At 41.3% G+C, this 122,609-nt stretch overlaps 1 protein-coding gene across 3 annotated transcripts; it reads left to right on the forward strand.

Moving 5' to 3' along the window:
• Positions 1 to 13,093: 13,093 nt before the first annotated feature.
• Positions 13,094 to 111,589, forward strand: CCDC88C (coiled-coil and HOOK domain protein 88C). 3 transcript variants are annotated; one of them, XM_086748440.1, is made up of 31 exons: positions 13,094 to 13,512; positions 13,615 to 13,715; positions 22,212 to 22,320; positions 54,255 to 54,324; positions 62,261 to 62,319; positions 63,959 to 64,042; positions 65,442 to 65,582; positions 66,330 to 66,514; positions 67,102 to 67,183; positions 67,630 to 67,788; positions 73,537 to 73,683; positions 75,100 to 75,244; positions 77,706 to 77,887; positions 81,833 to 81,970; positions 83,380 to 84,450; positions 86,510 to 86,637; positions 87,569 to 87,710; positions 88,289 to 88,477; positions 88,843 to 89,004; positions 90,099 to 90,376; positions 95,047 to 95,190; positions 96,769 to 96,955; positions 97,189 to 97,334; positions 98,772 to 98,861; positions 100,061 to 100,302; positions 104,188 to 104,370; positions 104,772 to 104,840; positions 105,612 to 105,680; positions 106,451 to 106,752; positions 107,850 to 108,065; positions 109,272 to 111,589. In XM_086748440.1, exons 1-31 carry the CDS (start codon positions 13,453 to 13,455, stop codon positions 110,283 to 110,285), a joined length of 6,294 nt encoding a protein of 2,097 aa, XP_086604566.1. In that variant the 5' UTR covers positions 13,094 to 13,452; the 3' UTR covers positions 110,286 to 111,589. The 3 variants fall into 3 exon arrangements, with proteins under 3 accessions (XP_086604566.1, XP_086604568.1, XP_086604567.1); XM_086748442.1 differs by lacking the exon at positions 107,850 to 108,065; XM_086748441.1 differs by lacking the exon at positions 105,612 to 105,680.
• The last annotated feature ends 11,020 nt before the right edge of the window (positions 111,590 to 122,609 follow it).

The raw sequence follows: 122,609 nt of genomic DNA on the forward strand, positions 1-122,609 counted from the left end.
AAATGGAAGTCTGAGGCTGGATCATATGTCACCACACACAAGGGTAGATGAGCACTTTGTTTCTGTGAATTGTGGGCTGCATGGTAGATTCTGTGCTAACTACAGAAGTCAGAGCTTTTGTGCTTGGACTTGATGAATACGTATTAGTAACTTCAGATGTAAATAGGAGTTTGCATTAGTGAAAGATAATTAGCCGTCTTTTCCTCAAAAAGTTTATTTGAAATCACTTTCCAAGGTTGAGGTTTTACACTATGTTCGAAATGTCTGTGACAGGGTAGTTCTCAGCAATAAATTTTAAAGAGTGCAAGAGTTGAGCACTTGACCACTCCAAGACTAGATACAGTCTTCTGCTGCAGTACAGAGTCCCCATGCTGTCTCAACAACCTGTCTGAAACATGGTTTTTGCAGCTTTGGTGTCAGAGCAGACATTGTGATAAGGAAATCTGTAATTTTGCAGGTTTTCTTAATTAACCTGAATTTTAATCCTTCCCAATCTGTCAGACTTCCCTTGAGCATAAAGCTCTCAGAATTTATCCATATAGTCGTCTTCATATCCTTTAGGCTGCATCTCAGGAAGTCACTTATTCTGAGTTGGTTGAAGGAACGTATTTTTTGTTCAAATTTTTTGTATTGCTTTTTTTTTTTTTGGTGTGTGTTGCTTCAGCTATTGAGTGCTTGGTCTTGTGATGTTTGATGCTGCAGTCTTCTGAACTTTCAGATACTTTCATAATACCTGTAGGAATCTTGGATTTTGGACTTTCAGTACTTGAAGCATTATGTTTAACAGAGGAAATACTATCCTTAAGTTAACTGTGTTCTGTCAAAATAATAATGGAAGTAGGAATATTTTTGAACTTTTTATGAAGCTCTAAAGGCATGGTGAAATATTAAGCTGCACATCTTTTAATGCTATCTAACGTGTACTTAGATGGTTAGTTGTCTTCCCAGGCTTGTGGCCTGACAGGACATGTCTACACTTATATATTAATGGAAGTCTGAAGTAGTGAGGAGTTAGGTGAGTTGGGGACTGTGGTGGGTATGCTTTTGACCAGTAACTTTCACTTCTGTATTCATGGAAATCTTGAAATATAGTTCAGGAAGAAAAGGAAATAGTGGAATTGTGAGAAGTAATGGATATAAAGAAAAAAAAAGTGGGTATGAGTTAAGAGGTGGTAAAAAATGATGTTGCAAAACAGTGTTCCATTCTAGATCTTTTTCTGGGCTGATGTTACTATATCCTTAAGAATGGTTTACAGGGTATAAACTGTTACGTATCATATAGGCAAGATACAACGTGCTTGAATCGTCAGTACAGGCCCCTATATTCCTTCAACGGTTGAAAGACTTGATGCTGGTTACTCTGATGTACACTTCGCAGCTTTAAGCCTAGGTTTGCTGGGGACACCAGACAAAAGTATATAGAGTACCTGGTCTTCCAAGGAAGCACACCTTTACTCTAATCTAAGTAATTCCAGGTAATCTGGGATATTTCCAGATTTTCTTCCATTGTACGCAGAGAGTGGCTGTTTTCAGGTAACGGTGCATGTCACAGAAAACCAAATCTCCTATGTCATGAGGGTGAAAGGATCTGAAAGTATCTAACAGTAAGTTGCCTCTAAAATGAACCTATCTGTAATACACCTACTAGGTAAACGAGACCGCATCCTGTTCATCCATCTCTCGTAGCCCACCCAGGTGAGATGTCATGTTTTCACAGAATTAAGTGTCAGGTAGGCCCAATCCTTTTAACATACTAAGGATAAAACTGTTCGTACTGGGCTTGGCTATGTTTTTGCATATCTGCAAGTTTCAGAAACTGTTTAATTAGATAACTGATAAGGGTCTGTTTTCATACTGCTGCTGTGGCTGCATTAGGGAATCAGCTGCCTGTCAGCCCAGCACAGGTTACTTGGTTACCTTACTAAATTACATTTCCTAGCATCTGTGGAGTGGGCACAGAAGTTCATCCTTACCTTTATCATAGAATCATAGAATGGTTAGGGTTGGAAAGGACCTTCAAAGGTCATCTAGTCCAATGCTCCCGTAAGGAGCAGGGAACCATTTTGAATCATTTTACAGCTGCAGAGGCATCCTGGAGCAATGCTGTCTGTGCTACAGTAGTACTGCAGTTCCCTTGCCTCGAGGATATTCAGACCCGTTCCAGGTATGTTGTGAAAGTAAGAGACCAGATGGGTTACTGCTTGGGCTCACCCACAGCGAAATGTCAAACAAGCATTCAAAGAACGGAAGTTACCAACAACTGAAGTTTTTCAAGGTATGTTGTCCATGTGCATGTTCTCCACCTGCTCCTACTGCTTTCTCTTTCTGGAGACCAGAAGAAATGAAGGGATACACAGCTTACAGTTCAGTCCAGAAAGGAGGCAGGGGGCATGTGGGCATGCTGCAGGTACAGCAGAACCTTCTGTGGAAGGACTTGTAATACCTGCCTTCAACTGTAGCCAGAGTTTAAAGTCTGTTATTGCTGCCAGGGAGGCATACCTTACTATATTTTCATAGGTGGCTGGCCATCTGGAGAGACTGTGTCTGGATTTTAATATTGTTCCAGTTACAGTCACATTCATTGGAGCATATAAAACTTGTAGGAGTTTTTTACACAAATTGAAATTAATGAAACTATTCAGAGCTGAAATGAAACCCTGTGGACTGCTGGGAAAAGGGCAATTGAAAAAAGGGAGTGGAGAGATGCATTGTGTTCTGTATGCCAATTGTATTTATGAACAATGTAAAAATGGTATATAAGCCAGTGGATAATGTTAAAAAAAAAAAGCAGGTAGAATGCTACTGGCAAATGATTGAAATAGCTACTGATTTACCATAATTTCAGACCTGTCCTGGTAGCCTTTCTCTGCACGGTTCCATCTCCCAGACAGAAGGTATTTCCCTGCCTCAGAACTTCTCTGAAATGGCTTCAAATGAACAACTGCAGTTTATGTGGTTTATGTTGAGACCTGGAAGTTACTCGATACAGGGGGTGGAATTAATGCTCACAAAATGTGCATCTGTAATACAGACTAGGGATGATTTGGGCTGAATAATGTTGATTTTGATACTATGCTTGTAAGCAACTTTAAATTACATGCATAATAAAACTCTATGTGGACTGCTCACCTAAGAGGGTTCAGAAGCATTCGGTAGTTGCGTGTATCACTGTTAGCATTGCTTCTGGAAGTATATGCACACCGGAGCCCTTACAAAATGCTCATGAGTTTTCAGACAAAACTAGTCCTTTCTCTTGTGTTTCAGATACACGCTTTAGTGGCTGAAATCTGGAAATTTTATGGTAAAGTGTGCTTATCTCGGTAAGGCTTGCTTTAAACCTGCTGATGCTGAGTGGCCTTTTCACAACAATCAACATTGTTCAGGTGGGGAGGTCGATGCTGTTAGGTTGGTGAGTTCAGTACAGTCTTCTATCCCTCTGGTGAGGCCAGAGACAGTATGACTGTAGCTTCACTCCATCGCTGAATTTTTTTTTTAATATTTGAGGATCTGTCGTAGTTCAGCCCCGATCGGGACCAGACTACGCAGTCTCTCTCTCACTCCCCCCACCCTCCAAGACAATAGGGGGAGATAATGTAAGAAAAACAGCTCAAGGTTTGAGATATGGACAGGGAAAAAATCCTTAAAGTTACTGTTATGGGCAAAACAGACTCAACTTGGGGAAAAATACTCATTTATTACTAAAACTAGCAGGAGAATGAGACAGAGAACCCCTGCCTCTTCCTGAGCTTAACATTATCTCTACTACCTTCTCCATTGTGAGTGGCACAAGGGGGAAGAGGGAATGGGGGTTGCAGTCAGTTCATCACGTGTTGTTTTACGCTGCTGCTTCATAGTCGGGGGAAAGAACTCCTCACATTCCTCCCCTGCTCCGTTGTGGGGTCCCACCCGTGGGCCACAGTCTTTTGTGAAACTGCTCCAGCGTGGGTCATCTCTTCCACGGGGTGCAGTCCCTCCAGAACGGCTGCCCCAGCGGGCCCTCCACGGGCCACAGCCTCCTTCAGGCATCCACCTCCCCCAGTGTGGGGTCCTTCACAGGCTGCAGGTGGATCTCTGCTCCTCCGTGGGCCTCCATGGGCTGCAGGGGGACAGCCTGCCTCACCATGGGCTGCACCACAGGCTGCAGGGGAATCTTGGCCAGGAGCCGCATTACTCCTCCCCCTCCTTCTGAACTGACCTTGGTGTCTGCAGCCGTTCCTCTCACAAGAAAAATTCTTCACAACAGAGGCTGGCAGACGCCTCTCAGAATATCGTCACATCATCCATCTCATCTCCTCTCCACTTCTTGCAGCTGGGCTGGGCTGAGTTGGGCCCAGTCGGCCGCCTGGCGAGAGGCCAGAGGGTGAGGCCTGCAAGGCCCATGAGGTCTGCGCCTCCCCCTCTGCACCTCTGCCCCTGCTCAGCTTCTTCACATCTTCTCTTTTTTTTTTTTCCCCCTTCTTAAATATGTTATCACAGAGACGTTACCACGGAACATTCTGTCACCAATTGGCTCAGCCTTGGCCAGCAGCGGGTCCGCCCTAGGCCTGGCCAAGTCCACTGAACAAAGGGGAGCGACTTCTAGCAGTTTCCTACAGAAGCTGCCACCTTAGCCACCCCCCCCCCCCCAAATAAGACCACAACAGGATCCCTGGAGGAAGCTGTGATCAGGGGTGTGCAATTTGTTAATCTTGCCATTCAGAAGGATTTGATCAATGTTGTAACTAGGGATGTGGAGGTAACTGGAAGCAGCTCCTGATAAACTGATTTACAGAATTCTATGCTAACAACAATGAACATTTGGGATAAACTTTTTTAAAAAGCATATTTTGCAATATGCTGCTACTTTTGCATATCTGAAAATGTTGTTAAATTAGATCCATTTTTCTCTTGGAAAAAAAGCTTGTTTCCTTCCCATGGCTCCCCCGTTGATTCCACCCAAACAGAAGTGACTTCCTCTGCTGCCATCAGTTGGGATTTTGCAGATAAGCCTGGAGAGCTGGAAGCTGCAATTCTTACTGAAGAAGTAATTGCTGATTAAAACCAACAACAGAGCACAGCTCTTAGCATGTTTGAGTTTAGCCTCAAAATGGAAATAAATCTTCCTCTTCAGGGTCTGGATTACCTGAGTAAGAAACAAGGGAGATGTAAATGTTTGTTTTTCACGGGCAGGAGAACTAAGTACCAAAGCTCATAAAAGAATAATAGAAGTGTTTGTCTTCAGAAGCTTTCATATGTGTGTGCTCTTTATAAAGCACCTTTCAAATTTTCCTAGTGTTTATATAGCTTGCCATAATCTTTATCTGAATATAGAGGCATTATTTCATCTTTAGAGCATGTGTTCCCTTGGAACTAAGTTTGGAGATGTATGTATTTTGTTAGACATGTTGTGGGATTTACTTTTTGGTACAGTTGTCCGTCAGGGCCATACAGATGTTCTGCACAGCAGAGAATGACTGTGGTCCTTGCCTTTCACTGCTACGAACAGAACAACAGGTGGAACCTCTTGAGTACCCAACTAGCTGATCTTCAGATTTTCCTCTTGCTCAGTCTGGTGAATAAGATGGGCTTTCTCTTCAAAATAAGACCTCCTCCCTATAAAGTGAGGTGCCTGACACCAATGACCTAAGCTAGACTCAAGCCTCCAGGATCTGACCTCCACTAATTTAGTATGTTTAATTTGCCTGATGGAATAGTGTCTAATTCATGTTAATTTTGTAGTAAGGAAGTGCTACATCTGCATGACATGTTTGCATGCAAATCTATCTTGATAACTCTTTACCTGAGATCTGTGACTGTGGCTGCACCACATGTGATATGATACCTGAAGGAAACGGCTGTGGTAGTTGTGTAGTTTGTTTGGAGCTATGAGCTGTCTTTTGCAGCCTATTGCTAATGTAAGGATGCTTGATTGTAACCCCAGGGAAAAACACATTCGTACTTCACGACCTGGCAGCACCAGGTGCCAGATGAAGTGCCTGGTGGCTTTACAGGGAACACACTTCAGCCCCTCGTCCCTGTGCACAACCTGGGTCAAGTTCTACCCAAGTATCTACTTTCTTGACACCTCATAACCATATTGGTCTTCTGCCTTTTGAGATGGACTCAAAAGGGTCAAGATGGGAGGAAGACCGCTTGCAGAGCAGTAGCGTAAAGGGAGAAGCAAGGTGCCAGTCTCTGGCTGTCCAGCTGCAAGAGGTGAGTCATTCTGATACCTGCAGCCATATCTTGTTTTGATATTCAAGAATAGGACAGACCTTTTTTCAATGGTGAGGAATAACCAGAGCATCAAGTTGGCAAGCTTAGACATGAGAACAGCAGGCTAGTTACACCACCTCCATCCAAAGACAAATCACCTTTGCAGCATCGTGCAACTATGCTAGCACCTATGCCATGTGCTGACAATTTTGTAATAGACTGCAAGATCTCTTGGTTCTTACCATAAACATCAAAACAACAGCAGAAATTTGAGAGATTTCCATGTGTGTGTGTTTTGATCATATCATCCCTAATGACATTATTAGAATTACTCCCATTTTCCGTGTGCCGCAAGCCTCAATGGATTCTTACAAATCTCGTTCATCTTGCAGCTTATCTTCACAGTGAAGCAATATTACTCAAGCTCAGGATTGCTGTTAATTACATAATTTTAAGGAAAAATGAATCAAATTCATGCCTAAATATATGAATCCTCTTGAAGGATCAACTATTTCAGGAATGAAGGCTATCTACTTAGAGTACTGCAAGTGCAGGGAGAGATTTCCATAGACTGTGGAAAATTAACTCCTTTTTCTTTATGGAAAGGATCAGCAGGCTACTGGTGATGAATAAAAACTAGCCAAAGAGAGCAAGGTGGTTCCCAGAGTGCCCTTGGAAGCCTCTTGTAGAGCTCTGAAAACAGCCAGCTACAGATGGCTGTGATGGCTGTTAAAATCCAGAATACCAAAAGACACCCAAGGTAGGAGATGCGATATTCAGCGTATTATAACTGAGGGCACAAAACTGCTCACCAGAACAGCAAAGCATTTCACTCCACAAGACCTGAATTTGTAGGTCACAGACATCTTTGGGGAGTCCTTACAGTTACCTGCTCCAAATGTAAAAGCAAGCTTCAGCTCGCCTGTCCTCTTCCAGAGCCACACCTGGCAATTAGAGAAACTTTGCAAGCTGGATGTGTGGTGTCAATAGCTAAACCATTCACATCACTGCCTCATCTATTTCTCGCCATTATCCAGACATGTGAAAGGTAGTCCACCATAAGACAACGCAGCCCACTAGTTAATAACTGGTTGGTTGATAAACCCTTCCTCTACTGCAGTAATAATACACTATGGCTATTTCAGGGTGCTGCTGATATCAAAATGCGTCTGGCAGCTTGCAGAATCCTTTGTAAAATATTAACAAGGTAAGACTAGATGGCTGATGTAGATCAGATACGACAGCGTGTACAGCGTGGTGAATACAATCACTACAACATGTGTCTGGTCTTCTATCTGTGCTTTTTGGACACGCCAGCTACTACTGCGCCAAATAGTGAGAGAACAGCATCGTGCTGATTGATAATCTGCCTACAGCTCTTGCATCAGAGTACGAGGACAGGCAGGAGGTGTGTACAGCCAACGAAGAGAACGGCTTTTGAACAGCAGCCTTACCACGGCAGAGTCCTTGCATGCTCTGCAGTGAGTTTACAGTCACTACAGCATCTGTGAAACACAGGTGTTACAATGCAAATAACAGTTATCTCAAGCAACTGTAACTGAAAAATAATCTTACTTCTCAGAGAGTGAGCCAAGCCCATGTGATTTAAAGTCAGTTTCTGTTCACACTGACCTCTAAATAAGCTTAAACTTTTACATAATTCAATTAGAATCAAAGCCACCTTCTGTGTTTCAGCACGTTAAGTCAGTGCATGATACATAAACCACTGATCACCAATTTCTACCATACTCTTGTAAAACAGCTACCTCTAACCCCTTCTTTGGGGTTATCAGTGGACAACCTCAGTTTTGTGCCTTCTGTCACAATGCCTCAAAACTGGAGTCTCTAATTTAATTAGTTTCTCACATTCTTAAAATTCTTCCCGCATCTGTCTGACTCTCTCACACAGAAGTGAACCTGGGGTGGTTTGAGCAGGTAGCACAGACGTATATTTCCCCATTCCCCACACTGTTCCAAGAAATGGCTCTCCTCTTGGTGGATATCTGAGGTGGTGGTCCCAGCCCTACTGTCATCTACCTCCCTGCCAAGGCTTTGTTAACTCCTCCTCCTTGGATTGTTTTCCTTACACATGAATTTACGCTGTTCTTCATCTCCAGCAAGCCTAAGTACGTTCCAAAGGTGCTTATAAAATCTTTGGTTGTGCTTGCCTGTTATTTTTACCTAGTCCCCAATGTCGTCATCGTTCTTGTGTTTGCCTGGGATGCAAGCACTCTGCCCTTCCTTTCAAGTTCATGCAAAGAGCTACAAACCACCGCTCCTTCATCTTCTCCTCACATGTTTTGCTCAGTAGTAACTTTATTGTTTGCCTCCTATATTTGACTTTGTAATTATTTTCTATAGACTCAGACATTTATGACATATTCTGCCCAAACTCCCTCTGTGTTTTCGATTCTGTATTATGTTAATCTTGTCAGGAACCTACGTAGCTGGCTTAAATTTCACCACTGAATGAACATCCTGCCCTGTATCAAAGGTTAATGCTAGGTTTTCTGGGAGTTTCTCTCTGAATGTTTTCTTTCAGACACGAACCACAGAGACTCTGTAAATCACCAGCATCGCCCCGCCGCGTTCAGATTGATCTAAGGCACATAAGCAAATACTTCTGGGGTTTTGTTTGTGTTTTGGTAGCACATATAGTTTTGTTTCTTTTTATTTCTATTCAAATTTCTCTAACACAGTTTCTTTACCACCTTTGTCCAAACAAAAGGGACAGTATTGAAAACAGCATTCCAGAATTGGATACTGCAAGGAGGAAAGCTATCTTCTGGCCACCCTCTTTTTTCTTGGCACCTGTTGTTTACAACTCCAGAGTCCATATAAAGTAAACTTGCTTCATAGCTGAGAAGTTGGTTGAGGAACAGTAGAGTCATATTTACAAGAAAGCTGCTTAATGACAGTCCCAAGCAAAAGAGGAGAAAAAGCCGTTTCCTGATTACCATGAGTTTAACTCTTGTATTGTAACCCCGTAAATTCTGTTACTCCCATCCCTCAGCAACTTACACTTCAGACAGCAGATGAATGGTGGAGCTTTGTTGATGGTTGTAATTGTTGCTAGGGGACAGTCTGAGGGAGGTGAATTATGCCATTTACAGTCAGCCTAAAGGAACATTTGGAAATGCCTGAGCTTAGAAATGTCCTTTTGCGGTCTGTGCTGCTAAGAGTCGAGGGCTTTGTGGCTGTGAAGAGTGCTTTAGAAATACATGATGATAACAGAGGTGTTAGACACCCTGGTGTCTTTAGTTGTTTGTACCCTTGTATGTGTTTTAAATCATTCTGGTTTCTTATTTCTTTGATAATTATGTTTACTTAAAAGCTGACATTGTGCAAATGGTATGAAAAGAAACTAAGTTGTTGCAAATCACATTCAATACTACAAATTTTCCTAATTTATTTACTTAAGAGGCATGATTTCCAAATACACTGACATGTACGTGTTTGGATCTGAATTTTCTTGGATATATTCCCACGCATTTATTTTATTTTGATTCCTGTGGGCAGGCAGCAGCTTCAGGTACTGCCAGAAATGAGAACTTGACCTGTAGTAAGCAGGTGAAGTTTTTCAAGCTTTGTCTTTGGTGAAACACAAGATGGGTAAAAACAAGTGCTCATACTATAAAAGCTAAGTTACAGTTCAGAGAGGACACAGAGGAAGCGATACACACCTCGCTGGGGCTGACAGGTATGACACAGAATTACCGAGAAGAAACATACGCAGGCTGGGGATCTAATAGCCAGGGTATTTTTTTTTTTTTGCAGAAGGCAGACAGTCAGACACCGTGTCGAGTTCCGTGCAGTGTACCAGAGACTGAACTTTGCAGGACTCCAGGGCAAGCCTGGTCTTGTTCCTTTTCAGGTCAGCAGGGTTTTACCAACACCCAATGCTTTTGTGTGGCCAGCCTGAAGTCTGTGGCTCAAGAGAGCAGTTAGACTCGGGACTTTGGGAGACTCTTCGTTGAGCGTTTCTCAGCGCATCTCCCACAGCCCTTTGGCTTTTGGCTCTTCAGCCAAGGGCTGGAGACCGTCGCAGCGCTTCCATTCCCCCTTGTCACGCGTGTTGAAAGAGTTTAACAGTATTTCACACACTACATCAGTGGTGCCGCCTTTCAAAACACGAACAACGTTATTTCCTACTCTTGCTTTCAGCACGGGAGGCAAGACCGCAGCCGCCCCGCGGACCCAGAGCACCCCCCTCCCGCCCCCGGCCCGGGCGGGCCGCGCTGCCTGCTACCACCGCCAGGGGGCGCCCGGCCCCCGCCCGCCGTGGCCAAGAGGGCGGCGCCTCCAACCCCATCCTCGTCCTCGACCCCGTCTCCAGCCCCATCCCCACCATCCCCATCCTCAGCCCCATCATCCCCAACCCCAACTCCATCCCCCCTTCCCGTCCCGCCACTGCGGCTGCATCTCCAGCACCTGCTGTGCTGCTGCTAGAGACCAAGTATTTTCTCTAACACACGTGGTACCCTTGAGTAACGTGTGAGCATTTGGCACCCAAAAGCATCCCCGGAAGATTTCCTGGATAAGAAGTTTGGTTTTTATAACTGTGCTCCATGACGTGCCCTCCCTTTTAGTCCTCTCACTATGGGCAACCACCGCCGCTTGCCTTCAGGAGTTCGTAGAGGCACACTCCTACGAATGAGTCAGAGCCAAGCTCTGAAAAGGACAGTATTCTTGCAGTTGTTCTGTCTTCTCTGAAGGCAACTGTATGCATTTGAAATATTATTACATTTGTTTTCTTTTGACTCTGTTGATTAACACACTGGTCTTCTGTTAAAGTACTGCAGTAACAGCTTTAAAATTTTATTTGATGAGTTCTGCTCACAAAGCTGGAGACCATAAGGCTTCAAGAGGTATAGCAGTCCATCTCCATGAAGTGCTGAGAAATTAACTGCTCTTCTTTTTCTCTCCACACCTGCGCAGGAGCTGTTTGGCTCAGAAGCATACCTGTTTCTCCCTCCAACTGCTACAGACGGTTTCCTTGCAAACCTTCCTTCTCTCCAGGTTCAGAAACGCCTAGACTACATGACCCGCACAACGAAGGGTTACTTTAGCTATTCGTGCCCTCCTGGCACATCCTCTCCAGAATCCTAAAGCAAGCCCGCCGCGCTGGCCTGTAAACACGCGGCGGTTCAGACGGGCCAGGGCCGGCCAGCAACCCGGCGTTACCCCTCCCTTGGTCTGCCGGTTGGAGGAGCAAAACCAAATCGCCAGCCTTAAACAACACCGCTCACCGGCTCATTCAGGGCCGCTCCCGTGTAATAGCGGGCTCCATCCAAATGCAAATCCGAGACCCCGGTGCCCCCTCGCCCCGCGGGGCCGGCGCGGGCAGGCGGGAACCTGCCGCGCGCGCCGGGTGAGGGGGAGCGGGAAGGCGACATGGCGGCGGGTTCCCCTTCCCGCCCCCTGCCAACACGAAACTCTGACCTCCCCGATGTACCGGTCACCGGTGCTACCGAAAAGCGTGTGGTCCTCGGTACGCACAGGGCTGCCCAAAGCCAGGTCCTTGGTGAAGCAAATCATTAAAACGGGTCTGTAGTGGGACACACAGAGCTCTGCCACGGACGGCGCTGCCCACCGCTCGGTAACGGATGGATTACGAACGGCTCGGGACCCTCGGGGAACGTGGTGGCTGCGAACAGGTGTGCCCACCTCCCTTCCCCCAAAATATGCATGGCAGAGTAGGTGGTTAGTAATAAACAGCATTTCCGACACGTCTAAGATCCAAATTGTATTTTGTGAGTTCAGGCAAAAATGCATTAAGAAGTGGCTGATGCAAGGACTGATAAATACCAGAGAGAAAAGACCACATCTGTGAAAAATAGAGCAAACCATCAAACACGAATCCTAGCAAAATCAGACTTTGCTATCTAACATCATGCATGCAATGGCTCAACTTTATGACTAAATTATATTTCCTTAGAATCTGAGACGGTGATAAAGCAGTAATCATTCAGATTACTTGTTTTGGGTTTTTTTGTTTTAGACTAAGCATAAATTCTGCCCCCGCAGGAAGATAAAATCCTCTGTCCATCCCCGGTGGCGGGACCGCTCGGTGCAGCCGTTCGCGCCCTGGCGATACGGCCGGTGATCGCCCGCGCATCGGTTGCGCCGAGAGCTGCGCCGGCCCAGAACGAACGGCGTCCCGCCCCGCGAGCTCACACCGTAACGCCCGGTGCAGCTGGCCCACAACGACCTCTGCAGCGCTACTGCCGCAAGGGGTTTATGCTGCACGTTTTGAAGCACCCCTAAAAAAAAAAAAAAAAAAAAAGCTGTTCTCGCCTGCTGAAGATGGGTAGCTTCGTGCTTTTTAAAGCAGAAAGTTCAGAACTGCGCGTTACCGTCCCGCACGGGCGCGGCTCCGCGGCGCAGGCTGGCGCACGGCCCGCCAGCTCCCAGCCGGGTGTGCAGGTGTACCCGCCCACGGCGCCCTCCCGAGCCCGCCCAGCTCGCGGGCCAACCGCGCCGCGGGGCCCTCGCACCGCCTCGGTTCCGACGGGGGAACCGGTCGTAGCCGCAGGCGGAGCGGGGCTGGCGTCCCTCTCACAAACTTTCGGCCGAGAGATCGCGCCGCCGCGGGGGCGGACCGGCCACGGCAGCGCCCGGGAGGCGAAACGGGCGGGCGAGGCCAGGGCGGGCAGCGTGCGCCAGGGCCACCAGCAGCTGCTGGCCCCGGCCTCGCACCGCGTCCCGCCCCCGCGGCTGCCCAGGGGCGCCGCCCATTGGCCGGCGCCGGCCCTTTCTGTGCCTCTCATTCGCGGCGGGCCATGCCCGTCAGGTTGCTGTCGCGGCCCGGGTCTAGTTGCCGGGGCAAGGGCGCGCCCCACCGCAGGTAGCGCCGCGGTGGCGGCCGGAGAGGGGCTGGGGGGCTGTGTCTGCTGACGGAGCTGCTCCCTTGCGAGCTTCGCGCCTCTGCTCTCGGTAGTTAGCCGCGGGCGGTAGCTCCCCTTCCCTGGCACGGCTCTCTCCTGCCCGCGGGCGCCGGGCGGCTGCGGGGGCGAGGTCGGCGAGGGAAGACCGGCCTGTTGCTGCCGGGAGGAGGGACCCCGGCGGCGGTGAGCGGCCCCGCGTCTCCCCCCGGCGCGGGGGCGGGGGAGCGATGAGCCGCGCATTGTTTCCCCTGTAGGCAGCGCCCGGCGGGCAGCGGGGCGGCGGGCCATGGGCTCCGCGCCTTTGTCTCCGGAGTGAGCCGGCCCCGCTCCCGCAGCCTCCCGCCGCCGCCGCCAGCCGGGCCCCGGCGACATGGACGTGACCGTCTCCGAGCTCCTGGAGCTCTTCCTGCAGAGCCCCTTGGTGACCTGGGTGAGTGCGGGGTGCGGGCGGGGAGCGGGGAGGCTACCGGCGGGGGGCGGCTGGGCCCTCCCGCCATCCCCCTCCCAACCCTGCTGCCCTTCCTCCCGGCAGGTGAAAACCTTCGGGGCCCTGGAAAGCGGGGACGAGGACAGTCTCGGCGTCTACATGGACCTGGTGGATGGCGTCGTCCTGAACAAAATCATGTTACAGATGTGAGTGGGCGCCCGAGGAGGGGTGGGCGGCAGCCCCGCGCGGAGCCGGGCCGGGCCCGGCGTCGGGGCTGCGGAGGGAGAGATCGGCGCTGCCAGCGCGGCGCGTCCCGCTGCCCTGGGCAGCGCCTTCGGGGCTGGGGTGGGACCGGGAGGCTTTCGAGCGGGCAGGCTGGAAGGGCTCGGGGTAGGGCGAGAGCGTCGGCTGTGCATTTTTGCCTTTTGGTTGCTGTTTGAAATTATTAAAAACAAGGTGGGGGGAAACACGATCAATTCCTGTAAAATCTACTTTAACGTTTTTCTAAGGTTTTTTTTTTTTTTTTTTTTGGCGTATGTGTGTTTTATTTTATTTTTTTTTCCCCCAAATGGTTACTTTCTCATACTTGTTCACGTGTGCTTCAGGGGAGGGTATGTGGCAGTACGAATAAGGAAATGAAAGTAGTTTATCATATGAGGCTTTACTAGGAAGATTTTATCTGAAGTGTGTCTACGTTCTTGTGTAAACTTGGATATTAAATACATAATTTAGGGGGGAAAAAAAAAAGACCACAACTTCGGTGATATTTCTTTTGGGCAGCACTGTAAAGGTGTGTCTTGAGGAAACTTATAAATAGGTTAAAAGAGCAAACACTGAGAATACCTTAACACTGAAGTGAGTTGTTCATAAAACATATTTTTTTTAACTACATCCTTTCCTGTTGCTGGTCTGCTGCATGACTGTTTTCTATCATGTCTGTATTTGCTTTTAAATATTCTGAAATGCATCTGGTAAAGAGTTTGTAGGGAAAAGTATTTGACTTGCAGGGGAGGAGCTTTGGCCAAGTCCAAGCACTTCAGTGAAGAATTTATGTCAGAATCTTCAGGTGCAATTCTTGGAGGGGGAAAATAAATAAAGTTTGAGAACCCATGCCCCACCCACTCAAGTTGACAAGCTTTGTTATCTTCTAGTACCTGGCTGCTCCATCTCAAGTTTTTTTTTCTGGTTTGATGTTACTAACAGTGGAAATTGAGTTGGAACTTAGTGAAGATTCACGATTTGAAACAGAATCCAGATCAATCACTCCACTTGAGGATAACAAACTAGCAGTGTAAAATGTTAGCTGAGATGGAAACCTGTTTTGAAAAGAAGACCTAATTTCTAGCATTTCTGAAGGAGTAACTACACTTTCTGCAAATTGCGAACTTGAGTGTGAGTGTTCAGTCCAGACTTGTACTTTTTCCAAGATGTGGGAAATTGGATTTTGATTTACGACCATTGTGTTTAGTGTGGAGATGACCAACCAAACTACTGAGGAAATAGCAGCAGTTAAGTCTGCTGCAGGTTTAATTAACTAAACTATCACTGTTATCTAATATGTGAAAGAATCTTATTATTTCAAAACAAGAAAAAATAACTTAGTATTTAGTTGCTCTTGATTTTTGTTATTAAATAGGCCGTGGCTTTTGAATGACTGTGGCATTCTTATGGGTGATGTATTTTAGAAGTGCTTTATCGGATGGTGTGTGCAAACAAGTATTTTGTAGTTGGCCATTGAGATATGTCTAAGGAGACAGGAAACTGTTGCAGTCTGTGGAGCAACTTCACAATGCTCTGGGGACAGGGAGTGAATGATAGGATTTCATTGAAATAAGGACGATAAGCATTGAAATAAGGAAGATAAGGATATAGGCTGCCTGAGTGCGGTGACACCAGTTGGTGTTTTGTCGGATATCATGTGTTTGTGAGAAGTGTCCTGGTGTATTTGCTTGCCCTAAGCAGTCGGGAAAATAAGTTTGTTTCTTCCAAAAGACATCTCTGCCAGCAGTGTCACAGAAGGCGTAAGTGGGGGAAGCACAAGAAGTGTGAAGTAGGATGCTGTCCCGTTACACGCAATCAGGATTTTTGTCCCCTTTTTAGGCTGCTTTGTCAGTGCTTCTGATTGTGTCTAAGGAGCTTGAAACTAAGAACTTTCTTCTGAGAGTGCAAACATGTTTAACTTAGAAAGGAGCATGGTTGCATTTATGTATCGCAACCCAGCAAGGCATTCAGGAGAGATGCTTGTCTGTGACCTTCAATTTTCCTGACTTGACCTTTAGGCGTAGCAGTGCTTTTACTACTTGCCTGTACATCAGGAAAGCCTTGCAAGGCGTGTTTCTGCCCCACAAAGCTTCCACAATAGAAAAATAAATGCGTTTTTTAAAATGCTTGCTCATCAGTTTTTCAAGTCCTGGTCCCTAAAGATGACTTTCAGTGCTTGGCTTGAGATTTCTTCCTGCTGAAATTGTAGTAATGAGGACCTTTGATAAATCTGCTAGAATTTGATATGCCATGCCATGATAGTGTTTGATTGCCTGGAAGCACAGATGCACGCATGCATGCACGTGCAGAGAGCAGGGGGTAGCACAGTGAGAGAGCTGAGCTCCTGTTGTGGGTAGCTGTCTCCTCACTCCTGTGTTATTTTGCTTTTAGTTTTTTTTAAGTTAAATATCCTGCTTGCCTGCTTACTGGAACACAAATAACACAGGCACATGAGCTTGCATCTAAACACCAGGTGTGATGCAGTACTTTGCTGCAGATCCACAGGTTTCTTTCAGTAAAGATTTTTGAAAACAAAGTTCGGAATTGCATTATTAAAAATAAAGCATTTTTGTCCTGCATCAAAGCAGACTTTAAGTTTAATCTATGGCCAAAAAGTCAAGTGGATCTTTGAAGAAATCCAGATATACCTATTGAGTGGAGACTGAGTGAAAGTGAGGTTTTAGCTGTTTGAGGCGTGAGCGGGCTGTACGAGTTCAGTCAGCCTCTAGTTTCTGTTGTAATAGGTTGGATTTTGCCCAAATGCTATCTGGCAACTTGGAGTGGGTGGAGGAGATCCCAACTGCTTGGTGTTGTGGTGTAAACGTTTTTTAGGTGGTGGGCTCCTATCTGCAAGGCAGCTGTGTCACTAGAGAGGTACATGAGCCCTATCGCTTTGGCTGTGTGACAGGAGGTGAAAATAGGGCTGTTCAGAAATGAGCTGCCCCCAGGAATGCTGTCCCTGAATAAAATGTAGTTTGCTCAGGCACACCAAATCTTGCCATGGCGCAAGGGTAGAGGAAGGGGACCCAGCCTGGGTTTAGGCAGATTGTAGCCACAAAGTGGTTGGTAGGTAACCAGCTGCTGAGCTTTACTGGTGATTTCTTTGGTTGCTGGTGATCCATAGCAAAGCAAGACCGTTTTTACAAAAGACTTGGGGATGGCTTAGTTCTCAATAGTAGTGCCTAGCTGCTTAACCAGTTAAATCTCATAGAAGGACGCAGACAGCAGCGTTTGGTTTCTCCACTTACATTTTAAGTCAAGACAAATGTTTTTTTCCAAGTCATTTTGCTGTAAATGAGTGGTTTTCTTTTCCTATGTTCTGTCCAAGTGTATACCCCAACCTGATCATGCATAAAGGACACATGGGTTTTTGCAAACTTGCAGTACTGGCTGAATACTCTGCATACAAAAATGTTTCTTAATCTTCAAAGTGGAACTCCTATGTCCTGAGCTTCTGTGTTTCTAGTGGATTTATGTGTATCAGCTTCTGAGCTCTTCTGCAGACAGATTTTGAAGAACTTTTTTCAGATGGTTTTGTGCCACTTCCTGGTATGAAACTAGCACGTGGCAACACTGCACAGACTGCCTTCAGTGTTACAGTTGCAGCTGTGGCATAATACCTGCAAGCGTAAGCAAATATTTACTGTGTTTAACTTCTTATAGAAGGTTTTATTTTGGAAATGATGTGAGAGGTTACACATGCAGGCACACAAGCACATAAGTGTTTTCATATTGACTAATTCTAATTTTTCTGATTGATGGTAGACCCTGCTTTTCCGTTACACATTCCTGTTTGCTGAATGTTTCATTGGGAATACATCTGATAAAACCACTTGTATTAAAACTGCATAGTAAAAATGCACAATAATGGGTTTTTCCATTTCAGTTGCAGCTGTAATGGTTTGTGGTACTGTCAATCTGTCTTCTTTAATTTAGACCATGTGACAGGAACAGCCACGTTGTGAGTGTCCGCTTCTCGTGGTTTGTAGCAAATGGCATGAACACCGGAAGGCTGAAGATGTGCATCCATTTAGAATTCTATTTAAAGGTGCATTTTTCTACCATTTTCTGGGCAATTTAGAGACTCCTCTAGCCTTCTGTGGCTTCATCTCACTTCACATTAGAGGAAGGGAGTTAGACTGGTCCAAGAGTCGTGTACTTTCACTTAGCAAGTTACCTGCAAAGCGAAGTGCTGCAGGATGCTGGGTACACTAGGCATCTTCTGGTGACTCATAACCTTTGGGCCTTGCTTGCGGGCTTTCCCCTTGCTCATCAAAATTATTTGTCAGAAATTGCTTTAATAGGATTGTCATTTTGAATTTTAATTTTTTTTTTCTCGTTACTTTTATTTTACTAATTGGGAGCTTAAGGGGTTGCATCTTCAAGCACTCATGCTACTGGCCCCATGCCTGCTGGACTCTCACTTGGTCTCTGTCTCCTGGCCCTTCCTTTCCTCTGTACTGGTGTGAAAGTCATGAAGGTGTACAAACTGGAGAGCTTATTTAAAATGTTTGGGTGTATAGTGAAGTTTGAGGCTTTCCTTCTCTTTGTTTGGCTTGGGTGTTTTTTACTGGTTTGTGGAGGACCTCCCTTAGTCGCACCTCAGTCACACTGCCTCAGTGTTATTTAGGTAACTTTTTTTATCTTGAGGAGTAGGTGTTTTTTTAAAAAAGAGAGTATTGTAATTTTTATTGTATTTGTGTGTAAGGGAAAGACCAAACATCGAAGGACTGAAAAAGCATCTCACTGAGGTTGTGTTCAGGGATTGTTTTGATACATTCAGACAGGAATTTGTTTGGGTTACTTGATTCGTGTTGTAAAAAATCTTTTTCATTTTCAGTATGATCCTTGGAAAAAAATTATTTTTAGGTTTTTTTTTAAGTTAAATATCCTGCTTGCCTGCTTACTGGAACACAAATAACACAGGCACATGAGCTTGCATCTAAACACCAGGTGTGATGCAGTACTTTGCTGCAGATCCACAGGTTTCTTTCAGTAAAGATTTTGAAAACAAAAAAATTAATCATAAACAAGTTTCACCAACAAAGAGGTGCTATAATGTGCAGAGCTGTGGTACCAACAGCTCTGGCTTTTTGGTTTGGTGTTTTTTGTTTGTTTGTTTGTTTTGTTGGTTTTTAGGGTACAAACATCTTTAAACATAGAATTTGCCTCTTATGGTGTAATTTTACTCAGGTGCTTTTTATCCTTGAGGACTCTGCTTCCCCTTTTCCCTGCTGTAGATCAGACTGTTGGGGTTGTAGTGTTTAGAGTACCTCGATCTGTCCAGATTTTTGTCATTTTTCTTTCATTTCTCTTGAGATTGGTAAGTGTGTGTGTGGCTGTGGATTTTCTGGCAGCTCGCTCCTTCGCTGAGCGCAGATAACTTCAGGCCTGCTCAGTCTCGGGGTGTTGCCCCATTCCCATGTGGTGAGGTCCACCTGCTTGTGGGCTGCTCTCTGCTCCCCTGTGGGGAGGAGGTAGCAGATGGGTCTGGGTCCGTTCTCACAGCAGGACCTGTTTGTTGGGTCTCCTGGCTCCTCTGTCTCTCCTCTTTGGTGTCCCTTGAGATGTCTTAGGTGAGTGATGTGGAGGAGGCAGGAGGAGGGATCCAGCTGACCACCTCGCATAATGTGACTTGGTTATTCTAGACAGGAGGTCTGACACAGAAAATGTCTGGAAAATGCAACAAACGTATTCTTTCTGAATAAAAACATATCTCAAACCCTTGATTCTTTTATGTGTTCATCTCCATGCTTATTAGGTCAAAAGATGTTTTGCCAGTTCAGCTGGATAAAACTGGACTTACATGGTAAATGGAAAAGAATAAATCTGTCTCTTTTTGGGAACCTCCCACTGCCTCCATGAGCAACTTTCTGTGCTCCTCCAAGTTCTCGGCTGTGGAGCTAGGACAGCCGTAGTCAGTATTCAAGCCTATTTGATCCAGAACTGGAAAAAAATATGGTAACAAATGAAGAAGAAATCGGATATTGCTTATTGGAAGGAATTGTTTAGTTTTCCCTGTGGAAATAGGTAGGCCCTGTGGTAGTTCGAAGTGTAGGCTGTGCTGGCCTTTCACATCTTGTGCAAAGGATCCTCTCTGAAGTGACCTGAGGTGCTGGATGAAGTTGGTTACACAGCACATTCAGAAATCCAAACTGTCATTTTTCTGAGCTACATTCTGTTTTCAGAAAAGCTTTTAACTTCCTTGTCTCTGAGGAGGAGGAAGCAGGACTGCCAGAGTGACACTGTGTGCTGTGGCTTGGCTCCAGGTTAAGAGGACCCTGAGGTCAATGGCATTAAGAGCTCTTGGGCCAACCAATTACCCTTAATGAAGATGATAGGATAAAAATTCCAGAATTGCTTCTGAGGGCCCAGTCCTGCCAATGCTTATGTTCTTGTGACAAATGACTAGCTGTGCTGTGCCAAAAGATGAGCAGGTCTTGTCTTGGAAGGAGGAGTTGTTCTGTGTCTTACGTGCTTTTGAAAACCTCATCCAAGTCCTGCAGTTACACCCCTACAGCTGTTGAAGAAATGCTGTGGCTGGTTGGTGTGTTTTGTGGATTTTTTTTTTTCCCCTGTTTTGGGAAGGGTCGTGGAGTATTACTCCAAGTCAAAGCTTTTTCTTCTTGGCTGTAGGCCTGAGTCAGTGCCAGACAGCTGCGTGGCAGCATGCTGCCTACATGAGCTTTCATGTTGAAATGAGAACTGTAGGCTGACCCTTCTCTTTGACCAGGTTCTCTTTACTATATGTTTCTTCCCTTCTAACTTCCTGGTTTGTTGTAACCTTGCCTAAAAAGGCTAAATATCCAGCTTCCTTTGGAATCCAGCATCTGCTTGGAGTGTACTGAAAGGCAGGTACTCTCTGAGGTCACAGCCAGGTGCCGTTATACTTCTCCAACTTGCTGTGTTGCTGAAGATCCATACTGTCAGACTCTATGTGGGTGTGGCTTCTGCACTCCTGTATCTGAGCATCAGTAAAATGGAATACAGATTTTACTTTAAAAGCTTGTTACAGTTGCCTCTCTTTTGTTCTATTTTTTTAATAATTTATTACAGTGCCAATCAGTATATAGAATCCTTTGCTGCTCTAAGGGCTGTGTAGAGTCTTGCTAGTTTACATCAGTAGCGCTGTCTGATCATCTGTACTTCAGTTTGCTTGAACCTTGGTACATAAATACTGTGTCTGATATTATCTGCTGCCAAGGCAGTTCTCTGTCATCTTTGAAATATCTATATAGTCTATAATATTTATACACATAGTCTTCACTAGAGAGGTGCTTTGGGATGGTTGTGCATTTAAAACAATCAAAACAAACAAAAAAAAACCCCAAACCCAAAAAAAACCCCTCTTTGACATATTTACATAAACTTTGGCAGATATATTTTAAAAATAAATATTGGATCAGTCCCCCTTTCATTTCCTTGTCAACGCCTGAGTTCAATATTTGGCCCTGGAAGAGGTGTGAATGGCTTAATTAACAGCCCAGGCAGAGCTCTGGGAGGCAGGTGTTTGGATTGTGTAGGAGTTGCTGATAAGAGTCTTTATTAGAGGGGAAACACAAGGCTTTGATCTGTGCTATTGGCAGATAAAGGCTCTCAGATTCTTTTTTTTTTTTTTTTTCTTTTTTTTTTTTTTTTTTTCAACGTCTTGGGCATATAGAGAATCTGAAGGTGCACATTCATATTAAATTATTTGCAGCTTTTTTTCCATGTTTTATTTTAGAAATAAAATTGCTTCTGGTACAATTTTTTTCTTCCTTTAAAATCAAACAAAAACTTTAGGCTCTTTCCCTAGAATCTTTTTTCCTATCTTGCTTATATCTCTACCTATGTTTCTACTTTGTTCATATCTTGAAGCCTAGTAGAGCTGGTTTTTGTGACACAGCAGGTGTATGACAGAGATCTAGTTAGATGATGTGGGTGTAATAAAAGTGCAGTACTCCTTTTTCCCTTCACTTTGGTGTATAATACACCTGGGTTTTGCAGTTTGCACACTGATCATTGATCGGGTGTTAACTCTCTCCTCTTGTCGCCAAACTCTGAAGCCAAGGAAGGCATGGTAGTCTTTCCTAGGCTTCCTTTTGTTTGAATAAGATAAACTCCATATTATCAGAGACTGCTTTGATCTAGTGTGCACAAACTAAATATGCTCTTTGCTTCAGGGAAATACAAATAAGGGGAGAAGCTGCCCTGAATTGCTGTGTGGGTTAACCTAAAGTAGGTTACTTTGTGGCATTCAGGAAGATTTCCAAGTTATACATAGGTACAAAGGTAATGAGCTTACTCTATCATGAATTAATGTGTATGTATCCTGTATATATATGCCAGCACATTTAATGGATAAGTTTTAAAGGGTTTTCCTAATGGTGCATTATTGAGATGCTAAGCCTTAGCACCAAGTAAACTAGTAATACTTTATTTTCTTTTCCCTCTTTTAATAGAGATCCTCGACCAACCAACCAACGCGTCAACAAGCATGTGAATAACGACACCTATCTTCGGGTTCAAAACCTCACCATCTTAGTCAGAAACATTAAAACTTACTATCAGGTGAGATTTCTGCTCTCCGCTTCTTGATCTGTGGTGATTGCTGTGGATGTGTCAGCTAGTGCAGGGGCTGGTGGCTCAGAAATAAGCTTGCTACAGGAAATGATGAGGAAATTTTGTTCGTGTAAAAGTACTTTCAGTCATGCTTTCCTTGTGAAATTACAATATGGCTACCTTCTCTATCCCTCATGGCCAGAGGCTGCTTCCCTGCTCCTCTCCTTTTTTTTTTTTTTTTTTTTTTTTTTTTAAAGAAGAACTTGTGCTTGAAGGCTGTGATAGCACATGGAGATACATGTAGTAAAAAGGCTCTTTTGTGTTGGGGTTGTGGGGTGTGTATGTGAAGGGGTTTGCTGAAATTGGAATAATGTCTTTGGGTATAAAATTTGTTTAAAATAAGTAACCTCTTAAAGGGGCTGCTAGCAAATAAGTTGTTATGAAGAAATGTCTTCAGTGCTAGAATACAAACATCAAATTGATATATTTTAGTTAGGAAAAATAAATTTGTGCTTATCTTGAAGGTGGACTTACACTGTGTGTCTGTTCTAAGGTTATAAAGCTGTTGTTTGTTCTGAACTCCTTTTAAGAGACTTCGGTGCAGGAATGACTGCAAATTCTCACAAATAGTGCACTTCTTAGGTGACATCCTTGCACTGATCATCAGTGTTCCTATGCTGTAATAGTGCTCCCCTAAAACCAGGGTCGTGGCAGCTGAGCACTTTTGCAGACTTGGATACATGTTGGATGCTACTGGAAAGCTACAGGAGTGAATTCAGTTACTATAAATACAATTTCTGTGTATGCACAGTTGTGTATATTTAGACACCTTGGTGAGAGAGGTAACTGTTTACTGTTCATTTTAACACATCTTTTGCCAGATTTCAATGTTCTGCAGTATAAACGAGGCTTAAACCACCAAGGACTGTTAAAATGCTCCTCTACATACTTGTCTGAAACATATAATGGATGAAACAGCTGAACTGTAGGAGATGATGTCAGTGTGCTCATCCTGGACACTGTATATTGGCTTTGTCCTCAACATACAGAAGAGATTTAATACTTAACTACGGCCATGCCTTCTGATGCTGTTCTCTTCCAGAGCTTGCCTACTGTTACTCCATGTTATTGGCACTACTCTGCTTCCGGGCTTGTTTAGGGAACCCTAAGAGAGGGAGGGACTTGTGAAAAAGTCAGATGGGGTGTATAACTCATTCATGCAAGTTCTAGTGGCCTGCTAGAAAAATGAAGTGTGTAACTAAGGTTTGAGATATGTGGGAGGGTGTCATGTATTTCTGAAGACAGCTGACCTGTGTCTGGGTTGTTGAGAACTGGAGATGCTGATGCAGTGTGATGTCATTTGTGAAACTTGTGATTTCTAAGGGGAAATTCCATTTGGTCACAACTAGAGGCTGAAGGGTTTTTTGTTTCTCTGTTACCCACTGAACAGTATAAATGTATATGAAGTCTACAAGGAAAAAGGACCATGTTTAAGGACAGGAACAGAACTGGTCTTTCTTCCTCCCTCTTCATTCCCATCCTATTTACAGTCTGAGAGTCTAGTCCTTAAGGTGTTGAAGCTCTAAAGCTTTTTATTCATGCAAATTCTCTCTCTTGGCGCTGATAATCTGGCCTCTTTTAAGAGTACATGAAGAGAGAACAGAATCAGGAAAAAAGTGTGATTCATAATCATGTGATATGTTGCTTGGTGTCTTGTTGACCTAGCTGTTGAGCTGTGTAATCATAATCCAATAAAGCCAGCAACAACTGAAGTAAGTTAAGACACAGAGTTTTCAATGGGAAACAGTAGTTGAGGCTTGCAGTAGCAGGCGTAACAGTGATGTTGCTGTTGTAGTCCAGGAATCAAGTATTATGAATCTTGCTGCCTGAAGACTATATATACTGGATGTAAACAAAGCAGTTGTGAAAGTTGGTCATTCTTTGCATTTGGTCCTGAAAATGTGTAACACAACAAAGATTAAAAACACGTTTTTTGTGATGATACCTTAACTTTATATAAGAAACTTACTTGTCCTTGTCACAATTGCATCATCAGGGCAAATCCAAGGTCTTGATGCTAATCTGAGATTGCCTTTCATGTGATAGTGTGCAGCCTTCAACTCTCTGTAGTCAGAGAGGAGTTAAGGCCATCTATGCTGAAACTGAGCGCTGGGTGTGATTGAGAATGCGTGCAGAGTATAACGTGTCTGTACTGATCTCTGTTAGACATTTGGAAGGTTTCTTGTGTTTTAGGATCTGATATAAGTAGATTTTACTAGTTTTTTCAATATGCAAACAAAGATGCTTTAGAATATATTAAATATTGTTAAGCCTCTTCTCTCCTGAATGTTAGGGTTTTTTATTTTATTTTTTTTTTAAATAGGTTGAAGTTGTGGGCACTATTTGAAGCAGTATTAATACACGAGCTTAAGCTAAAATAAGGATAGTGTCTTACTGACTGAAATCAGATTTGGTTGTAGACTGGAAGTGGGAGGGAAAAGTTTCTGACAAACAATAGGAACACTAATTTACCACTTCCTCAAGAGAAACAAAAGCTCTAAAAATACAATGTTTGCCTTGACGTTTTACATTCCCTTTCACTAAATGGATTCAAGTCAAGTTTATGGCTTAGTTACTGAATTTGGTAGACCACCTCTCCTAGAATGAGGAAAGCGCTGCCTCATGCTTTATTGAAGAACATTGGTAGGTATGAAAGAATACTTGGCCCTCTCTGCACTGGGCAGGAATGATCAAGAATATGACATGAATTCATGGTGCTGTAAAATGTATCTGAGGAAGGTGACATAAGTGGCTACTAAAATTAGCTTCTGATATTCAGAAGCTAGTTGACATTTTGGATCATATAGTTCTCTAGTGTATCTGTGTCTAATATTCAATTTATCATGTATTTGTATGGCTAATCTCTTTGCTAAAGCAAAATTCTTTCAGGCAATATTACTCCAGAAGACAAGGACAGGTCTAATCCAGAAGTGTGAATCCAAGTACTCGCCACAGTATTGAGGCTTTCCTAATGTCTTAAGCTGAGGGTCTGTGCTGGGAATGACTTTGAACAAACCAGGTTGCTGGTAGAATTTGACTTTGAGCCATAAAGATGAGTTTCTATCTGTGCTCCAGCAGGTGTAACTTGGGAGGGTTACATGCAATGGAGAAGCCTTTTTCCAGTTCAAATAACCTCTCGTTTTTAGAAGTTTGCTAACTGAATTTGTTTATTAACAACTTTCTGATGAGTTGCATTCTTGCAAATTTCAGCTGCATAAAACTGGATTGCTGATGGCTACTAGGGAAAACATTGTGTAAAGACTCTTAAAATGGGGGACAACATTGGTTTCTGCAGGTTTTGGTGGTTTTTTTTTTAATTGAGTATGTAATATTTGTTACTGATGGTAGCAGGCAACATCTCTGTATTTCCTGCTGTCTGAGCAGTTGCACCTTTGCAGATCTGTTCCTGGCTTGAGAGGCCCCTCTTTTGAAACCAGGCAAATGACTCATTTTGCTGTGAGATTTCGTGAGCGTTTAAGAGAATCTGTTATTAGTTGCATTTCATAACTGTTAGAGCACTGGTTCACTGAAGAAGCAGCTAGTCATAAAATTTCTGGAATTGGTGCCGTATCTTGGAAAAGGGCTGAGCACAGCAAAATGTGTTCATCGCTTATAGTGGGAGTTTTGTGTCTCTTCTTGCTCTGACTGAATTCAGACATTTGACTGCCTTCAAAATGGTTTTGTAGAGAATAGTTTAGTACAGAGAATTACAGGTTACTGTCTGTAACTGCAGTGAGGATGTTGATTAAAGGGGTTCATAGAAAACTCCTGTTACTGGAGAAGAGATATTCATCCACTTCCAGTGGTGCAGGTGGTGTGCATCCTGCTCAAATGGTGAAGTCTTTACCACATACACAGCTAAGCAGCGTACATGGAACAAAGCGACCTCCGGCTGTTGTCTGGTGCCCTGTGTTGACAAGGCAGTTGGGAAGATTGGTCCTTAAGCCAACACTGGCTAGCTCAGTGCAACACAGATAAAATTAACTTGCTTTTCCTGAGCTCTGTCTTCACTATGAAATGCTTCTACTGTGAGCTCCACCAAGGATTATCTACTGGTCCAATTAAATTGGCTTGAAAGTAGTTCAGGTATAAGTACTGCAAGACTGAATTATGTTTGGCTTCACTAAAATAAGCACTCTTGACCCTTGTTGACAGTTGTTATGGCCTTAATTCCCTGGGGCCTTGTTCTTCTTTTCCAAATGATGATTAATCCCAGCTGTGGCAACTGTCTTCATAGTGCTGTGGCACTACCCCTGTTTCTGGAAGAGTTTGTTGGCAATGTTTAAAAAACAAACAAACAAACCCCCACAACAAAAAAAAAAGGAACAAAAAAGCACTTAAGCTGCAACAACCTCTGCAAGACCTATTGTTGCTGGTTCTGTCACTTCTGATGATGGAAGAAGAAAGGTAGAAAATCTGAGAGGTGTTGGCCTATCCCTTTGCCGTGCTGTAGAGAATATTTAAGTCCTGTAGGTGCTGGTATTTGAAGTGTCCAGGTAAGAGTAGCTACCCTGATGTCTGTGACATTTGGCGAATGTGCTCAAACCTATAAAGTTTTGGAAGAGGCCTAAGGCAGGCTGACAGGGGAAGCTTTGCTGTGCTTCCTCTGCTCATATGTCAGCCCTTGGGTTTAGGGTTTTTTCGAAGGAACTAAAAAAACACTTTGATACCAGTTTATGCAAAACTAAATTTATGAAAGGATATGTCCTGATGTCAGCTAGTTTCCTAACCTTCAAAAATGCCAGTAATCACTTCAACAGTATATACTGCACTCTCAAGCAAAAATTCCTACCATTTACATGAAAAAACTTGAGGTTGATGGAGAGAGGAAGGAAAAAAGAATGTGATCATCCCTTGGCTAGTCCCTTCCTGGGTATTATGGCCGTATCTGGAATATGTGGATAAGAAATGCTGCAGTGTGGTCATGGCTGTATTTTTGTTGCCTGTATTTCCTGTGGCTGTGGCCACTAAATACCTAGCAGATTGCTTAATGTTTTTAAATAGGTTGGAAATATCTCTTAATTTAAAAAGAAATCATACTGAGACAGTTCTGAAACCAGTTGCGACTTTGCGACTTCTGCAGCTTCAGTGAGAAACTCATAAACCTCAGCATTTACATTAAAGTGAGGGTGTGGGGGAGTAAAGATGAAACCACTGACTGAATTTTTAGAGACTGTATCACCACAAATCCTACCCTCTCCACCTAAACTCACTTAGCTGGGCTCAGAGTTAATGGTGTACAAGGATGCTTTGCTTTTAGGGCGTGTTTCTTCAGACCTGTGTCCTCCTTTTACTTGGCTGCTCTATATTTGTGTAAAACAAGTATAAGCAGCGGGGTTTTTATCAGACAAGTTAAAGGGAGTTATCTGCCTGTGAGTCTGGCTGTTGCTGTGAGTGGTTTGGTGCTGGGGCTGAGTAATACTGTGTTTCTGACTTCCAGAAAAGAGAGGCTGTTTTGTGTTCAGGATGGGGCAAAAGCTTTGCTGACCCTCTGCGAGAACCAGATCTTAAAATACCAGTAGCTTCCAGATCAATTAGCAACTCCTGCTTTTCTAGTTGAAGTATTGAGTCAGATTTAGAGCTCTCGACTGAACTGCAAAGAGGAATTCAAACTTTGAGCTCCAGATTTGGGCACAAGTTAGGAACTGGCAACTGTCCTCAAACTATAAATAAAGTTCTGGAAGTAGCAGTGTCCTCTTCTGTGAGTTGAAATCTTTCCCTACTAGGCAGGCCAATTCTAGTGGGCTAATAATCCAGTCCTTAGTAAAGTAAACACCCAAATGCTAGAAATGCACATAAATGTGCAAACCTTGAAGTCAAAAAGTGTTTCTCTGTTCAGAGGGAGAGAGTTCATACCCCAATGACCTGCTGAATTAGGTGATAAAATTAAACATTTGGGTTTTTTTGCTAGCCTTTTCCATTTGGTGTGTTAAACTACAGTACACCTGGGTAACTGCTTTCCCTTGATTCCTGTTACCTGGAAATCTTAATTTAGCAGCTTGGCTTAAGGGGGCTCTTTCCTCATCTTGAGTTTTAAATTCCAAGATTATTAATTGAGAATGTTGGCTTTCTCGAGGAAGATACCAGAAGCTTCAACACGTAAGCTCTCCTAATTTAAATACTTGGCTGATCTCAGGTACACTTAAGAGTATGTTCTCTCTCTTTTTTCTACAGTTGAGCAGGCTATATGCATAGAATCTCAGTCGTTTCTACATTGGGAATTGTGTTGTTACATCTACAAAAGGTAGCGTACAGGTTCTCATGGCCTTATGTTGCAGCTGCATGTAGAAACAACAGTGAGTAGCAGCTGAAGCTGTCTGTATCTTAGTCTTTTTTCATGAGCATACAATAAATTACTATGACAAATAGATTAATACTAAGGTACTATTGCGGAGACGCTCTGTGTTTCAGTAAGGCGATGGGCTAGAACTTGGGAGAGACTGCCTCTCTGCCACAGGCACGAGCTAGAATAGGACCTTATTCGCTCTGTATTTGTTTCTACTCCTATTCTTCATTTGACTTCTCTAGTTTAAACTTGCTACAGGCACAGACTGTCTATATGTATTTAGTCAGTACTTAGCTTAATGAGGCCTTCTTGGTTCTGCAGTGACAAAAATGTTTTGAGTTAAGCTTTTTATTCTGCCTGGTCATAAGACATGAAGGTTTCATGGAAGACGTTCAGTTATTGCAGCAGTGGCTACAGTGCAAGGGAACGGCTGACCTTGGCACAGACGTTCTGGGAAATGCTGAACTAGCGACATTAGTCTCTGATACAGTCCTTCACCTGAAAATAGTGGTACTGCTCTGCTGTAAGTGAAACGAACATAAGAACAATCACAAAGATCACCATCTTCTTGTATAGGTCCTGTTATCAGCATTTCAGTGAGAAAGAGGCTGAGACAGGTGACTCATCACTACCAGCCAGACTGTCTGATGCTTTTTTTTCATGAGAATTGTCTTATGCATTTCCAGAAGAATTAGACAAAACAAACATTTCTGTCCCAGAGTTGAAATAAGTTCCTGTGGAGGTCAGTTTGAAAAGTGTTCCCAGGTTGGTGAGAGCTACTGTTTCAGGTGGCTAGTAGCATGCTGTTGGACACCTGATTGAGATTACTGACTGTGGTTCTAGGATGTGTTTCAGCTGATATATTGAATTATATCCAGAAGTCTGATGGAGGATGGAGCTTAGAGACATATTATTTTTTTTTTTCTCCCTGAGGCTCCACATGCATTTTAATACAGAATGAAATAGTGACCTCAAACAGATGGAAGAGAATAAGTTGGCTTTTAAACTACTTTATTGCCTGCAATTTCCTGGAGCTAGAATATGGGAAAGGGCAGGATAGGCTGGCATGTGTCTGTGTAGTTCTGTCTTTGTTTTGCTTAATAAGCTAGAGGGGGTGTGAATTTGTGCAGACAAATGAGGAAACTGAGCCAAGAAAAGAGACCAGCAGTGTCCTAAAATATGGAGGCAAGTGGAAGTGACCTGTAAAAATTTTACAATATGGAAAAGCTGTTTGGTTCCCACACAGCAGTATTTGCTTAACCTCTGACATGTTAATTGAAAACAATTCTTAGGATGTCTGAATTACAGAATGCATCCACTATGTCCTTTATATGGCTTAAAAAGGGGTAATGTAAGAGTTTGTGTGTCCTTTTTCAATTAAAACCAAGGCTTAATATTAATCTCCTAGACTGCTGCTGCGATTACCAGTGCTAAAGCCACAGGGTATTTCCGTTCTCTACTACATATATATTTTTGGATATTAGGTTTAAGATGTAAGTCACTGTTCAGACAGTCACTAGCCAGCCATGTTCAGTCCTACTGCCTAAATTTTAGGTCCCCTTTTTGTCAACTGAAATTTTGTGAAGGAGTTTTGTAGAGCCTGTGAATTTCAGGTAAGTTAGAAAATAGCCTGCATACCACTTGTAGATGAAAATAGCTTTGAGATTTATTTTTACTAAAAGATTGTAATAAATAAAAATTAAAGATTTGCTTTATTGCTTATGTTTCTGTAATTAATTCCATGTCATTTAGTCTTTTTCATTAAAAGTCTTTAAAGAGACAAGAAGATGAATTCCACAAATTTATAAAGTATGATTGTGAAACAAACACCCTAATTGCATACCAGTTCCCAAAGCAAATAATTTCTGCTTTTTAATGACAAATAGCAAATGAAAGTGATTTATATTCTTACTTTGTTTGCATGTTCTGTCTGTGAAGATGTTTAATCCAGTGTGGCTTTTACTGAGGATACTGTCACATGTTTTATTGTGGCACACTTGATTCAGCCTGCAGTCTTGCTTTTACACAACTCTGACTCTGAGTTAAGGTTTGGTGTCAAGGCTTGTTCCTGTCAGTTCCAGTGACATCTGTGACCCTGTAGTGTGGAGTGAGCAAAGGTGTCTCTTTGTGCCTCTGACTCAGCTGGCCTAGGCTTTCTGCTCCAACAGTGTTGTAATTAGCTTTTTTACAAAGGTCTGTAGTGATCTCTCACCTTTCTGTACATTGCTTTTTTTTTTTTTAATGACTTATTAGACCTGTAAGCAATTCTTCCGCAGTGTATTTTCATCTGAGACTGGTATTTGAGAAATCTTTTAAAGTGGTGCTTATCTGTAATTTTGAAGGAGTGATTATCAGTTCAGAAATGCGTGGGAGATCTTGAATAGAGCATTATATCCAAATGCTGAGTTGTATTTACTTACTGAAAGCAAAATGTGGTTTGCATTGTAAAGAACTGCTTGAGCTTATGTTGACCTCCAGTACTTTTTGGCAAAGATGAATGCACTTGGGCTGAGAAACAGGCACGGAGGTTGTGGAGTTGCCTACTGTGGTTAAGAACGATGGGATTTACCCTTCCAAGTGGGTGTCTGGACTCGAGGAAGCAACAGACCTGGGGACAGGAGTAAGTTTCAGTGTACTAGTTTCTTTGCTGAAGGCAAACCACAGGAAAGGGTGGGTTTTTTTACTCTGCACGGTGTATGGACTTTATGCCAGCACAAATTAGAGAAGGCACCTGCTCATGAATGCACAGAAATTGAAATGCTGTCACTCACTGATGCATATATACGTCTCCCATTTGCAAAAATGTTGGTTTTTTTTTTTTAAAAAAGTGAACTCTAAAGAGCAAATAAAGCAGCAAATTAATGTCTGTACGCACTGTACTTGAAGTAAGCAGAATGATTTTTTAAATAGATGTTTAGATGAGCTGTTTGAATATAAGCTGTGTGTGAGCTGATGCCTCTCCTGTTTCCCATTATAATTAAGAGATGGAGCTGAAGGGGAGTTAAGTGTTTAATTTCTGCTAGGTCCTCATATGGCCAGTAAAAGTAGCCAAATAAAAATCTGCTCAGCAGACTGAAATGTCCCCTGTGGAGCTGTCACTGTCTGTTCTCTTTCATAATTGGCATTATTAAAAGCCTTTAGATGTTTGTTTAATTTGTTTTTTAGACTTAGAATTACATCATTGGTGCCTGTTAGGTGACAGTGATAGACATCCCCTCCTTTGAGGGGTAGTAGGAAAGACTTGTGGTCTTTGCAGAAAGAAAAAATAAGATATTAATTCCATTTAAATGTCTTCCTGTCCTGTGAAAATTATTTAGTGGCTTAGTAATACTTAACATTTTTAAACTTTTAAACTACGATAGGTGGTGTTTCTGCTCTAGAAAAAGTCACCTTTATTTACCTGATGTTAAAGAACTGATTTCAAAAACATCTAAGTTGTTTGCTATAAGGTTGAGAAGCAAAAGAAGAAAGATAATTCCCTGTGGCACTTTAAAAAGTTGTGTGGTTTTTTTTTTTTTGTTTGTTTGTGGGTTGTTTTTTTTTTTTTTTTTTTAAAGAGGTGATCCCATCTGTAATATATCCACTGGAAAGTTATTTGTAAGGGAGTGCAGCATCCATTTGTATCGCAGAAAGACCTGTTTGGTGCACAGTGTCTGTTTGAAGAAAAGGGGAGGGTGGTACTGAGGTTAATGCCTGGTTTATTTTGGAGCAGCTGTGTTGCAGTAAAGCTAAGTGGCTGGAGTCCCATAGGAGGCATAAGCATTTACTGCTAGAAATTGTAAGGAGGTCAATTTCTTCTTAAGTTTTGATATTAAATGCAGTATTACTGCTCATTTGTCAGGATGTAGATTCCAAAGAAACAGAATCAGTCCTGATAAGCAGTTACTTTAAAAGTAAAGCTTGCTTCACTTCTTTTGTTGGGGGGCGGGCAGGGGGGGTTGAGGTGGATTTTTTTATTGTTGTTGTTTTTAAAAAAAAAAAACCCAAATTTTCTAATTTGGCTAGTTACTTTGTTTGAGTTACTTGGAGTGTCTCAAGACTGTTTAGTTACTTCAAAGCAGAACTACAATTTAATTACGATGTTAGTAGTAGTTATTTAATGTAATGTCTTAAGGTCACTTCTTCAATTTTGATCTTTCAGAAAGGAGGAAAAAAAAAACCAACCCAACAACCAAACCGAACAAAAAACTCCCTGTGTGTTCTGTGTTTTCCTGAGTATGAAATAGCTATGTGTTAGTATTGAAGGCTTTGTCTTTGTTTTCAAGGTTTGTGGCAAATGCTTATCTGAACAGCGTGTGGATGTCTTTACGGTTTTACATGCAGAAGGAGTGAGCCTGTAGTAGAGGACCACAAAAGCCGCCATTATTAGAAGCCTTGCTTACACTTCAGTGTTCTGGCACTTAATCTAGCTCCCAGCTTCCAGTCATGCAGAAGAAACTAAACCAGAGTGCTCTGTTTTAATTCTCAAACTCGGTTGAGCTGTCCCACGTTTCTTCCAGTATGCATTTCCTTTGTAGCCTGAGCCAAAATCTTGATTGGTGATGTGATTTTGATCTCCTTTTTCACTTAGCCCTTTCCCTTCATAAATTACTGTGTCCAAATGCTATGCAATTGATGGATTTAAACTTCAAATCATTTGTTATTGCTTGAAGACTTGTCTGTATGAGATGCAGCCCCTTGTTTCTTGATGCTTTAGCATCTCTTAACTTGCAATTGCATTTTCTTTGTATGACATAGGATCTGATTTGAAGTGGCACTTTCTTGGACTGACTTGATGCAACTCGAGATGCTGAGCATCTTGCATGGCAAGGTCTTTAAGCAGTTTTGCTTTGATACCCTTGGGTATTGTGAAACCAGACCTATCTGCCAGCTCATGGTTTATTTTGGCTCTTCTCCTTGACAGCATATAGCAACCTTTACCAATGTCAAGATATTTATCACACTTTATCAGTACTTAGAGATTTTGCAGTGTTTTGGCAACTGGTTAATATCTGCAGAAGGGCTCATCCTGACTTGCCTTCCCAGTCTTGAGTTTAGCAGGACACCTAGTTTTGGAAGCTTTGAATGCTCTACCCAGCCTGCTGGTGAGAGATGCACTCGGATGAGAGAGCTGAGTTGATATGACAATGTAAAAAGCAGTTGTTTTTTAACAGTCTGAACTGCTCTACTCTTCCAGCACACAGACTCTGCAGTCAGGCCTCTACTGCGAAGAGGCCAGTTTTATAAATGGGTGCAGTCAGTCATTCATTTATAAAGGACAGATAATCTGAAGTTTCTTTTCAGTTTGCTTATAAAGAAGTAGAAATACATTTGTAACCAATGACTTAACCTCTTGAGACTCTAAAGGGAAGCCCTTAAGTATTGAATACATTAAAAAAAAAAACAAACAAACACCACCACCAAACAAACCCAAACCAGACCACCTTGATCTTGCTGACACTCATGCAAGTCTCTCCCATTGCACTGCATTAACCTTAATTCCTCAAAATCTTTTGTAAGTCAAGAAAGTTAATAGTGAAGAGTAATTTTTTTTTTTTAGTTGCCTAAATGCTGCAGAATGATGCTTAGAATACAAACAAGTTCCTGATTTGTTCAGCTTTCTGTAACAGGTAGCATACAACTCCCAACTTAAAAATTTAGCATAGATTGGTGTCTTGGTGCTTCTACAACCATATTTAATATGCAGAAGAGATGACAAGCAGATGCATTCAGCACATTTGTTTTAAATAAGCTTTTTGTATGACAGTTTTTAATGTACCTCTGTTGCATCACGAAACTGGAGGCTATAGCTTACTGGTTGTGTGTGTCATACTTTTGCATAGGTGAATCTGAGATTCTAAAGCACCTATCTGTCCAGCAAACCAAAGAATATTGTAAGATTGTCAGGTTATCTCTGGATTCAAGCCATTGTAGTTTGATTTTTTTGTTGTTGTTGGGGTTTTTTTTTGTGTGTATATTCTGTTGTGTATGTGTAACTGCTAGAGAGGTACTGCTCAAAGATACATCTGTGTAAGCAGAGAAGAGGCTGGGAAATACTCAATCCTTGTGTTTTTCATCCCCAAACAAACCCGTAAGTAAAGAAAAAAAAAAAACAACACAGGTATCAAAAAATTGCATCAAAGACTACTTTTTCGAACTGTATGTCTCGTTGCAGTTTTTTCTTTCTTTTATGAGTAAATGCACTGTGCGGGTATATGCTGGGACCTTACAGTTGCTTCTCTGTCTCCTGGTGCCAGTGATGGTGAGTGGTTGACTATCACAGTATTTGTTAGCATAACCATTGCTTTTCTTTGCTGGGATGATAAGGAGTGGTTTCTGCCTAGTGTGGTACCAACAAATTGCCAAAGGGACAAGTGTACAAGTCTGGAGATACCTGGAACCCGTTTCTCACCATGGAGGTTTGTTGTACTGTCAAGTTAGTCTGAGAGTTATAATGAAGTGCACTTGAGTGTAAAAGGGGGGAGCTGAAACAGAAAAAAGGTACTGATAAATACTCATACCAGTCAGTTCAGACATAAAACATTTTCAAGGTGTTTAATGCAACAGTTTCATATTTCAAACATTAGTTTGATTCTACAGTACCAAAAAATAGATAGGAATAAATGCTACAGATTTTTAAACTTTTTCATTCTCTGTGATAATTTCATCTATGGTCTTAGTCCACTTTCAACTAGGACCTTTTTTTTAAAAAAAAAAAAAAAAAAAACAAAAAGAAAAACCACCCCTCCTTCTTCCCCCTTCTTACCATCCCAGCCACCAGTGAAATATGTAATTTGGCCTGAAACGTTGTTAGGGGCAATTGTGAGAAAAGCGGAAGAAAATAACTAATTTTACGAAATAAGAAGAGTGATATCAAAGCACATCTATGTGTCTTACATGAAATAGGTTGAGAATACGAAATAAATTAAATAGAACGGTTGTAAGAGGAATAAACTGTGAATGCCCTGACCCCAGAATACCCGCACTCTAGGCGTTAATAGATTTACTTGCGAGAAGGGGGAAATCTGAGATGTGGTCTCATTTGCGGGGTTCATGGCAGTTATTGGACCAACAACTTGGAAATTTCTGCTTTGTTACTGGGTAGATTTGTTGGTATTGACAGTGACTTTGACTTACCTAAAGCCTGAATGTGTGTGAACAGAAACGTGCAAATTTCCAAATCTTGCAGCACAAGTCTTCCGTCGGATGAGAGCTGGGTTCCAAGAAGTGTTTTTCCTCCATCTGTCTGGTATGCAGCGACTGTGGTGGGCATAAAGTGCTTCCAAGTCAGTTCACACTGTGTAGGACATACGACGTGAGGCAACAGAGAATCTACCTTCAGGAGCAGTGGCCCCCTCCTCAGATACAGTAAACTCAGTCTGAAAGTGTTCCTTTGTGAATGCTTACGCCCATACTCCCTGAAGAGACCAGAGCTTTGCTGAGGAGTGTTTGCTGTCTATTCTAGAGTCTTGGTGTTTTGCAATACAAAAGGAAGCTCCCGTTCAATAGACTTTACTATGCACTTAATGGCTTGAATTCCTACAGTTAATAGGGCCATCCACAGTGACGGAAGTTTTTTTTGTGTTTTTTTTTTTTTTTTTTTTCCCCCTTAGGTGTGGCAGCTGAGAACTGCAGTCGTGGTCAGCTGCTTCACCAGGGCAGCTCCTCCCCACATACACTAGCATAATAAGCCTCAAAGTTTATCTTGCTTAACATGTACTGGCAGTGTTTAGCTGGCTGCTGTAAGACATGTCATTTAATTACTCTATATATGCAAAGAAGTGTTCAAATGCAATGCTGGAATTACAGTGCAGTGCTTTTTGCTGAGTGCCCTGAAAAGTCTACTAGAAGGACATTCTTTGCTCCTCCTGCTAGTCTTAAACTTGGAAAGGATGTGAAAGATTTTTATACTCTGTGGTGCAGATCTCAAGGCCTCAGGGAAGTTGTGTGTTCATAAAAAGGCAGAATTTGGCTCTTAAAATTAACTTGAGATCTGCTCACTGCACTTACTGTTGCGAGGACAGGGAGAGAGAGTGGTTTTTGTGTCCGTTTAAGCACTCACAGTTGTTTTTTTTTTATTCATAATCCGCTCCGTGTTATATAGACCCTTCTGAGTTCCACATCTTTGGCACACACTGCTGCTGTATCAAAGAGAAATTATGAATGGAGTGAACTAGTTTCCTGGCACTTTGGAGGCCATCAAAGTTTGTGCTTAACAGAACAACCGTGCTGACTAATGTAATAATACAATATTAAATACACAGCAGCCAAAAGGAATTTTTTTTGCAGGGACAAACCTTTATTTGTTTATTTTTAAGTATATCAGCTAAACAATTATTAAACAGATAAAAATTACATTTTAAAAAATTACTGTCCTTATAAGCAACCAGCTAGGAGAAGGTAGAGTTTAACTACTACCTCTCACCTTTTCTGATGACAAGTCATTAATTTTCTTTTGATATTCAGAGCAAGTCTGTTCCAGTTCCCAAGACATATGCTGTATGCCCTCGAGGGGGAAAGCAGTTAAGAATTACAAGGAGTATTATGCTTCATAGAAATAAGCAACCTGCTGAAGTAATAACCTGCTATGTGCTCATAAGTCTCTCTATATGAATTGGAGCTTTAAAGTGGTGACTGATATACAAGGAATATGTCAACCTTGAGATTAACAAGACAGCTGCACTTGAGAGAGGAGAAATACATTTATTTTCATGTTCTGTGACACTGACCTTCATGCATGAAGATTCAGACTTGAGTAACCGCTTAAACTGTTGCCCCAGTCCTTGAGGTAATGTGGCTCTTCTGCTGAGCCAGGGCAGGGTACAGGTTTAGCTGAGCATACTTCATTACACTGTAGCTCTAATAGCGCAAAGTCTCATTTCCTGGCTGTATTCACTGCCTGAGATTTCTTGTTGAGGCTTCTTCCGTTGTAGAAACAGTCCATTTAAACAAGTTTTGCTTTCTAAATATCTTAGATAACTGTTCTCTGTAACAATTTCTCTAGCTTTCTCTCAGTTGGATTAGTAATCCTTATGAAATGGTTCTTATGATCTTTTAATACCCTGTAGTATAGGAGCACCTCCCGCTGTGGAGTAGTGTCTCATTCTTTGCCACTGGATTTCATCCAGACTAGTTTGGGAAGAGCTTGGGAATGCAGTAATCTGCTTTGAAGATTTGCTGTGGATCTGTGTTTCATGCCTCTCTGGACCCAGGAATTCAAACACTGTCTTCTGCATTAACCGCTGGACTGCCCTTTCCCTCAGTTAATTGTATACATGTGAAGAAGAGCACATTTCATGAGGCAGATGCATTGAAAACACACATCAAAGTATATATATTTAACATTTAATTACAAATTTACCTAGTGGGAAAAAAATAATTTAAAAAAAATCTGAGTATTATGGGTTCAGAATTTAAAGTTCATGTTGTTTGGTTGCTGAATCTTAAAAAAAAAAAAAGTTCCATAAGATCTTCAAAGAGAAGGTAAAGAGTTTACACATTAGCTCTAACTGAAGTATTTTTAATCCATAATGAGGAGTGGTGTGTTACAAAGCAGTGGAAAGCACTTTGCATTGTGCATTCATAAAGAGGCACTCATTAAAAATGCATTCTTAGTCACCACCTGTTATTTGTTTAATATGATGGGTGCTTTACTGCAGTGTTTTATTATTTTTGTCATCCTTCTTTTCCAAAGTGCATTGTTCATCACTTTGAACCATATGGGCAGAAATGTATTCTAAACATCTGATTTCTGTACTGGCCATTCCCTGAGGAAAGACTCTAATGTTCGTGTTCATGACCAACCAGCGAAGCCTTTTGTGTTATCTTTTCATGAAGATTTCTTACTTTCTCCATACCAAAGATGCAATTAGGAGAGTCACAGCTGTGATGCTGCAAGAAAACAACAAGGAGGCTGCACTTGATTAGGCAGCAAAGGCCTCTTTGCTCAAATTCATGAATAAAAACAATGTTTTGGGAACAGGGGAGAGTTTTCTGTAGATCCCATGTCTTCCACAAACCCTGCTTTTTTTTCCACATGGCTTGCAGCTGACAGTAGGCGCGTGCAGGGGTGCATGTGGAGTGAAGTGTGTGCTGACCTGGCTGCTGCCTGGTGTGGTAGCCCTTGATCTTCCCCTGCTGGGAGAGATACCCAAGGGTCTGCCCTTTCAGAATTTCACAGAAGCTTGTCAAAGTTTGATTCCTCTGGCCCCTTCTCATAAAAATCAGGATGAAAAATGCCTGTTGAGTTACTTTAATTCCCTTTCCTTGGCTGCTCGAAATCTTCCCCAGTGTACAAGTGTAGCTGGGAATAAAGAGCCTGATAAAGCGTGCTGCAGCGCTGCATTTCAACACTGGCGTTTTTTACTGTGGGTATCACCTCTGCTCCAGAGACACAATGTTTGCATTGTGCTGTCTCCCCTTTCTATTCCATGATTATAGCGTGTCCAATAACACTTGCGTGAGTTGTACACACTGAGTGATGTACGTGTGTAGGGTACTACAATACATTTTCTCTTTAATGGGGGGCAAGGCAGTGAATAGCTGACAAAGTATCCTTTTCTTTCAGTGTGTTGTGAAACCTTTTGTTTAACTGGGACGGTGGGCAGGTTCGATTCTCATTCTTCTGCCTGATGCCTGTATCAAAAACCTGCTGTACAACCTGGTGTACTCAGCAGTCTGCTCACAGGAGGCCCTGAGTTTGAAACAGCAGGAGTTTTGCAGCTTGGAGCTGAATGGTGTTGGCAGAGCTGTTTGAAGAAGTTTGCTTAGCTCCTGCCCACCTTGTGCTGAGGCAATTTCAAAGGGACTGTTGCCTCTACCTCCTGAGAATGACTTTCAGTCAAAATTCACAAGGAATCATGTATCTACTAATCTGAAAGGCAGCAAATGCTCTTTATTTTCAATTTCAGTTGTGCCTGTTCTTATGTTGCCACTTAGAAAGCGACATCATTGATGGCAGATTAGCTCAGGGGAAATTCTGGTTTTTATTACTGTGTGTGTTAATGTTCAGTAGTAAATTTTGGAGACCTAACAGATCTGCATATTTGCATTGTCAGTGGAAATTGCTTAGCTTGGAGATTCGAACTTAAATGTGTGATTTTAGCACCCTGTTTACCATATGTCTTAATGTTGTGGAGATACAACATGGGCTTATGCTGAGATTTGGGGGAATGTTGCATTTAGGTAGTGCTACTGAGGTGGCAGAGCATCTAAACTTTTGTTCAAGTACTGCATTGTAACTGCTAGGTTTTCTCTGATTATTTTCTCCAGATAGTAAGCATTTTTTCTCTCTTCAAAATTAGTGGGGGCTGCGTGTTTTCTGAGCACTGAGAAGTAAGACCATTAGTTCAGATGTCCAGCTTCAAAACACAAGATATTTCTGTAGGCCTGGAGAGCACATATTATTTTTCTGTGGAATGTCTTTTGGTTAGTGACTGCACTAATTCCCATAGAGCTCCGGTTTCTGATCCGTTGTTCATCACCTTAGCCAATTTGTGATGCTTTCAGAAAAAAAACAGGTTTGTCAAAGTAACTCAATGCCTTGACCAAAGTATGTTTAAACAGTGATGCAGAGCAATTTTAGTAAGTTATGTGAAAAGCTGTGTATAAACCTGAACAAAAGAGTCCTTACTCCAGGATTTAACACCATTAACATTTTGGAGTTTCCAGTGGACCTAGAATTGCTCCTTTCCCTGTTGTGCAGCTGGATTTCCTTGCCAAGGTTTTGTGCTTCACTGAGGTGAAAGGTGTAAACACTCTCCCTGCTGATCAAGTATTGTGCTACCTTTCTGTAATTGTAGCGTCCCTTAAAAATTTCATCTGAGGCTCCTTCTAGGAGTCAGACTTCTTCTGGACCACGATGGAGGTTTGGCATGCTTTGGATGCTGCTAGGCTTAGAGCTGCTGCTCAGTAGTTGCAACAACACTATAAAATTTAGCATAATCTGTGTCTTTTCAAATTCTAATAATCTTTATTTTTACAGGGCATACAGCCCAAATGTGCTAGACTGGAGGAGGTGTTGCTGCTCTCTGCAGCCTGAGGCTTGAATCGCTCTTGCCTGGAGCAGTCTTTCTGGGGATTTACCCTCCCTTCCTCTGCTTCCAGCTAGCTGAGAGGCCAGCCCGTCACGGTTGCTCTGCTGTTGTTTTGTGATCTGGTTGGTTAGGGAGTGCAAGTCACTTGATAAGTCATATTAAGTTTCCCTCAATTGTGTTGCTTAAATAGTAAACCTGAGCTCTGCTGATGTAGGTAAGGAATAGGATCTACATGTGAGGCAGCTTGGAAATTGCTTAGAAACATATATGCTTGCCACCTTCATATGCCATTAAAGGACACTGAAGATCAAGATGTATAATTGAAAAACAACACTAGTAATGCAAAAGATTTTTGGTAGTGTGCATAGTTCTGTTTTTTTTTTTTCTGCCTGTAGCTAGAGCAGCTGCCTGTGTTTGGCAGCTCTTGCTGATTTTGAAATTTTTGTGACCATTTTTAAGCTTTTCCTCAGTAAATATAAGGTCTTGAAAGTCACTTTTTCTTTCCGTTATAGGTGAGGCTTTTGTATGAGCACACGAGAGATGAGATTTGCTTTCAGGAAAACACTAAACATCACGGCTTAAGAGGAAATTGTATTTTGTTGACATAGAAAATCCAGTGGTCAGAAGCCTTAAAACTGGCATAGCGGAGGTATTAGAAATTAATCTTTCCTGAATGTTAGTAATAACATAATGACACAGCTTACTTCTGTTTCTGTGACATACGGCATAAAGAAAAGATCTTCTAGGATGCAACTCTTCACATTTTTTTTTTTTCTTACAATATCATGGGTATTCCCAGGGTGTTGTATGCATTAGGTGTACCGTGACTGCTGGCGAGTACTGATGAAGAAAAGAATAAAATGGGGAGAGAGAGTCGTCTTTAAAAATGCACATCAATTATTTAACCGGGTTTTCTACATCAGAAGCTCACCATTGCTGCTTAACTCTGCCTAAGCTATCTGCTAGGACTGTCATGAAAGATAACTTAATTTAAGATCTGTGGTATGAGGCTGATGGGGGAGGAAGAAGGGTAAAGCTCTGCTGAGTTAATTAATGTTAACAGTTATGAGTTATCTGCAAGATTCACAGTAGATTACACAGACTGTATTGAGCAGGGTTAATCAGTCGTTTCAGGTACTTAAAGGAGCACTGTTAAGGACTGGCAAGACTGAAAATTCTTCTTGAGAGAGTGTTTGCATGTGGAAGTATGAATATGTATGTGGATGCATAGGCTGGATTACCATTGATAAGTAAATGTTGCCTAGCAGCTACCACACAGGGACACTGACTGTTTCCTGTTCTGTGTATGGGTGAAGTTGTAGCAGCTGTTGGAAGTTACTTTTTCCTTTCTTTTTGCCATAACTCTTCTTTCTTCTTGAATATGAAATATTTCCCCTGCTGCGCAGTTGCAACAGTAAGGAGATCTGTGCAAACTGTGATACTAACTGCTACTTGAATTGCGGTCTCATTGTGGCTTGGTGGGTTTTCACCATTGATTTTTAATGGCACATATGTGAAATGCACATATGTGAAACAGAACATGGAAGATGACTGGATTTTCTAAGTGTGTAGAGGATGAATCTGTCACAAGGGAGGACCTAATGATTGCAGATAGAAAATTTTAATGTGCCGCAGCACCTTGTATTGGGGTTTTCCATACTTGTTCAGAATGCTTGTTTTCACTTTCTCTTTTTTTTTTTTTTTTAAGGATGTGTTGGAGCAACTCATTTTTTTTGTGTAATTTCTCAAACTCAGAATAACTTGAAGAACTGAATTTTCTTGACCCTGAAAGACTAACCTTTAATTTTATCAAGTACACAAACTGTCACACTTTTTCTTTATTACTTTTGCAGACTTTTCAATGTTGTATGTTTAAGAAACCAGCTTGTTGCTTTGTGGTGTGGGGTAAAACTCCTAAAGCTCTCACTGCTGAGCATGGGACCCTAAGTGCTTGAACATGGGACAGTTTTATGTATAGCAAATCTAATGGGGTTTCCAGAAGGATTTTGCTTGTCCCATGTTTGAGCAGCTATAGTAATTCCAGGGTAATAGTGGGGAGAAGTAGCAAAAACATGTGGAAGTATATATATATTTTTATATATATACACACACACACACACATATATTTATATAACGGTGTGTGTATGTATGTATCCATATCTTCTAGAGCATAGTGTCTCTGTTACTATGTGATGCCCAAAAGGCAGGGGCAACAAGTGAACTTAGCTGAGATGGGGATGGCACAGGGTGGGACCTGAGCCCCCAGTATCATGGGGCTGAGGATGTTCTTGGGCTGCCACCGGTACCTTCTTGGACCTTATTGCCTTGAGTGGCTGGTGAGGGCTAAAAGTGGCTGTTCAGGACTTAAGCATCGTGAAGCACCATCTCTTTTTGTCATGGTAGCTCTGAGCTGGCAGTTTACAAAGGGATCGGATGCTAGTGAAAGGTCTCCTTAGGGTGGGCTGAGGAGGAGGCTCCTCTGTCACCACCTCAGTGGCAACAAGTTTAGAAAACCAGGGAGGCTGTTCCTGGCGACCTGACCTGATGATTGTGGGTTATGCCTGACTCAGCTTTGCCAAGGTGCAAATTATCGGCAGTAAACTCTGTGAATAGTCAAGTGTCAACTCCAGATGACTGTCTCCTCTCTGTAGGTAACTGTTCCCTCCTCTGAGGGGGATGCAATAACTCTGCAGATAGAAAGGCTGTTTGCTATTGAAAACAAATGAGCATAGAAAATTCAGAAAGGGAATGATGAGAGACCCAGAGGCTATTTTGAGGGCATGGCCCCCATTTCCTCTCCCTGCCCTCTCAGATTTTATTCACTATTGATTTTAGGCGCTGCTAGTTTCCTTGGTGTCTCTCTCTTTTTTCTCTTTTCTTTTTTTTTTTCCCTCCTATAACTGTAGCACAGAGAAAAAACACTTATATTTGTGTATGGAAGAACCATCTGGTCTGACTTGAAGCCTCTCCCTTTAATCACCTTAAGTAAAAATTTGCAGACTGTTGCTACAGTGGCAAATCTCCTGGCCAGTGACTGTCTGGGTGTTTGTTGAACTTGTGGATATTAGGTAATTAGATCATAGAATCATAGAAAGGTTTGGGTTGGAAGGGATCCTCAAGGGTCATCTAGTCCAACCCCCCTGCAAGGAGCAGGGATATCTCCGATGAGATCAGGTTGCTCAGAGCCCTGTCCAACCTGGCCTTGAATATTTCCAGGTGGTGTTCCAGATGATACCAGTAATGCAGCGATACGTTGAGGTAATGATGTTGGATATAAATTTTACTTCAAAGTAATTGGAAAGCTCATAACATTAACCTGCAATGATACACCTTAAAGTTTTCTAGGAGTATTTGACAGGGGCATGCCTGAACTGTGGGACTCTCTACGTTACTGGTATTGGAGTTTTTAGTGCCCCTGGTAAGTGGTTGGTAACAGGAGTTTGTCTGCAAGGGAGAGCTCTCAGTGATGAGAAGGTCAGGTTGTTGCAGGAGATGAATGAGAAAGCAGCTGACATAATCAGATGAGTAGCATATATGAGCGCCTCTGTTTTTAGTTTAACCTACAGACATTATCAAGAAAACTCTTCCTTCCCTGTATTTCCCTAACCACTTCATTTGTCCCATAGCATCTTACTGTCTAATCCGGCATCCTTGCAGAGTGGGGTAGCTTGTCCCTGTACCGTCTCTGTCTTCCCTTCAGACCAGCTGAAATCCTCCCTCTTCTATAAATCCAGCATGGATTTTTGCATAGTTGTCTGCAGATGCCGCAAGGGCCTCTCTCTTGCCCATGCTGCTGTCCTCTGTTGAAGTTAGACAGTAAACCAATGGTGTAGTGACTGTAGGCTTTCTGAAACATTATTTTGTTGTTCAGTACTAGGTTGTCTATAAGCTGTCCAAGCACAGGAAGGTTTAGGCTTGCTGGAAACTCATGGTTAAAAGTCTTCAAATAAGCTTTTGGAAATTAATCAGTTAAATTTAAACTTAACTGATTTTTTTTTTTTTTTCTCCTTCACATTTATATACATGGAGAGTAGAATGAGTGCTAACAGACCAGTTGTTCAATTCTCTCTCTGGGGTTTCTCAAGTGCTATCACAACCCTTTTTTTTTTCACTGGGAGAAAAAATTGTCTGGGGATTACCATTTTTCATTAGTTAGACTGAAAGATTTTCATGCATTTCAAAGCAAGCGATGTTAACCAATAGCCTACATGTTTTTTCCCATAAAATCCCAGTTGGTCATCACTGCCTGAATGCTGTCCATGTATTTACTGTTTCTCAGTTTCTAGGTGTCTTTTTTTTTTTTTTTATTTTTCCAGGACCGTCCATTCAAGCTTCTAAAAATTGCTTACCAATGTAACGTGAATTAAATCTTGTTTATTCAAGAAGTCTTATCCTGGAAAGACTGAGCACGTTTGTGCTTGTTTCTAACCAATTAACTACCCTGTATTTGAGCAGCTCTGAGGATGTTTGGACGTAGTGAAGGCGAGGCATGGCACCTTTGGCTAACAATGAGACATACTTTTCTCTGTGAGCTGACCCCATGGCAATCAAGAGGGCTGCTGAGGCAGTAGAATGTTACTCAGCATTAATAAGAGTGGCAGGGTAAAGCAGCTTGTTTATTTTGGGGACTGAGGGGTAGACAGGAACTTGCTAGTAATTTTCGTCTTCGAGCAGGATGTAAGAGTATTAGATCAGTAACAGCTAACCTGGATGTTTGTTTTACTTCTGTTACCCTTAGTCATTGATGACATTTGACTCATACATTCACATTAAACTCGATTGCATCTGTTAGGCCTTCTATTTGCTACTGAAATACTGTTCATAGCAAGGAATTCATTAGAAATCCTGAAAGTATCCCATTCTTGTGTGTGTCCCCTCCCCACTTTGTTATTTTTTTCTCTAGTTTCACAGATTTTTTTTTTTTTTTTTTTTTTCTCCCCTGTTTAAACTTTGATGGCTTTAATTTGACTTTTCAGTATTTTGTACTAGGGAATGTCAAAATGGTTCTTGTCATGTGTGCCTCTGTGCCCTTCTGGGTTTAATGGTTTGTTTTAGAGTTGTCCCCAAAATGAGTCATTCTCTTCCAAGCAACATTTATACTAATAAATGACTTGATACCGGCAAAAGTGCAAAATGTGTGTACATTTATACTACATAGCTTCTGGTCGTTATTCATCTTTAGGAAAGCAATATTGCTGTGATGTCTAACCAGTATTCCTACATCTTCCCATCTCTAACTCCTTTGTATTCCTGTACTTTCTGTGGCTGCTTTGTCAGGCATTGCAGTGGTCAGCTGCTGCTTTGGAGTTCTTGGTGCTTTTTCAGAGCCTGAGACTCATTACAGTATTGAAGTTGCAATGCAGATCTCTAGCTATGAACCTCTAAATAAGCCCCACAACTCACCATATGCTTGCATCAGGTTAATTATTTTTGCTCTTCTTCGTGGCAGTACAGAAATTGTGTTAACAAATCCAATGTATTTTATGTGAACTAGCACCGTGTGCCCAGTTAGGTGTTTACTGTGTCCATATAAAATGTATAAAACGCCCAAGTTTTAGAAATAGCTGTAATGAGAGAAATGGTAGAAAACACATCTTATAACTAATCTTCATAGAAATGCTTTTATTGGGTTGGTGTTTGTTTCTTGATGGCAAGCTATATTTTAATATTGTAAATTTTTCACTCCAGTGAACAAAGGCAGTGGAGTAGACTTTATACCTTGAAGCTCTGCATGACTAATATACTTTGGTATCGGGCTTCGATGTTAAAAGCTGAAATGTATTTGAACAGTTTTAGAGTTTCATGTGAAAACTTTTGGCTTTGTTATCGCAGCAAAATATGCTCAAACTTTGTGTAGGAGAACTGACTTCCTTTTAAAGCAAGTGGGTGTGCTTGGTGCTGAGTTTCAGAGGATTCAGAAGTGCTTCGAGTCTGTCCTGATGGCCTGTGGTGTTTCTTTTTAATGTGTGTTAGGCTAAGTTATTACGGTCCTTGGAGACCACCACAGATTAGCTGGAAGCGTGTTGAACAGATGGATTGCATTTCAGCTGGTTATATTTGTAATGTCAAGTGACAGGCCTTTAACACAGCACATTTCTTATTCCCTGTTACTGCATAAACCACTCCAGGACAAATCTAAGGTGAAATGAAATAGAAGTTGAGAGTAATTTGTCTGGATACTATTATAAACATGTGAAGTCATGTGATTTGAAGAGAGAAGTTGAGGATAAATCAATAGATTTTTTTATTTTCAGCAAAGTAGGTAAATTAGTTGAAGGTGCTGCTGGCAATAAAAGCAGGGAGGATACAGTGCTCCACAATTGGATTTTCTCCTCTCTGGGTCAAAACAACATTGCCACTAGGCACAACCTAGAGCTGTGTGTTGTATTAACGTAAGTGATTAATCTTGGAGTCAGTGAAACTAGGGTAGGAAATCTGCTGCTACATAGCCGTTGAACATTTCATATTTTAGAAGTAAATGTGCATTTTTTTTTATTTAGTGTGTGTGTGTATATTTGTATTTAGTTTGTTGTGTGTTTTGTGGGGTTTTTTTTTTTTGTTTTGTTTTTATTTATTTATTTCCTCTGCAACTGGGGCAGGTGGTGGATGGCAGCTTCTCCATGGTGTATTCCACTGGGCTAGAAGTAAAACTAATTGTGTCCTAAAATACTTCTTACATGTATAAAAATGCTTTTATTTAAGTATACTTGGAACTTTTGTTATGTGATTTAAACAATGTGCACTGTAATTCAGATTGATCTTAAAGCAATTGTTTTTGTCAGGACTTACCATACTTGCCTTGCCCTCTGATGTCCGGAGTGATTTAGTTGTGTGCCAGCCAGGAGCAGCTGATTTAACCAGTTCATAAAGCAGTGAGAGCATGGACAATGAATCACATTATAACCACAGAATCTTATTTTCATTTCCTTCCTCCATTGCTTGTTACTATTTTTTTCATCAGCCTACTGATGCCTTGCATATATATATAACAAGCTCTTTGTTCCAGGGGTGTCTCACTGTGTATTTGTACAGCTTGTGGCAGATGAGGTTTTGCTCCTGGCTGGGAGCAACTACTCTGCACTACTCTAACACAAATAACAAAACCTGAGCTATAACAATGAATGGAGTGGACAATTGTGCCAAGGTCCTTTCTAGTTTTGGGGTTTTTTGGTTTTGGTTTTTTTTTTTTTTTTTTTTTTTTTTTTTGCATGATGCTCTGTTGTGTGCCATCCAGATTGCATATGTGTGATTTTTTTTTTTTTTTTTTTTAAATAAAACCTGGTCTTATACATTGAGTATATCTCTGTCATTTAGTTGGTTATCTGCACCACGCATAGGCTGAGCATAACTAAGACTAGGTATGATTCCTTCACATCCCCTCCCACTGAGATTCCAGATTGTCAGAACTGATTATTTTCAGCAGATGAGGCAACAGTTACTTCAGTGGCTTTTGGGTTTCCACATGAAGGGTCTTTAGAAGTGTGCTTTGTAATTTGCTGGTTTTCAGGGGAAAAAGAAAATCCCTTTTTAAAGACAGCTAATCCTCTAGTCCATCACATAACTAATACAATTGTTGCAGAGATGAGCAAAGTTCTTAATCAAATTTTGTCATGTATATAATGTGTTGGCAGGGGAATGGTGAGTACTGAGTCACATGCCTTGTGTCATCAGATGTGCTCGAATGGTAAGATGTACATGGAAAAACAACTGGATAAAAGATATGTTTGTGTTTCACTTCCTTGTCGTTCCCCTGCAACAACTTGTTTCATCTTGTCTATTCTTTAGGAGACCCTGTTGTACAGTTTACAGAATATTGCTATAAACTACTTCCCTGACACTATTAATAACTCCTCAGGTAATTATGGCAAAACAAACAAACAAAAAACCCAAAACGAAACAACAAAGCACACCAACCTAACCCCCGCCCCGCCCCGTAGTTTATATATATTGGAAGACAAATATTCTGTTGTTTTTTCTTTTAAACGTAACTGCCTTGTTGCAGGCTGCAAAATAACTTGTTTTCATTGTTATATCAAAACAAACCTGGAAACTTTAAAAAAAAATATTTAAAAACCAACTCTCAATTTGCTGGTTAAAGTACATTTTAATGTTAAAATGTGTTCACTAGCCTGACTGTTCAGTCTTCCTTAGAGGTCTGATTCCAGAAAAGCTTCAGTTCATTTACCCCCTGGACTTGGAGTGCGTCTTGCCAGCGAAGCGCAGCTCCCAGCGTGTCTTTGTGGTAGCATCCAAAGGGACCTTAAGATGTGTAGGGGCAAAGCTTCCACCCCATCCTGCTGCTGGGAGGCTCTGAGCTGGTGCAGATGGCCAATGCTGTCGCTCTCAGCGCTGACTCCTGCTGAGACCTTATCTAAGCAAGTAGTGTCTCCTTCACCAAATGTTTCCCACTCCAAGGATGTTTGTGAGATCAGATCTGTACTGAGGTTGTTGGGGAAGGATGTTGGCTGTGCTGCGTAGATAGGACTCTGCTGTACTTTCCCGCTCCGTTGGCTTGAGTTGCAGCTGAAATGTAAGCCAGATTCCCTGGCTAGGCAGTGTTTGCTCTTGCTGGTATAAATAAAGCTGGTGATGGTTTCTCCTCATGGACATTTTAAGTAGGAAAGCACCACTTGGCTTCCAGTCAGCTGGGCAATTAGCGTTTTATAGCCAAGCAATATACTTAAATGGAATTGCTTGGCTTGAGCCTTGAGTTACAATGGCTGGTAGACTGCTGCTCTTCTCACATAATTTATTTAGTACTTGCTTCTTGTTTAGGATTCAGGCAGAGGTTAATTTAATTCTGCATGAGAAGCTAGCAGTTACATTAATACTGCGCTGTACTGCAGTGCAGGGGAAAGTTTTTGTGTGGAGCTTATATTTGCCTGGTCTCTCAGCCATGGAAAAGACAGTTTTACCTACTCCTTTCTTAGCAATGCATTCTTTGCAAGAGCCGTTGGCATGCTTACATTGGCACTTAAAAATGCAGCCAAGGATAATACCCTAAGACCATTTTATTTCATGCTGTTGCACATGTGTTTTTAAGAAGGAAATGCATATTGACATGTAGTACGGGCCAAGGAGACTTTGTTCCAACAAAATTACAAGGGGCCCGCTTACCCCGCTGCAGGTAAATAAAATGTTAATATGTGACCATGGTGACTTGAGTGAGAGCTACTGCTGCATCTCTTCCGATGATCCGAGGCAGAGAGCAAACATCCGGTGTGTGTGATCTTGGAAGGATAAAAAGAGTAAATAAAATGTGCCTCAGCACTCCAGAAATGAATTAGAAACTTTTAGATGGAGGGAATGAATATGTTTGTTCGTACTCTTAATAAGCCTAAGCGCCTAACTCAGTGCTTAGAATTTCATCCTGAATCTCATATGTGTCTTGATTTTTCCTAAAGCCCTTGACTGCTAGAATCAATGTGGGAGAATTTTGGCTTTATTTTTTTTTAAGCTCCTTTCTTAGCAAAGTGATTGCAAAGAGCTTGCAAATGTGAAGGAAGTGCACAGCAGGGGCTTAGATGCCAGAAGGCTGCTAATGACAACACAGCATTTACTTGATTATGTTTAATTTCATGATTTCTAGGTAACTTAATAATGTTTTTGAATCCTTGAGGTACCAGTCCTGAAGTGCCTAGCTGCTTTCAGCAAAACTTACCTCGGGATTAGGCAGTATCCTTCTTGTTGCTCAGATCTGCTGGTTGTCTCAGCCTGCTTCACACTGCATTTCTGCAGGCAGGCGCAATGGAAAGAGCGATCAAAGACTGAACACCCGGTTTGACCTTCACTTAGAAAGCCCTCCCTATCCATACGGCATCATGTAACTGCATGCAGAAGCCTTCAGGGGCTTTATCTCTAGTAAGTTTGGGGGTCTGGCTCAAGTAGCTTAAGATTTGGCTGCTGATCTTTATATTTTTGTTGACCTGCGAACCAGAAGCATCCATTCTTGCAATTATCACTGCTGTGAAAAGAGCTGAGATTTTGGGCAAAGCTCTTCAAGCTTAAAATATCCTGATCTTTGGCAGAGGAGAATGCCAAGCATCCCTGGACACTGCACTAAGGCTTGATGGGGATTTGTTTTGAATTGGATTCCTTAAATAACACTTCCAATACCAACATTATTTTTTCATGGAAATCTCATCAGCAACAACTTAAAACCAAAACAAAACAAAACAAAAGCCAACAGTAGTTCAGGGAGGTGATTCCTGACTTGCAGTAGCTGGTCTCCGAGCTGGTTAATGGTCTAGGTGTGAAGCTGGCAGCTCAGACCCTAATTGTTCTGATAATCGGGGAAATTGTTACCATATGTTGTTGCTGTAACCTTCACTGTTTCAAATAAGCTTTAGCTGTGCTGTAAAAATGATTAAAAGGTTTCTCACAGGAGGAATCAGACATTCTGCCTGTATAGTTGCTCTCCAGAGTACTGTGGGTTTTTGTGGACTATTTAAAGTGTTTGAAACTTCTGCTTTGATCTCCAGCAGCTCCTGCCTGGGTGTGTTCCTCCTAGCCATGCCAGTCACCTGGGGCAGAAGGACACATAACACACCATCTCTGCCTCTGCTGCAATGTCTCGCAGATAGGTTTGATTTCAAGCATTACAGCATCCTTTTATATAATACAATAACTTACTACGCTTGTGCGGAAACTTTGCGTTTTATCTACCATTTCTTTTGCTGGTTGGGCTTCAAAGCGGCATGTCCAGATTAACCGAGTGTCCAGTATAGCTGTACCCTGGGAGATGGTTGGGTCTGTGGAGCCCTTTGGTCCTCGGTGCTGATTCATGGGCTGTAACAGCACAGCTGAAAGCCCAAGTTTGACTTTGTGGGGTCTTTGGCGATGGCATGGTAAGACATGAGGGGAGCAGAGAGGCTAGACTGAGGCATAGCATTTTACTTGTTAACCTGTGTTACAGCTGTTTCAGATGAGGAAAACAAGAAAATATCGATAAGTGGATAGAAGGTGAAGAATTCCTGATTGGCTGCTAGGGGAGGGAACTTTGGTTGTGTTTCCAAATGTGGGATTTTAAGCAATAGACCTGCGACACAGTCACGTTATCTATCCCAGCTACTGAGTCAGTAGGGTGTCAGCTGAGCCTTACTAACTTTGTGTTTTTAGCCTAGACAAAATCTGAGCTAAATTCATCAGTGTCAGTGTAAGAGCTTTCAGTTAACACGTTTTATTTCACACTTGTAGCTGTGTGAGTGCGTGGTTCATTGGTACATCTCCCTTAACAGAGAATAGTTTATTAAGCAGAAGTAACTTTGTTTCCTTATCTTGAAAAAGAAGGGCAATGACATTGACCTTACTTTATAAAGTGTTGAGATCTACCGGTGAGCTGCACTGCGTAACAGTTAGGTATTATCGTCACAAGCAGTAGTCTGAAGGTGAAGGAGGTTAGAACAATAAAAATAGTTAACTGTTTAAATAATTTATTTTAAAAATAAACAGATCAGAGTATCACCTCATGCAACAATTTAAATCTTTCAATCTGAATTAAGAAATCACTCTTCACAGGCTCAGGATCGTTTCTGCTTGTATACGGTGACTGTCAGATTGTTGCTAGAAAATACTAGGTTCAAATGGCTGTGAGGGCGTTCAGTTGTGGTTAAGTTGGACGGTATACTCAAATAATTTTATGGAAGCAGCTCATGGGAATGTTAACAGCTTGAATGTTAGCTGTAATGTCTTTTGTGTCTGCCAGTTAAATAGCTAGCAATCTGATGATTACACAAAGACAACGCAAATTCCTTATGCATTCCTGCCACAGTGCTGCTCCACACACTGGGTGACTGGAAGCAGAATTCTTTCTCTTTTTCGCCATGGAAATAGCTGGTTAAAGCTCAGTACCTTGGTATATGCAAATTGTGTGTGTGTTTGTGGTTTTTTGTTTGTTTGTTTAAAACCTCAGTGCCATGCTGTATTGTCATAACAGAACATGGCTGAACTGCAGTATCTGCTAAGTCCAATAGGTTTTGCACCTGTTTTGATAACAGGTGCAAACAGACTTTCATTTAACCTGTCTCAAATGCATAAACAATAAAATGCATTTGGCTAATGGCTTGGCAAATGCTTGGTCTGCATTAGCCAAAGTTCACGTTGCATAAAGGTCTGTAGAGCCTCCTTTCTGAACAGCATCAAAAACACCATCAGCTGTGACACTCAGATATTTCTACTTCAGCCAGAAGAGGAACTGCTGAGGAGTATGTTTTGGGAATGAAATAGAGGGAAAAAAAATGAAGTGTGTTATGTCCAAAACTTTTTTTTTAAGAATATCCACTTTGATTACTTATCAAATGCTGCAGACTCACTGAAGTATTTCCTCTTTCAGTCAGGCTTAATTTTCCTCCCATAGTAACTTTGAAAGCAGAGAAATAACAATGGGGTAACTTGGAAGGGAAATGTTTGGGTGAATGGGTGATTGTTTCAGGAAACTTGTTTCTGTGCTTGGCTGTAGTATTTTTTCCCCTGGCTCTGAATACTCTGGAAGTATCAATGCGTGTGCCCTCCCAGTGGCCTAGAGGTAGGCTGGGAAATGGAAACAAGCAGGGAAGAGGCACCTGCCAAACATTTGGTAGAGTTATATGTGTGAACCTTTGTTTCCTGAATACCAGCACAGTGCTTTAATTACACAACCATTTTCCTCTCAGGCTTTTTACATTAAATAAATACTTGCCTTCAAAGTGTTTTATTCAAATCATCATAAGTGAGTGCTGGTAACTGCAGATTGAAGCTGGCAGCTGTACTCCTGTGCTCTGTATGTTACTGGGGTGCATGGCTGAATGTATTACCATGCGGAATCCCTTTTGCAATGTATTTATTTGTCTGCCTTTGAGTATTTTGCTTGCCCCAAGGCTTCTAGGCTTTCCTGTCCCTTAAGCCCATTCTGTCATTTCGGAGTAGCTTCAGGCAGCTGACATTTAAATACTGAACCGGACCAAGCAATGCATCTCCTTTTCCTTTTCTCCCTGAAAATAAAATAACCTTTAAACGAGGTTCATGACATACTTAAATCTGTTTTACTCCCGATTAAAAACAATGCAGACAAATCTAGAACTTTAAATACAGTTTTTATGAGCAATGCAAGATATTTGTTTTATAACTTTCCCCAAAATTCACGTCCCCAGCCCATCATTAAAGTCTCAGATCCACAAAATAATTTGACCAGTTATTTGAATTGCTCAGACTTCACGGAATGGCTTAGATACCTTTGATGAATCCATTGCCCTGTGGAACGTGACAGAAGCTGTATGTTGAACATCAAATGAATACAGGTCATGCCTGGGGTAAAGGCATGACTGATGGGTGTGCCTAGTGTGGCCACGCATTTATCCTGATTAGTGCCGTGGGACCCTTTAAGTTCTATATTGGCCATTGTGAAAAGAGGCGATTACTGTATGTTAGCTGTGCAACCTGATGCCATCTTCAAATAGTGATTTCTCTCTCAAGTGAGGCTTCCTCTTGTGACCTCTGACCTGCCAGTACTTTAAAAGCTTTGTACCCGTGGAGCTCTGTGTTCTTTGTGGTGTGATTGATTGGAATTCCTTCACACTGAACTTTGCCTGTTGTTTTCTCTTGTTTAGGAGGTCCTCCAGCAGCTGATTGTAATGAATTTACCGAATGTTTTGATGATTGGCAAAGATCCTCTTTCTGGTGAGTGGTTTTGTTGGGTTCTTCACCCTCTTTATCTGAAATGCTAAATAAAATTTGTATTTTTAAAGTTTTCTTAAATAACAAACATGCTTTTAAACCAATTACAGATATTTGTAGACAAACTATAAATATTTAATTACCTCCAAGTCTCGCAGTTTAATGCATCTAGTATGTGATACTTCTATTTACATACCTTTACATACAAATGTAATATCTGATGTATGTGTGTTTACGTGTCGTACACATGTGATAGATAGTTCTTGCCAAAGCCAGAGTACCAACTGTTTGCTTGAAAGTCATGTCTCATCGCTCCTTGCTGCAAGGGACCCAGGATGGAGTCTGCTGTAGCAGAATCATTTGTTCTCCAGGTTTTCTGTCCTGCATACCTGTATAATCAGTTCAATTGTGGCAGTATGTACATACCAGGAAAGTTTTGCAGAATTGCCCTAGAGTGTGAAAGAACTGTTTCAAATGAAGTGTAGGAAGAAAAATATTTGAGAATGGAGAGAAAAATACATATATGACAAATTGGAAAAAGTGAGGAAGAGAATGGATAGGGAGAAAAACATCCATCTGACCATGCTGTCTAGGCAAGGACATCTGTCACATGAGGTATCGCATCAAAAGTGCCCTGGAAGCCAATGAGCTCATGTTCAGAGTCCAGTGTCCTCAGTGAAACAAAATGAAAGCTCTTTAGCCTGAAAATGAAGTTGGCTTTTCCTTAGAACCACACTTCTGAAATTAAAGGTTTTGTTTCTGTGGTTTTTACTCTTTTTTTTTTTTTTTCTTTCTTTTTGTATGCCTCTTCTATCTCTGCCTTAGCCCTGTGCCAGTGCCAAGAACAATGTATTTGTTTTTACCAAAGAAGGAAAATTGGATGAACCCTGTCAGCAGTGAAGGGGAATGACATGGTAATCAGCACCTCCAGAAAAAAACGAATGGTAGAAAGCTTGGCAGAAGATTTTATTTTGCTGCTCTTAGCAGCAGTAGTCTGTGTGTGTACAAAAAAGGGTTTATATCAGAAAATAATATTAAATTACAGATGTTCAATCACTGAAACTCATAGTCTTGGCACTTCTGCAGTAAAATCAAGCTGAGGGTAAGGCATGCATTTAATCTGCTTGCTGAAGAAAGTCTGCAATGTCAGTCTCAATTCTGCTGTACAGACTACTGTTATGAGTAAAGAAAAAAATAGAAATACAAGAACTGTTGCTTTTCTCAGCCATATGGGCAATGGGCAGAGCCTGGGTTGCTAGCATCGAGAATGCTATTGAATAGAGATATCTGGGCCAACAAGGCAGTGTCTCTGCTGGCTAAGTGTCAATGGAAAAGGCTGGCTGGTTTCTTGTCGTGGTCATTGCTGAGCGACAGCTGGCAGGAGACCTGTAATGCAGTAGCCACAGTTTTGGTTCCTGGGGAAGCTGCACACTTGAAATCTGTCCTGTATTTAGCTATGATTTCCCCTCATTGACCTGCTGGTTTTTGTCAGCACCTTAGATCGATCTTTCTTTGAGGAAGTACCTGATGTGTCTCTTGTAGGAAAGATACTGGTCATCCATGTGTTCCTGTTTTCCAGCTCCTTTAATTACAGTCAGAGATTTTGCTTCATTTTCTGACATCCTTTAAAATGTGGTGGTTTGGTTTTGTTTGTTTTTTTTTTTAATGTGGTCTTTTAAAATTTATTTTATCCATTGCTGACTTATCATTGGCATTATTCAGAACATGGGAAGAGAGGATTAAGAATGGAAAAATGTAACTTGTGGATGGGGGTATGTGTGTATAAAAAAGCCAAAGTTCTTGTTTAGCCATATTATATCATGGTTTTGAGAACCAGTCCCAGCTTAGACACTACAGAGGAAGATGGTGAACAAAGAAAGACTTGGGATGTACGTGCTCCAAAAAGTGTATTCAAGGAGGAGAGTGTTTTGAGGGATAGGATTTCAAGAGAAGCTTGACTTAATCTTACCATTAGGTAGATGACCGCTGGTAAGATGTGCTGAAGAAACAGTCAGAGAAGTGGAGAAATAGAACTTCCTTCAGGAAGAGGAACCTGGCTGAGGGCTAATGGGAAGCTTAGAAAGAGGGAACAGGGAGAAGGCTGAGAAGTTAGTAAAACCAGTACAAAAAGCTGAAGGAAGCAAAAGGCTTTGGTGAGCAATGTGGGTGAGGGATGACCGGGTGACTGTCAGGTTGATGCCTTTGTTACTGAGTGCCTTGTGGAGAGGAAGGAGAGGAAGACAGGGGCACTTGGGAGGGCAAAACAGGTGAAATGAGAGATTCTCTCTGTCAGTGAGAGAGCTAAAGGAAGGCTGCAGATTGAATAGAGATGCAAGGACAAAGCAGTCATCAGTGTGGGAAGCTGTGCTTCAGGCGTGAATACAGAGAAGCCCCAGGGAAAGCTGACAGGGAAGCGAGGAGGCTGGGGGTGACGGCAGTATGGGGAGAAAAGATGATGGAGATGGTTATTTGAGGGAAGTGCTTATAAGTGGCAAGAACGGTAGAGGAGAAACCTCTTTCTCTGTGTCAGCGATCCAGTCCAGGACAGAGACTGAGAGGCAAGGAGGAGAGTCCTGGAGGGGGATCTGCAGAGATGGTGCTGGGCAATGTGGGGAGCACTAGGAGCTGGAGACTGAGGTGCAGGCAGTCTGCAGGGCTGGGGTGGATCTGAGAGGCAGTGATGAAATCCTAGTTTTGCCTTTGCCATCCTGTAGGTAAGTTTTCTGAATGAAAGGTCCTTCTTGACCAGAGGAAGAAAAATCCATGTCATGATCATGTTCCTGGAACAAATAGTGTTGCTTTGTAGTGTTTGAGCTGAGAAGGCTCCTAATAACTGTATTGACTCCATAGATCCAAGACCAGAGTGCTGTTAGATCATTCAGTATGATTCACTGTAAGAATTTCAATGACTTATTCCTTCCACTAAAAATGCAGTAGCAGCTGGGCTTTTGCATAGGAGATGGCACATGTCTTCGGGGTTTAGGAGCTTTCCTTGCTTTCATGTCCCCTAAATCATTTTGTTCCAGGCCACAGCAGTTTTGCCTGCTTCAGTTCATTTGGCCTTGGGCATAAAAGTTAAAAAATACTTGTAAGAAGATGAAGGCTTTGACTGTTTTCTAGAATATAGGGAGCTGAAAAGAGACTTGGAAGTTTAATTAAAGGATTTAGAAAGTCTTCCCAGGAATCTGACTTGCAGAATGATACAACTGACATTACAGGATTTATTCTCTTTACTGCACTGTACAGTAGACAGCTACTACTGTTACATTTCCCTCTGTTTTTCTCTTCTTCCATGTTTTTTCTCAGTGAACAGCTTTTTCAGTTCATGACTGCACCACAAATCCCCCTGTGCTCAATATGAGAATCATCGGTGTATTTATCATCTGTACACTTCACTGTAATCACCTTTTGTAGTTACCTCTGGTTTTAGCATACCTTGTAAATGGCTACTCATTCATGTGCCCACACAGGGAATATTGGTGTACGGTGCTGGTCCTGAACGTCTATTTAGAAGTGTAGTTTAATTTCTTAGTTTTTAGACGTGCTTAGTTTAACACAACTAGTGAGTGTACTTGGAAACTGACAGCAATCAGTCCTTTAAAACAGTCATAGTTAATTTGAGGAGGAGGGATTTTCAGACCAAGAATGGAAATGAGATTTTACTTGCCTGAAGTGGGCTCATTTCTGTAGCTTCAAAAAACTTTGCTATTTAGATCTCCTTTTCAAATTACATCTTAAGCTTGTGAATGAGAGAGCCCGAAGTCCCTGCTAATGAGTGTCTATGGAAACTTTTTCATTAGAATCATAGAAGATGTCTGCTCTCACTGGGATTTTTTTTCATGTCTGGTTTCCTTCCTCATTTTGTTTCACAGTCCTCCAGAGACACACAGGTTAATAAAATATAAAGTTAATAACAAAACACTGCCTCAGTAGTGTAAATTTAGCATCCAAGCTTTTCTCACTCAGGATGTTGCTACAGTTGGGCAAAAAGGCACTTGTGTGTTTCACCCCTTCCCACCTTCTCTGCACCTCCACTGCCCGCCATGTGTACCACTGCATGTGCTGGTGCTCTCTCTGTTCTGCTGGAGGAGTGTCAAAGTAGAAATATGCAGAAAGAAGTGCACAAGCTCAAGATTTCACATGCTTGGGCTCTTGTTTCCATTTTTTGGTGTTTCCTGTCCTCCTCCTCTTTTTTTTTTTAAATTGTCTGTATTCTCTCTGTACCATGATCCTCCTTTTTTTGTTGTTGTTGTATCTCCTAATCCTTCTGCCCGCCTTCTCCCTGAGTCCTGCCATCTGTTTCCCACCCTCTATCCCCCAGTGACAGCAGAGGGGTCTCCTGGCTCTGGCACAGGGAGCCTCCCAGGATGCACAGGTGGTGCTCGGGCTTTCCCTCCCTTTATTTTTGAGCAAACCTGCTGGCCCTCTCTCATGGTTGGGAGCAGATGGTCTTTCTGCAAATCCCCCAGGTGGCTGGCTCCCTTGCAGGCACAGACATGCAGCCTGAGAGCAGCTGCCCTGGAATTTTCAAAAACATGTGAAAGAAAAGAGGGTGGTTGTTTTTGTTTGTTTGTGTTTTTATTTTGGTTTTGGTTTTTTTTTGTTTGTTTGTTTGGTTTTGTTTTTTTTTTTTTTTTTGAATTAGCGCCTTGCTGTTTAACTGCAAGTTTGAATGCTGTCCATTGCTTTCAGCTTGTGGGTGCCTGTCTGGCAGGAGCTGCCCCAGATCTAAGCACTTGCATCCCAGGTGTTGTGGGAGGACACTATGTTGTTAAGGTCAGCTAGTAAGCCTGGGTGGACCCAGCAGAGTTTCTTCCCAGCCACCTAGGAAGGACTTCTGTCATCTCAATGAGCCAGCATCTTCCTGCTTATGCAGTGTACAGGGAACATTGCCTTATTAAATTAGCACAAATCAAGCCTTTTGAAAAACACCACAGAATAACTAACTTTTTGGATTGGGGATAAAGATCGCTTGCTTTTGTTCAACATGCATTACAGGCTAAAACCACTGTCCTGAGCATAAAACTTAGCTGCTGCGAAGTAAACCTAGATGTGCTTCTGATTCACTTAGTAACCCTGGGCACTCCGCTTAAGGCTACGGTATCTCAGCTCTCCTGTGGGTGAAATGAAAGGGGAGAGGGGTAATTAATCCCTTCCTGGCTTGTTCTGAGGGTTAATTGAAAACTCTCTCTGAAGCACTTAAGATTGGTAAAGAGGTTTTTTCATACTCATACCCATTTTCTTCTAAATATCTCCTGTAAATAATGTTATTCTATGAGGCTTTAAAATGTTAGTCAAACCTAGCTTGAGTGTGAATGATCTTAGAGTGCCTTAATGCCAACAAAACATCTTCAGTCCGTGGAAAACAACTGAATGAAAGCCTGAGGAATTGAGGGAAGTGTAGGTCACATATCATCTGAAACACTTGCACATCTGGCAGAACAGATCTATTAAGCAGAACTTTCAATCTTGGAAGTGGGTGGTACAATCTTGTTTTCATTATATGTTGATACCATGTACACAAGTATGAAACAATTTATTAAAAAAGAAATCTTGGAAAATTTTGAAACATCCTGACAGCTAAGTTTTCTGTGAAAGCTGCCAGTGGGGAGAGCAGATTGTCAAATGTTAGCTTTAAAACAGTAGCAAACTAATAATCTACAGGTGCCCAGAGCACGTGAGGGTTAGAGTACTTGTCTGATGTGATCCAGAGCAAGCTGCCTGGCAGCTGCTTCTCTGGTCTGTCATGGAGAAGATGTTCTGCCCTGAGTAAGTTTGGGAGAATGAGACAGGCACACCTGAGTCACTTGCTCTCTGTAAGTTAGTGACTCTTGCTGTCGTGTCCCGCAGGCATGCTCTGCATTTAATCTATGGCCTGGATCTTCTCTGAAGCTGATGCAACACTGAACAACACTGAAACTCTAATGAGAACTCAGTTTCATGAAAAAATTACTTCTGACCAAACTAATTATCTCTGTGGGCCTAGTAGTGCCCTCAAAGGAACTGTTCATGGAGTAACACATCATCTTTTGTTGTTGCTGAGGGATTTTCTTTGTGACGCTGTCTACATTTAAGGTTGTGTTATTCAGAATCATACAGGCTTTCAGAGACTGAAATGTTATTTGCATATTAAATTGTAATTTCTCAGAAAAGAGCTGCCAGATAAGGGGAGAAGAGCAAGAAAGATTGTATGTCAAAAACAATTTTTAAATATTCTACAGGGAAGTGAACAATATTATATTTACAGGGTGAACTAGCACATTTTAAATATGTCTGTCTCTGCAGAAGAGAGGAATTTCTGCTTGCAAAATCTTAGTGATTAATAATGTGAGATTTAGATATTGATAACTCTAGTGTTGATTCATATAGTATACTGATAATTTCTGGGGGGGCATTCTTGAAACATTTTAAAGATCAACATTCCTAAAAGTTGCTGAAAAATTGTTTAACAAGTAAGGTACATTGAAAGACTGGTTTAGGGCATTTATGTCCCCTAAAATCAGGAAATCAGAAAACAAGTTACTTCCGAAGCTGCCTGCATGTGGCCATGCTGGCGTGCAAGGTTCTGAGAATGGAAGTAACCCCCGTGGTAATTTAGGTCAGTGTGCCTTTGTGCATCTGCGGGGCTGCGGCAGCTTAATTGATGAGTCAGTTTAACTCTGGTTCCCCGGCCTTGGGTGCTGCATGTGCTTCTAACTTTCTGCAAGTGCAGCTTACAAGGGCATGGAGTTGGTAGAGGAACACAGTTGCACTCAGAAATTATTATCTATCTGTTCAGCGATAGGAGCAACAGAGCACCCGAGTAAAGCAGGGTATAAAATGAAAGCATTTATCCCACTCTGTGTCAGGAAGCATGCAGATGGATAGGGATGAGAGAAAACTATACGTGGCCTGTTTCTCTCTCCTTCTCTTCCCCTGGTGTGGATGAGGACAGCCTTTTCCTGAACCTGACTCCATAATGGTTGTTTCCTCATTGAAGCTCCTTGCTTTCCATCTTCCTTTGTCTGTCTTTTATATATATATATATTTATATATATATATATATATATATAAATAAACTTTCTTTACCACTCCAAAATCCCCACAATAATTTTGTTGAAACAAGATCTGGGGTTGGCTGAAAGCCACACCGATTCCCCCCGTGCAGCTTTCTCTCTCCTAACCTTAGGAGGTGGCGGGCAGGGCTGTTGGGCGCAGCACGGTTCCCTGCAGTAACAACCTGCGCGCGTCTCCTCCTCCCCGCGGCTTCCCGAGCATATGGTTAGCTGCGTATTCTCCCTTCTACATCGCTTGTTTTGTTATCCTTCTTAGCACATGGGCTTTGCGCTTCAAAGTGTGAATGGGCTTTGATGCAGAACAGAGGCAGAATTTATTGGCTACAGTGTCACTCGGAGAGAATTTATATGCACAGAATGGCATTCAGCTTTGGGAAGTCTGAGTGGCAACTATTTTACAGAGAGGGAATTTAGGACAAGTTCTTTTTTTGAGAGTAACTCTCCTTTGCTTCTGCCCAGGGTGGTTTTTATTTTGCTTTGGGTTTTTTTGGGGAGGATCATGGGCAAGGGGAGTGGTTTGATGGGGTTTTTTGCACCCATGTTAATAACAAAAAAAGGGACAAGCATTAGGCATTTGCACTGAACCATTTAAAGGAATTATTTTTTTTTTTGGTCCCTGTGTTGATCAGAAAAGCCTCAGAAAATGTAGGTGAGGATAGCACGTCCAGGAAAAAAAGTCTTGTTCGATTTGAGATTTTAAACTAATCCATAAGAACTGTATTGTTACATGTAAATTATGCTAACATTATAATGAGCACCTATATATTGTTCAGGCACTTGTTCAAATGTCTTATTTCTATTTTCAGGTGAGTATTTTGGAGAGGATAACTTGTAAGTACTTAATTTGTTGTACATATGTACTTATTCCCTTTTTTCCTCTCTAGGTAAAAGTATGGATGAAATTAAGAAGCTGCTGTTGTTGATTCTGGGATGTGCTGTGCAGGTGAATATTCATTAAAGGCTTGAAGAAGATGATTTTTTTGTGTGTGTGTGTCTGTTGTTGTTTGTTTGTGGGTTTTGGTTTTTTTTTTTGTTTGTTTGGTTCCCCCCCCCCGCCCCCGACTGAGAAAATCCACCCAAAGATCAGTGCTGTATCAGCAAATCTCCAGCTCAAGACAGCTGTGAGATGAAATTGTGAGAAGACACAGTGGGTGAATGAAAGAAATGCAGGGGAAAGGAAGCACACTTTGTGATAGCAGTGGCCTCAATTTGTTACCAGTGCTTGGTCAGCCACAGGATGTTTACTCTTGCAACTAAGTAGTCCAATTTGATAAGAAAGTGCGAAGAGATAAGCTTTGAACAGTGTTTTTTATCAAGGTTGGTTTTTTTTTTTCTTACTGTTTTAAAATATGGAATGGAACAGGACATACTAATGCAAAACAAATAGATAAGCTAAACATTTGTTTAATGAGTCCTGATTTTATTTGCATAATCTTTTGATTGAATATTACATGTAGAAAATCCAAAATGAATAGATACTTTTTATATTCTTGTAGGGCTTTTTATGTGGCATTTGTTAAAATAAATAGACAGGCAATGTATATGGGAAGCTCCCCAGAAATGCATGACAGTTACCAGATAAAGAAATCAGTGTTCTGCCCGCTGAACCTCTGTAGCAGGAAACAATAGGCACGTTGCCAGCGAGCCTTTGCTTATAATTGATCTTGTTTGTAGGTCTGTCTGGTGTTTTTGTCATGTCTTAGGACACTTACCCTGCTCAGCTATGTCAATTCAATTATGTCAGGGTAAGGCTGTCTACATACGGCTCTTCTGAAGTATCTCAGTGCTGCATTGGAGCACAGAGAATAAAGGTCTGATTTGGCAAGCTGCTATGCATCCTCAGTCCCCATTTACGGGCCTGAGGTTCTTCCCAGTGAAAGGAATGGTTGAGAACCAGGCCTCAAAAGGATGCTGTAAATGAGTTTAAAAAAAACTAAGTAATGCTTAACTTTACCACACTGCAGAGTTGTTACAAGAAGGCAGTAATGTTGTTAGTGTACAATCACAGATACACAGATAGCAGATGTCTGCCTCTTTTAAGGCCTTAAGTAAAAGATTTACTAAAATCTGTTTGTCTGAAATGTCAGTCATTTTTATCCAGAATGTTTCTCAACCTCATTTTTTTTATCTAAAGCACATGTTGATTTAGCCCAACAAGCAACATCATGTGTTGATATGAATAGTATCTGAAGTGATGCATCTCTTTTCATTGCCAAAACCAAGCAAAATGCAAACAGCAACACAGGCAGGTTAAATGATGCAATTTGTGCAGCTCTGTTAATGAAGTTGCGATGATTTCCTCCAGCTGTTGCTCCACCTCTTGATCTCATTGTATGTTGAACTTGTTTTTAAAGAGCAAAACCAGCCATTTATCTTAGCCTTAATTGTACTGACTGTAAAAAGTTTAAATAACTTAATACATAATTTGATTCGTGCTCCATATGGAGCACTAGTGTGACAGAGTGTAATCTTAAACATTTTGTTGTTAGCAATGTGGGGATTTTTTTTTTTTTAATGAAAAAATGGTGCAGTAAGATTTTAGGATATGTAGCACTGTTTCAGAGTGTGTTTTCTTTTAACAGTGTGAAAGAAAAGAAGAATTTATTGAAAGAATAAAACAACTGGATATTGAAACCCAAGCTGCCATTGTGTCGCACATTCAGGAGGTAGGACTCTGGGTTGTCTGTTTTGACTTTTTATCTCTCCATTCCTTGACTTAGCAGGTTTTTTAAGCTCTGAAATATTAATTCTTGGAGTTTCATGATAGTTTAATGAACTTCAGAAAAAAAAAATGAATATATTACTGCAATCAAATTATCAGATGAAAATAGTAGGCGCTGGGAACATGACTTGGCTCAGTGGTCTTTTAAAGAGATGCAATGGTAAATGCCTTGCTTGCCAGTTTTAGGCTGTGTAGAAGGAATTGTTTTAAGGAAACGTGTAATATTTCCGAAATGCCTGTATGGATTAGGAGCTGCAATGCCCCTTGCAGCAATGGTGTAGGTATTTGGTCGCCAGTCCTGTGGCAGGTGAGACACAGGCTCCACAGCGTCTTGCTTCAGACAGCTGCCTCCCAGATCATATAGTCTTGAAGAGTGTATCTGCAGCTGAAATTGGACATATACTCTGTTTTTAAAGAGAAGTTTGATCCAATTGTGACTATTCTTGGACTTCTGAGGTTTCTGTAGAAGGAAAGAATACAGACAGGCAATAGGAGCCAGCTTGCTTTGGAGACCCAAAGGAGAGCCATGTGGAAATGGCCCCTGATTGGGTGCACCTCGCTGAGAGCAAGCCCTGGCTGTGGCCAGGTGTCAGTGCATGCAGGAGTAGAAAGCCCGGTACACTCAGATTTGAGGAACAGATAGTGAAAGTCTAAGACAGGAACTTTTTTCTTAACACTTAAAAAAATAGTTCTGCTTTAAAAAAAAAAAAAGTGATGAATTAAGCATATGGTTATGACAAAAGCAGGAACAGTCTTTAGCTGAGCTGGAGAGACTTGCCTGAAATTTCTGCTAAATCATTTGGAAGAAATCAGTTTGGGTAAGATAGCAGTTGAAAGGTACACTGCTAGCAGCAACCAGAGACATTTCTGCTAAAGGCATCTCCTCCCAGCTGTATCAACTGGTAATTGCAAATTCGTTTGATGGCAGAGCTGCTTCTCAGTAAGACACCAGCCTAACTGCTGAGTGTGGGATCAGTCCCTTCACATCCCTGTGGTGACCACCTAAGTGCTTGCAGTAAGACAGCTGCATACTTCCAATATGCAAACACACGTGCTATTGGTCATAATGTGTATCTGATCACTTTTAAGAATCAGCCTTAATAATTACAAAAAAAACCCCAAACCTAAATACTGGAAAATACTGGGTAGTGTTACAGTTAAGGCAGTTGTGTTTGTTATTTACAACCTGGTTTTGGTGAAGTGTGATATGTTTTTTAATTGATTGGTAGAATAACCTGGGGCATGCAGCATATATGGCAAACAAATGTACAAATCAACCAGTGGAAAGACCTTTTCGGTTGGGTTTTTTTGTTTGGTTTTTTTTTTTTTGTTCCTGTTCCTAGGTGACTCACAACCAGGAGAATGTCTTCGACTTGCAGTGGCTGGAGCTCCCAGATATGGCCCCAGAAGAATTAGAGTCTCTCTCCAGGAATATGGTTTTCCACCTCAAGAGGCTCATTGATGAGAGAGATGAATGCACAGAAGTATGATGACTTATCTCTCCCATATAAAGCTCATGTGAAGCAGTAGATGCAGGGTCCATTTCTTCTCTTCTGTCTTGTGCACTGGGTTTCTGTTTCTTCTGCACCTTTCTACTACTGAAAATGTGTAGAAAGATTTTTACTTTTCCGTTGATTTTTGTGTAAAAACTAAGGTGTGTTGAAATGATTGGTGAAATGAGAGGAGTGGAGTGATCTCTCCAGGTAGTGGAGACACCAAAATATTTGAAGTTGTGACTTTGTCTTGAGATTTTTGTCTTGCATGTCTACTCATTCGTTAATCTTTGAATGACTGCTTGACTGTGTTTCCATTGGTATCTACCATCATGGCTTCCAATGTCTTCTCTAGTTTATTTCTGTGTGAAGACAACCATATCTATTGCAGACTCATCGGTTCCTTTCCCTTCAGATCTCTGGAGGAGGCCTGTCCCTTTCTTAATCTGTTAATTTTCTGTCATGCTTTTGACTGTGATTATGTTAGTTAAAAATGTTAGTTGTTATAGGTTTTTATGAATTCTAGCAAAACAGACTGCTTAGTTTGAGCATTGGAAGGGGAATATTTTAGTGGTCTGAGCATAGTGGAGATTCCTTCCCTTCTGGCTATCACTTGAATTCTTTTTATTGCCAGGCTAATAATTTTCTACATTTGTAAATCACTTTTAGATACTTGAAAAACAATGTATAATTATACTATTTATCTCTTTAACACTACATATTTCTTTGTATTTCCAGGTCATTGTAGATCTCACTCAAGAGAGAGATTATCTGCAGACTCAGCAGCCACCAAGTCCTCTGAAAGCACCAAGCGCAGATTCTTCACCAAACCCAGCCAACCCTCTTTCTAATGAAGACAAGCAGCACCTTGCAGTTGAGCTGGCAGACACGAAAGCTAAATTGAGAAGAATCCGGCAGGAGCTGTGAGTCACCAGTGATTAGTGCTTCTAGTTAGACTTGTACATTGTCCTGTGCATCCTGAAAATGCAGGTGCCCATTGGCTTCAGTACACCGGTCTTCATGGGAGCTCTCAGAATCACATCTTTCAAATTTTTTTATTCATAGCAGGAGGAAGCTAGTATAGGTGTTTGATCTTTCTTCTTTTTTTAACCGATCTTTAAACACAGAGTGGTGGCTATTTCCATTTTTCTTTTTGTCTCATCTCTCTCTTTCCCTCTTCAAAATGACGACTGCTAGCTGCACTTTTAAATCATTAGTGGGAAGTCCAGAGGCCAGCGAAGCTAGCTGTGACAGCAGTACAGTGAAATTTAAACAGAGGTACTTAGTATAAAAATAGAGTTGCAAACTCAGATCCGTGATATGTGTACGATATCATGAGAAAAAACCTCTTGCTTTTATGAAACTGTCATGGCAAAGAGGCTTTATGTTCAGAATATGCTAGGAGATTCCTGTCTTCCTTTCTAGATTCCTAGCAGTGTCCATACAACCAATATTGTTTCAGGGGGGGGAAAAAAAGTAGTCTTACGGAGATTTTTCTAATCTTTTTCAGGGAAGAGAAGTCTGAGCAGCTTGTGGATTCTAAACATGAAGTTGAGCAGCTCACCCTAGAGCTGCAAAAAATAAAACAAGAGGTAAGATGGGCTTGTTTTACTGTGAGTCTTCCCTGTTTAAAAAAAGCCTCTTTTAAGTGTGAGGCTAAAAATACTATTATGCCTATTTTCTAATGAAGAAATAAAGTTACTCCAGCAAGCTGTTTGATTATGGTTATGGCATAGCAATGTTATGCTTTCCACCAAACTGGTGAAAGCAGTCTCATCTGTTCAGCTTGCTAATAGCCTGATAATGCCTGAAGCTTATGCAGCGTCAGGCATTAGAAACGTCAGAGTCCCAGCAGGCTGAAGAACCTCTCTTTCTTGCAGAGAATTTACTGACTAGTAGGAGGATTCTCTTAGTCCTGAAACAGGGGAATGCTATTTGCCTATTCTTAAAGTAAGGAAGTAAATAAGTACAAATAAAGTTTAAAGAACATGCTTTAAAGTAAAGGTTTTTCTCCCCACTTATTCCTCACTTCTCACAGAATATCCACTTGGCCTCAGACGCTCGCTCTGCCCGGGCATACAGAGATGAGCTCGACTCTCTAAGAGAGAGAGCAAACCGTGTGGAGAGGCTTGAGATGGAACTTGTTCGGTGCAAAGAGAAACTTCATGATGTGGATTTTTACAAAGCTCGTATGGAGGCAAGTGAAAATTGGGAGAAAGATTGCTGAGTAATCCTTAATGTTTGGCTTTTGTTGTGTTACCAGTTCATGTGTCATTTGTCATTGAGCTGACTGTAGCAAAACATCAGAGCAAGTGGAAATTTCATAACATACGTTATAGTTATTGACTTAGCAACATTAAAACTTCTTTCAGTGGCAAGAAGAGCCTGGTGTACATAATAAATACCCATTTGTTTTAATAAATCCTGCTTAGTTCAACATTATGTGGCTAAACAGGACAGACCTTCTCTGGACGCTTCTTCTAGAGAATCCAGACCTTTATTCTAGCCTTGAAAATTTACTCTTGGGTAAAATGGCTGTGTTCCAGAGTTCTACCTTTGACTGACATTTTAAATGTCATGTATGAATTAGCTAAATGAATGTCTGGATGTTTTTCCATAGGGGTTTGTACTAGATGCAACTGTTGTTAAAATGGCTGGGCATTTTTAAGGATGACCTGAGATGACTAATTCTAGCCACCCCTTTTTGCAACTGTTGCTTGTAGTAGAAAGAAGAGAAAATTTGGATCTTCCCTCATGCCATGAGTAGGGTGTGTCAATGAGAAATGTATAGCTTTGTTCCAGTAGTAATGCCAGCTACTCAGCTTAGTCCCCTGCAGCTATGCCCATCCTGAAATTATTAATTAACTTAGGTTGTAAAGATCGTCTAAACCAGCTCACTGCTCACAGCATGGCTGACCTTAAATTCGGGTCAGACTGCTCTTATTTTCGGTCCTTTCAGCTCTTTGAGCCATTCTCACCTAAACTCTCAATAATCCATATAAAATAAATATCCAAACTTGCTGAACACATGGAGGTTCAGTAATTGACAGCCTCACTCTAATTAGATAAAATCCCAGATCTGAGGTAGAAGAGTAATGTTGAAACTCGTATTTGCCAGGCCTCTGGCTGAGAACAGATCTTATTTCTGCTCTATAAACTCTTTGTAGGTGATTTTATTTATCGATTTATTTATTTATTTTTTTCCCCTCTCTAACCTAAGGGGCCAGCTAGCTGCTGCTTTTTATGAATAGGTTCACTAAAATGGATGCTTATTAAATGTAGTCATAGTCTACAAAAGCCTGTCTTCCCTCTCAGTAATTCCCAGTTTGCATTAGGAAGTACGAAGCTCTAGCTCTCTCTCTTCTCCTCCTTCAAGCTGGCAAATCAGTCGTGGATTAAGCTGGCACACTGTCTATCAGCATGGCCTCCTGGCATTTCCCTTTCGGCTGTGCACTGGAGTCACTTAGCTTCTACCTGCTGCTCAGATAGTTTAGCCAAAGCTAGGAGAGGAGTTTTTTTAGTCTGATCTTCATCTGAGATGAAGGGAGTAGCTATTTTCTGTTCTTGAGTTCTCAGCCTCGTTGCTTGTCCAAGAGCCAGCAGTTTTCTGCTCTGTGTCTGCACGCTCATCTTGTTTAACGTATCATTCAGTAAAGGGACCTCCACTTCAGTTTGAAATTTGTTCCAGCTTTACTCACTCCCTCTTCCACCCTGTCAGATTTTGGTGAAAGTAATGAACGTGAGATGTGAGTGCTGAGCTTCCAAGGATACCTCCCTGAAATACAGTGGTGGGACAAAGAATATTTCCCAATGATATGGCACTCTTCTAATTCTGGGCCACGGTGTGGCCTCTAGCAAAAGTTGTTGCTGCTGTAGGGGCTGAGCTTTTCTAATACACAGCAGGATTGCGCAGCTGCCTGCAGGCTGCTCTGTGGTCTAGAATAGCCAGAGTGTTTCAGATTCTCACCACTCCCTCTTCCATCATGGATCAAGTCTTGGCACAGCCATGGACTGCCAGTGCTGAGCAGTGGCAGCGTCAGGCAAGCTCCACTGGTTTCATGCTGATATATTCAGAGCATTCCACAGGGCAGTACTCAGTCGTTTTTTTTGTAGTCATGGAGTAGCACAAAGGTTGTGCAGAGTAGCCAGTATCCAACTTTCCATGGTCCTTCAGTTTTCTGTCTTACCTGTCTCAATTCCTCTGCTCCTCCAAAAGAAGGGTTAATGACTGGAGTCAGTTCAGTGTCTATTCAGATTCCTCCTTCAAAAACTGTTTGGCTTACAATTCCAAATTGTAAGATTTGTGCAGAGATGTAACATTGTAGAGATTTTTACCACTGGAGTGCTGATTCATCTTGTAGCATTTACTGGTTGCGGTTGGCTTCCTAAGCTGTAAGTCTTAAGACCTGACCGGATCTTACAGAGGCACAGCAATGAAAATGTAGGTGTGTAATGTACTGTGTAAGCCACTTTTCTATGGTAATGTGATACTTTAAGGCTCGTAGGGCCTTGACAGAGTTGTTAATAAGCAGTGCCAAGTTGGTAAGTGAGAAGAAAAAGTGAGTTTACCTTTGTGTGTCGATGCAGAAAGCTATTAAATGAGCACTTAAAAACTTTTTCCTTCTTGTAGTTCATGTACACATTTGGTAGTTTGAGCAAAAAATATAGAATGTGTTTTGTCTCTGATACTGTGACAAGCTTTCGGAATTGCAAGCAAGCTTACAAGTTGTTTCTGAAAGCACATAATAAAAATAAGTAGTAGTGGCAGGAAGAGATTTAAGGAGCTATTGCAGAAGGAGTGCAAAAAGACCAAGTGTTTCTCTATGTGAATTTAACACATTTAGGCGTGTCTGGTGTTTTCCTTCTCTGTATGTCTTGACAAAATCATTCAGAAATTACATTTTAATTTGACTGTCATTCAAGGGACGTGGAGATGAATATGCTCTGGAGACCTTCCTGCTGGGGTGGCTTAATGAGGTCGTAACTGTGAATGTGGAGAAGCAGGCTTAATGCAGGGCTTCCTTCAAGGAGATGCTTCTCCCTGATGTAAAGCTTCCTTCTGACATTCCTCTTCATTGAACCTTGTGCTACTCCAGGAGATCAGATTATTTTCCAAGGCCAGGGAGTCTGCCTTGCCCATTCTTTCTTCCTCTCACTGCAATCACATTTCCATGCGAGATAACGGGAGGAATTTCTGTGAATGTTAAAAAAAGCGAAAGCAACTCTTGTGTGTTCTCATATAGCTGTCCAAGGCAGTGTTTGATTGTAACAAGATGTTAACTGTATCATGGCTCAGTGATTCAAAATTCAGCTTTTGAATTTCCAGAAGGGAGGGGTTTGAACTCTGTTTAATAGCTAGGTCTGGATGCGTGTGCAGATTCTCTAGTTTCAGATTTAAACAATCTGATTGCTACTTTAGTTTCTGAAAATGTCTTCCTGTGGCAACACACCCTGATTGTGTAACCACTTACTCCCAGAGTTAATTGTAACCATGTGAGTACACAATGCACATTCTTAAAACTATTTCAAGGCACAGTGATACAGAATCAAACCACAAAGTGATTTATTTTAGAAGTTACAAAAGCAGAATTATATGTTGGATATTAAACCATGACAATTTAAGTGATGTAAAACAAAGGTGTTTTTTTAATCCCTTGCCTAGTAAATTCAGTGTATTTAAAAAAAAATCCACAGCCAACTACTTTTACTGTAAATTTAAAAAGAAATTCAGAGTTACAAAATAATGTTGGTGGGTTTGTTAATTAAAGAAAAAAATAAACCTTAATTCAGTGGAAGTACCACCAGCCCATGACCACCATCTACTGATTGTCTAACAAGTGCGATTTGTAGCCAGGCAAAATTTGAGGTCAACTATGTATCCTAGCGACTTGTGGGAGAAGTTGGTGCTGACATGTTTTGGTTAGGACAGTTTTACCTTCCACACCTTGAGATGTAACTCTACAAAGCTCTCATAGAGTAATTATTTAAATTATATGAACTTTTCAATATTAAGACAACTTCAGATCATGGGTACACCAGTGAGCAATGTTGACCTCGCCATAGCAGGCATTTTCACCAGGTTATTAATTTAAGGTTTCATCAGAACTGCTTTGAACTGACATGTCCGCCGCTCCTGGGCACTCAATGGAATGTGCTTCAGTCTTCCATATATTGCAGCTCCTAGTGATGTGTGGTTTGTACCAGAGACTGGATGTGTGTATGCACTTGGCTTGACTCTTCGTGAGACACTAAATAACTAGTTCCTGCTTGGTAGGCAGTTTTGGGGATAGTTCTGAGGCCATGTTTTTGAGGTCAGACACCACCTTACTACTTAGGGCTGTGGTCTAGATGGAGTGTGATGATCTAGCAAAGTAAACTTCTGTCATTTTGCTGTTTCATGACAGTTATTCTGGCAGCTTACATGACACCCAGCACATTTTGTGTTGTTTACTTCCTCTGATCTGTCATCTGTTTAGTGGCAGCCTTTTTAGTTTGCCCGCTCTGAAGTGACCCTGTTAGATCAGACTTGGCCCAAAATGCTGATTCTATTAAATTAGTGTTTCAGTATTATTGTTTTAGGTATTTGCATACTCAGACATCTTAATTGCGGCAGTTGAACCACTTTGCAAGCACTAACTTACTTGTCCTTTTAATGCTACTGTAGTAGGAAAATTTTTCCTCTCATATTCTGCAAGTTGGTAGCTGACCCACTGAGGGATCAGGGGCAATATGGTGCTGCATACGGGAGGCTTTCCATACCGTGTCACCTATAGTCAAGATGCAGGAAAACTGACTTTGCTTCCTATATAAGGCTATTAAATCACGGCCCCCTGTAGCATCAAAAGGTGAGGGGAATGACTGTCATCAGACACTATTAACTTGTGCTTTACAGCTGTCTTTGTTTACCGCCCCCTCCTTTTTTTTGCCCTCCCCTTCTATTCCCCCCACTTCTATTTTTCCCCGCCTCCCCTTCTATTTTTTTCCTCCTCCTCTTCTCCCCCCCACTTTTTTTTTTTTTTTTTTTTTTTTTTTTTTTTTTTTTTTAAATAACTGAGCTGTATAAGGCTTCTTAAGGCTAGTCCTACCCCCAAGAATGCGGAGGCAGTTGCTGATCAAGCAGTGTAAGTGATTTGCGCCTGCCTGGTGATCTTTCAGGAGTCTGTTTGGTTTGGATGTTTGTGGTCTGAGAGAGCAGACGTGAACACTAATGGCAGCAAAGACTCCACGTTTTGAAAACAGTTGTCCAGGAATAAACTTGGCAGGTCATAAGCATTTCATCCTGCCTGTGTGCACATTTTCTGGTTTTGCATATTTCATTGGAGCAGGGAAAAGGATGGGGAAAGGACAGAGGAAAGCAAAGAAAGACGAAAGAACATTTCTTTGGAGAGTCAAATAATCTGCTTCTTGTCCCATTGTAACTATTCGGGGCAAGAATTTGTCCTGTATCCATTTAATCTTTTAAATGCTGATACATTCCTGCCATAGAAAATTGTCTCTGACTGAAGACTTAATTTGAGGATCAACAGGAGTAAAAGCTAACTGTGAAGTATTATAATTTTAAATAAGACAGAATTTAATAAATGTGTTTAAAACATGATCAAGAATGCGTGACTAAGAATTAATGCTTTGGACATTTCATGTTTCTGGAGATGAGATACTTGAATGCACCGAGCTTCATTTGTTGCTTTGCAAGGAACATGCAGAGTGCAGTATAATTAACTTGTTTCTAATACTGTGGCTAAAGCAGAATAATTAATGCATTAATGACACAGATCGTTAAACATCACAGAATCTCCCATTAAAATATCAGGTAAAAACTTTTTTATGAAACAGGGAAACATGTCAAAGTTTTCTTGTGTTTTGCAGTATTAATTCATGAAAGTCACCTAGTCTTTGAAAAGTCAGTTCATGTGAAGAGATGAACATTTTAACTTTTTTTCCCTAGGAGTTAAGAGAGGACAACATCATATTAATTGAAACAAAGGCCATGCTAGAAGAACAGCTAACAATGGCAAGAGCTCGTGGTGATAAACTGCATGAATTAGAGAAGGAAAATTTGCAGTTGAAATCCAAACTTCATGATGTAGAATTGGTATGCCCTTTCCTTCTCATTATGCTAATTTTTTGAACTTGTGTTTTTGTGCTAGATCACAGATTCATGTCACAAAAACCAGTGGAGACAGGCAAATAAATCAACGGTGCTTTTAAAGAGTTTAGTTTGAATTTTGTGTACTTGAATTCTTGAAATATTATAATGTTAACAATGTAAATATTGCCAATGCTTTTTTGTGTGAGAATGATGAATTTGATTTTGTGCTAGAAGGTATTTCACAATTTTAAAATACAGATTGCTGTCATACGTATTGGTAACGGAGATGTTAAAATCTGTCAGTTAAGTAGAAATCTCTTAGATACATAAAATGAAGTCTACTGTAGTAAATGGTCTTTCTTGTTGGAAACAAAACCCCCAGCCGTTACAGTGACTTTAAGAATCCAGTACTGCTGTAAAAGACACAAAATTTCAAAAGTTATGTCTCTGTAAATCAGAGACATGGCTTATTGCTTCATAGACAAGGAAATATAAGAAGTGGCAGATTATTGCCTACAAACAAAAAGCAACATTGGATCCCACCAGAAATAATAAATACTCTTTCATCTCTTGTGTTTCACTTAACAGTCCTCCTCTATTTTTTGAATTCTTGTGGGTTTAACTGTATAGGGTTTCCAGCAAGGTCTGTTGGAAACAAAGATGTTAGGATGCTGTGTGGGGTTATGTTTAATAACTGATTCAGGGTGTTATAAGGGTCATGTCGTGCTCCAGCTTTTCTGAAGTGCCTGGTGATTTTGAATAATGATTTTCTAGGTGAATTGATGAATTTTTGGGTAATGCTTTCTAAAAATTTGGAACCCTCTGAGGCACCACTGCAGCTTCCACAAATGCAAATTGCCAAAACAATACAAAGGAGCAATGGTAGATTCATTCGCCAGATCTGTTTTCTGGGTATTTTAAAACCCAAATTATGAGGCAGACATTACTTGCCAGTCCATGTAACTGGATCCATGTTTGATGTGATAAGTTGAAGAAGCTCAGTAAAATTCAAGGTTGTATGTGCAGAGTCTCCAGTGTGTCAGTGCATGATGCTACATGTTTTTGAAGAGCTTAGCTCTGGAGAGAGCTTGAATCCAGCCTGCCTTACTGGCCCTGGCTTGTACTGGCCCTGTCATCACCCAGTGTGTTCTCACTTCAGTCACCCTCCCTTGAAGCGTATCATGGACCCAAGTTCACTCCGAACAGGGCCAGCTGGGTGTCTCTGCACTGCGTTCTGTGGCATGCATGGTAGCCCACAGCAAACATTTAATGCTCTACATCTATTTCAGTATAAAAGCACACAGTGTTTAAGGAGATTCTTCTACCCTCAACATGTGTTGTGCTTGTAGCAGTTCAACTGGCAGAAGAATTTTACAGATAAGCTGAATATGAATTTTCATTCGTGTGTGTCTTGCACAGGACCGGGACACAGACAAGAAGAGAATTGAAGAGCTGCTGGAGGAGAACATGGTCTTGGAGATTGCCCAGAAACAGAGCATGAACGAGTCTGCACACTTAGGCTGGGAACTAGAACAACTGTCTAAAAGCACCAGTCTTGCAGATAGTGAGTACCAGCTGGGGTAGCTGTTGTGTTTGTGTTCTCTTTCAGAATAGACACAGTGGTTGACTGAGACAGGAACAGAAATGGAGTCCAAGCTTGTCTCATTCATCCTCTTGGCTTTGAACTTAGTTTTTTGAAACTTCTAAAATGTACTCCTTTTAGTTTCTTTCACTTTCTTGTGAAAGCATTGAAATGTTTTCCTTCTGTTTTGCTGGTCACTGAGAGAATGACTTGTAAATAAAATGATAAAAATTAACAAAAGAAAGCTTTGTAAATGACACAGCACAAATGTCACACTGAACACTCAATATTTCTAACTGAATGGCTGGGAGGACTCTGTGATCTTTAGTATTCTTTAGTACAATTAGTACAGACAATTAGCTGGTCTTTAGGTCTCAGGAAACAGTGTATGTTGAAGTCATTTATTTTTACTAGATACTGAAAAATGTGTATAGTTAACTAGCTGATTTTGTTTTTGTTTTTTTTTTTAGTGGTTGATTTGATTTCTGTAACTATCACAAACATAACTAATGCTTCTTTCACTAGTCATGTTTTAGCATTGGTTTCTGTTCTAACATTCATTCTGTCTATCATACCAGCCTAAGTACAATGCTAAATGGAACATGGGAAATAGAAGCTATTTTGTGCAGTTCAATGTGCGGCTTTTATTGATTATTCACCTGATTCTGCTAAGGCTTGCATGTTTGGCTTTATCTACCAGGAACAGTTTAACTTGAAGACAAAGGAAGAAATTAGAGTAAGCAGATGTTCAGTTTTCAGTAAAGCTGTCTAGAAGAATAGCTTTGTTTTGTAAAATAACCACATATGTGCCTGACTCCAATCCTGAAATCTACTTGCTGTCTAAGATCTGAGTTCTCTTTACTATGATTAACAGCTAATGAGTTGTTAGTTTTAATTAATAATTTGGAAAGCAGGTTTACCTTAGCCTGGGATGTGAATGGCACTCTATTCCTCCTTATGTGTAATCAAGGATATTGTTTATTATACTAGTCAGAAAAAAACAAGATTCTCTCAAAACTTACAAATACTGATGAAGAGTATTTCAGGAAAATGTAAAACTATCTAATTTTATGTTTTGTTTCAAATAGGGAGTTGTTTCAGATACTGAGAACATCAGTAATCTTTTGTATTCCCTAGGAAAAAAATAGTGAAGGAAGCTTGATTTTAAAAGAAACGAAGAACTTTAAACTTTGAAACTTTAAATTATTTCACAGAAGCGCTGTCATGCTTTTACAATAATTATCTGTAAGAAGTTCCATTTCAGTGCATGTTGCTGTTCTGAATGCAGCTTGTTTGTACAAATAGTCAGTCTGCAAAGCTCTTTTGGAAAACCTCCTGTCCCTGGATTTCAAATTGAGTCAGCAAGAGTGGCAGATAGCAGATGATTTTACCTGCTAGTTTGGAATATTTTATTCAAAATTATTTAAAAAGTAAGCATAGGAAAAGTCATTTAGATGGGCTTTACTCCAGGACAGAACTGGAGTATTTAGTTAGTGTTTATTATTCGAGTCTTCATTTGACCAAAACTCTCCAGGTGATGCTTCATAAAAGAGACAAATGGGACTTGACCATTCTCAGAAACTTGCCAGTTCTAAGTACTCAGGGTGTTGTATTAGATAGTGCTGATTATTTAGCAGGAGTGAATAATTTTGAGACTTAAAGACAATGTTAAAGTCAATTTCATTAGAAATGTGTTTTTGAGGTGAAGGGTAGCAATTATTCTGTGTGAGACAGAGGACTACTCTTATTCAGGTGCAGAGCAGAGAAATGAACAGAACAATGAGGCTTTGGTGCTGGAAGTTAAGGCTGAGAGGTAGGGAGACTTTTGATCTACAAACATTGAGAGTAAAATAGCATCTCTGTTGTAAAAGTTGCATTGATTTTATTAGTTCTGAGTTTTCAACGGCAGATACTTTTCTGTGATCAATATTTTGATGCACGTCCTGTGCCTGGGTACCTGGTAGTAAAATATCCTCCCTGATTCAGCAGGTGAAGTAACTGTGAAGGTAAGCGCTGAAGTGTACTTCTGTAAGAATTTTTTCTGTGACTAAATATGATCAAATCCCTAAGTTTTCACTAGCTATTGGAACTGCACCATCTCGTTCTTTTAGCAAACACTTCACAGTAGTTTACTTTCTGCCTCAGTTTGTTTCCTCTGATGGAAGTATGAGAGGGTATCACGGTAGATTATGCTACTAATAGTTGCTAAAGCAACTTTAAGGAGAGTTAGGAAAGTAAGTATCTTTTAAGATGGTTATCGGTTCTTATTAAAGGTTATCTGTGAAAATGGGTTCTGTTCTTAAGGCAGTGTTTACTTAGCCGTCAAGCTGAAATGATAAGGATCTGACTGCAATTATCTTCATACAAGTAAATCTTAAGGACCTAGGAAGGGAGATGTTTGTGAATTGGTTAGTGCCACCTTCTGAATCTCATGTTTCAACAGCCAGAAAGTCCTTTGTGTTTGAGTTGAATGAATGTGCTTCAAGTCGCATACTGAAGCTGGAGAAGGATAATCAGAGCTTGCAGAACACAATCCAAGAGCTGAGAGATGCCTCCTTGACCTCCAGAGAGAGCAGCCTAAAGTTTGTGGAACTGGAAAAGGAAAATCAACAGCTTAGCAAAAAGGTAATTTGCTCACAGGAATAGAGCTCTTCAGTTTTTAAACACAGTGTGCACAGGGCTGTATGACACTTCTGAACGATGAAGGATTGCAGGGAATTCAACCATGTTCCCCAGAAGACTGGGGGTGGTTTTTGACCCTTCTATTTAATTGCATTCTAACATTGGTGTATTCTATTGCCTTCTACTTTACTGCCTACTTAGGTGCATCGTTGTATGCAAAAGTGACTGTTCCTGTTTTCATAAAAGCTGTCTTTCGGTGCACATTTGCCCCTCTCAGATTGTACTGTTGATTTTGTCCATTTTTGTTGTCTTATGGTAGTCACTACCATATTGAACTATTGGCATATTGAACTATTTTGTTTGTTTGAAAGTTTTAATATTGTTTCAATGTAAATCACACAGGTGAATTCAGGTTAGTATATTTTTTTAAAAGTCTTTTTTTGCTGTCCACAGTCCTGGATCAACTCTGTCTTTGTCCTGTCCTTTTGGCTATTAGAAGTTCTCTAGTGTCTCTCTCTCTGCAGAGATCTAGGTTCTTTTAATCTGTGTAACAAACATACAGGTCATAATTTTAAAAATATATTTTTATATATATGTGTGTCACACTCTGTTATTAACTGTGATTACATCTAGCTCAAATACCAGCTCAGGGTTTGTCCTTGTGAAACACAGTGCTCAGTTCACCTCCAACCACTAGCTTTATTTTTGTCTGGCTAGCAACTTGCATCCTGAGCTCTGATTAATGGAGCCAAATACTGGTGGGGAAAAAGAGGCTTCTTGCTAGTCTAAGTATAAACAATTTCCATGTAAGTTTTTTCCACATTTGTGCCTTTGCTAAATTATCTAGAATATAAGGCTTATTTCTCATTTTCCCGTTACTGCTGTAACCTGTGCATGTGAGACATTGATACAAACATCCCATTCTTTGTATCTATTTAGTATAACAACTAATTAGCTCATTAGCTTATGGGCTAATTGAATGCCTTAAAGGACAAGGGGAGAAGGAATCTGGATGTGAAATGCTGGTCATGGATTACGAGATTGTAACCACTAGAGTGCCAGTTTCTCTGCCAGGGAGAACAGGTATCCATCACTGGACCCACTTTATCTTCTGTAGAGATTCTTTTGCCAAGTTGAGAGACCAGTTCTTCTTGGCTTTCTCCTCTGAACAAGAAAAACTGCAAAAATTCAGTTCACTGTACTCCTACTTCCAGACTGCCATTTATGACCTGTTGTGGATGAGTTCTTCACTCTAGCTGTAATTAACGTGCATAAAATTTGAGATCAAGGCATACAATGCACTGAGCAGATACCTGCGGTGTATCTGCAATTTAAGTGACTCAAACAGCTGTGGTTAACCTTTGGCTTTGACCCAGGCACATTCCTGTGGGCACCTCTTGTTACGGCACTGTATTGATGCTAACAGTTGTGAGTCCAGATTTAGTCTGATGTTTTCGAATGTGTTGAGGTGGGGTCACCTCCAGGTCTGTAGTTAAATAAGACAAAAAACAGTAGTGGGGAAGGAAGCCTTTGTGGTGAGAGGGACACACTGTATGCATCAGACCGATGAGGAAAAAATGGCAATTAAAAATACTACTATTAAGAGCAGGTGAAATGCAGAGAAACACAGAATATGATAGGAGCTGTTGACTGAATATTACAGGCCAGCGTAGTTGTTGATGGATTTCACCTCCCATTCAGGGAGATTTTGGAAAAAAATCGTAATGGACAGTATTCCACAGTCTGTGTGAGACATACAGTTGTGTCTCAGTGTACAGAGACCTGATACATGATATGTAAAATAATCTTGGTTTCATAGAATCATAGAATGGTTTGGCTTGGAAGGGACCTTTAAAGGTTATATAGTCCAGCCCTGCCCTGCAATAAGCAGGGACATCTTCAACTAGATCAGGTTTCTCAGAGCCCCGTCCAGCCTGGCCTTGAATGTTTCCAAGGATGGGGCATCCACCACCTCTCTGGGAAATCTGTTCCAGTGCTTCACCACCCTCATAATGAAAAGTTTCTTCCTTACATCTAGTGAATTCACCTCTTTCTGTTTTAAAACCATTATCTCTTGTCCTATCACAACAGACCCTGCTAAAAACTTTGTCCCCATCTTTCTTATAGGCCCCCTTTAAGTATTGAAAGGCTGCAATAAGGTGTCCTCACAGCCTTCTCTTCTCCAGGTTGAATGACACAAATTCTCTCAGCCTTTCCTCATAGGAGAGGTGCTCGAGCTCTCTGATCATTTTTGTGGCCCTCCTCTGGACTCACTCCAAAAGGTCCGTGTCTGTCTTGTACTGAGGACTCCAGAGCTGGATGCAGTACTCCAGGTGGAGGGGCAGAATCACCTCCCACCTCTCTCATTGTCCATTGTCTCATTCATCCATTGTCTGAGACTTTCAAAATTGTCCGAGTATGCTTGGCTCTGTACTGACAGTGCTTGGAAAGGTCACATAGCCAGAACAGGGTTATTCAGATAGTACAAGAGGAGATGATACAAAGGAAAAGTCATGTACATTTTTCCTTTTTTGCAAGGTTTTCAGAAAAGCTAATAATAGAAAATCCTCCTTCCAGGCGCAGTCAAGTAGCAGCAGTCCAAGTACCGATCTGTTTTCTCTGCATTCCTAACTTCTTGGACTGAAACAAGCTGTAAATAGTAGTTTCTTACTTGCCTGCAGTTTTCTGGGAGGTACTAATGAAGAGCAGCTATTGCTGAGTTACTGCATTTATGTTCCGGCTTTCTCTGAACAGCTCCTTTGAGAACAATGAACTAAACTTTGTTACATTTCTAACTGCTAAGCCCCTCTTATCTACAATCTGGGCAGCCCCTGCTTGTTTAAACACTTCCTGTAATGAGGCACATGTTGACATAGGCAGAGCCCAGCCTCCAGCTATTTCCCACTTGTAAGAGTTATTGTTAATACCTATTTCATTGACATTTTCACTGCTGGCGAAGTTTGTAATACCAACACAAAAAAAAATGAGCTGATACTTGTGCAGAGCTGTAGGTGCTCAAAGTACTTTATAAGCATAAAAAGGAATAATTCCGAACTTGGGCAGCCTGGCTCTCTGAACCCGTTGCTTCTAAATACCAAAGAGCTACTGCTTTTCAGTGCTTAGTGCATGAGTACAACTTTCAAAAGGAGGGAGTCAGAAGACCTCTTTCATTGTGGGACTGAGACCTTATTTACAAGTCTTTCAAATCCAGTATTATCACCTGCTAGGGAAAACAGAGGGCCAACAGAGCACACAGAGAGGGAAGGTAAACTTGGAAACTCCAGTGCTTTTCCTCTCCGTGCCCCCCCCCCCGGCCCCCCCCCCCCCCGCCCCGATGCTCACTGAATTGTCTTAATAACTTTCTCCGCATTCACTGGTAGGTTAAGGCCATCAGTGATGGAGAGGCTCAGAGGAGGCAAATCCGTCAGAAAGGTGAGCACCAGAAACTTAATTACTGACGACAGGAGCACAGCGGGGCATTTGGGCAGGCAACTGAAGCATTTCTTGCTGCTCTGCCTTATATGTTCTGATCTACATAGGGATGAAGGAAGTTCTTGGCACTGTGAGAAAGACAAAACAGTCCATTTCCTCGTCTGAGTCTGCGAGGAGAGAAGGTTCCAGAGAGACCTTATTGTGGCTTTTCCACACTTAAAGGAGGCTTATAAGAAAGACAGGGACAACGTTTTTTAGCAGGATCTGTTGCAACAGGACAAGGGATAATGGTTTTAAACCATTCAGATTGGATATAAGGAAGAATTATTTTTACGGTGAGGGTGGTGAAGCACTGGCAGAGGTTGCCCAGAGAGGTGGTAGATGCCTCACCCCTGGAAACATTCAAGGGCAGGTTGGATGAGGCTCTGAGCCACCTGATCTGACTGAAGACGTCCCATGCCCTATGCCCATGGTCGAACTGTGGCTGATATGTTTTCTTGTGTTCAATCCACACAGATTGAGAAGTTGCAAAATCAAATTGAAAAAGAGAAACAAAGTAATCAAGATCTGGAGACCTTGAGTGAGGAACTAATAAAAGATAAGGAACAGCTACAAGTTGTCATGGAGACTCTAAAAGCTGACAAAGACAGACAGGTAAAGACTTCACAAATGTAATATAAAAATATATGCTCAGTGGTAGTAATTTACAGATACCATTTAGTGCATCTGGTTTTCTAAGGAAGATAGGGCAATTTGAGAGCTATTAGGTGCAGATTGAATTTGTTCAAATCTAGGTAAAAGGCTTATTCAAGCAAAAAAGCCCAGCATATTTTGGTAGCTGCTACTTCTGTAACTGTAGAGGCATCTTCAGGCTGTTGTAAGGACAGACATTCCCTCTTCAGGGGGAAAAAAGCCCTGGATCTTACCGAACGGGGATACCAACAGTTTTTAGGATGTGTCAGTAAAACCCTATTTTATTGCAGAAGATAGGTCTGCCAGCTGTATGTCCTTCCTGATTGTTTGGTTGGGGTTTTTTAGACACTCAAACTTTTTTGCTCTGTTTTAAAAAGATGCTGAGAAAGCATTTAAGTCTTCTGGATTAATATTTTAAATGCCCTTCGCTTTTACTACTGTACTGCAGTTTGTGTACAATGCCTTGAAACTATCCTGTTATAGGTACATGTGAGGTATCATCTGTATTAATTTGACTAGCGAAGAAAATATAGGCACAGATTATTGGAGGCTGGTCTATATATTTTCAGCCTGTATTAAAATTTACTCCAAGGTTTTTGGGGTGAAGATTAATAACGAAGTGTCTTATTTGTGTAGTGCTTTTCATCTTGAAGGATTCTTACCCAGACCTCTACCTAGGAAACTGCAGTTTACCACCAAAGTCCTGCATTTCTGTTAGAACACATGCAGACTGTTTGTGGTAAGAATTAATTAACGTTTCACAGCTAGGGCAGGAAGTAGGAAAAGAAGTATCCTCAATCATCAGAAAAGGACAGTTTCTAATTTTTTCAGGTTTAAGTCCTTTTTGATTTCTGTAGACGTTGTCTAGATAAGAATCACATGCAAATTGCCATCTAAATCATAATTGCTTCAGCTGAAATTTGGCCAGTGGGGTAAGTGTACTGTTTTTACACTAAGTGTGTCTGTAATGAGATCTGTAACTGTTTTAAATTTTCAAATGTGTTGTGGAGAGAATTTGTATCCTTGGAACCCTAAGATGTGAATGTAAACCTAAACAGAAAGATACCCTTTACTAGGAATTATTCTCAAAAAAGCATCCTCTCCATGGTGTTCTCTGAAGGACACTTGTCCAGTTTTTCCCTCTGCCTTGACCTTCTTGGCACCATTGAAATTTGTTAGAATATCATGTTAGCAGAGGCCACAATTGTTTACATGTATTTGTGTTGTTCATCTTAGTCAGGGAAAAGTGCTGAGGAATTCGTCTTGGATTAAATGGACATGGTTTGTCCTGTCTGCTTCAGGACTGATTTATTCTGCACGTTGTAAGGCAAATGAGTAAAATTTGCATTATTTTTTTATTATTTACGTAGATAAAGGACCTTAAACAAGAAAATGATCACCTGAATCAAGTGGTCTTATCCCTGAGACAGAGATCTCAAGTGAGCAGCGAGGCAAAAATAAAAGACGTTGAAAAAGAGAATAAGATCCTTCATGAAATGGTTACAGAGACTAGTAGCAGACTGAGCAAGCTGGAATTTGAGAAGAAACAATTGGAAAAAGATTTTGACCAGGTTAAGGAAAAAGTGGAAAGAGTGGAAGAAATGGAAAAAGAGCTCCATCGGCTGGAGAGAGAGAATGAGCAGCTTACAAAGAAGGCAGCAGCAATGAAAATAGTGACAGAAAAAGTTGAAGTTCTTGAGCAGGAGAATGGGGATCTGGAAGTGGAAAACAGGAAGCTGAGAAAATCCCTGGACACATTGCAGAATATTTCCATCCGGCTAGGGGACCTGGAAAGGGACAACAAGCAATTGGATGAAGAAAATCTGGAGCTCAGGAGAGTGGTGGAGACAATGAGATTTACCAGCACAAAAATGGCACAAATAGAAGCAGAAAATAAAGATTTGGAGAGGGAGAAAGAAGACTTAAGGAAGAATGTGGAAATGTTAAAAGCAATGAGCAAGAAATCGGAGAGGCTGGAGTTAAGCTATCAGAGTGTCAACTCTGAAAACCAGAGACTTCAGCAAATCTTGGAGAACAGCAGCAAAAAGATCCAGGAGCTAGAAAAAGAAGTACAGGGTATGGACAGTGAAAATCAGGTCCTCCAGAGAAACCTTGAGGAGCTAAAGATTTCTGCTAAACGGCTGGAGAGGTTAGAAAAGGAGAACAAAGCCCTAGAACAAGAAATAGCTCAACTTGAAAAAGACAAAAAAATGCTAGAGAAAGAAACAAAACGGCTTTGGCAGCAAGTGGAGCTCAAAGATGCTATTTTGGATGATAGCACAGAAAAGTTGGCAGTTGCTGAGAAGGAAAACAAGACACTAGAAAAAGAAATTGCTCGATTCAGAGATTCGTCTAATAAGCTGAAAGAATTTGAAAAGGACAATAAAGATCTCATAAAGCAAGTTACAATTGATAAAAGAACACTAGCTACATTGAGAGAGGTAAGCAAAATAATACTACTCATTTCAATACGATGCTATTTTTTGTTTCAGCTCTGTGGAGCATCAAAGGGGAGACAGCTGTTCCATGACTTTAATACATGAGCCAGGAGATCTTAAGTCATCACTGGATAGTGTTGCCTTGGCAAGTGGAACCTGCCCAAAACTGCAATGTACCACCAATGTCCATAAACACAGCATCTCCAAATGACACCTTTTTTCATACACAGTAGGGTTTTAACACTACTCCCACATGGTAGCTGTAAACTGAAGACTTTGATAGATTCTCTAACCCTGTGACCACAAAGTTGTTTGTTAACATGAGAGCTCCGGCAGGCGAGGTGGACTCTTGGGACGTTGGCAAGCTAATGATGTGTGTGCCAGAACTTGGTACTCTTATAAGTGGCCTATGAGCAGATTCAGGTTATTGCAACTTGATCTCATCGCCTGCCACAGTTGCTGTTGTCCTGCTGGAAACAGGATTTCCTGTGAAAGAGCATTCAAAGGAAAATGGTCAATGCTGTGGTCGCTCAGTGAAACAAATAAGTTTAGCAAGACTGATGCAGTAAGCAATTATTTACTTGAAGATTTAGTTTAATTTTACTTTTTGAAGCATTAGTGTAATTTTGAGGAGGAAAAAAAGCTTATTAGAAACGTTTGAAACAATGCCAAGTTGTGTTTCTATACAACTTTCCCTAAAAATAAATAAAATAATAGCATTTGTGAGAAGACTCCTTTTTCATCTTTCCCTTCTCAGACTTCTGCAAATTTCCAGTGGTACAGACCCATACAGAAGCGTATCTTCTTTTCCCTAGTTAATTGATATAGATTCTGCAGAAGGAGTTCATGGATGTTGAAGGGACCTGTTTACAGACCATGGACTGGCCCTGACCTTAACCTTACCCTTTTTCCCTTGCTGTGTGAATGAATATGTGGCTAAATTTGTGATATCAGAGGACTATTGAATACCTACAAAGTTTTGTTGTGGTTTTTTGGTTTTGTTTTTTTTTTTTAATTCTTGTTTCTGTTTGATATCCAGGATAATTTTTTTTTTCTTACTTGAAGTGCTTCAGTAACTTTGTTATTTTCATGGCTTATTTAAGAAAACTTTTGAGCAGAAACAGGAGCAGTGTAGTTCTCTGTGGTATATTTGAATTTCAGAGGATTTTGAATGGTAGGAATTTTTGAGCTTGGCTATGCAACCAAAAATGATTTGTCCTTTTTAAACATGCAGGCTGGCATTACATGTTCTCATGCCATTTCCACACTGACCACCTTACTGGCATAGCAAAAGCATTGTCCCAGTATACCTTGTGGTACGACTCCATCAAATCTCCTCCTCATATGACTTCCTTGTCTGATTCTGTTTAGGTTTCTTCCAAAGAAACCTAAATGAAACCGGAATGAACCAGTAGATACCAGAAAAAGTGACCAAAATCTGTAGTCTCTAGGGCTGTCCTGTCTCTTACACGACAATGTAATTATGCTTTTTTAAATTTTGGCAGTAATTTACTGTATGTCAGAAATTCAGAGTCAATAGTGAAAATACACTATTACCAAGTCTCTTGGTAATAGTATCTTAAACATACTATCTCAGGAAACTTTGATACTGAAGTCCTGTAACTACTCTCTGTGTGTGCCGGTGTTGGTTGGGCTTTTCAGAACAGTTTTTGTCCTAGCTGAGAGATGGGAACTCGCTCTGCTGGTATCCCCTGACCTGCACATGTCCCTTCTGTGGCACAAGGGCAGATGTCTCCTGGCCTGCACACATTCCTTCTTTTGGCAGGCAGGCAGGATGCCAGTGTTGGCAGAAGTGATTCAGTTCAGTGAGCAGAGACAAAGGCCAAAAGAAGCATTCTTCAGATTTGTTCCATGTAAACTATAAATAAAAGGAATCAGTTTAATTCTGCACTCAGCTGTCACTGATGAAGAATTTTAGCTGACCTTCTTGGAACTAGGATTTTATCCAATGACTTTTTTGAGTACTTTTTAAAAAATCTATACTGCTGGATAATTATCACCACCCTTTGCACAGCAACTAATCATGTTAGTGCTGTTACAGGATTTGGTCCTGGAGAAGTTGAAGAGTCAACAGTTGTCTAGTGAGCTGGACAAAATGAGCCAAGAACTGGAGAAGATAGGATTGAACAAAGAGCTGCTGCTGCAGGATGACAATGGCAATGATGACATGTAAGGAAACTGAGCTCTCTTAGTCCTTCTTTTGACTCTGCGAGCTTTTTTTCAGCCTAACTTAAACCATTAGTCTTCCTTTTGGTTCTTGTCTGTCTCACTCCAACTACCCTTTACCAATTTTGGACATAAAACATACTTTTCTTTAACAAGCTTGGCAGTAAACTGCAAATTTTGCAAAACTTTTTCTTGGATGGAAGGAAGAAATACCATTTCCTCTCTCTGTGCTGCCCAGTGTTGTTATGGTCCCCCTCTACTCCCTAGAAGAGTAGCTGGGTAGCTATTTCAGTGTGTGTTCCTTCTCATACCCTCTTCACAAGTAAGAATAGCATCTGTTAAACAGTGTCTGTCGTTATTCCATGTAATTGGTGATGCAGCCACCTGTTAATATAAACATAGATATTGCCTAAGAAATCTCTGATTGTGAGGAATTCCTTTGCAAATCCTACAGTAATGAACAAAGAAACACCAACAACCCATGTGTATATAGGCCTCTTGGTAAGACCTAGCTAGAGAAACATACCCAGCTCGTAGGAGTCTTTAGAATCTATTGTGGATTTTTCTTCTTGTCAAGAATGTAAAAAAGAGCCCCTAGAAGACATTTCGGTAGTGTAATTAGGGGGAAAAAGAGAAAAAACTTTCTTTTAAGTTATGTAGCTCTTAGATATTTCTGTAGAACTATGCTGGTGTTATCTCTATTAAAATTGATTGGATTTTCCAAAAGCAGGTTCAGCAGCTGTTATGTTCAGTATACATGAGTAGCAATCTGTGGCAGTAGAGGAAATTATTTTTCTGAAGAAGCAGACATGTATAATGTAACATGTGGTGAGATTTGGAATGGGTGAGGATGAAGTGAGGGTGAAGTCTCCCACATAGATGGTGGCTCATATCCTAGTAGCAGGCATTGGAAAGCTATTCCTGTGTCTTTCAGGAAATACAAGATTTTGGAGAGCAAAACTGAATCAGCACTAAAAACAACACTAGCTGTGAAAGAGGAAAAAATAGCAATGCTGGAAGCTCAAGTGAAAGACTCTCTGAACTTGAACCAGCAGTTACAGAATGACCTAAATATGGTAAGAGGTTAACTGAATTTTAATTGTTCATGATGTGGTTTTGTACATTCACTTTTTTTTTAACTCCATAAGAACAAGTTATCTCTACTTCCCCCACACACATATACATGCAGTTCCCTCAAATGTTTTTTTACTAAACTGCTTTCTCTCGTCCCTTTCTATATAATGGCACCAAGTTCATCAAAGTTGTTAGGCTAGCGGCACAGCAGAGGTTTTTACATAACCACTATTTGCAGATCTCTGTTTTCCTGTGGTTTTTTCATTGCCATGGTGTTGTTTTTTTACCTTTAATGAGAGCATAGGTGGAGGAAGACTGCAGTTGGAGCATCTCATGTAAGAGCAGCCTGGTTGTTGTGTGAGAGTGAGCTTGAGTCAAAGAGCACCTGACTGGAGGCCAGAAGACATGGATTCCTTCACGTGTCTGTGTCTCAGCTTCCCCATCTGTGAAGTCAGAGTAATGGTTCTTGAATCCCTTAGAGTCCCTCCAGTGCAAGAGAGGAACTGCATATCCCATCATTATTAATATAAAATCCCACTGTTAAATCAGTGCTGAAGGTTGTTGCTTGTTGGCTTTGCAGGTAAAGAAGGAATTTGATGCACTTAAGCAGACTCAACAGGATGGGCAGTATGCTCAGAAGTCACTGAGGTATTCTGCAGAGAAACTCATTCCCAACCACCAAACGAGTGAGAAATTGGAAACAGGACACCGAGAAGCTACCATGGAGTTGCTGAAACTGAAGGACAGGGCAATTGAACTGGAAAGGAATGTAAGCTGCCTCTTATTTCCTGTTATCTCTCAGACTTCCCTGGCAGTCATGAGCGAGTTGCTGGGAACTGGATTTTTGAGCTTATGGGGGAATCTGTTGGGTTTTCTCGAGCACACAGTTCTACCAAATTCCTCTGGTATCTCTTAGGACTGCATGGACTTTAATGCTATGTGTGTCTTGTATAACATCATTGCAGAGATTAATCCTGTGTATAACATTTGTCCTACCTTCATTTAATGCTGGAAAGGTGCACATTTGTTGCAGAATGATCATCAGTAATTTGTTCTCATCTTTGATAGGACTCCAAATGATCAGGACACCTGTTTCATTTCTTTGTCACCCCTTCAATGCCATCTTTCTTTCAGAATGCAGCCCTGCATACTGAGAAGCAGCTGCTGAAAGAACAGCTGAAGCATTTGGAAAAACAGAATGTCTCCTTCAACAATCAGATCCTGACATTACAGAAGCAAAATGTCTTCCTTCAGGAGCACAACACTGACCTACAGACGCAGACCGCCAAACTCCAGGTCAGGACAACCTTGCACCTCTGTGCCAGGAGACACTCGTGATTTGATTGTAGTAGTGTGGAGAAGATGACAGCTAATGAGAAAGTGTTTGTATTGATAGGCTGATGTAGTGGTGTAAAGGTGAGACCCATAAGGTAGAACTTATTTCTCCAAGCTGGGAGGGAAATTCAGTTTGTAGCTAATGTCTTGTAGCTATTTTCATTAAGGTGGTAGTTATTTAGAGAGAAATTTTAAATAGCAAACCAGCTCAATCCAGCTGTGTTGTTCCAGAAGCTGCACTTCTGGAATAAAAGATTTTTTTCTTTTCTTTCTGTTAATGCTGTGCCTGTGACAGAGCTTGGAAAAAATGGGAAGAGGGCACAAGAGGCATTGTAGCAATCACAATTTTAATGCTTTCAGACACAATGTCAAAGTTGCTGGTGGAAGACAGATACTCTTAAACATCACTTTAATTTTGAAAAAATAAACTTAGTTTGAGAAAGAGAACGTTTTTAATGGACAACATTGGATTAGCTCTAATATTTTTAATGTAAATTTCCCTTTTCAAAAACTCTTGCATGTTCACAGGTGGTTTTTTTTTTTTGTTGTTCTCTTCACTTATTTCTCACCTGTAATTGAAGTATATAAGCAACATATAAAATCAATGCACTACCTATCTGCTGAAATCAGGAGTGCTGCCCCCATACACAATGATGCAGTTGATTTTTTTGAGTTTGGGTAGACTTAAGTTTTCATTACTTGTACACAAACATGAGATAATTGGCTTTGTACATGATTGTCACAGATGCAGTTGAGTTGCAAGCATTCCAGCTCACCTTGGTCTTCAGGCTTAAGAGCTTCTGCTAGTAAACCAATGTTCTTTCAGTTTGGAGGTTATCCTGGTATTTTTCAGACTGCTGATAGTATGACTTTATATGGTGCATACTACCAGCAATAATACCAGAATTATGCCAAATTGTCCATAGACGTCTTAAGTCTGCAAAGCAATGGATGCATTTTTTATTAACTCTATACAAACACATGCTACTACTACATGTTTGTTGTATGTACCAGTAGGTGGAAATAAGTAATACTTTTTATTTGAGAAACTTCAGGTAGAAAATTCAACTCTCGGCTCCCAGAGTGCTTCACTGATGGCCCAGAATGCTTTACTCCAAAATCAGCAGACAGCCAAGGAGAATGAGAATGAAAATCTACTGAAACAGAAGGAGCAACTAAAAGCTGAGTATGAGTCGTTGCTTCAGGACCACGAACACCTTGCTTCATTGCATGAACGGCAGTCTGCAGAATATGAAATGCTAATAAACCAGCACAGCTGCCTGAAAACATTACACAGAAACCTGGATCTGGAGCACAAAGGTCTGGGTGAGAGGTACGCTCACTGCTCAGGGGTGTAGTGTCGCCAGAATGTGCCCATATTACAATTTTAACCTTAAATGTTGGTCTCCAGTTACAACTGGAAACCACTAAGTTGTTCCCCTGAAAAAGTGTCTTCTCATTCTTGCTGTCATTAGGAGGTTGGGTCCAAATATTTGCAAAGCTGTGTATTTCAGACCTGTAAAGGTGGCAGACCACAGATGACTCTGGTGATATATGGCAAACACAGGCTTGGCTCTTGGGGGTGTTTTGTCAGAAGTAACTTAACTGCCTTTACTACATTTAAGAATCTGTGCTATATTAATATGCAGCCTTAAGAAGATTCTCCCAATTCTCCTGTTGGGATATCTTTTCTAGTCATGCAGTAGGGTCTGCCAGTCACGTAGGTAATTACGTATGTGTGAGTAGTATGTATCTTGAGAAATATTAAATCATTGAAGATTGTGTGTGGCATCAACCTGATGACAAAGGAGGCCCTCTGAAGAAAACTGTATTGAGCTGGCTATGAGATGGTGAGGTATTATTTATTTTCTTCTAGTTCTCAGAATCTAAGGCTTTAGCTTCAAGCCATTCATTTGAATTGTGAAATCAGAGTAATCTATTGTTTAGTCTCTAGTCACTGTCATTTTCTGACAATTGTGTGTGGATTGAACAATATATATAATGTACTACTACATAAATGCCACTCTGCCTTCCCCTCAAAACTTTTCTTAAACAAATCAGTGATTTCCCTCAAAGTATCTGTATTTAGGTTCAGTTTCTGTGCAAGACCGTGAGCTGGCTTCAGAGTAACTCAATGGTGATCTTTGAGGGTAGACAAAAAACTAGTGCTAAACTCTTGTTTCCCAGAGACTAAGGAGCTGGCAATACAATGTGCAGTAGATTTTGATAAAGTACAGAAATAAACCTATTGTGATTAAAATATCCACCAGGGCTGTGTGACAGGACAGCTGCTTGGCTGTCAGCTAAATGAGCTGTAAGTGATTACCCAGACACTGTTCCTGTTTACCAAGTCTCTCTCAGACTGATTAATGCTTCTCATTGATTCAGACTTTGCTTGAGATTATCACGCTACAGTGTGTTGAGGCAGTTTGCTGGGTTCTTTGTTTTCTTGAGTTCTAGCCTAAGGAAGATGTGGTTTTCTAAAAATAGGTAATCTCTAGTGATAAGTGCTCAGATCACTATTGTAAATATTAATAATTTGGACTCTTTCTTACTGAGATGGGGCTGCCAGTGAGAGATGTTGCAGGGGAGCAGATTAGGGCCTTTTCTACACTCAGAGCAGGTTGATTTTGACAGTTTTAAGTGTCCATTGTGGTCCTCAGCAGATCAGTCTCAAAAGATACTTACCAAGGCGATTTGTCCAAGGACAACTTGTGTCTCCATTTGACTGTCAGAAAAAAAAGAGACAAGCCACTTTTTTGTTTGTGTGTTTTGTTTTCCCTTTATCATGTGCTATGTGCAGTTCAGCTGACTGAAGGAGCACAGGAGAAAGTTAGAAAAACAGCTGTAAGAGAACTATTTTCTTCTGCCACTCTGAGGCATTTAACTGCTAAGATGAAATATCTCACTTTCAACTTCTGCTAGAATGCACCACCTGCCGAGTTTTACCAGAGTAGCTGAGTGCAGCCAAGTTTGCTTGTGCAGAGTGTAAGATAAGGGCTTTGCTTGTCCTAACTCCAAGGTAGTTGGTTTTCTCAGTTGGTGACAGCATTGTAATCATAGTTCTGTTGCTTAAGGCAGGATTGCACTCCTGCACAAACCTAGGATTGCAGCTTGTCTAGAAAAATCCACAGCAACTTTAGTTAGCTTGTGGACTCCTAACACTGTGTTCTGGTCCCCAAGGTTTGTGTCGTTCACTCCAATGCGTTCTGACCACAGAATATTTTCTGCACCTGAGCAAACTTCATTAAACCTCGCTTGACTCTATCTGCACAATATTAGCGTTGCGGTGGGGATTTAATAATGGCTTGTGTGTAGCTGCAGTGAAATGGCCTGTCATAGCCCAGCAAACCACAGACATGTGGGTTTGACTTAGCAAGAAAAGGAGAGTTAGTATGTTAGGATCGTTTACCATTAATAGCAATTTCTTGACCTTGTGGTGTTTGGCTGACCATCTCAGTGAGCACAGAAAAACTGGACTCGTTCGCTGCAGATTTTAGCTTTATTTTTATTGCACGTGACTAAGGGGAGGTAATAGCTTACTAGCTACAATTGATTAGCACATCCTTGAGCATTTCTTTGTGGCTTACTCTGGAGAAGTCTAATCCTGTAGAGACACTGGGAAAAAAAGAATCCTTGCTGTGGAGGGTTACATATTGCAGGGACTTGTATTGTTATGTTACCAATGCTGACTGGTAATTATTTTTCTGGGTTCCTTTTGCAACATGCTTTTTATCATAGCTGAGCATTTTTAAAGTTCTCTCAGTCACAAATACCTACCCACAGTATTTCTCCTAACAAAGCAGCAGAAAGAGTGAAAGCCAAAAGAAGTAAAGAACAATATGATTGTTCAGTGTCAGGATTGCATCAGAGCCAAAATGGATTTTATTTGCATGTATAAGAAAATATTGTTAAAACCCCTCTGTCCAAGCACCTGATGCCTAAAGTGGCGGAGTGAACATGAGTGTTGGATAGCCTACAGGATGGGTAGCCTTGCCCCTTGTCAGGTTGCACAAATCCTTCTTAAATGGTAGACTCTAAGTTGAATCCGGACTACAAGAAAGTCTTTTGCCTAGGGATTTCATTAGGGCTCCAGAGATGCAAGATCACTTGCATTTTTGCAAACAGTTTCTTTCTTACCTTTCACCTAGTATCTAGGGGAGCAGCTGTGGTCTGCCTCTGGGGTTCTCATGCTCAAAGGCAGCGTGTGGAGCTGGGCCAAGCTGGTAAAACTGGAACAGCATACTGCTTCCCTCTAAGTAGCCCTCTTAAAAAAAAGAGGGCTTGGATGAAAATGAACGGAGTAGCCCTGTCATACAAAAATGGCAAAAGAATTCACAACACAGTTTCTGTGGAGGCAGCCAAGGGACTGACTGTGGAGTTTCTCTTCTCAGACTGTGGATTGGCATGCAGTCTGTCTTAAATCTGTCTTGGAGCTGGATGTGAAACCTTCCTCTGCTTTCAGGTTCTTCCATTTGTTATACAGACATTGAGTTTGAAATGTCCTGGAGCTGAGTGGAGGAAGAAAACAAATAAATAAGGTTAATTAAACTCACTGCTCTTACTGGGAATGAATAGCAAAAAGCAGCTTTTGTCTGGGAGACAGGTACTTTTCTGTGTGGCCCTTCAATGGACTGGAATTTGGGACAGGCTGTAATTTGACCCTGGCATGAAGGGAACGGTAGCCTGAAAGAAAACCAAGTTGGCAGGAGTCGGTGTATTTGGTGCTGTCTGCTGCTTTTGTTTTTGTTTTGAAGTTTGAGTGACTGTGCTCTGCATTCATCTCTGCTGGGATTAGAGTCACAGATAGATGCTGCTTGTTCTCTTTAGCTTTTGCAAGCGATGCTGCATCTTGCACCTGGTTGCTGTTTTAAAATTGCTTAGAAGAATGTTTCCTTGTGACTGGCACGGATGTATCTGCCCAGGGGTATTTTGGGGCAGTATCATTTTATCACAGTCACAGAAAAACATGCTGATGACTTTTGACACTCACTGCACCAGTGTCCCCAGTGGCTTCTGCTGGTGTGTGTGTGTGGGGACTCTGACAGAAGAAAAAGAAAAGTCTTCTAAGAATAGTTTGCTGTTTTGCAAAGTGGTCTCAAGCCACTGTTCTTTGCAGCGTTTTCTGAATGCAGGTGGTATAGCAGCTCAGGGAGGCTGAGCCTGCCTAATCGATGCCTGTGACAAGTTTCAGGGGAGTTGTTCCACACCTCTGTTATTTCAGTGTTCCAGAGATTGAAATTAAAAAGGCGTAGTTGATGGCATCTGCCCTCTGTCTCTGCCCGTCTCCCCACCCTGAATGATTTGTGCACAAATTGTATACCCCAGGTAGCAGTGGAAGCCTGGACGTGAGCACTGATGTTGCTTTTGAGTTTCTCACTACTGAACAAGTAAAGCCACTCCAGCGGGTGGGTCAGCCCCTGCTTGAAGGTATTTTGCTGTCAGCTCATCATCTGTGTGGAATATGCAGGAGATTATTACCTGTGCAGGATGCTATTACCTATGCATACAACCTAATGTGTACTAGATTGTTACCTAGTAAACTGTTGCTCGTTCCACTGCTTGCTTGTTGCTTTTTGGCTGCTGCTTTCTGCTTTTTAGTCAGGTTTTTGAAACCTGCCAGTGACAATTGTTTGTGAATGACATTTCAGTTTAATGGTGCAGCTTCTACTCGCCCTGGAGACTGACATACTTTTTACTGAACGATCAGTATCTGTAACTGAAATAAGATTCTGGCAATTGTGTTCCAGTTTGCTGTAGAAAAAATGCATTTTTTTTTCTAAATGCCTCCCTGTTGACTTGTAGACTAAGCTGAATTTCCTTGCATAGTGTGGAATTCTTCAGCCTTGGTAGATATTTAACCACACAAATGTGAATGAAACTAAGCGGGCAGGAAAAAAAAATCCTTTCTGGTTGTTGTGGTATTATTTATTAAAAATATTAAACTAGAGGAAGAAAAATGTTTACAAGAAAGCTGAGTGTGCACTGCTCCTCTTTTTACAGATACAACAGTTTAATGAAACACAAAGCAGAATTGGAAGAGTTGGAAATAGTTTTGAAAACTGAGAGAGAGGTTCTGCAACAAGAGAGGAGATCAAATGCAATAACTACTGAGGAAAATCAGAAGCTAAGGGAGGAGCTGGACAGGTATGGTTCTCTTGCTAAATTATTGTATATATCATTAAAAAGTCAGTTATGCAAAAAACAGTTGTTTTGCTGTGTTACATTAACTGTAGCTCCAGAATACCTTCATGAATGTGTCTGTTATTTTTTTTCAATTTTTGTCTCTTTAATTTGATCATTTTGTTCAACTCATTTAAGATTATCAACTTCATGGACACTTTCAACAAGTACTGTTATTTAGTGCTTCGAACATGGTCTAATCCTGGGACTTCTGCTCATTCAAAATGAACTTCCGCATGTGGTTTGGTTCACAAGCGTTTCTATAATGAGTTGTTTCTGAGCACTAGTCTTGAAGTAGAACTACAAATACCCAAAACTCTCAATAATATCTGGAGGTGTGTGAAATGGTTCCTACCCTTCTTTTTGTTGTTGTGGGGTTTTTTTTTGTTTTTGTTTTTTTTTGTTGTTGTTGTTTGGTTGGTTGGTTGGTTTTTTTTCTTCTGTTAAGGAGCACTGTATTATGGTTTTTACACAATATCATTTAGTTCTAGGAGTTACCATTGCTGATTATTTTCAGCTGCCTGGAGAGAGCTGCCATTTATTAATACTCGGACGAGACTTGGTTCTTGTTATTATAAGTGGGCGTAGTGATTGGTATGATCACTGGATAACTTTTGACTTACGTCTAAACTTCTTTGTGAGCTAGCATCTGAACTTTACATAATGCAGCAGTAAAACATACCGTCCCTCCCCAACCTGTGTCCTTACTAATGCTCTCTCCAGTTCAGTGCCACTGTTGATACTACAAAGGTGCTTTGAGAAATAGTTTGGTACAAATAAGGGGCCATGGTCATATCAAGTTAAAGCAACATCAGATTGAATCATCTTTAAAAATCATATGTTAAGTTCAGTCACAAAAGTTTCATATACTGTCTCAGTTGCAATGCATGTTAGAACACTGCAGAGCTGTGCAAAGGAGGTTTCCTCAAGCTTGCTGTTTTCAACTCAATTTTCTCTCGGGACAAAGAAAGATGTTACAAAATATTTATTCCAATGCTGGCAGAGAGCAAGGCTTAGCTGATCTGTCAGCAGATACAGAACTTAATATTTTTTATTTATCTATTTATTTAATTTTCATTATTTGTAGATGTTTTTAAATTTACCAAAAGCTATAAAAGAATGATGTTGTAAGATGATACTGTGTCAGTGTCTTACAGTTCAGGACGCTTTAATGCTCATATTTCATGCATCAGGAAAAAAAATTCAGTGAGTGTTCTTTATTTGTGCCGAATAGAGCTGCCTTTATATCAAAATGCTCTTAAATATATTGTGCCTCATGTGGTTTCTTTCTTGCACATTGAAGAAATAGGAGTGTTATGTTTCATCTGTTTTTCTTTCAGTTCTTTTGTAGATTTGAAGTATTTTATAATGCTATTACTACTTTCTTAATAAAATTTTACTATATGCTTAGATGTCTTTAGGAGTTAGTCTTTGGAACTTTATTTGATTTAGTGACAGCTGCCCACTGATGGTGTGGTCTTTGAATGTGAGGTGCTTCCTGGGTAGTGTTCTTCATAAGCTTGCTGTCTCCTTTATGTTCAGGGTGAATTTTTTGCACAATCAACTAAAGGCAGAGTATGAAGGGCTGCATTTACACACTAAAGAGCTGAAAACTTCCTTGAACAACTCTCAGCTGGAACTGAATCGTTGGCAGGCTCGCTACGATGAGCTGAAAGAACAGCACCAGTCCATGGATATCTCTCTGACCAAGCTGGATAACCACTGTGAGGTGAGTAGCTATAGGTAGGTATACTGGTAGGGTTCCTGTTAGACTGCTAACATACACTGTATGATGTTTTTGATACACTACATGTCAAGCTGTGTGGTCATAATAACACTCCCATATACTTTGAAGTTTATAAATTTGTATTCTGGGTTGCTATGCTGTTGTGTTAGCTTGATTATGGTGCGCTTCCAGGGATGCCAGATGCAGAGGAGAGATTAATCTATCTTGTTTAATAGCTGCTGTCCCGTCTAAAGGGAAACCTGGAAGAAGAAAACCATCATCTCCTGAGTCAGATTCAGATGCTGAGCCAGCAGAATCAGATGTTACTGGAGCAGAACATGGAGAACAAGGAACAGTATCATGAAGAACAGAAACAGTACATGTAAGAAACTAGAGACTGAAATTGTGAAACCTAAAAAAGTCGTCTAGACAAACATAGAATACAAATAAGATATCAGGAGTAGAAGGACAGGCAGGGGAATTACAGGATCACTTGATACCTTGCTAGATGAGGGAGTGTTTGGGAGGAGATCTGTGTAATGGAGAGAAGCTGCAAAATTTCTTTACGTTGCCTTACCGCAAAGAGATATTCAGAAGACGCCTGGACAAGCACAGCTCTTGTCAAATTATATAGATGAACCCATGTGGAAAACTTAGTTATAACAGATGGAATGCTAAACCTCACGGTACTTCTTGAAGGTTTCTGAAGAGCTTGGAAAAACAGCTGAGTTGCAACAAAAATTAAGTTTTATGAGAACAATTTTATATTTAGATTCCTGAAGCAAATATTCATACTACTCTCATTTTTGTCATTTGCATTACAAGAAATACTACTTTTGATGTTGTTTTTAAGAATGCACGTGTCAACATACATTGCTGCATCCCCTATGCACGAGGTGACACGCTTAGTGAGATACCCTATTTAAACTTATTTAAACATTTGCAAAGAATCCTGTTCTCACTGCAGTGAATTTCTCTTATATGTATATATAAGAAGGAAGAAAAGTATTCTTAATCCCAAGAATTTTAGTCTAAGCACCTCAGGATGATGTTAGAGTTGCTGACTGAGTTTTATTTCAGTACTCGATGATATGGCTGAAATGTTAGAAACTGTGTGCTGAAATTGGCTGAATACAGTTCAGATGTACTCCAAGCATATTTATCCAGGTGTCTGACAGTTCTGTGATGGAGATAAATTAGACCTGCTACTTGAATGAAAAAAGATTTTCTAACATCCACTGTGCAGGTTAATAAAAAAGAGTTAAAAAAAATAGTAAGACTACATGGCACTGCTAAAAGTGCTTTGACACTGCTTGCAGGAGACCAAAGTAGTCTTAAAAAGATCAAACATTATTTATTTCTCTAGTTACAACAGAGTAAGCCGAACAGGAATAAAATATCAAGTTATCACATAGACAAGTTCAAAGTATGTAAGGATCTTGACCTGTGAGTAGTTGTCAGTGACCTGTGAATAAGACTGAACAATCAGCACACGAATTTTCAAAAAAAAGTGAGATGAATCTTAATATTCACCAAACAGACTCTTGCCTGAGTTACTAGTGAGTAATCTAGCACCAATCTACTGTTGTTCTTTCACCTTTCATGCTTGTTCCACAAAAATCATCCATCAGCAAGTTTGGTAGGCTTTTTCATTTGCCCTCTCTAAACAAACAGTGAGTGAGCTCAGTAGGATTATGAAGGTTATGTGATCAGAACATAACGTCAGTCTCTTTCCTCTCTTGGTGGCTTTTGGTCTTCAATTTTTTTATTATGCTTAATTTCATCCAGATGGTTCAGAATGTACTTTTCCCCCTCACAGTGATAAATTGAATGCCTTAAGGAGACACAAGGAAAAACTTGAAGAGAAAATAATGGACCAGTACAAGTTTTATGATCCTACTCCAAAGAAGTAAGTCCCATTTGGGTTCAGTTCTGCTGTTGTACATATTTATGAGGATGAGAAACAGCTCCCTGTAACTGGACATAACAGAAACTGGGGAGGGACCTCCAATATGGTGACTAAGCAGCGGTAGGAGCTTCCAGAGCTGCTCTTTCAAAGGGAATAAGCAGTCCATTGGAGAGAGAGGACTTAAAAAAAAAAATTAAGAACAACAAAAAAGAGTCAAGCTAATTCCACCACACATAGTTCTGACTGATAGCCTTAGCAAAGAGAGGGATTAATCTTTAAAGCCGTTTTCATTTCTTTCCTTTCTTTCATTTCTGTTCCTGTAGTAGAGCTTTTCACACTGTTAAATTGTCTTATGTGGGTCCGTATGTGTAGCTTAGATTTCTAGCAGAGGAAACAATTGTCTTTCTCACATTTCTGATGCTGAATAAATATTTCTGTAAAATAATTTTTACTTTGGGAGGGAAGTGGATCTCAAGCTCTGCAGAATTCATGCTGCATTTTTCTGAACAATTCACAACAGTAAACAAATAAAGAGTGTAGAATGGCATGATGAGCAGGTTCAGGGAGGTGATTCTCCCCCTCTACTCCACTGTCATACCTCGCCTGGAGTACTGCACTCAGCTTTGGGGCCTCCAACGTAAGGATGTGGACCTGTTGGAGCGAGTCCAGAGGAGGGCCACAAAGATGATCAGAGGGCTGGAGTACCTCTCCTATGAGGACAGACTGAGAGAGTTGGGGCTGTTCAGCCTGGAGAAGAGGAGGCTCCAGGGAGATCTTATAGTGGCCTTCCAGTACCTAAAGGAGACCTACAGGAAAGATGGGGAGAGGCTTCTGACAAGGGCATGTAGTGATAGGACAAGGAATAATGGCTTTAACCTAAAACAGGGTAGATTTAGATTAGACATAAGGAAGAAATTCTTTACTGTGTTGGTGGTGAAACACTGGAACAGGTTGCTGAGAGAGGTGGTGGATGCCCCATCCCTGGAAACATTCAAGGCCAGGTTGGATGAGGCTTTGAGCAACTTGGTCTAGTGGAAGGTGTCCCTGCCCATGGCAGGAGTGTTGGAACTAGATGATCTTTAAGGTCTCATCCAACCTAAACATTCTATCATTTATGGCTTCAGTGCAACTGTAAAGTTTTTCAGGGAGTACTTCTTGTAGTGTTTTATGAATCTCATTCACAAAACCTGCTTTATCAGGAAAAACCACTGGATTGGAGCCAGAGCCTTAGTCAAACTAATCAAGCCAAAGAAGGAGACTACAAGGGAGCGGTTGAAACCAGCAGCAGAAAGCCCTCCATGGAATTCTGAATCCTCAGAAACGGTAAACTCTCCATCTGCCTCCCAAAAACCGAAACATCAACAAGAGACTCAGGATAATACGTCTCAAGGGTCAAACTCTGTGGAAGACAGAGAGCACCCTGGAGGTTCTTCAAACAAAGGTAAGGAGCACCCAGCCTAAACTCATGAGCTGAACAGTATTTTTTGAAAATATTTTGAAGATTTTTAAAATATTTCATATATAGGACATATTAATACTCCACTGCATTGCTTTATATCCCTTGTTTTACTAAACTAAAACCTTTTAATAAGCAAAAAAAAAACCCCTAAACTAAAAAGCTGATTTGGTTTGGTTTTAGTTTGGTTTGTTCCTTTTATCTATTTTTCCCTTCAGATTTTGTATATAGTTTCTGGGTTTGCCTGAATATTATATTGCATGTTACTGAATAAGTTGCTGGAAATACTTAATTTATTGGAGTTTTGCAACAAAGCAGTTTAAAGTTGGACTGTTTAATATTATGGTTCATTAGCAACTAGTCTTCAAATGGGTAATAGCTGGTCTTACAGCTACTGCCAGGAGATGGCGCACATTCCCAAGAAATAACATAGAAAATGCTGATTTGTTGTACTCTAATTATTTTGGAGGATGATACCATGTTTTGACTTTGAATCAAACTGAAGATTTCTTAATGTAAAATGATTAAATTAGTTTTTTGGAACACTCTAAGGAGAATGGAAGGAAGATGGAATGATTTCTTCTTCTGTTTAGTTAGTTCATATAGTAAATTAGGTGTTCCTAATTATGGGAAATTTTAAAGAAAACTCCTCAAAATAAGTACTCTGTGGTCTTTATTAAAGGTAATATAGCTTTGCTTATTCTTTTGAGGTCACTTCTGTCAGCTTCTATATGTAGATTTTTGTCCTCCTGGAGTACTTTTCAAGAAGCAGTTTTGAAATTAATCCTTAAATAATAAATCCTGTCTTCCCACTGGGGAGTGTGGGAAACAGAAGGGGAGCAGCTGAGGAGGATAGAACTGTTGTTATAAACTACTGCAAGTGCCTGTCTGGCTGAAGCTTTTGTTTTGATTTGGGTTTGTATTTCCCTTTCTCCATTCTAATTCTTCGAGGTTATTGATACTCTTAAAATAAAAGTGCATATGTCAGATCATCCACGTGATTCCAGGAGATGTTAAATGTTTAACATGCATCCAGAGTTCAACCTGGGGCTTGGGTTTCCACAGGATAAGGCCCTCATGGAGTGCCAGAGATAACAGAAAGTCTCTGGGGCTTCATTCTTTTTAATGTGATATGAAATGTGCTTATGTTGAGATGATGAACATCAGTATTAAATTCTAGAATACATATAGGAAATTTTAATATACTGTCACCAAGTAACATGCACATCTATATAGTTTTTCTTTATTAAGTAAAAAGATTTGGGGTGATCTAACAGTAATTTCTTAATGGACTTGCTTATATTTTATGTATATGTGTTAATCTGAGTCAGAGTAACTACGACTAACCATGCGTTAATCAGTCTTCCAAATACATGTATTAGTCTTCGTTTAGCCTTTTTCATTTTTACTGGTTGTGTAGTCTTTAATCGGTTTTAAGACACTTTTAAGTTTTATTTACAAGGGTTTTTTTACTTTTTTTCTTCTTCTTTTTGGGATACCTGGGTGATAACACTTTAGCTGCGCAGCGCAAAAAGATTGCCTTTTTGAGAAGCAAAATCAAGGATAAAGAAAAGTCTCCTAAGTCTCCATCGAGCCATCAGTCTCTCTCTAGTCGACTCCGGTTCTGGTCTTCCGACATCCCATCCTCTCCTAACGAACCTCTTTCTTTCCCGGAATTGGGAGATTTCTAACACCTCTTTAGCATTTATCTTCATTTATTTCTGACAAATATTTTAAACAACAAAAAAAATTCCCATGTGCCTTAAAAGAACGCACACCTTGATAGAAACACTCAGCATGTCTTTACAATACTCTAAGTACAAGCACAGATTAGTGAACGTGGACTTAAGTTTTCCTATAGAAGACGAATCACTATTGCACACTGTGGATCATTTCTTCAATGCAGCACATTTTTAGGGGACCTCATGGCATACAGTTTGCGTATGTATATTGGCTGTGGTGCGTGTTATAAGTAAGTGAAGTTGCTATGCGTTGCAATATTTTCTTGCAATCACCTACTTGCATCGTGTTCAATTAAAATGTCGAACTGATTTGCTGTTGCTATGCTTTCTACAATGTTGTAGTCCTACTAAAATACATAAGCAGTTGCAAATCCTGGAGATTTTTCCAATATTCTGTGCACTAAATGGTAAAAAGGCAGGTTTTTCAACATCTTTTTTGCTTTCTAATAGTCTAGCTTTGAATATAGAGTGGAAGCTACTGGGCAAATTATTCTCCACAAAGTGTCTTGACATTTGCATTCAAACCTGCTGTTTAGCAAGGTTTTACACTTCCAGCTATGAAAACTCGTCTTGAATTGAGCTAAAGTTTCAGTTTCTGCTGCTTCAATTTTGACAGATTATTTTTTTGAAGAAGAAAGTAGATTTGTTCTTGTAAGACTGGGAATAACATCCATCTTGGATCCATTGTCCAGAATTCTTACTGCCTGAAGTCACAACCTGGTGGCTTCTGAAATTAATGTGTGGATCCAGTCCCCACTCTATGTTAGAGAAACGTATGCACCGTGGGCAATATGCTGCGGGGAGCTCAGCAGAGAGGCCAAAAGATCTCATCTCCCTTTTCACTCAGAGAAGTGGTCCCTCTGTGGCACAACCAAGGGCACTAGCACAGCAGTCTGTTGCTGCCCGTTTTGAGATCTGAAGAGAACATTTGTTTCCAGGGCAATTAATAATTCTGGCATCTATGGAAGATGTTAAGTGCATCTACAAAGTCAGTTAGAAATACAGATTTGCATGGCAAGCTTTAGCCAGTAATCGCCCCTACAAGCGTGCCACAAACCTCAGTTCTGAGAGAAAGTGCCAGCCCTGTGCTATGAAGCCCATGCAGACTGTGGGAGAAAATACTGTTTCTGAAGTCAGCTTCCAGGCGTCATCTGAGATGACAGTAACTCGTCCATTTCTCTCATACAGCTTTGTTACTGCTCTGTGCTTTGAACTAACTGTCTGTCCATTGTCTCTGCAAGTTGTGCATTTTGACCACTGCAGTCTGCTGTGTTTTCAGCATTTAGTTACTGTTAGTTAAGCAGAAGTACTCCATAGAAATATATAGAAAACTAGAACCCCACATCTCATTAAGGGTGTTTCCTATAGTAAATTCTTTAAGTTTTGTTCTATTTTATGTGTGCCTTAAAGTGTTACATTCACATTACAAGAAATGAATTAACCTACCTCATCACTAGGAAAGATATTTTCAGCCTTCTGGATCTAAATAATATTCTAGCAGGTAGTTTTTGTTGTTCTCCTGCTAAGATCCCAGGAATTCCACTTAAAAATCATTGCACCACGGTGTCATAAGAGCAGCAGAATTTTAACGTTGTAGAGACTGAGCTCTTACCACAGCAAAGATCTAAACCTGAAAGCAGTTAGCTTAGTGTGCGGATTGTGCTAGATAATTTCCAAATCAGCATTATTTCTCTTTGAATAAGAGTGTGACTTCTGTCACTCTTCCCTTATTCTATTTTATTACTGAAGTAAGTTCTTGTGAAATGTACCTGCAAGGAATAATGTTACGGGAATTTCACACCTCAGTTATCTTTTCTGCATTCATGTCTTTGCTCCTTTTCTTCCTCCTTTCACAGTAATTGTTGCATGTATAATATCAACCCTCCCACTGGCACTAAGCAGCCCTTGTCACTCCCACACTTTACAGAGAGCACACATGACTGAAAAACTGGTGGTAGAAATTTCCTATCCAATACTGAACTGTTTGTGGAAAAGCTTGCAAAACTAGTGCCTCTGTTGTTGTGCAGTTTCTTTGTGCCTGCTTGTCATGTTTGTATGGGCGGATAAATACAAATCTCCTAATGCTATTTTTCATTGACTCCTATTTATTTACCTCTCTCCCCCTCAGTGCTAATGGACCTAAAGCAAAAGAGGAATTCCCATCACGGAGGCAGCAATGATAACGTTGAAATCTCAGCAGACTCTGCGACAAAACACTGCTATGTGGAACTGGGTCTCAGGACTTATTCGACCTCAGCTGTTCATCTGCACACTTCCACCCCCATCTCCAGGCTCCACAGCAGACCAAAAGGTGTGCAGTGCATTTGATGTACCAGCTGTTAGTACAAGTCAGGCTACTTTGTAGTTCCTGCTTGGGTGAAATGTGGCTTCTAGTGGCATTCAAGTACAAAACCAGAGCACTAATATTTTCAGTCCTACTTTATCTTCCTAATCGTTTAATTGATCAGATACAAGGCTTCCTTACTCTTGTAATGTCATCAGCTTGACAGATGGCATTTGGATGTCAGTTCTCTCATGGTTCCTTGCACGGTGGTTCACAGCAGTGGTTAGAAGATGGCTACTCTTCCAGTGCTCTATAAAACCCTTTTGATCACCTCAGTCTTCCATGCTGCTAGAATGCATTGGAAACTGATCTGAAGGGTTAACCTTCCTGTGTTTAATATTGCCTTTTAAGTTTTGTGTTCTTTTCAGGCTGTAATTCAGAAGACAATCTGTGTGAACAGTCCCCTGAGGTGGAGTTTGCAAGCACCAGAGAGCATGGTAAGCTTGTAGCGTATATGAATGCTCTGAATGTCTGCATTAAGACTTGTTAGATTGCATCCATGTGAACTCTCCTGGTGCATTTTAGTTAAATTAACACGATAGAATGACATGTACTAACACAACAGCGTTTTGAGAATGTGGGTCTAATTAGTTCTGTTTTTCTATTGAGAACCTTTTAAATAGACATTCCCAAAATGAATTTTCAGAAGCAATGCTGGCATTGAGACAAGTTGCTTTGCCTCAGCAACAGAGCCTTTAATGCATGTCCTGCAGATTTGTTGCTGATTTTTCTGGACAATGTTCAATTCTTTCCTTAAGGGAGTGAATCAGCAATAAAAAAAATATTTGGGATGGGGGGTGTGGATGCACAATGGTGATGCAGCAGCAGCACTGCCTGCTTAGAGATTTGCAGAAGACTTAATTTGCAGGCTGGCTACCAGCCAGAAACAAGCTGAGAAAGAGACAGCAACTTATTGTTGAACTTCTTCAGTGTTGACATTACTTTGCTTACAGTTGCTGTAAAAGCAAAACGCAGAACATATTTATTTGTGCAAAAAAATAAGTGAGAAAAACAAGATGGAAAAACCATATGAGAATGGTTTCTACTCTGTCCAGACTTCAGCATCCTGGTTATATCACATTGTTAATGTTTTCAAAGTGACTTAGTTGCACAGGTTCTGTTTTCAGAAGGCAGACTGTAGCCACGTCTTTTAGAGAATCAGAGGAACTTAAGATCTATTTGTTCAATGCTTGTTTTGTGTTTTTCAGTGTCCAGGCCAAACAGTTTAGAGAGCAGTAGAAACGCTTCCAGCAGTAGTTCACCCCTCAATTTGAAAGGTAAAGCTTTTACAGCTGAGCTCTGACAAACAGGAAGTGAAATTCCATGAAAGTGTGTGACATGCTGTTTTCCTTCCAATTAAATTTGAAGACTGTTGTTTTGAAATTGTAATCATTATGCAATCTGGACATAGCTGTCTTGGGAATCAAAACTACTGGCAGGAAGTATTTTTCAGAGACTGATTCTGGCAAAGGGTTGCTTTTAAGGCAGGCAGTCTAGTTTTACTTCAGTCTGAGTGGCATCATTGGGGAAGTATCAGGCCACTCTTACACTCCTTTTACAACAAGAGGTCTCTGCTGTTCTTAATCTGTACATAGCTTGTGTACGGAATCAGTGTGCTCTGGAGATTTGCTTTTGCTGAAGTTGTGTATCCTTGAAGGATGCCAGGAGACCTGGCACTGTGGAAAAATCTGCTTTCCCACTGGCAAGTTCTGGCTCTTGGATCACACACAGCCAGGACTTGGGAGATCTTCTAGTGGCACAGAGATGGTAGAGGCCCCCTTACTATCTGTATTATTCCTATTCTTTGGACAAGTAGGTATGCTTGTTTAACACAGAGACTCCAAGTATATACTGTAAGGCATTAACTAGTCCTGATTTTTTTGAAGTTCTGACTGCTCTGAGTTCTATGAGAGACAAAAGTAAGGTAAAAAAATGCTCCCTGGTCTGTGTGGAAGTTGCCCTGGATGATAAAGTTCCTACTTCAGTGAGAAATCTACTGAAATGAGGGAAGAACAGTGTCTTTAATGATTTTTATACTTCTCCTCAGGTTCCTTAGATCATATCCATGGTAGAACTGAGAGCCTCAGCAGTGAAGATACGGTGCCAAGCAGAGAGGCACCAGCCTTGCTCCGAGACACCTATCCCTTTCACTCTGCTTCCGCTGTCTTAAGCCCTGGCAGCAGGCATGAGTCCTCCTCCCACAGGAATGGTTTGATCTCTTATGATATACCTCAGAAGAGTACTCCATCCCAGTCTTTCGCAGGCAGGCAACGGTCTGCCTCACCTGGCAGTGAGATGGTAACTTTGGAAGAGTTCTTGGAAGAGAGCAACAGGCTGTCCCCACCAAGTGTAAGTAAATAGAGCTGGATAGGCTATTTCAGATGTAAAAAAACTGTTCAAAGCTGATTCAGGGGGATGAGGGCATAGGAAAACAAGGAAAGAGAAGAAGATCCTTGCTCATATGTGTGGAACTTAGAGAACTATTAAATCTTGCAAAATGAATGAAACAGTTCCAACAACTAAAGCAATATTGACTTTCACACAGCACTCTGCTAATTTATTTTGGTCTATCAGCTATGGCAAGTCAGGCAGATATTTCACTGCAAATACTATGTATTGGACTGCTGGGGCTTTTTAACATCAAACACTTGTGGTCAAGGTTTCGTATTATATCATCAGTTCTCAACTCCAAGTATTTTTATTTATGAATTTATAAGCTTTATGTGTAATTTTCAGCTGCTAAATCTGTAATTAGAAATGAAACCTAACAGCAGTTTTCAATTTAAGTGCAAAATATGTGGTTGTGTTGTGGTTTTGTTTAGTGAGGGTGAGGGGAGTGAGAGAGAGACTACGTAGTCTGGTCCCAGTTGGGGCTGAACTATGACAGGTTGTTAAAACCATCTCCTAATCTGAACATACCATCAGTGCATTTGAGAGGGAATGATTTTCTTGTCAAAGGAAGTTCTTGATGCTTTCACAGTGCTGCGTATTTGTGTGCTGACTGGCACTGTTCTGTTGGTTCAATGACTGCAAGAATACGCCTCACACTGAAGTGATTTGTCAGAAATGAAGTGTTTGTTTTCTAGATGGCATTTACCTTTTACTGCTCAGACATGCTGTACAGTAGTGAGGCAGTGCAGCATCAAGCATGGTAATATCCTAAGAACAATTCACTGACAGTGTATGTGAACAGATGTTTCTGTTTCATGAACACCTTGGTAACAGTAATGGAAATCAACAGAGCTGTGCTATTTTATGCCATTAGTAAATTATGGTCCTTGAATTTTCAGAGCAATATTTAAATATACCTGCTATTCCCTTATTATCCTAAATACATTTCTTAGCTTTTGGAGATGTTTAAAACTTGATTTTTAAATTTTTCTTGTCTGTAACTACATGACCATGTCTCCATTTTCATTCTTTCTGTCATCCTTGTTCCTTTTCAGCGTCGGCGCAGTTTAAATGAGAGTGAAATGATTTCATTGCACCAATTTCTGTTAGAAGCTGATGCACTGTATCCCTCTTGCTACTCCCTATGTCCTTCCCTTCATCAGGAACCTTCGCAATCACTTGAATCGGTCCTCAGTCATTCATGTCGTGACAGCGTGAGGCACAGAACAGGCAGGGGAAATAGGAGGTCTACTTCACTGTATATCCCCAGGGTATCCCTTGTTCTTGCTATGAAGTCAACAGCTCCAACTTTCCTCAGCTTCTGCTAGTATATTAATACCTATAGAAACATACTGTAACTCTTAGCTGTTATTTTAAAGGCTGCCAGATTACTTGCATTAATTGCTTATGAAGTATTTCCAGTGCTTGTTCATAAACATGCGTGGTTCTGGAGGACTAGTCGTGCTGTAATGTTAATGTGCGTAACAGAAGTTTAAAGTGAAGTGAAAAATAACGCTAATGCTTTTAACTTTTAGTTGAGCATAGAAATCTTCCCGCTTTATTATTACCCTTGATTGTGTTCTCTTCTAGCAAGTGAGTTTTGTGACTGGAAGAAACATTTGGAACGCTAATGAAATGAATATATTAAGCTTTAACATACTCCCTAGAGAATAGTAAAGAAATAAATTCCATGAGATTGTTTCAGCACGTTTTTTGCGAAGACAGCATGTCCCTTAACTATTCTGAGCATGCCTAATACTAATAGTCCAACAGCAGCTGATCAAACATCCCCATTTTTTGATTGCATGGACCATCCCCACGAAATATTTATTGTATGTTTTCTTTTACTGCCAGGTTAATTGTCTGACTGAAAATTTGCAAGTTAATTGAGGGCAAACAATAATTTCTCCTTTGTACATTTTGTACGTATTGTACATGCAGCTTGTAACAGATATAATATGGGAGAGGTGAGGGGAATCAATGGAGAAGCAGTGAAACTTTCTTGTAATACTAGCAGATCTCCTCAAGGTATTCTCTCCTTTTATATCCCTGAAGTTACAGTAGAGTGTTATCCAGATGAACTGTACTCTGGAAGGTGACAGACCATCATTGATACCTGCTGATATCAACGGCTGTCATTAATATGATATTGATGTTATGGTGGCAGTGGCTGATGTGAAAGGAAGCAAGAGTGCTGCTGCCTAGATTGCAATTGAGGTGATTTTTTTAAAATTTAAGACAATTAATCTGGCAAAAGAGGCTGTCATGATCTAATTATGATGAGCACGTTACTTCTTGATTTGATTTGATGCCTATTGTAAACATATCTTCTGTTTCCCCCTTTAAATATAAGATCTATGGTTGTATTTGGGTTGAATTAAGTGGGAAGAAGGATTATCTGAACACAAAGCTCTGAACGGTTCTTTAAACAAAAATTGTTTTCACTAATGTGGCATGTGTATATTTTCTCACACTAGGACACCTCCAGTAACAGAGATGACTTGCTCAGCGATTATTTTAGGAAAGCAAATGAGCCTTCAGCTACTGGGAACGTCCTGGTTCAGCCGTCCAGAAAGGAGGCTGCTAAGATGCCCGCTGGTCTTGTTGCTCCAACTGTAAAGATGGCCGTCGCCAATGAAGAAGGAAGAATGGCTAAGCCTGGAAATTACACGAATCCAAACCTCAGACAAGTCGAACCTGAGCCTCTGTCAAACTCCCAAGGGTCCCTTAAGCTTTCTCACACGCTACAGCACCAGCCCACCAGTGGGACACGGCAGATGGCACAGCCTCAGCAGCCTGGAACTGCAGGCAGGAGAAGTACGTCACTGAGCAGGGCATTTAGCTTAGCCTCTGCAGACCTCCTCAGAGCCACTGGCCCAGAAACATACAGGCACGAGAGCCCTCAGAAGTCCACAGCAGACCTGCGTGGGGGCAGGGACGCTGTCAGTCAGACAGCTAGGGCTTCTGCACCAGTGAGCTCCCAGGCAACCTTAAGAGAGAGGCCACAGTCTGCAAAGGTGGCAGGTTCTTTGCAAGGTGTTGATTCCCGCTGTCGGCAGCTTGATACGAGGCGCCTTTCCCTGGCCTCACCAAAAGACGAGAGGCCGCTCTCCTTCCATCAGTTCTCTAGCTCACCCACAGCATCCACCAGCAATCTGAATGCACAGCAACAGGAGCGTGTAAACCCTGGGCAACACTACTCACCTGCATCACACACTCCCTCTAAAGTCAAACCCAAGCCAGCCCCTCGTACTGGGGAGGTGGCCACAGTGGCCCCTGCCAGGGCTGTTTCCAGCAGTACTGAAGGAAATATTTCCCTAGGGCAAGGCCAGGGTGATGCCCTACTTACCAGGTGCCAGGGTAAGCTGCCAGAAGGCAGTCCTGGGACTATGGAGGAGCCCATGAGAGGCAGCAGCTCCAGTAGTGCTCCTGGATCTCCAGATCCCCATGGGGATCAGCAGACAGTTTGGTATGAGTATGGGTGTGTGTAACCCATGGATGCAGCTAGTAGTATGCGTGTCTGGCAGTGCTGACATCTGGGTAGCATTTGGCTAGACAGTGTGCCAGGTCTTGAAAGGCATCACCTGCATGCTGATCTGAGTGTTCTCCAGGTACTGTTTTCTAGTTGGACAAAGTATGATTAAGAAACCAGGAGCAAAACCCCAGCCCTTCTTTTAACACTGTTGTGCCTATAATGAAGTGGAAGCCTGACCTAATCCCACAGCAGGCTTGGCACCTCATTCTCACAGGTGCTGAGCATTCCCCACTCCAGGAGAAGCTTAGCAGGGTCCTCCGTCATTGCTGCACTGTGCACCCCTCCTACCTGCATTAAAGAAGAGTTTCACAGGTCCTATGTGTGCGCTGAACCCGGCCCTGCCGTTGGTACATAACCATACTGAAAAGGTCATATAAAAGCCAAACTTCGCCCCCAAAGACAGAACCAGACACTTTAAGCTTAAGTAGCTTAAAGAGAAAGCTGAAGAGCAAAAGTGTGTGGCTTTAGCCATGTATCTGTTAAAATTCATTCTTGCCACAGCCACATCTTATAGAGATAACGTGTAGACTTCTAGGGTCACATCTTAACTTCTTCCTCCACCCCCCCGAATGTGTAAACACAGAGAGGCCAGTGTAATCACCCCACTGCCTTCACTATAGCTGCAGCTCAGTGGATCCTTGACTCTGCAAGCCAAGTGGTGCTGCATTTTGAAACTTGTTTTATCTTTTATACAAACACTGGAACTACTGCAGCCTTTCAGGGGAGGTGCCACTTCAGTTGCAAAGGTGACATCTCGTGTACAAAAGTGTCCTGTATGTATATAAGAAGCTCATGTATTTTATAGGAATGCTGTGTAAATTGTATTATTACATCCTTGTGTGCATGACAGCCCACATCCTAAGCAATATGTGGGATTTTTTCTCTTAGAAATCCTCATTTATGTCTCCAAGAACTTTGCTCAGTATAGCAAGCAAAATAATTTTGTATACATGTGAAAGAAATGTACTTTTAAAAATCTATTTATGTGCAAAGAAGTTCCTTTTATGTTTCTGTCCAGAGTGTCATCAGCTGCTTTTGTATATATGATCAAATGCTCTTTAATTCTATTTTGTGTTTGTAAAGCTGTTTTTCTTGCAATAGACTAAATCCTTAAAAAAAAACTTGTTTTGCTGATTCTGATTTAATCTAGTAAAACCTAAAACTGATTCAGTTGAGGAAGTTTTTGTTATCTAGTATGTAGTAATCCCATTCTGGAAACTACAAAAAAAATGTTTATAATAAAGATTAAGATAAAATAGATGGGTGTTTGTACTTCCTTTTTTTTCCTTGGGGGGAAAAACCCACCCATGAGTCACGGTGCTGGGTGGCAGTCTGTCTGCAATAGCCTTGTGTCGGCCTCAGGGCTGATTTGCATTTCTGTGTGGCAGAGTTGGTTTGGTTTGGTTTGGTTTTTTTTGTTTTTTTTTTTTTAGAACGTTGCCACAAAAGACATATCAGAAATCTTTGTTTAATTGTAACCTTACTGAAGACTTTAGGAGGATTGATCGTGCAAATTAAGTGACTTCCAGGTCACTGTAGAATCTGGCCATTAGATTTTTATGCTTCTCTGACCGATTCAGATGGTGCCAAGCTTGCTGTCAGTTTTAACCAAGCTTGCATTTCGAACGATCTGTTTCATGCTTAACTCTCAGATGCCTTACAGAAGTGAGAAATTATTAATCTCGAAACCTGAAGAGAATGGCAAAAGGAACTTTCTGCCTTCTCTGCTATTTTAATTGCAAACCATAGTTTTGCAACAATTTTAAAATCATGTGCTATACAGCAGTTTTAGAACATACTGAGTGGTTTTGGTAAACTGAAATTATCCTTCCAGAAATTCTCTCTCAACATTGATTCTTGGCCAGATCGCTAAAGACTGTTTCTCCTTTGTTTCAGCTCCTTTTTGAAGGTGTGTGCTCGATTGCCCTGCAGGCTGGACTGCTGAGGAATTGATCTGCGAGTTGTCAGTTACTGTAGGTCTGCTGTTGCTGTAAACGCCTGCCCAGTCACTTACACCTGAGTTGTAATTTTCCACGTTATTTACAATTATTTACTTTCTTGGTTCTAGTGAGTCTAAATAAAAATGTAATTAATACTTACATAGTACCTTTCAAGTATGGGATAATTTTAAACACAGATGTTGGAACAACTGTTGAAACATGCAATGCTGTGGCATTTAGGTCTTCCTCAGAACATTAAGGAAAATTTTGGTATAGGTGCCTGTCGTGCCACAACAGGTGCAGTCATTTGCAGTCTACTTAATTAATTAATTGTTTTTGACTATTCTTTCATAGACATGGTTACTCCCAGGTCAGCGTGCTCCCACTGTGTGGTGCACCATGAGGTAAGAAATGAGGTGGGTGGGAGAACCAGGCCTGAGGTGCTGCAGCTGCTTGCCTTTCTGGGGTGCCCAGAGCAGTTGTTGGTATGATAAATGGGTGTTCCTGTGTGTCAAAGCTGATACGGGAGAGTCAGGTGGGTTTAGAAAGAGAAATTATGGAATCGTAGAATGGTTAGGGTTGGAAGGGACCCTCAATCAGCAAATGCAGCTTTGTGCCAGTGGAGCTGGGCAGGTAGAGCTGCCGTGAGGCGCTGGCTTGTGTGAGGCAGCAGGAGCTGCCAGGAGACATTATTCTGTGACAGAAAAGTGGAGGGGGCAAAGCTGCCAGACCATTTCTGTCTTCTCTATTCCTTCCAAGAAGAAAAGGGGAAGTGCAATGAAAATAGCAGCTGTTTTGATTTGCAGTTCTTCAAAGGCTACTGAGAACCCACCATGCGTGGGCAGGCGGCCAGGCCTGGCTTATGGGAGTGCCGGCAGCAAGCTGGCGAGCCACTGTCTGCAGCCATGCGCCAGTACGTGTTGGGCACCACGGAAAAGGGACCTCTCTGTAGGAGCCCAAGGCTCCAGCACACAGGCCTTTCCTGGCTCTGCCCTCTGCAAAGGGCTGTAGGATGCTGGTATTTCCTGACGCAGGCAGAGGAGTGTGCTCTCTGAAGATTCCTAATTATGTGTGTTAAATAATGCTGTGAATGGTTCTGGTCGTAAGGCTTCAAGTAACATTGTTCAATAATGGAGTGCCTCACTTTGTATACGTAGCTCTTCAATATACATGTTTTCTATTAAAACAGATTTGTGAAGAGAATCCCATCCCAAGGAGGCAGCTAAGTAGCCAATAGGTTTCTAAGAAAACCAAGGGGCTGTTCCTTTGGCAACACCCACTTCTGGCAGCGTGCTTAAACTCTGAAGTCAGTGAAGCTGTTTTAACTTGAGGAAACAAATTTTGCTAAAAATTACATGCACTGTATGATGATGGTATTAGCTTCAACTAAAAGAAACGGCTGCTGTGGAAATCGCTTCTAGGGAGTTGTGTGCTCTGCAGTGAGAGAGTATCTCCTTACAAAGAAATCTGAAGCCCAGGTCCTTTACAGAGACACTGTGTCATGAAAACCTTTTTCCTATTAGATATTCTTCAGCTGTTCCTCAAATTTGGGAGCTGATTGTGAAGTGAACAGATCTTTTCTGATTTCAGTTAATTGAGTTCAGAAGATAAAGTCTTCAGTAGAATAAAAAATAAAAGAAACAAAATGATGGAAGCTCCAAGTGTAAGTGCATTCTAAAAATGGCTAGTACTTAGCTTACAAAAATGATGCATCAAGGAACACCATGTGGTTGGAAATTATTTCTGGTCATCCAGATGTTTGGGGGCATATTAGGAGTTCAGCCAAAGGTAGATGACTTTAAGTCAGAACATAGAAGAAATGCTCCAGAAATCATTAGTTCATGTGAAATGAGTACAACCTGGATGTTAAATGGATGTAAAGAGATTAACACTTTTTTTTTTTTTTTTTTTTTTTTTTTCTTGTTAAACATGAACCCAGCTGTGCTGAGAGCATTTGAATTGTGGTTTTGCATTTTTAGGTGAAAGGGGGAGGAGGAGGAAATCAGTTGTGGTAAGCTTATAAAAAAAAGCTTTATCCTGACAGTTGCTTCTTTGCCTATCAGAATCATGGAATACCAGATCCTGGCATCACTGAAGGTGTTCAAGGCAAGACGGAAAACTTGGGAATGTTTTTACGATTCACCGGTACCAGGCAGAATTCACCTGACCTAACAGTGCAGAGTGAAATAGTTCAGTTACTAAAAATAACATGAAGTTGTCACTATGAATGGTTGCTAGACTGGAGAAATAAACTGAGCTGTGAAGGTCTATCTTCAAAACTGGTACTAGAGGCTGCCATGAGAACTAAGAGAGAATGACATCAGCTGGAAACTGGTGAGAAAAATCATGATTTAGAGTACTGGCAGGAGTTTAAGGTGGCTGGGAGAAGCTATGGCAAGTTTTGAAAAACTAAATGCTTTTCTCCAGCCACAAGGATTTATTCAAAAGTATGAAGAGAACAGTAGACAACAGACAGTTCCTGTTTAAAAGCTTGTCAAATGGGAAAAGTCCTTAGAAGGCTGACTTGGTCCCTAAAGACAGTGAGATGTGAGTTGATGAAGTGTGACGCAAAGTTGAGGTTAGTTCAGATTTGGAGGATTGTGAAGAATCCCATTGAAGAGTAACATGGATGAGGAGGCAAGCCAGTGGCAGACTACCTGTGCTTACCTCTGCTATGGAAGGGACAGTTTATTGACTGTTGGGTTTTGGCAGGGGTGGGTGGGGTGAGGGGGGGGCGGGTAGTGCTGGGGAAGCAAAATTGGTTTTTACTGAGAACAGGACAATGAAAATGTGGGAAATTGGGAGCCTAAAACATGTCCAAAACAAAACACAGAATGCCATGGAAACGAATGTCAGCTCTCTATCATTCCCAGATGCTGTCTGATCAGCTCTAGTTAAAATATTTGCATGTTTTTAACCAAAGATTATAATAACTGAGGATTATGTAGCTCTGATGGTGACACTATGCCAAAGTACGTAACGTGTGTGTTGTGCACCAGAATGAAGAACAGCAATAGATCTAAGCACTGGCATTAGCTTGTGAAGAGCTTGTATTGCACAAGGGGAAAACAGATGGAGCTCAGCTCCATCAGTGAGCGACACCCTATCGTGTGACCTGAAGGTCATGCTAAAGGAGAGAGTGTTTAGGAAGGGGAAAAACTGAGCTGTTGGTGAGATTTTTTGCACCAGGCTCTTATGGAATCAAATAGATTAATATAATATCATAGTGTGGTTTTGATTTATGGTATGAGATAGTTTATGGGAGAGCTAAACAGCTTCTGCTTTAAGAAAACATAATCAGGTAAAATATAAGAGGCTTCCCCTCCTCTCCAACGTCGGGTGCCAAATGCCTTCGGATTCAGGATGGAGCTGGGCTACCATACTAGGAATAGTGGGCACCTCCATGTGAAAATCCCTGAAATATGCAAGTCAAAGATCACCTCACTTTTTCAGTAGTTGGCATGCTCTGGAAGTGTGAGATGCATTAAAGACAAGTAAAGCGCAGTTTGTTTTTGGGAACACACTGCTGAGGAAGAATATGTGAGTTTGAGAAGGATATTCCAGCTGGAGAAGCACAGCTCCCCAGTGGACTGCTGAAGCATCTCTGGAGACTTGCATTGGAGGGAAGAGGGAGTTTTCTGCAAGAACTAAGTAGGAAAGTATGTCTGTGAGGGACTGAAGTGAGCATTTTGTACTGCTTCTAGTCTGATTGTTTTGCCATGTGGCAGGGTATTTTGAAGGTTATGGGATGTGGAAGTCTATGTTCCCTTGCTGCTTTAAATATTTCTGACCAAAATTATCCCATGTTAACCCAAGGAAAGTGCTTCCCTGCACACATACAAGAGGATTTTTTTTTTCTCTAGTTATCCAAAACTTGAAACTTGCATATGCGTGCACTGTGAGTCCATAAATTACCTAATCCACAGATGTGGGGGTTTCAGAGCCGCTGGTTACCTGGGGATGTTCAGCTGCAGCATCTCAACCTTCTACAGAGGGAAAACTTCCAATCAGTTTCAGAGTGCTCCTGTAGGACCCTTTTGATTATTTGTGAGTGACAGTTGAAGAAGTGCTGAGATTTGGGGAAATGTCTTTGAAGATAAAATGTTGGGAACTTTTTTTAGAACTGCAATCCTCTGAACAAGAATTGCTAGCTCACAGAAATGCAAAAGTCTCTCAGAGCTCAAGGAGCGTCTGGGCGACTTTCTTCGTCATATGGTTTAGTTTTAGGTAGTGCTGCAAGGAGCAGGGAGTTGGACTCTGATCCTTATGGGTCCCTTCCAACCCAAGATATTGTATGATTCTATGGAAAGGCAAATGGAGAAAACAGGCAAGCACAAGCTGTGTTGAATAGACCTTGTATCAATTTAGTTGGGATTTAACTAAAATTAAGCTGAGGTTGGTAACCTTCTGTTTCCTTAGTCTCTTGAGCTTGCTCACGGCTTTTTTTGGTCCGTAAGCAAATGAGACAAAGGCGTAGAATGCTTTAGAGAACTGTATTAACAGTATTGTGTAAGCTGAAGGGCTGTACAGCTGATGTACTCCATTTCCATTAGACCTCCTAGCTATCTGGTAAATTTGTTCCTCCTCCATGTAGACTATGTTTTAGATCAGTTAGGGCTGATCAGCATCAGATCAGTTAGGGTTTAAATCAGCATCTGATGAGGGCACCAGTACACTCCAGAATGCAGCTTTCGTACATTCATTGACACAAGAATCTCTCTGCTGTTGCAACTTTCTCTTTTTATGTTTCCACATAGTAGTATCTTGCTCCTGGATAGCTGAGGCTTCAAGGAGTTAGGTAATGTATCTTTGCTGGTGAGCAGTCTATTTTTAATGGTTTGGTACGCCCTTAAAAACACTTCTTCCAAGAACAACCACATGGTGTTTTAGCAAAAAACTCTGTGCATAAAATGTGCGAACAAGGGAGCCTTCTTGCTAGATCCTGTCCTACAGCTCAGATAGTGTTCAGATACCACAGTCTGGCCAAGCCCACCTTATCTGCCGCAGCTTTCCTTCCTGTGTGACTTCTCCTCTCCAGAACTAGAGGCCTTTCTGCTCTTCAACCTAGAGTGTTATCTTTAACTATTTCCTACCCTTCAGTTCACTTTTTGTACCCTGTTTCCCTCCAGATCTAGTTCCAACTTTCTCTACTCTTTCCATGCCCACTTCCATTGCTAAAGGTTTTAGTCGTCTATCAGCCATCTCTCACCTTTTTGCCATTTTTTCTTGCTGTTGGCATCTCTTTGTACCTCTCTGCCCTTGCCTCTGTCTCTTGCAGTCACATTCTCAAGTCTTGAGGTCAGTTTGTAGCCCTGATCTCAGTATCTGTTCTCAGTGCTTCCTTAGCTCTTCATCCACTGTTATTTCAAACGTTCCCCATGCTCCCTTGCCTCATCCTTGCTAATCCTGCTCAAACATTTTGCCCAAATACACCGATGCCATCAGTTCAAGGGGCCTTTCCTCCCCCGTATCCCTCCATAACGCACACTGCAGTCACTGTCTTCTGATCATGTCTCTTCCCCACTTCCTCCTTCAGCTCGTTTGTGTTGCTCCGTTTTGCAATGTGTTCATGGCAAGTGATGCCAGCCCTTGAGGCAGGAAATGCACCATGTGCTATCAACAACTGTGGGCACTTGTGGTGCAGAAGGTGCACATTCGCATGAAGTCTAGAGCCAGTCTTGTTTTCAGATTTCAAGATCTACTTATTGAGATGTCTTTCAAACATGTATTCATCACAATAAATACAGATTTCTAATATCTGTAGCAGGATTTTAATGCAGTATCTTAAAACAATTTCTAAGCTTGTTTGTTATCCAGCAGATAGATATCCAAATATATCCAGCAGATATATTTGATGATTAAAATTCTGTGATAACTTCTTAGCCCTTAAAAATACTAATAGGATGATAGATGCATTTATGAAGGTCCCTATCACTTTTTGCATCTCAAGGCAGTATTTTTTCTATTTAGTCTGAAGTATTTTTAACAATATGAGTTTCCACATTATTTTCATTGTTTTAGAACTTCCTTCCCTGCTTATTTTGGCTTCTTTAATTGAAAAAACCCTTGACTTACTGAAGCCCAGTCCCATTACCCACATGCAGCTCCCGTGAACACAGATCCTTTTCCTTGTTTATTTAACCAGCCATATCAATGGTAACAGAGTCACACTTGGCAGATCCTGAATTCCCTTCAGTCTCCCACCCCATCCTATGTGAACACGTCCTTGTTTTTTTTCTTATGTAATCAGGCAAATGAATTAAAACAGATACTAACAAGACTTTACTGGATCAATTTTCACCTACTTGAAGTTCTGTAACTAACATCAAAAGAAATGTTCCCTTCACATGTAAAACAGGTTGTATCTGTTTAACAGACAGTGTTTATCAGGAAATGGAGAAACGACTTATCAAACTTAAGGTGAGAAGAAAAGCCAAAAGTGAACTAACTCAGTAACCTCAGTCTATTGTTTTTAGCACAATGTCTTCGTAGCAGTGTTTTATGGGAAATGCCAGTATCTGGAGAACTATGTACATCCATACTTTGACTGACTGTCTATTGCAGTTAATGAAGACCAGGGACTTTTTTGCCCTTGAAGTATTGGTTCAAGGGCGTTTAGGTGCCATCTTCCCCACTGCATCAGGACTCTGGCATATGGACCACCTTACAACCACAGTTGTTCTCAAATTAAAACTCCAAGATCCATGCTAACAGGGGGAAGAGCAGCAGCACAGGAGTTCAGGTCCGCACAGCTACCCATCTTGAAGAAGTCCACTTTCCTGTGACCAACCTTCTTTTCTGTATCTGAATGGAAGTTCGTGCATGCATTCATAGAGGGTGCAGCTAGTTACTCCCAACACATCCACAATCGTCCATGGGTCTTTTACACAACCCGTAGTTGCAAGGCCACACATCAAAGCTGGTCTCTTTAGTGGCATAATAGCTAAGGAAAGGATTAATTCAGTCTGTTGATCTGCAGGTAGCAAGAACAGAGATATTCTAGTCTAGACTCTGGAGTAGCTCTGATGACTACAAATGGTTTCACTGACCCTGCCTCCTAGATTTTGTAATTTTTTTAATTAATTCTGGTAGTCTTTGCATAGAAATATCTGCATTCTCAACTTTTTTTTTTTGTGTCTACGTCTTTGTTCAGTACTATGAATAGAAACAGGCAGAGCTCCTGGACAGCTGTGTCTTATTTGTATCACCTCACTCTTCACTGGGTAAGAGTGAGGCCTCTTTCCCTTTGCAGGCAAAGGGGAGAACCAGGTACCTGCAGCTGTACCACAGGGGTTCACTCCAGGACAAGGAAACTCACCCTCTGCAGATCCTTAATCTGCTGCAGGCGACAACTGCTAATCCACATGTAGACACCATACAGTATTAGCATGGCCCCAAGCTCAACCATAGGAAGCCTGTTTCTGGTGTGTGAAATGAAGTCTCTGTCTTGGATGTTTGCTGCCTAGGTGCAAAAGATGGTTAAATTAGGCTTTCAGTGTAAATGAATGTTGTAGTCTAGCCCCACTCAGGACCAACCTATGCAGTTTTTCACTCACTCTTCCCACCCTCTGAGAGAATAGAGGAGAGAAAATAGAAGAAAAAGCTCAAGGTTTGAGATAAGGACAGGGAGAGATCATTCAAGTTATTGTTAAAGCCAAAACAGACTTGTCTTGGTGACAACTATTTATTTATTATTATTAATAAAACCAAAGCAAGATAATGAGAAAGAGAACAAAAAACATTCCCCCCGCCCTCCCCTCTTCCTGGGCTTAACTTCATTTCAAATTATCTCTACCTCCTTCCCCACCCTCTCCCCACAAGCAGCATAGCAGGGGAAGAGGGAATGGGGAATGGGGGTTGCCGTCAGTTCATCACACGTTGTTTTCTGCCGCTCCTTCCTCCTCTGGGGAAAAACACCTCACGTTCCTCCCCTGCTCCATCGTGGGGTCCCTCCCACAGGCCACAGTCCTTCATGAACTGCTTCAGCCTGGCAGCCTTCTCCACGGGGTGCAGTCCCTCCCGAACAGCTGCCCCAGCACAGGGCCTCCACGGGCCACAGCCTCCTTCAGGCATCCACCTGCTCTGGCGTGGGGTCCTCCATGGGCTGCAGGTGGATCTCTGCTCCTCCGTGGGCCTCCACGGGCTGCAGGTGGATTTCTGCCCCTCCATGGGCCACAGGGGGACAGCCTGCCTCACCATGGGCTGCACCATTGGCTGCAGGGGAATCTCTGCCAGGAGCAAGTTTACTCCTCCCCATCTTTTTTTCACAAGAAATTCTTCACAATCAGGCTCTGGCAGATGCCTCTCAGGTTCTCATCACATTTCTGTTCACTTCTTGGGGCCGGGCCGGGCTGAGTCGGGCCCAGTTGGCCAGAGGGTGAGGCCTGCAAGGCCCATAAGGCTTGTGCCTCCCCCTCTCTGCCCTGGCTTCTGCTTCTTCATTTCTGTCTGGTTTTTTTTTGTTTTGTTTTTTAATTTTATTTTCCACTTCTTAAATAAGTTATCACAGAGGTGTTATCATTGTCACCAATTGGCTCAGCCCTGGCCAGCAGCAGGTCTGGCCTGGACCCAGACAGTTCCAGTGGACAAAGGGGAAACTTCTATCAGCTCCTCACAGAAGCTGCCACTGAAGCCCCCTCTGCTACACAGAACCAGCACAATGAAACATGTTCCTTGCCTCAGGAAGAAACTAGAGAGGCATATGCTATTTGGCCAAAAAAAAAAAAACCCAAACAAACAACAACAACAAAAAAAAACCCCAAAACAAACAAAACCTCAACTGTGGGGATGGCTTGCTGTCCCCATCTAGTTTACTGAGTCTACCGTGCTTCCAGGTTCCTACCTCTGCTGAGGTGGGCAGAAATAGGAAATTATGCACAAGTCTGAATTTACATGTTGAAGGAGCTTGGGAAACAGCAGCATGGAGAGGACAGGGAGAATTTTCTGCTGTTTATGAAGTGTGGACGCATTCCTGTGACAAGCTGAGATGTTTTCAGCCTGTGTCACCATGCTGAGCTTACATTTGTGGCAGATGATCCTCGCTTTTTCTGAGTTCCCAAAGCTGTTGCCAAGTTTTTTTCCGCCTTCCAGAAAGTAGCTGCTAAAGGTGCTAATTGAGAGCCAGTTTGGTAACCTCTGAGCCAGGAGAGAGTTTATACCTGCTGAAGGATGCTCTCATGGGGAGGATCCCTGGAAAGGGATAAGGTAAGTTGAATTATGAAAGCATCAGTACCCCAAGCTAAACTACCTGGCCTCAGATTGCACTTCTAGCCCTGCAGAGCCTGGCTGATATGATACCCAGCCAGAGTTGTGCTGGCCGATGTGAGACAGAGCTGAGGCACTAACCCACCCAGTCAGCTGGAAGGTGCTGCTCGCTGGCAGTGGAGGCTGCAAAGGGGTCCCGTGCACATCCTGATTGTTCCTTTGTGGGGCATGACGGTGAGTGGGATAGAAGTCTGATCAGCAGATACTACTAGCAGGAATGAAAGTCTTTAAAATATTTAAGGATTGGGTACATCTTCAGAGAGTCACCGTGTGAAAGATGGAAGGTCCCAAATAGGCAGTGTCACACATGAGAGACCTCAGGAGGGTAATCAAGGTTCTGCCTGCAGGTGAGCCTGGCCGCAGACTTTGCGTGTTGTCATGGTGTCAGCAGCACTTCTCCAGGCCAGGGCTTTTCGTCAGCGCTGGCTTTGTCAAAGTCCTCTCATGCTGCTGGCAGAGCACTGATGTACATGGTGCTCTGCTCAGCGAGCACTTTGCCTCTTCTCCTTTCTCTTGTTTCTTGGGGGTACAAGGTTGGTGCTTCTCTGTTGGCTGGGAAGACAGAGCTGAGCTGCAGGTCTTGTGCTGAATCTGGGGAATGGGAACTCTGCGGGCTCTGAAGGGAGGCTGGGAAATCTCATGAAGTCAGACACTGAGAGGGAGGAGAATGGGTCTTACCTGACAGCTGCCAGCACAGCAGCAAGGGCAGAGACCTGAAATTTCTTCTGGAGGTAGAAGGGTGGCCTGGGTGGTTGGGCTTATTTGTGAGATGTGTGTTAGGCAATGACGTTTTCCGCTGGGAACTCTTGAAGCCAAGCTCACCACCTGGGGCACGTTCTGGGCATAAGTTCTAGGACATTGGTCCATGCATCTCCCCAAAGCACCTGGAGTAAAGATCTGAGGACTGTGCATGTGCCCTGCAGAGTGGAAAGTGAGACCTGTGGAAAAGATGAAAAAACAACACATGATGCAGTGCAGACTGGGACAAGAACAGAAACAGGAGAAAATAGGAGGAGAACAGATAGACAAAGCAAGTCTGCAGCAGTGTTTCCTCTTGCACTAGCAGCTGAATCAAG

Source organism: Chlamydotis macqueenii, chromosome 5 (assembly GCF_036417535.1).
Source record: "Chlamydotis macqueenii isolate bChlMac1 chromosome 5, bChlMac1.mat, whole genome shotgun sequence".
In the NCBI taxonomy this organism is placed as follows: domain Eukaryota; kingdom Metazoa; phylum Chordata; class Aves; order Otidiformes; family Otididae; genus Chlamydotis; species Chlamydotis macqueenii.

Excerpts from the sequence above, each read along its gene's own strand:
- CCDC88C (XM_086748440.1), top strand. The coding sequence starts at position 13,453 with ATGGACGTGACCGTCTCCGAGCTCCTGGAGCTCTTCCTGCAGAGCCCC. Across the intron at positions 104,371-104,771 it reads GCTCCACAGCAGACCAAAAG|GCTGTAATTCAGAAGACAAT; the intron begins GTGTGCAGTGCA and ends TGTTCTTTTCAG. Across the intron at positions 108,066-109,271 it reads CTTCACTGTATATCCCCAGG|GACACCTCCAGTAACAGAGA; the intron begins GTATCCCTTGTT and ends TTCTCACACTAG.